At 45.5% G+C, this 132,067-nt stretch overlaps 7 protein-coding genes across 18 annotated transcripts; 5 read left to right on the top strand and 2 right to left on the bottom strand.

The window, feature by feature from the left end:
- Nucleotides 1-2,663: 2,663 nt before the first annotated feature.
- dus1l (dihydrouridine synthase 1-like (S. cerevisiae)) lies at nucleotides 2,664-20,734 on the top strand. The gene is made up of 14 exons (XM_049015421.1): nucleotides 2,664-2,768; nucleotides 3,726-3,970; nucleotides 4,053-4,161; nucleotides 4,272-4,322; nucleotides 4,408-4,520; nucleotides 4,605-4,687; nucleotides 5,287-5,390; nucleotides 6,852-6,996; nucleotides 7,343-7,439; nucleotides 7,537-7,625; nucleotides 8,295-8,461; nucleotides 8,742-8,779; nucleotides 17,448-17,523; nucleotides 19,042-20,734. The coding sequence occupies exons 2-14, from the start codon at nucleotides 3,734-3,736 to the stop codon at nucleotides 19,299-19,301; spliced, it is 1,569 nt and encodes a 522-aa protein (XP_048871378.1). The 5' UTR covers nucleotides 2,664-2,768; nucleotides 3,726-3,733; the 3' UTR covers nucleotides 19,302-20,734.
- A 2,751-nt stretch (nucleotides 20,735-23,485) lies between these two features.
- LOC125742938 (gastrin/cholecystokinin type B receptor) lies at nucleotides 23,486-25,591 on the top strand. The gene has a single exon (XM_049015426.1). The coding sequence runs from the start codon at nucleotides 24,013-24,015 to the stop codon at nucleotides 25,312-25,314; it is 1,302 nt and encodes a 433-aa protein (XP_048871383.1). The 5' UTR covers nucleotides 23,486-24,012; the 3' UTR covers nucleotides 25,315-25,591.
- A 3,443-nt stretch (nucleotides 25,592-29,034) lies between these two features.
- LOC125742937 (COP9 signalosome complex subunit 1) lies at nucleotides 29,035-40,076 on the bottom strand. Of its 2 annotated transcripts, none has more exons than XM_049015424.1 (14): nucleotides 39,936-40,076; nucleotides 38,109-38,201; nucleotides 37,336-37,517; nucleotides 36,972-37,136; nucleotides 36,416-36,551; nucleotides 35,766-35,843; nucleotides 35,612-35,672; nucleotides 34,853-34,938; nucleotides 33,799-33,893; nucleotides 33,589-33,694; nucleotides 31,791-31,871; nucleotides 30,772-30,909; nucleotides 30,256-30,390; nucleotides 29,035-29,839 (listed from the first exon to the last, which is right to left on the bottom strand). In XM_049015424.1, exons 1-14 carry the CDS (start codon nucleotides 39,966-39,968, stop codon nucleotides 29,765-29,767), a joined length of 1,464 nt encoding a protein of 487 aa, XP_048871381.1. In that variant the 5' UTR covers nucleotides 39,969-40,076; the 3' UTR covers nucleotides 29,035-29,764. The 2 variants fall into 2 exon arrangements, with proteins under 2 accessions (XP_048871381.1, XP_048871382.1); XM_049015425.1 differs by having other exon boundaries at nucleotides 29,779-29,839; nucleotides 30,239-30,390.
- A 1,864-nt stretch (nucleotides 40,077-41,940) lies between these two features.
- On the top strand, nucleotides 41,941-53,671 carry rfng (RFNG O-fucosylpeptide 3-beta-N-acetylglucosaminyltransferase). Its single transcript, XM_049015430.1, is given in 11 exon segments — nucleotides 41,941-42,392; nucleotides 44,087-44,297; nucleotides 44,299-44,434; nucleotides 44,436-44,672; nucleotides 48,726-48,774; nucleotides 48,977-49,079; nucleotides 49,406-49,559; nucleotides 49,635-49,720; nucleotides 49,858-50,023; nucleotides 52,492-52,577; nucleotides 52,721-53,671. Coding segments are annotated over 10 exon segments (1,215 nt in total). The 5' UTR covers nucleotides 41,941-42,392; nucleotides 44,087-44,166; the 3' UTR covers nucleotides 52,788-53,671.
- Nucleotides 53,672-62,963: 9,292 nt separating this feature from the next.
- On the top strand, nucleotides 62,964-67,567 carry LOC125742933 (kelch-like protein 10). 2 transcript variants are annotated; one of them, XM_049015419.1, is made up of 5 exons: nucleotides 62,964-63,177; nucleotides 63,772-64,165; nucleotides 64,655-65,272; nucleotides 66,916-67,065; nucleotides 67,224-67,567. In XM_049015419.1, the coding sequence occupies exons 1-5, from the start codon at nucleotides 63,041-63,043 to the stop codon at nucleotides 67,542-67,544; spliced, it is 1,620 nt and encodes a 539-aa protein (XP_048871376.1). In that variant the 5' UTR covers nucleotides 62,964-63,040; the 3' UTR covers nucleotides 67,545-67,567. The 2 variants fall into 2 exon arrangements, with proteins under 2 accessions (XP_048871376.1, XP_048871375.1); XM_049015418.1 differs by having other exon boundaries at nucleotides 63,772-64,261.
- A 4,361-nt stretch (nucleotides 67,568-71,928) lies between these two features.
- Nucleotides 71,929-120,761, top strand: LOC125742944 (endonuclease V-like). Of its 10 annotated transcripts, none has more exons than XR_007398235.1 (10): nucleotides 71,929-72,050; nucleotides 76,030-76,201; nucleotides 77,058-77,192; nucleotides 77,606-77,645; nucleotides 78,094-78,206; nucleotides 82,608-82,676; nucleotides 82,808-82,932; nucleotides 88,792-88,863; nucleotides 114,262-114,814; nucleotides 120,296-120,761. XR_007398235.1 is itself a non-coding variant. In XM_049015437.1 (9 exons), exons 1-8 carry the CDS (start codon nucleotides 72,007-72,009, stop codon nucleotides 88,846-88,848), a joined length of 759 nt encoding a protein of 252 aa, XP_048871394.1. In that variant the 5' UTR covers nucleotides 71,929-72,006; the 3' UTR covers nucleotides 88,849-88,863; nucleotides 114,262-114,400. The 10 variants fall into 10 exon arrangements, 8 of the variants coding, with proteins under 8 accessions (XP_048871394.1, XP_048871390.1, XP_048871391.1 ...); XR_007398234.1 differs by having other exon boundaries at nucleotides 120,217-120,761; XM_049015437.1 differs by lacking the exon at nucleotides 120,296-120,761 and having other exon boundaries at nucleotides 82,808-82,936; nucleotides 114,262-114,400.
- On the bottom strand, nucleotides 120,708-124,964 carry nptx1l (neuronal pentraxin 1 like). The gene is made up of 5 exons (XM_049015427.1): nucleotides 124,417-124,964; nucleotides 123,793-124,000; nucleotides 122,659-122,903; nucleotides 122,374-122,553; nucleotides 120,708-121,855 (listed from the first exon to the last, which is right to left on the bottom strand). Exons 1-5 carry the CDS (start codon nucleotides 124,843-124,845, stop codon nucleotides 121,634-121,636), a joined length of 1,284 nt encoding a protein of 427 aa, XP_048871384.1. The 5' UTR covers nucleotides 124,846-124,964; the 3' UTR covers nucleotides 120,708-121,633.
- Nucleotides 124,965-132,067: the final 7,103 nt, after the last annotated feature.

Below are 132,067 nucleotides of genomic sequence, written 5' to 3'. Positions count from 1 at the left end.
TGGACCCTTGAGTGAAGCCATTAACCCCAGTTGCCCCAGGGACTGACTGACCCTACTTTCACCTCTGCCAGTTTCATGAGGAGGCCAGGGTTGCTATTCCATCCGTCATGAAGGGGATCCAACATATGCATGGAGAACTCATTGGCTGCTGCTTCACACTGGTCAAACTCCTCCAGAGCAATTTCTTCAATGTTTAGGTAATGTAACCAGGACATGTGATGCAACACTTATCACTCTGTCCTTTGTAGGCAGATTTGCATGTCCATGCTTTGACTGATACTGTAAATAAAGTAGCCAGCCTTAAATACACTATATTGCCAAAAGTACTGGGACACCTATTTTACACACACATGAACTTTAATGACATCCCCTTCTTAATACATAGGCTTTAATATGGAGTTGGCCCACCCTTTGCAGCTATGATAGCTTCAACTCTTCTGGGAAGGCTGTCCACAAGGTTTAGGCCTGGCTCAGTCTTTGCTCTAATTCATCCCAAAGGTGTTCTGTCGGGTTCAGGGTCAGGGCTCTGTGCGGGCCAGTCAAGATCCACCATACCAGACTCACTCATCCATGTCTCTATGTACCTTGTTTTGTTCAGTGGTGCTCAGTCATGTTGGAACAGGAAGGGGCCATCCCCAAACTGTCCCCACAACGTTGGTAGCATTAAATTGTCAAATGCCATGGATTCAAAGGCTGCAGCATTAAGAGTTCCTTTCACTGGAACTATGGGGCCAAGCACAAGCCCTGAAAAACAACCCCACACCATAATCCCCCCTCCACCAAACTTTACACCTGGCACAATGCAGTCTGGCAGGTACTGTACTGCTTTGCATTGTACTTGGTGATGTAAGGCTTGGATGCAGCTGCTCGGGCATGGAAACCCATTCCATGAAGTTCTCTACACACTGTTCTTGAGCTAATCTGAAGGCCACACGAAGTTTGGAGGTCTGTAACTACAGACTATTGCAGAGAGTTGCCGACTTCCGCACACTGTGCACCTCAGCATTTTTGGCAACATAGTGTATGTAAAGTCTGGATAAAAAAGATGGGCACTGTGACTAAAACCTATTATAAGTCCCATCGCACTTTTTAATTTGTTCATTAGTGTGAGGCATCATAGGAGACATCAGTACAGAATATGATCTGCTCTGGAACAATCGTGGAGGGACAGATACAAAGAGAGAGTTTTGGCGAAGTGTGGAACTGTGAGACAACAGTGGAGATTAAGGCGGGGGTGTGGAAAGATGGACAAAAGGACACACTTTGCCGGTTTAAACAGCTGAATACAAGAGGCAGCCATTAATAATTAGGAGCAGAACTGGGATGATAGGGTGATCAATTCAGAGGAAGCCTTCTGGGTGGCTTTCAGGTGACAGTTTACAGGGTATTTGCATGGCAGACGGTGGAGATCAATGACAGGAAGGAGGAATACCTGAAAGTAAAGTAAGAAGTGTGGGGGTGAGAACACACAGGAAAAGAGAAAGAGGTAGATGAGGGTAAGAAGGAAAGAGATGAAGAGATGGACGCAGATTAAGGAGGAGAATAAGAAAGTAAACAAAATACAGGAAGTATGCAGGCGCGTGCAGGACAGCAACTGATCAGGCCCCAGTGGTTTGAAATCAAGTGGAGAGTCACTGGTTCACCAAGAAACACACTAGATGTTTAGTGGGATAGAATTTTCTGAAGTTTTCAGGTGGAGGAAGAATAGAGCTCAAGCAATCCCAGGCAATCAGGCCAAAGGGGCAGGAGAACCCATAAGGGATGGCCAGAGGAGCAGGAGATCCCAGGAGGTCAGACCACAGGAGCAGGAGAACCCATAAGGGATGGCCAAAGGAGCAGGAGATCCCAGGAAGTCAAACCAGAGGAGCAGGAGAACCCATAAGGGATGGCCAAAGGAGCAGGAGAATCCAGGAGGTCAAACCAGAAGAGCAGGAGAATTGATAAGGGCTGATTAGAAGAGTAGGAGGCATTCTGCTTCACTGAGGCTCCATTGGATATGGTGCGGGCTGTTTTGATGGCCCGGGTTCTACTCTTGTGGTTTGGTTGGTCATTATGGGTTCTCCTGCTTCTGTGGCCAGTCATTCTGGGTTCTCCTTCTCAGATGAGTCCAGGATGTCAGACCACCGGAGCAGGAGAACCCAGGAGGTCAAACCAGCCCAGTACCGTATCCATGCAGTGGAGTCTCATTGTACAGAGTGTTTGCACAGCATTCACAGTTATCGTTTCACTGGGAAAAAAATAATAAATTAGACATTTATCAACCTGTAAAACTATTTAAAAAGTAAAGATCAACTGCAGAACTTTTCTACTACTTCACCATGACCAGGATGAGGGAACATAACCCACAATAATTTAATATATCACTTAGCAAAATCTCCATTGACAAAATATGTACGGTATACAATTTTATGTCTGAGAAAAAAATATCACTATTCACTTTGAACAATATATGATCAAAATAAAGAGAAACATGTGTATTCATAAATTAACTAATTAATTATATTAATTAATTAGATTTACCCACTAGGAGGCACTAACTTCCAATCATTTGCCAGTTTCAATATTGGAATACGAAAAAAGAAAGGATTTCTGTACATACATCTTTTTAGATGAGGTTTCCGATCGATCATATTTGAAAGTGACACAAATGTCGCGAGCGAAACCCGGAGTGTAATACATGTAACCCCAATCGAGTTGTGACTGACGCCGAAGCGGTTCGCGCACCCGGCGGACGCTTGGTTAGGAGCCCAAGCCAGCCGTGAGATCTGGTCAGTATTCTCATATGACACTTCATCTGTCTTCACTATGTGAAATTTTGTATTCCGATAATCGGATATTGATTCTAAAAATCGTTTGAGCAAATGTTAAAACGGCTCCACATGTACGAGTGGAAGCTGGATTACATTTAACATGTGCGCGCAAATTCCCGATCTCCTGTAAATTTATATCTGTAGTTTTAACGTGATCGTTTGCGGAAGTAGCTTCAGTGACATTAGTATGGGTCGCTGGTTAAGACAGGAAACGTCCTGACATTAACGCTGTAATATTTAGTGTGTCGATCTTGTTGGTAAGCTAGCAGTTTTTCAGCATGGTACATTGTCTAGTCATGGGCAGAAGCACTATCCCTAGCCCATCACTGTCCTCCAATTACATGTTGAAGTCAAATTAGGAGATTTGTACCAGACGATCTCTTCTAGCGTATTGTAATCCGTCCATATGTTATCCACTTGTTTTGTACCCAAAGCCACTTAATATTTTCCACTTTGTACAGTGTGGCGAAGATCGTGTGACAGCACAAAACCAGGGGGTAAAATTAAACCAAATAACTACCTGTAGAACCATGCTACAAGTTGCTGTAATATTGCGTGTTTTATAGTTCTATTCCAGTATTCGACTTAAGCATTTTAAACGGTTTAGCCGCTACGGCCAATTCCAGTTTTATTATGTAGTAATATTCTGTACGTATATTGATGTAAACAATTAAAATGATCACATTGTTACTTATATTCGTAAAGGTCTTCAACGTGTCGCAATTGAATTTAACACAAACAGTTTAAAGGAAAATTCATGTTCTGCTGTCATACAGTCAGCATTTCACCATTAATAACGCTTAATATATATCTGCTTATGTTATACTGAAGGTTACTTTTAAGCCTCCTGAATACTGAAGCTGTTTGCAGTTTCCCTAAACTGACCCTGGTTTCTAACTCTTTCTCCTCCGTAAGCTTTCATCATGAATAAGCTGCAAGGGTTTGAGTTTTGGAAGATCACCCTGAAGGGGGCACGTTATGTGGTGGCCCCCATGGTGGACCAGAGTGAGCTGGCTTGGAGGCTCCTGAGCCGCAGACATGGCGCCCAGATCTGCTACACCCCCATGCTGCACGCGCAGGTCTTCGTGCGGGACGGCAACTACCGGCGCGAGAACCTGTATGGTGAGGTTTGTGCGGAGGACCGGCCCTTGATTGCGCAGGTGGGCTCGCCGTGGCAGTGCCTCCGGCTCTTCGCGTGCTCGGCGCGTCCCACGTCCCCTTATGTCACTTCCCTCTGTGCAGTTTTGTGCGAATGACCCAGAGACGTTCATTAAGGCCGCCCTCCTGGCTCAGGACTACTGCGACGCCATTGACCTCAACCTGGGCTGCCCTCAGATGATCGCAAAGCGAGGTAGAGGACTCACTGGATGGAAGATACAAGCTGTTAGACTACAGAGGATTTCTGTTTTTACCGTCAAGCCGGACATGTTTTGGTTTAAGACTATCTCTGAATTTTCCTAGGTCATTACGGTGCCTTCTTGCAGGAAGAGTGGAGTCTTCTGGAGAAGATGGGTGAGCTTATGGTCATCTTGTTGCCTCAGTATCGGGGTAATGGTTCCTCTCCCTCATATCTTGATGTCCGCCCCTGTGTGTCTAGTGTCACTGGCCAATGACAAGATTTCAGTACCCATCACGTGCAAGATCAGAGTGTTCCCGGAAGTCGAGAAGACCGTGCAGTACGCCAAGATGCTGGAGAAGGCCGGGTGCCAGGTATGGCGCACGCCAGCAGGTCGGGGCGCGGTCGCGTGTAGCGTGAGAACTGCGAGCTCATAGCCTGCGACCATCTCCCGCCAGCTGCTGACCATCCATGGCCGGACCAAGGAGCAGAAAGGGGCCATGACAGGCGTCGCGAGCTGGGAGCACATTACTGCTGTCCGGTACGTTCCAGAGCCAAGATCTCGGGGCTGCTTTTCGATGGCTCAGTCCCTCCAGGTGGGAATCAGTCGTGTAACTTTCAGGGTGGTGCAGTGGTTCAGTGGCTCACACTGCTGCCTCATATTTCTTGGGGTGGATGTTGGAATCTCTCCTCTGCTCTGTCTATAGGTGGAGTTTATAGCTCCTTTCTGTATTGTTCTTTTGTTTGCTCCTATAGTTAACATGTAAGTGGATTTTCTGCATTACTGTGTGTGTGTGTGTCAGAGGTATATAGTTCAGGTCCAGAAAGTAAAAATCCAGACCAGGATTTTGTTCCAACCTACCACTTGAGTACTCTGTCTTTGACTCAACTGGTTGGTTGCAACAGAATCTTGGTCTGGATTTTTACTTTCTGGACCTGGACGACCCCCCCTCTGGTTTGTGTTTGTCTGAGAGCCCTGTGACGAAGTAGCGTCACATCCAAGGTGCCCTCAGGCTTCTCCCGACTCCTGGCTCTCACCCTGTTCGTGGGACAGAAGGTGGGAGCAGATGCATATGGGTTTGTAGGCGGCCCAGTGTGATGGAAACCCCAGCTCATGTTGTGTAAATGTGGCCGCTGCAGGAAGGCCGTCAGCATCCCCGTCTTTGCCAACGGCAACATCCAGCACCTGAGCGACGTGCAGCGCTGCATGGAGGAAACGGGTGTGCAGGGCGTCATGAGCGCAGGTATGGGCTGAACACCTGGGAGAGGCCAGGCTCTGGGGCTCTGAGGTCCGAACCAAGTGCCACGGGGGAGGGGGGTGGCTGCACCACCTGGGAGAGGCCAGGCTCTGGGGCTCTGAGGTCCGAACCAAGTGCCACGGGGGAGGGGGGTGGCTGCACCACCTGGGAGAGGCCAGGCTCTGGGGCTCTGAGGTCCGAACCAAGTGCCACGGGGGAGGGGGGTGGCTGCACCACCTGGGAGAGGCCAGGCTCTGGGGCTCTGAGGTCCGAACCAAGTGCCACGGGGGAGGGGGGTGGCTGCACCACCTGTGTTCTTGGAGTGCTGTACATCAGTGGGTGTCCGGCACCCAGGACGACCCCTTTGTGTTGAATTTCTACACCGACATGAGTTGAACCCTATTCAGCTGAAGCCACCTCCTGCTCCTGACGAACAAGCTTTCATCCTGCAGTTTACAGGACTTCAGAAGTGCTGGTCTGCAGGCTTTGTTAAACCGATAGAACCCATGTACAAAATTTAAAGGGTGAAATCCTAATATTTTATGCTCCAATGTCCTTAAACTACCTTTTTTGTGGGGTGCTGGAATGACGTGAACATTATTATGGGATGTTCAACCACCATCAAGAAATGTGGGTGTGATTGTGTTTACTCTCCTGCAGTGTTGACTCTCTGAGAAGCGTATAGACGGCTGCAGAAAAAAATAATCTAATTTTATAGGTGTGCATCTGTGCATAATTTTCTTTCCCAGACTGCAGCCTAGTTTCTCATTAATGAAGGGCTTCTTCCTTCTTCCTTGCTTTGTGGGACTTCAGTCCTGCATCTAGGAGTCTGATACAAACTGTCCTAGCAGTGCACTTCACACCTGCACTTAATGTTTCCCATTCCTCTTGAAGGTCACTTGATGTCCTCCTACAATCGCTTCTGCCCTCTACCTGGCTGGTTTCTGATCATTCCCAGTGTCTCCTGCTTCACCAGTTTCTTGTGTACTGCTGTCTTAGAAATTGTGAACCTGGAAGCAACCTGCTGTTCAGTGTAGCCTTCTGCCAGCAGAACCATTTAAATATGGAGTGGTCTCTTAATTTTTTCCGCAACTGTGTATATTTATTTTTAGTTGATATTCCCTCTCTTGACAGTGGGGGGCTGCCTTGTGCTGTATTCATTGGCTCTTGAATTTATTTTCAACCTGGAGATACAAATAGCTTTTCCTTTGGATGATAATTATCAGATTAGTGCTTTTATCCATGAACTTTAAGCGTCTCTGTTTTTACGTAACTGACCTCACCGCCAGCAGTGCTTCATTGACAAATTGGCTGTGCCGGTTCAAGGTAGTTAAAGCCTCATAGCACTGTTTCTCTTAGCAAGAAAAACAGTCTCTTGGTAAGTGCCAATTAACTGCTGCATAAGTCTGAGGTGTTCAGCTCTCGGCATCTGGTCCCTGGCTGACCGTTTGCGTTTGTCCCTTGCAGAAGGTAACCTTCACAACCCAGCCCTGTTTGAGGGCCAGAGTCCGCCCGTGTGGGAGATGGCAGAGGAGTACCTGGAGGTGGTCCGGCAGTACCCCTGCTCCCTGTCCTTCGTCCGTGCCCACCTCTTCAAGCTGTGGCACCATACGTGAGTGGCCCACCTGGATCATGTGATCGGGGTTAATGCTTTGTTTACCCCAGAGATTGGGGCAGCTGTAATCCATGGAACTCTTTCGGAGCCAGACTTTCACCATAAATATTGGGGCTTGTTTTTTTTAAATAAATCTATTTTATTAATAATCTATTTTCAAGGGGGAAAAGTACAGCAATAGAATTTATTGAAATTTTTAGCTGAAAAATGTATCAGCCTATCCAGTAGTTACCCAGGACCCATAAGTCAGACTCATTGAGGGGCAAGAGATTTGAAGAATTAAATGTGAACAAGGCCAGCGAAGAGGATTTGGGGCAGCAGCGAGGAGACCGTGTGCCTGCAGTTTGCAGATCCACACGGACCTGCGGGAGGAGCTGGCCAAAGTGCGGACGCTGGACGGGATGGCGGAGCTGAACGCGCAGCTGAAGCGGCGCTGCCAGGTACGCACCGTCCTCCTCCTCCTCCTCCTCCTCCTCCTCCTCCACGCACACACCTTCCTCACCGGCCTGCTGAGAGCCTGTCCCTTTTCACCATCAGGAGGAAATGGCTCGACAGGAAGCTGGGGAGAAGGACCACGGCAGCCTGCCCTTCCCGCACTGGATATGCCAGCCCTACGTCCGGCCAGCGTGAGAGAGCCTCTCCTTCCCTCCTTCTGACTGACTGCCGGGACGTTAATTACCCGGCGAGGGCTGAGAGGGTTAGGGGTCACTGACGTGTCTAACATGCTCTCCTGGCGCGTCTCCCTGCCAAACGCCCAGTTCTGTTGCTGTCTGCCTGCTCTACTCACATCACATTGGTGCTTTGAATTCTTCACTATGCCATCTGTTGGCAGGTCCTCCAGTGTCTCTCGCTGTTACTGATCTCCATCTGAGTCTCCTCTAGCAGGAGTAACTGCCTGCCATGACCTGACGTACAGTTCCTCACTCTCAGAGCATAATGAATCTGGTTGATAATCACTTCTTCGAGTTTTTTTTTTAATCCATGACCAGGGAACGTATTGGATGCCATAGTTTTTATTTTGTCGTTGATTATGTGAACTTTTTCCAGTCTGAATTCTCCAGAGCTTCAGAGATAGAGGGCTGGTTTCTGACAGCCTGCTGGTGGATTAACTGATTTACTTCTCAGATTTACCGCTTCACTATGCTGAGCTCTTATTCATCTGGATGGTGATCTCATTCAGGCCAGCTTAGAAACGCCGGCCATGCCAAGATATACACATTTTTTGCCAAGTCTGTCAGATCATTGACAGGGTCCCCTCTCCCCCTTTCGCCATGCGCCCCCCCCCGGCATTGCAGCCCGAAGGGTCCTGGCAGTGAGAACGGGCAGCCCGGCTCTCAGCCGAAGGCAGTGTGTGTGAAGAGGGCCCTGGAGGATGCTGATGCTCCCCCAGAGTACCTCTCCAAGAACAAGCAGAAGAAGAAGGCGCGCAACCCCAAAAAGAACTTCAGCATGGAGCAGAAACGTAAGTAGCCCTGAGTCCCGCTGCCCATGGCCCTGCCTGCTGCACTGGGCCTGCTTACCGCTTTCCGTAGCCCTTACATACCCACATAACATTCCATGGGCTTTTCCCAAGGCCTCGTTGGTCCCAAAGTCCAGGCGAGTTCCACACGTGTTTATACTGAACGTGGCACTTGAATTTGCCCCATTCCTGCCTGTGCCCCCTCCTCGGTGCCCGTTAAATGCCGCTGGGACCATCAGTTAGGAATCCAGCCTGACCTTTTGCCTTATTGTCTCCCCTGCAGCCAAATACATCAAATGTGAGCAGTGTGGAAACCCCAAGGTGAGTCTTTTTAGCAGCGCTGTGAATGTGGACCCAGGCTGAGGGTCGCCGAGGCCCCAACCCCGGTCCTGGATCTGCACTGTGTCTGTCACCAGTGTGCGGGCGGCGGGACAAATGTGGTGCCACTCTGCCAAGGGGGGGGTGGAGGGGAGTTAGGGGTTATGGGCCGGTGATGGCGGCTGCGTTTTGTCTTGTTGAGGGCTGGTGGGCTTCAGCTGTTTGGCTGCTGCTATCCAGCTGGCATGAGCTTGCTGTGTGGGGTGAGGGGGTGGCCATTTTGGCATCAGTTTGACGGTAGCTCGCCTGCTAGGCTAAATTAGGAAGCCGTTAAACTGGGGGTGTGCAGTAATATCTGAGCTGTCATTGCGACACCCTCCTGCTTAGACCACAATGCAAAACATTAACTCCCGTTATTTAATGGGGCTTGAGTGTCACAGCAGCATTCAGTCATACTGCGTAGCGAAATGACACATCTGCATATAGAAACACTATTCAGTTATAGCTGGACAGAGGTGCGACGGGCAGCACCGCCAGGGTTGGGGGTTCGATCCCGGCTCCTGCCTCTGCGTGTTCCGTCTACTCATTTGGGTTTCATCCAAAGAAATGCGGTTAGATGTACGTATCGCAGGCTGGACATCACCTCCAGCATGTGTGTGTGTGAGTGTGTGCGCGTGCCTTGCGACCGTCTGGCTCCCCTGCCTGTCCCCTGCCCTGTGTCTCCTGGGATAAGCGCCAGGCTCTCCGTGACCCTGTACTAAGTAAGTGGCTTTGGAGGAAAATAACACTGCTGGCTACATGTGCCTCTGTAATATTTCCCTCCAATTTTCAAAGCATTTTTCAAGCCACAGTGTTTTATGAACTCACCCTGTCCCACCTGTACCTTCTTGTCCTGCCGGGCATTATGGGATGTCTCGGCTCAGGGGCCGACCTCCTAAATCCAACAAGACACCATTTTATCAGAAGCACTTTTAATTATAACTCTATTCTTTCAGGCTGCCCGTGCGTTACAGTTGTGAGAAACTGAGTGTGAGTTACCGTGTGTTGCTGAGAGTCTGCTGTACGCATCATTCTAGAAGTTTCCACAGAATACCTTGTCATGGAGGCCTTCAGAATACAACCCTAAGCGTTTTTCCTGTACCCAGGCGCTGCTTGAAGGGTCTTGCGGATGGAAAGCTTGTCAGCTTAAGAACACTTTGCTGGTGCCAAAACCAAAACCTCGCTGTGTCAGGTCATTATGGTTTTCTCTAGAACAGGGAAAACCTTACATTTCTTTATTCCAGACTCTGAGACCGTTCATTTGCTAGGGAAAGACGTGTAGCATTTGCAGCTTGGCCTTCAGCCGGAAAATGTATCATTTCTTTCTGGTTGACTTTTTGTATTTAGGTCTGTTTCAGACCTGAGAGCAGCATTACTGTAATGAATTAATGTTACTTAAACACAGTTAAATTAATAATGCAGGCCTGAACATTATCTAGATAAGTGGCTTTTTAAATAGATGCATGTGTAAATAATGCATCAATTACTGGTATATTCAACAGTACAGAGGTGATATTATTATTATTGTTATTATTATTATTATTATTATTATTATTGTCATTTACAAGGCCATCAGTGTAATCAAGTAATTGCAAGTGATTGCACTGTAATTAAGTAATTGAATAGGTAATGCAGTGGACAGGCCCAGCTGTCTTTGTCTGAAACCTTTCTAAGTAATCAGCAGTGCACCTTCATAATGGGAAGTAAGTGCTTGTCGCTACAGCAACGTGTATTGCTTACATAGAGTTGAGTACCGATGATTTGAATTCCGGGAAGGTGCTGAGAGGATTCCGGCCTGCTCTGTGGGGCACCTTCTGAAGCCGGAAGCTGATTTGAACCATGAAACCTCACTTGTCCTGTTGTTTGGGTGCTTTGATGAACAGGGCAGGAGTTCAACGGGGCAAGACAGTGTGCAGTTACTTTTTTGTTTTGGCTACTGCAATCATGCCTTCGTTCCAGCCATTTAACTGCAATTTTAAGTGTAATCTAAGTCCTGCTGTAACTTCTCAATCAGTTCGTACCTGATTAAAAAGTTGCTCTCAGTAATTTGTGAGGATGTTGTTTTAGATTTAATTGCTTTTGTTAAAAATGGCTGCTGTGCACCTTGATGACCTCAGACATGAGGCGCAAGTAAAGGACCAGCCGCATGAGAATGGAGATTTTTTTTAAGGTATCTATGGTAAAAATTGCACTGGGATACGACGGCTGAGAATACCTTGTTAATGAGAGGTCAGAGGAAGATGGCCGTGCTCCTTAAAGCTGACGGGAAGTGAGAAACGAGTGAGAAACGTCACTTCTGGAGACAAATATGGGTCCGAGCCAGTTCTTGCTACGTGTATCAAATAAGAAGAAAATTGGCATCATAGAAAAGAATAAAAATGTTATGTAAATGTGATCTAAAAGTGTTTTATTTCCAAGCTTCAGGCCTAATATATTCGTAACTAGGGCCTAAAACTGCAAAATTTGCAAAGATCTCAGGTTGAAAGAGAAGTCCAGAAACAGCGGGTCCAGTAACCACTGCCATGTTCTTTTTGGCCTGCTGTGAAGATGAGGTCACCGCAGGGACAGGACCGAGGTGGCAGAACAGCTTCAGAGTGGACCGCTTTCTTAATGCCCCGCGGGTCACCTTGTCCCAAGATCGATGTCTTATGTACACTTAACGTTTAGCGGCTGAATGCTGCGGGACATGTTAAGCGGATTGGCTGTTGGTAGCTGCCTGTGTCAAACTCCCAGACATGGTCAAAGGACTTGAATGAGACATACTTACCTTTAAACAGAAGCGTCATTGTAATTATTGATTCATAGCACAATATGGCTTAATGTTTTGTATTTTTTTATAATGCATGATTTAGTTTCAGGAAGATTATTTAGTCACTGCTTCTGTTTACCTGTATGAATCATGGTATTTTCAGAGTGAATAATTACCATATTCTAATGCATTACATAATTTAGTATTTTACAAAATAGGCTTATTGTTGAATTTGGACTTGAAAGTTCCTTGTTGTGCCAGTTACTTTGAGTTGCAGTTTGTAGTTATACTAGGGTCATAAAAAAACATTTATATTGCGTGATGATGTGTTTGACCCTGGGTTTGGTTCTTTGTAGTTCTGGGTACCGGAGTGTAATCTGACACTTGCAATCTGATATTTTTGTTTAGTCTAAGGTCTCAAAATGTGAAGAGTTTCCCTTATTTGAACATAACCGGCTCCCTGGACTTTGCATGAGTTCAGGTCCCCATTCATTTCCTGGTTTCATGGTCTGAAGCCTTCACATCTCCATGGCCAAAAATCCTGGAGGAAAGCTGCCTCTAAAAATTCACCCCAGCGCTCAACAGCTAATTAATGGATGCGACGTCTCAGCGTAAGACCGAGTCGACACTGTGACGGCGGGCAGTTGATGAATCTTTATTACGGCCGATGGGATAAATGAGCGGATTTAGCTTGCTGTCACTGATTGGACTGGGCCTTTTGCCTGATTCGATTTTGAGCCTTGATGCATATCGAGCCCATGTGCAGTTGAAGGAGGTATGAATAAAGCATAATCTGGTTAATGTTAGCGCCAGATATCGGTTTGCCGGAACTTGGCTGGCGGACTCTGTGGTGGGTAGCAGAGTCAGGGTCCTGCTACGGGCCAGTCGCACCGAATGCAGACGACTGTCCAAGTTTCACTCAGGCAGCCTGTAGAGATAGACTTCCGCTACGTTTTTACTAGTTGGAATAAATATATGGAGACCCTTCAAACGTGCCACTCCACTCAGGAGCGTAATCAGCGCTCATGGAGAGCAGCAGGTGGTGTCAATAAAGGCCAGGGAAGATCCCAGAGGTGTTCTTCAAACAATGGAAAAACACTTCATAATGATCGAGGAGTTATGCCTGGATGGGGCTCAGATACGTCACCTTGTTGTACACAAAGCTATCTGTGTCCAGATGGATCTCTTATCAGTCGCTAACAAATCCATTCACTTCAAAACTTTGCATGATTACTTCACTGCCAAACTAGTTAGGAAAGATGGAAGTAATTTGTAGTACATGAAACTTTTGTGTGTGAACTGTATGTGTGCGTATAAAATCCATAACATATTTATTTACGAAGTCTCACATCAGTCGACACCGTCGGGGGCCTTGAGCAAGGCCTTTAAGTCAGGGTTGTGTGTCCCTGCTCAGAAATGTCCATTGTTTTGGATATAAGTGCCTGATAAATAAAATGTAGTGAGTGCCCCCCCCCCCCCCCCCAGGCTGTATTAGCGGGCTACCACACACAGAGCGTATCCCTTCTGCCTTGTCTGTTTCCCCCAAAAGCTCTGATGCTGTTGACATCATTACTTCTGGTGTTTTATGCTATAAGAAGCTGACGTCCTTCTTAAGTAATAGAACCAGCTTTTCTCGCTCATTTCCTGGGACGTAATGTAACGTGAAGTGGATTTTGCTTTCGCATAATCCCCAATTATAATGGCAGCATTGTATATCTGCCCCTTCAGAAGAACGCAGAGCTGACTGAAGTTAATATTATGTAGTTTAAACAATGAACGCGGCTGAAAAGTGTGATTCGCAAAGTGCATAGATGCCGCTTTCAACAAACTTTTCATGGAACTTTCTCTCGTGTCGACATGATGGGAAAAAGTTGCTGGATGGCTGTTCAATGGGCAAGTAATAGTTTTCTGAATATGTTCTATTAATGGCAAACAAATGCATTTCGTGGATATTTCCATTGCTTGATTTTTTTTCTTCCCCTGCAGTTGTTTATCAAATGCCTTTTACAACAATGTGACATTACAATATTAACATGGCAACAGAATGTCCTGTGAGCTCGGATTTGACGGATTTAGCTACAGCATGTAAACACACGTCGTCTTCAGCGTGCCGTGATTGGTTCGATTTCTGCGACCGAGCGCTTTTCATTCTGAACTCAAGTGCTGCCCACGTTGGCCAACACGGACCTGAAGGTTTGTTTACCCTCATGTGGCCGTCTGTGCCAGCCCCGAAAATGGAATGGTCTCCATTGAGCTATTGAACGAAGCGGGAGTCATTTCTCCACTTTCCACAACCCTCCTCGCTGCTAGCTCGCTTCAGAATTACATTCCAGAATTTCACCAGCAGCCCTAAAGTAGCTCTGGAGTGCTCTCTAACTGGTACTCCACAGTCACTCTTTCGCTCTTCAGTTCTCTGAAAATAATTCCCTTTTCAGCATTAAAAATTGCGACTGCAGCCGGCCTGTTGACTTACATCTACATGAAGGTAGACTAAAGATGTGAGGGCGATTTTATAAATACATTCAGTTTTGGCTTTGAAACTGGTATTTGCCAGCAATGTGGTAATTAAGGTGCTGTTGCGTTTATGCACACAGCCCCATCATTTGAAGTTTAAGGTGAGGTGTTCTTTGTGAGGTTGATCGTGTAGCCATGATTAACACCAAGTAGATCAGCGGTTTATATGTTTGGAGAGTCTGCTACTTTTATGACAGAATTTAAAAAAAACTAGTCATTTTTTTCCCAGCAATTAAATTAACTGGGGAATATAAGACAATTAGCCAGCTCCTGCCCCTGTGTGGGATGACAAAGTAAGGATGCTTTAAATTTAATCCATTTTAAAGGCTTTTTGACAAAATAAGGATTATTTGTTGATGTTAATTTGCTTGCACTCCAGGAGTCTTAGGCTAGGTTTGAACCCGCAACCTTGAACACTGTAGCATAGCCACCTTACTTACAGACCCATCACTTATTTGTATTTTTAAACTTGTGTTTCTAGAGCTTCATTGACATTTTCCCCCAATTTAAAATTGTCCATAACTATGTGCATTAAATGCGTTTAGTAGCTTGGCCAGAGTAATCAGATTGGTCGAGCCTCCTTTGGCTAGTTGGGAGGGTGTTAATTGATACAATTTGCAGTGCAAATTGCAAATTGATGCAGTGGTGTTCAGGGGGTGCTTTGGCTAATAGCTAAACAGGTGGCCATTTCTGCAGCAGGATGGGTAATGAAAGGGCCCTGACCAAGTAGAACAAAGACAGCGCCCCCTTGTGTTCAGGAGGAAGTAAATGTGACCAATTTTGTTTACTCTGAAGCATTAATTATAACATTATCTTAATGCCCCTGATTTGTTGTTCGGTGTTTAGCACTGAATCTGACAAGAAGAGTTTATTTGTCACGTTATTAGATTCTTCATATGATGTGTCATGAAACGCAGTGTCACCGTGAATCGGGGGTCACCTCTTAATGCCCTTTCTCTGGCTGTCATTTTTGATGTGAGGACTCTGGAAAGTGTCCATGAGAGGAACAGACCCAGACGCGGTTTTCAGGTATTAAAGCCTGAGAGCCAGCTGCCAGCTGAAGGGCTGAACGAGAGAAAAACGCTTAAACTAAAAGGAGAGCTTGAAAAGTATGCACTCCATGGTAAACTTTCAGTATACCCTTAGTATTATACTCACAGTATACCCTTAGTATTATACTCACAGTATACCCTTAGTATTATACTCACAGTATACCCTTAGTATTATACTCACAGTATACTCATTTGTGCTCCAAGTTTAAGAAAATGTGAATGACTTTCCAGACGTTGAAGTGTTTGAAGTCACTGAGAATAAAATTAATTCCTTTCTATTTTTGCATGTTTTTTTTTTTTTAAACATGAACAAAACCAGACAGAGTAAGGGGGGGTGTTTGGGTTTTTTTAACTGTAGGATTAGATAGGAGAACAGGTAAGATACCTTGGCTTTTGAATGTCTGGAGAATCAAACAGTCCTTTCAGATTTTTAAACATTGGTCTCTTGGGGTTTTACTCCTTCACCTGCGAGACATCAATTTATTATTGATGTTATCATTCCGTGCAAATGTCTGAATTTTTGTGCAGACATCTGGTCAACTAAAATCCATCGGCTTTGCTGAATCTTGTCGGTAAGCAAGTGATTATGCAAGTGCTGGAAGAGCTTCATTCATGAACCTGCAGAAGTACTATGAACCACCTGGAATACACAGATAAGTCCTCTATCTCCTCGGGATATTCCTGATTTTATTGAACAGTGCTGTTCTTCTGGCATGTTGGGTTCTTCATAAAATGTCAAATTTCTTATTGCGTTCACATTTTTAAAGAATTTCAGAAAGCAGAACGTCCAAATACGTACCCATTGTGCGTAAGACATTTTACTGACATTTCCTTCCCACGAATGTGAGCCTGTCGCTGTCAATTATATCAATAACTGAGTAATTTATCGATTAATCTGACAGTTCATTGAGTAACCGGTTATATATAATACAAGCACAGGTACCCAGATATGAAAAGTACACACGCACAAAGTGTCGATGTGCAGTGCTAGCGCTACCCAGTGACAGTGCTATCCAGTGCGCCACTGTGCCTGACTGCCTTGGGTTTGCATGCACTGTTTTGCCTGAGCTCTGCATACACTTTCCGAGACAATCGCAATCATTCTCGTCCTTGCGGATCGATTCGCTCATTGACCGTGCGGCGTGAGAAACTAAATAAAATGAATGCGGAGGAGAGGGTTGAACAAGAACTATAATTCACGAAAACACTTTTGTCTTTCGCTGTATGGAAATACCAGTATTTTGAGTTTCACACAGACGACATTGCGCAAAAGCAAGAAATTTGTCGGCACCGCTTTGTGTGTATTGGCGACATCACCAGCTTATTAGACAGACTATACTGGTATATAAGTTCTATTTGGCTATATACTTACATTTTCAATTCCTAAATATCGCAAAAACTTCAAATATGTGACCTTTTCTCAATATTGTTCAGCCATAGAGAACACAATACGTTCACAAAAAAACTATATTATACGGTTATTATATAATGTAGAATGTAATGGTGTGGCTAATTTCGGGGAAAATCAAGCAAGCAATTATTTTCACATATGGGAATAGTAGAAAGTAAATGAAGCGAAATGATTTCAGTCAAAATAATGACAAAGTCAGGTTAGGCTACTACGCCTGTCAAACCTGAATATCTTCTTTTAAGATGTATTCGTGTTGCAGTTGTGCTGTGCTGATGTTTAAGTTCTGCTTTGCAATGCTTGCATACAACTGCACCTTCATTCACTTTTAACGTGACGTTTCCCACACCGCTGATGCTTTCGCTCTTTATTTGAACCCCCGTCCGCTGTGAAGCCGTCTTCCTTCCGCCATATTGTCAAGTAAACGCGAAGGAATTCTTAATTGCCCTTTAATCTAATAACCGTGACAGCTCAATCAATGTGTGGCACCCTTAGGTTAGAAGCGTGCCTGAATCTAATGAACTTCCATTACACGCTAATGTGGCGATTTCCATTCATATGAACTATCCGTGGCTTTGGTTTAGAGACGTATATTTGTATATATGTTATTTGTTATATATGTGCATATATTGTACACACAAACCCATTAGAAGACCTTGTGTCTATGATAAAGCTAGTCACATGACTTGTGATGAGTGGCTCAGCCTGTTTTGAATCGCTGTTGCTTTCCTGAAGGCCACGGGTTCAAATTTGGCATCCGGATGAGTGATCATACTGCCACCTGTCCTTAACGTGATGCCTGACCCTGTGCTCTGACTGTCTGATTATCTCTCAAAGCTGGTGAGCTCTCGTGTACTTGTACAACTGGCACATGAAACATCTTCCGTTTTCCGTTCTGTGTTTCTGCAGGGCAGTAAGTGTGTCTTCAGCCTGTGTCGGGGGTGCTGTAAGAAGGCGGCGTTCAAGGCTACGGCTGATTGTCCAGGTGAGGCCTTTCACCAGTGTGCTGTACCACACCCTCTGCCTCCAGACGACCTTCACCCACTGCCACTGGAGTAATAAAATGAGCGCATTCAGGCTCTGCCCCTTTAGCTCCCAGAGAGGGCTTCTTAAGTAGAAATGGCCAGCTGCATGCTGTATGAACGCCCCTGTGGTGCCCCACCTGGGCATGGTGAATAACGTCAATGGCAAAAGTGTCCTTTAGACCAGCGTTTCTCAAATCTGTACGGTCCTGGTCCGTGAGAGGGTTCCTGCCGGTCCGTGAGAGGGTTCCTGCCGGTCCGTGAGAGGGTTCCTGCCGGTCCGTGAGAGGGTTCCTGCCGGTATGCGAAGCTTCGCTTCTGCACCAATCAGAATTCAGTCAGATCAGGTCAGGTATAATAATAACAACAACAACAATAATAATAATAGTAATACTATCTGTCTATAGTAATGATATCTATTTATCTATGCGGATACGCTTCCGCGGAGGGGGGGTTGGGCAGCGTCGTTTATGCAGGGCCCTGCAGCCCCAAAGCCTGACATGACTGGTCCCCATGGGCAAACAAGTTTGAGAAACGCTGCTTTAGACTTTCGTGGCACATAGATGGATTTACACGCTGAGGATGACTGTGAGGCCCCGTGTGGCTTAGTGGGTCAGCAGGCTGTGCTTGTTGTTGGAAGGTCATTGGTTTGAATCTCTCTTAAGTTGGGGTTGTCTATCCCTGCTAAATAAATGAAATGCAATGAGTGCCCCCCCCTCCTCCCCCCCAGGCTGTTGAGGCAGGCTACCACACACAGAGCCTAACCCTTCTGCCTTGTTCGTTTCCCCCAAAAGCTCTGGTGCTGTTGACAGACTGCATGTTACTCTGTGTTGCAGGCTGTGCATCTGTCTTCCACAATCGCCCTGGTTCCCCAGTGTCTTTTTTCCCCACTAGGAAGCACATTCCGAATAACAATGGTCACCTTATATCTGTATGCAATAAAAAAAGTTTCTCTAAATTCGCTCAGATCATTTAAACTAACTTTCTGAGGCATCCATTTTTTTTTTTACCAAGAGAAATAAAACATTGGTCTATTATTAGTGCCTAGAACATTAAAGGGATGTGACTGATACATTAATCTGACAGAATAATGTATACAAAATGAATAAAAGATACTGAAGTTTACAAAAGTCCAAAGTATCTTTATCTTGTTGATGGAGGATTAGAGCAGAATACTATCAATAATCTGTCTTTTAGGCTAAACTGTAATAATTCATTATGCTGAATAAGAAAGTCAATCCGAAGGTAGAAATTCATTGTTTATTCCCATTGTAATAATGGTTGTCAGAAGCCAGCTGAAAACAACCAGATTTTGCTGGCTATTTTTAATTGTCATTGTGCTATTTCAGGTTGTATATCAAGCTGCCACGTGGCCGGGTTAACAAACCTACATGTCACTCTCCGAATCAGTAACTCCCCACCTGCCCTTTTTATTTATTTATTATTTTTTTTTTAAATCCTTTTTCCTCTCTTCTCCGCAGGCCATGGATTGTTGTTTAAGACCAAATTTGATAAAGCTCAGCGACAGAAGGCCAGCGAGCCCGACAGACAGGCCAGCGAGCCCGACAGACAGGCCAGCGAGCCCGACAGACAGGCCAGCGAGCCCGACAGACAGGCCAGCGAGCCCGACAGACAGGCCAGCGAGCCCGACAGACAGGCCAACGGGGAGTCGCTCACGCAGACGTGCCCCGCATTGCCCTCGGCCTCACCTGAGCAGCCCGGCAGAGACCCTGTGGCCTGAGGGCGGCCCCTCTAAGGACACGTGAGGCACCACACACCCCTGAGGGTTGCTGCACTGGGAGAGCTGCCCCCAGACCGAGGGAAATGAGCGTGACACTCAGATTCTGCTGAGGATGGTGCTGCAACGACGTACATTTGACAGGACATCAGTATGGCTGCTTCCGTCAGGATTACCCTTTAACTTGTGGTTGTTTCAGTTTTGTTACAGGGTTTTTTTTGGCCATTCAGCTGAATCATTTCAGTTGGCTTAACTCCTTGCTATTACGAATGGTACTTCATGGTCAAAAAATTGGCTACTTCTTCTAAACAAAATGTACTTCATCTCAGTTTTATCTCTAAAAAAACCGAATTGAATATAACAAATTGGAGGCTATTCTAGTATCCGGCTGTTTTCCAGGGGTTTGCTAAATGACGTCGGAGAGGATCACGCATACGGCACATTAGCCGGAAGTAAACCACTGACAAATTATAAGCTTCACTCCAAAAAGGCATAAGTATGTATTACAGGAGACTTCATTTTGAGTGAAATCTTGTAGGATTTGAAAAGATCTGTGCTTCACCCTGACAGGGAACACTCCCTTCAAACTACACTGTGAACACGAAGGAAAACTGGACTGTGAGCTTCATAGAATGTTCCGGTGTTGGGAAAGTCACATAGAAAAGCAATTCACAGCTAAAGCCAAATGGACAGCCAGTTGCCCATTTTAAAAACCATTAAATTTGTTTTTTCAGTTAAGCTAGCAATAAAAAAAAATTAGGAAATAGACTTTCATACGATGGATGTGGTTAGCCATGCTACTGTGGATTGCTATAGTAACACAAATCAGTTGCTAGGAAACTTAGTAGTTTAGTTGTTCTGACAGCATTTCTATCACATTGTCAGATCCAGCCCGTTTTGTATTGCAGGAAGTTCAACATTTGCAGCCTCCTATTGGAAGATTGCAACTGTTTTAATGCATTTATTGCCGAGTTGGCACGTCTCGAATGTTTCACACGAACGTCACGTCATGGATGGTGCCAGCAAAGCTTTGGAACAAAATCTACCTGCGGGGCTCCTTCTGTGTCTGGGGTTCACCGCGTTTTGCAGGAATGTGTCCAACCGAGGCCTGTGGTTGAGGGGTCTTTACTGTAGGTAACAGTGTCTGGTTAATGCTGGGTCTCACTGACATGCAGCGCACTGTAATGGGTGGATCGCACTGTGCAGTAGCTAAGCCACTCTGTACAGCATCAGCCTGCACCGCGGCTTAAACGACGCGGTTCCTGTGCTGCGCCTTTAGCCTGTAATTTATGCAAGAAGATGATCCGCCAAGCGCAGGTTAAATAATGCCTGCCTCTGTTTTTAATCCTGCTGGATACTTCTTACAGTGGTATTTATGGTCCTCAGGTTATGGAAATATTTGTCCCTGTCGATCGGAATAAAAGTTTTGAAAGAAAGCGCTCTTTCCTTTCTCTTTCTGCTGTCAGTGTTCTGCGCCATAGGTTGTTCCCATAACCCAAAGGCTTCAATTTATACCCTGCAATGAAATCAGTGGAAGTGTTTTTTTTTTTTATCTGACTCGAAGGCCTTCAAAAGACACTGGCCCCAAGACCTCTCTCTGATTGATTGCTCTAAATGACAGAACAGAAATGTGCCAGCCAATAGTATATCATCTGACCTATTTACTTATTCCCTTACTTCATCGTGGTAAAAGTGCGGCATACATGTGCCTGCGACAGATACCGACAATACAGGTAAATACAATTAACAAAGGCTATTTTTTTAATATGTTTAATTATGATGAAGCCTTGTGAACATAGAGAAGGACACACTGTGCCCCCTTCCTGCATATGGATTCCAATCACATGTCCTCAGCTTGGATGAATGATTTCCATGTGAGATATGTGGGACAGCCTTGAGCATGAAAGGTCGACATCTTCATTGGACCTGCTACACTCTATTAGACAGGTAGTGGATAGACAGCGATAACCAATCATCCCCAGTATAAACGAAAAAAACGGAGAATGGTGATAGTGTTACACCCTTCCCCTATGCGTGTGTCTTACTCTGTAATATAGGGGTCCTTCCCCTGAATTACACTCGTTTGCAGAAGTCTTTATTGCATGGACTAAATTACCTGAATATCATGAATATATCATTAAACCAAAAAAAAAAAAATAATATTCAACAGTGGTAATAATTATAAAACGCAGAATGTAGATCGTATTTTCTTTCTATTGCTTGTAACTAAATTTTTCTGACGCGATATTTAGAGAAACCCGATATTGTTAGATTATTGGAGCCGCTGATCAGCGTCAGGCATCGCGATATGAAGGAAAGATGTTTGGCCCTTTTCCTGTGAAATGAAGGACGTGTTTATAAAAGGGGAGGTGCACATTTTATTTTACAGGTTTGTGGTCCAGTAGAAGCATCTTTGAGAGAATGTCCCTCTGCCTTAGCCTTGTCTAGAGGCCAGATCATTTTGGGGGCCACTGGTTTTATATTGGCTGGAGAATTATATTATTATTCGATTGGTCAGTGGGCAGCACAGTGGCTCGCACTGTTGCTTTGCACCCCCAGAAGCAGCGGTTTGAATCCTGCCTTGTCGGTTTGTTCTCACCATGTTGTGTGGGTTTCCCTGGACATACCAAAGCCTTCCAGAAGCTGCTGAATGGGCCACAGTACAATGGCATGCAAACGTTTGGGCACCTTGACTTAAGATGTCTGTTACTGTGAGTAGTTAAGTCAGCAGAAGATGAACTGATCACAAAAGGCATAAAGTTAAGGCTTTGTGAGCATCAATCATTTTATATTTCAAAGTGCTAGGCAGCTGCGTAGAGGAGCTCATGGGGCAAACAATTGTTGGGGCAAAGTTTGAGGAGTCAGAGAATTTATACAGCTTTGCAATTTGTATCAACTGGGGTTCCCCAATAATGACTGAACAAGCCATAGTCCTAATGAGCTAATGAAGGGCTGGGACCTTGAAAATCATTATCTGAGACCTCAAAAATTGTGGGGTGCCCAAACTTTTGCATGCCACTATATATCACTGTGACCTGCAATGGACTGAGGTTCCAGCCTTGGTCTCTGGGATTATATACCTTACAGGTGAGGGTTAGGGTTTGGAATGATAAGGGACAACAGACCGATTACAGGGAAAGATCAGAACCATTGATTTTTTTAAAGCTTTTATATGGTTTTATTGCTTCAGTTTCTGACGTCAGTGGATAAAAATGTTGAAGGTTTTAAGGGGTTTAATTGTACCAGTTGTACGCCTTTAAAAATGCTGGTATTTTGCTTGATGGGTTTGTTTTGAACAAAAAAAAAAAGAAAAGTTTTTCATGAACTGAAATACTGTCAGTTTGGTCAAAAACAATTTAAACTAGTCAGTGCTCAGGTAAGAGGACACATTTTGCAGGTAAGGTTTGGAAATGCAGAATGAAAATAAAAAGTCCATGTCCCTCCTGTAATTCTGTGTGATGATGAAATGTCTCACACCTTGTGATTTGAAACTCTTGAAATAAATTGGCCCTTTCAGTGCCTCACCTGGGTAGGATGGATCCTTCCAGTAGGTATTCCTTTCTCTGCCCTTTTCTCGCTGGCCCGTCATTGTGCTGTGATGGGCTCGCATCCCAGCCAGATTACTGCCCTGCCCAATACCCTTTGCTGTGTGGCGTGGACTCCAGGTCCCCTATGACCCTAACCTGGATGGATGGATGGATAAATAGATAGATGGGATGATATAAAGATATATAGATAAACGGATGAACGGGTAGATAGCTGAGTAGTTGGAAACAGACTTTATCTTTTAACTTTTGCCCACAGTTTTATAATAAATAATCAATGTTGCAGTAAAGCTCTATCTGAGGTCAATATACTTCACACAATACATTGACTACAGGATGATTGATAGATCTATTGTAAACAACCTTGAAGGATTTGGCAAAATTGTAAGCGAATGCAGGAGAGAATAGATGTAAAATTGCTACTATGGTATTACTAGGTAGTGTATGTTCTGCAGTGTAATATCGAATATAACTTTGGCTGGTGTTTGGGCAGCTGCAATTATTCACCAGTAGACAGATAATTCAACCATCAGAAAAGTAGAGATGGGTTTATTAACGGAACCCCAAGAAATACATTAGCTATGCTATTTATAAATGAGGTACCCAAGTTCAACTGATGGAAAAACCCATTTGAAACCAAATGATAAATACTTTTGTTTGAAACGCCAATTTGCTCTCGACTTAAGTTTAGTAGTAGTAGTAATACTTTATCCCTAAGGTAATTCCACTTTTTTTTACTATCGGAATATACAAAATATTATAAATATTTTCTCGTGGCATTCCGATGATGTGCTAAATGTACGTGTATTTTAATGACTCGGCGTTTTTACTTAAACAGTAAACGTAGCGGAGTTTAGCCCAGTATTGCCTGCGCCAATAACCAATAATTCGTTTACTCCCACATTTAACGAAGGGCGAGTTAACAGCAGCAAAGACTCTTCTATGCGCAGCTCTCGATCGCTGTCTGCGGTCGCAGAATGAGCTCGTCCCTCCGGCGCAGAGCAGCCCCTTGTTTCCCACCAGACATCGTGACGACCCTCCGGATAAGTGCATCTGAGCTCGTCTTTAGAAAGGCTGAAATACGTTTGTACGTTTCACAATAGTCACGCGCGCAACTCTCCAGACGAAAATAAAGCATGCGAAGGAGAATCACCTAAAAAGAAGTGAAGATGAATCTAACCAAGTTATATTTAAAATTTGGACATCTTTTCTACAGGAACTTCTCGTTTTGGGGAAATGATGGCAAACTGAACCATAGCCTTCAGGACGCACTTCTGTTCACGGATGATGTGCTTTTTTCGGGAAACGAGCCAGGCACTATCGTCTTGGTAGTGATGTACACTTTGTCCTTCTTCATTGGCTTAGGGGGCAATGTCATGGCATTGATGGTTTTAACCAGGAGGAGAAATCGTCTTGTCGGCGGTGCAGCAACCAGAAGACTGCTGATAAATTTGTCTGTGTGTGATATGATGGTGGTGTGTGTGTGCATGCCAGTCAATCTCGGCCACCAGCTGCACAACGCCTGGGTGTTCGGGGACTTTCTGTGCCGGGTCGTCCCTTTCGTCCAAGCCGTGTCTGTCGCCGCTAGTGTGCTGAGTCTGGCTGTCATCAGTCTCAACCGATTCTATAGCGTCCACAACCCCCTTCACGCCAGGTATTTCTTTACTGGGAGAAAAATACTCTGCATGATCTGTGCAGTGTGGGCACTCTCGTCGGGACTTTGCACGCCGATCATCTTCATGAATAAGACTAAGACACTCGTGCTGTTGGGAAGCAACCATGCGATATCGGTGTGCGTGGAGAGCTGGCCGGAAGTCAGGCTGCGACAAGGCTATAACTTTTTGCTGTTCTGTACTCTATATGGATTTCCCGTTTTATTTAACCTCGCTATTTGCTTCATGACTGGGCGGAAATTGTGGCGCGTAAACGATAAATTCAAAGAATGTAACAAGTGTTACTTCGCGCAGTCCGCGTCCAGACTCAAGGTGCGCAAAAAAGTCGCCAAGATGGTCGTCGCACTTGTCGTGCTGTTCACTTTTTCTTGGCTGCCCCTGTATGTAGTGGATATCTGGATTGATTTTAACATGCCGGATGCTTTAGAAGAAAGAGAATATGACATGGATCATGTCAATCACCAATGGATCCTGCAAGGCAGACCCTTTGCGCTTTGGATGGGTCTGACCAATTCGGCTCTCAACCCGCTTTGTTACTGCTTTGTGGGTAATCTTTATAGATCGGCTCAAAGAATTAGAAAGAGCTACAAAAAGAAGCTGTCATCAGTCTTTAGCATGCCTTTATCAGGTGCGCCGGGTACCAGGTCTGCGCCCATGCACCTAAGCTGCAGACGCCATTCCTCTGAGAGATGTCCCGCCGAGGCGTGTGGCTGGAGGAGACAAGCCAGCTTCAGGGAAAGCTTCTCCAAAACCCGCACTCTCCTCTCCATAACAGTTTGCGAAACTGTGTTTGACTGACAAAGGGAGTCGTGCTTAATCTTCTAACGCTGCATCTGCTACATTCCGTTTGGGAACCTTTTGCATTTGTTAAAACATGGACTCTATACTATATATAATTTTATAACATAGTTTTAATTTATAACACGTATAGACGGCTGCATATGTTTACAGTAAAATTACATTCATTCAAGATGTGTACTAATGTCATGTAAATTTGCTGTAGAAAACATCCCCATGGTTATGTGGCTTATATATTTCAAAATACATTTGTCAATGAGGAACTATGTGATATATATATATAAAACGAATCGTCTGTGCCAGTGTTTATTTATTACTATACAAATGTATATTGATTAAATGACTGAGAGACCATGCACAAGATTTAGTGCGGGTATTGGAGAATAAAGGGCAAATATTTTGAATGTCATGTTATTTTTTTGTATACGTGACCCTGCAATTCGCATGACAAAATACCGAAGAGAAATTTAATTATTTGGTCGACAGTCCTTCATTTAGGTAAATTGCGCAAATCTACCTACCTGTATAGGTCGGCTATAGGAGTACAGCTGGTAACTCAAACTAAATATTTTAACTATGCCACCGTCGCTTAGTGTTTAGAGAACAAGAATGGCATACGGAACCCTTAGCGGTTTAAAAATTATATTACGTAGGTACATTTTCGATTTACTGCATAAGATAACTGGCTTACGCCTTGTTGGAAATTCCGTTATAAATTCAGTGCAATTATAAATATTTCACCTAATATCGTGTGTAATATATCGGCGAAGGTTTTTGAAAATGCATATTGAACGTTAACATTTTATCTCTGGACAACATACTACTTCATTTTCTTGTTAAAAAAAAGTTTTTAGATTATTCAAATTGAAGAACACTGAAAATCTGTAAGAATCAAAGTTCTAAATAAATTAATAATGAACAACCAAACTAACGGGAACAGTGGCTGAGGCTGAGATCAAGACAAACTGCAGATCTTCGTGCTGCGACGTTCGATAATACTTACCATTCTCACATGGGCACCGAATTTATACGTTTTGTGAAAATAGTTCTCCCGGAGATCATTCAATATCTAATGCTTAACAATTGCTATTATCATTCTTGTCATTATTATTTTTAGAAAACACAATCACTGACTCATCCTGCGCTGTCCATTGTTCACGAGGGAAAAAAATTGTGAAGGGTCCCATTTTAGTTCCTCGGATAGATCGATATTTGGAACATATTTTCAAGGGGGTGTTCGGTGAATGATTATTATGATGTGCAGGAATCAGACCCAAGCATCAAAGCAAAACAGCAGGTGAAGTTGGGGGAAAGCAGGAAAAGCTTTAAAAACCTTAAATAGACTGACGGCCAAACAGTCCCTATAATACATATAGGATACTGCGCATGCCCGAATCATTTTACCTCGAAAATGATATAGAGTTGCCCATATCGGCATAATGAAATCAATAAATAATCATACTGAATAAATGATCATTAGCGTAAAGCAAAAGTACATTGCACATAACAGATAGAAGATGGCATTTTGAACGTTAAAATGTAGGCCTATATTAGCAACTATTTTCCAATTTTAAAGATAATTAATATTTTTATTACTAGCGATTGCCATTGTTCTGGTTGATCTCTATAGAAATTGCACATCACACGATAATTTCAAAAGATGCATGATTTTCATAAAAAAAAAAATCCCTCAACAGTAGCGGGAATAAACAGAAAGAATAGTGTTAAAAAAACGACTAAACTGCCGATTCAAGTCTCAAGTATTGCAAAAGTGGAATCCAGAGAGAAGCCATCTTTCAGCCTGAGACGGCAGCCGAAGTTATTGTAGCAAGGTAATCTCAGATTTTTTGAATAAAGAAAATATTTCACTTTTTCATGTCTTACTCTTGTGCTTCACTCTGCAATTTTAGTCCATCCGGCCGTCTGGATTGTATCGTGTTTTTAACAGGTTTGATCAACATGTAGGGACAGCCACGGGTTTTCTGAAACTCTAGGCCAGATTCTGCTGAGTGCCCCCCCCCAGCATAAAACAAATTTTGCCAAATGACGCCCTAGAAGATTGCCTATGTCGCCTATAGGGAGGGTCAGTCCTGTCAACACATCTGCATTCCATTCATTGATCCAAATCATAAAATCTATACTTCATAGCTATATTCTGAAGATGAATAACCAGAAAAAAAAGAGAACTTATATTCTTTCTTCCCATCTGTTTTTGACAAAGGAAGACGATTACCAGATCATTTCAAACACTAGAAACAGAGCTTCAGGATCATGGACGTAACACTAATAACCACATTCACTGAGCTTTTTTTTTTTTCACTGAGTTCATTTTTGCATGCAGGCGATATAATAATGTGTTGATTTGGCTGCATTCAGTAATGACTCAATAATTTAAAGTATAATGAAAGGTATCCAATATACAATTCATATCGCAACTGGATGAAACCGAAGGAAACGGTTGATTTCCAAGGATCAGGTATTAACAGACAATTAAGTCAGCAAAGTGCAGGTTGAGTCTTTGTGCTCTGACACTTTCACTCTAGGCAGCATATCCAGTATCCTGGCTGGCTGCTGCACAAGCACCTTCTAGAGACAACGCTGAGCTCCTCTCATGTTCTCCTCTTCCAGGGGCTCTCCTGTGTCGTGCCACGCGACCAGATGGGTATCAAATCGACACGTGGGCCGTGCCTGCTGCCCCTGCTTGATACTCTCTAGCGATGACCACCTCTGAAGCTGAAGCGAAATTTATGGATGACTTCTGCAGCACTGATGTAGGGCCAAAGCAGCTTCACAAACACTTAGTCACAGCTGATCTATTTGCTTAGACAAGCTTTGTGAGTTATCCATACCTCATGCTGCTACAATATAACACAGTAAGGTATGAAATTTTAGCGCAGGTTTAGTCATCCCTCCAGTACCCTCTACACAGCCATCTGGTGCTATTTGAAAACAAAGCAATGATGGGTACCATTCTGATTAACTGTCAGACTCTCACTCAAACAATGAATGTTGCTACCTCCCATTTTTGCTTAATGGCCAGAATTTTAACTGAGCAATTAAATACATTATCCAGTTGTCATTTACTGGTACAAAAAGTCCCCCCCACAACCCCCCCACATTATGCAAGTTCCACAGACCATTCTACACGCGAGTGTTTCCCAAACTGGTCCCGGGGGAACCCATGACATTCCATGTTTTTGCTCCCTTCCACCAGGACTGTCTGGGAGTCCCCGAGGACCGAGTGGGGGGGGGGGGGGGGGGGGGGGGGGGGAACTTATGCACAAATTAATAAATTGGGACTGAAGGTTTTGTTTACTAATTAATGGTTACACACCGGACTGCTGCGCTTCCCCCTCACACACATTTCAGTGAGCACCAAAGTAACAAATATAAGCTGCCTGCAATTTGCAACTCAGGCAGAACCTGCTGTATTTCAGTCAAATCAGATTTCCGACAGGCCCGCTCAACTCCTTAAACCCCTCTCTTGAAGGGATTACATATTGATGACAAATTAGTTGTAACATGGGAGTAAATCTTTTTACATTTCCAGTATTGACGAGAGAGACTATGTAATAATTCACAATAACTGATTATTAAAGCTTATGCGTGTTCAAGTTAAATGAGCATCAAATAATAAATACCGCCCCCCTCCAAAGAGTGTATGATAATCATAACTTTAAAAAAGACAATTAATATGAGATACTCACATGAACATTAGCCTAAGAGACAAACATTTTATTTTGAAGGCTTATGAAATATATCCTTATACAAACAGCTTGAATAAGGCGTTATAGTTGGTACTAGCAATCTTAAACTGATGGAAATGGTTAGGGGAACGAACCAGGAAAAAAAAAAACAAAACATCAATTGTCGCAGGTGAAGTCATTTTAAAAATTAGCTTGCTCTGCGTATTTCAAGCATGGAGGTGACTGCAGGTTTAAGGTTTGTCATATGACACGAAGGGTAGGGCAATCGTTTACAAAGGGCAACCAAACAGTTCAGCTGTTACGTCACCTCTCACTTTAACGGATGCTGTCAAAAATGTATCTGGTACATTTTTGATACATCCTAAAAAAATGCATGTATATGGAGTTCAGATATACCGAAGAATACACGACCGTCTTTAAAACAAAAAAAAAGGATTATTGCAGGTGTAGGGAGAATGCTTTCCCCATAAACTTTCTACAGCTTCCAGAAAAATAAAACAAAGCACGTGATGGGGCCAGTTAGTTCTGAAGGTAGCAGTGCACGTCAGACCCAAGTGGAAGCTGCAAGCGCTGACACACCGTATGCAACAATCAAATGAAAGGTTCTGACTGGAGCTCACGTTTGATCTAGGTAACACACAAATTCCCACTTAAATAAAGTCTTTAGTTGGTAATTTGGGAAGCAGTTGGGACAGGGGCCATGGGAGGAGACACCTGCCAGACGTCGTGCACGTCAGCCATCTTCACATGTTGGTGCTCATTCGTGTTTGGCTGTTGGCAGGTGTGAGCTCGCCTTGGCTGCCTTCTCTTGGTGGCGACTGGAAAGAAAAGAAGCAACCGAGGACATTAGTCTTCGTGCAGCTGCTTCTCAGCGAAAGACTGAATTTACTACATTGCTGTTGTATACTACTTGACCACCACTGTAGTCCACTACTTGACTTGACTATATCAAATTTTAGACGGCAAAATTAAGTAGATCTGATTCTTAATAGTAACAGTGCGTATAAATTACTCCGCTCAGAAAACAGAGCTTTGAAGCGCGATATTGTTTAGTTTTATAGCAGCAGGTGACACGACAGCCACTAGACATGTATAAAAATGTGTTTCTGGACAGCTACTCTGGTACTAAAATAGCTGAAGTGCATCGGACAGCATTGCCGGAAGCAAACCGAATAGAGGAGCGGGAACAAGGTTAGGAACCAATCAAGAGACATCACGCTGGAGACCTGGATACCTTGACGTGTATCTGGTTACGCAGCACAGCGGCTCGCAGGATCATAGCTTTGGCTCTTCTCTGAAACTCTTTGCCCATCTGAAGAGACTTCTCAAAGGTTGTGCTTCTCTGATCCACATCCCTGGCATACAGGATCTACAAGAGAGCTCATTTAGGGCTGCTGCCAGCAGCAGCAGTGTTTGTGTGGACAAGGCGGCAAACTACTGCTTACAGGCCAAATAATGATGCTTGTGTACACATCAGTCTGGGGGGGCACACATACAAAATCTAGCGACAGGTGGCAATGAGAAACACACAAGAAGTATAAATGTTTTGCTGGAAATGTTTTGCAAACCTTGCTTGTGCTGCTCGACAAAAAAAAAAAATCATCACGCGTTCTGGGGAAAAGTGGCAGCTGGTTGGGAGCCAGACAACCGTCCTAATGAGTTTCCAGTTTTTGGATGATGCTACACAATCTCAAAAAAAATAAGGACAGGGCTGTGGAGAGAGGGTTTGTGGCCGGGTGACGGGTCATGCCTTGCTGTGGGAGTCGATCCTGGCATTGATCAGTCCCTCTAGAATCAGCTGCGTCAGCTCGTCCTCCAGCGCCGCCACTGAGGTGTTGAAGGCCATGGCCATCTTGTTCATGTCAGCAGACACATAGGGGCTAAAGTACTGATGCCAGGAGAGGAGAGGAGGGGGGTAAAATGCTTAACTGAGGTATGACAGAGGCTGATGCTTCCCCTTTATGATCTTAAATTCCGAACCGAAGAAAGGTGATGTGAATAACGAACGGTTAGCTTCAGTTTACCTTAATGTACAACAGTGTTTCCCAATGCGGTACTCAGGGCTCCACAGACAGTCCACGTATCTGCTCCCACCGGTAGTTGGGAGGGAGCAAAAAGGTGGACTTTCTGGCAGGGAGAACGGAGGGAGCAAAAACATGGATGGACTGTGGGTCCCTGAGGACCGGACTGGGAAACACTGATGTACAGTTAACTCATAATGGCAATCAATGAATGGTAATCAGTCCCACAGCATCATTCAGTGAACCAGATTCAACCATTAATAGAAGTAATAAAATATGATTAAATCAAGTTAAATCTAAACTAATTTTGAATTCATATCAAGCATTTATTTGGATTCTAATTTCTGTGTCTCAAGTATCTGCACATTTCAGCTATTCTGAAGAGGCAAAAAGAGGCAGGTCCAAATTCAGGAAACTCAGGACTTATGTAAATCAGACTTGTCTAAATCTGGGACTTACACAAAAAAGATATATCAAAAACACATAGCTTACATAAGTGCTAATGCAAAAATGCGACACACTGAAAATATATTGAAATGTTATTTCATTTGTGTTCTTCAATACACATTACTATTACATTTTTGCCTTATATGTTCTTTGCTATAGAGAGTCTTGAAGGGTATGAGGAGGTAAATTCCGTTTAAGTAAAATTTATCTTTAAAATGCTTATAAAATTCCATCGCATTAAAAAGTCCAGGAGAGTGTGAATGCAGTTCGATGTCCCGCAGTATCAATCTACCCGTCTCACCTGTATCAGGGCTCTGTTCCTAATCTGCATGTACAGCGTCCTCACGTGGGGAGCCAGGTACATGTCCAGCAAAAGGTTATCCTGAAAGAGGATAAAGCACGGAACATCACCGCCTCTCCGCAGGACGATAAATAAGCAAAAGGGATTCGCCGCCACTCTTACCTCTCACAACACAGACACATTCAATACATCTCCCGGCATATCATTAGATGCACGGAAATGTATTGCATAAGTACACCAGCTGACACTGCACAGACAGCTACCAGGCGCGCGGTCAGAAGCTGTTATATTAAAACAAGGGTATTATCCCATCCTGGGAACACTGGAGCAGTAAACAAAATAAGTTAAAGCATGAAATGCAGCTTACAAGGATTATAAATAGAACAAACCTGCACAGTAACAGGACTGATTAGGAAGATCAGGGTAGCGGAACACTTTGATGTGTTCCACCTAAAAATACAAACGCGTCGGCAAAACGCAGCCGAGTGCGACTCTCCCCACGCCTTCACAGTTAGTGGCGAAGGTCCAGTTGCAGCTCAGGGTGCTGCACAAAGCACTTCGTAACCTTTCGTAACCTTGTTTACTCATGTACAGAGTACGGAGAATAGGAGCGTAACCGCACACGTATTTGTACCTAAAATTTTTCGTACGCGTCTTTCGGTTCGTTACACGTACGTACCGAACTAATGAGGCAAACGGGGGACCTTTGTGCGCTTCCCCCAAGCAACAATCAGAAAGGGGTGGATGCAGCCGCGCCGTTACACATGCGTGCGCAAGTCCTAATGTGAAACTGGAAGCTGTTAATGTAAATACCAGTACAGCGCAGGTATTTTTTATTTTTTTTTAAATGCTGTACCACAATGGATATTTATTATGTCTGAAAGCTGCTGACGTGAATGCAGTACAGATCAGGTACAGCTGATTTTCTAAATGAGCACCTGGATGGATATTTATTTTACTTGAGAATATTTATTTTGATTCTTAAGTGAATTTTAGTTTATTTGTAAGCTGCAGCAGTATTGACAGACTTAAAAACAGTCATACTGTTTAAAAAATAAAAAATCTGCAGAAGTCAAAAGAATGTTCGTCTGAAGCCAGGTGTTTCTCTTTTTGGGCAGTTTGGAGCTACTGTTACAGCAGAATGACTGAGAAACTGTCCTTTCTAAAAATCGAGGGATGAAACCTGACCTGATCCAAATAAAGCGTAGCTGATTACACTACAACCAAGGATTAAACAAGCCTCGCGGCATGTCAGTGAAAAGACGGGAGATTTACGAAATGTGACTGAACGCCAGAACCAAACAGGTTGGACGACTTTTATCTGTTCCCGTTTCCTAAATACTTAAATGCGAATCCACAGATCCGAGATCTGCTCGGTTAGCCCACGTTGTCTAAAAGTGCCAACGGTGTACAGCCCACGTTCACAGTTCTCTCCCCACTTCAGAGGATGGCTCAGGTTCAGTATCTCAGACTGATGCCTCTGTGCCCATAATGAGCTTCAGATGGGTGAGCGATAAGGAGACCTGCATCAGTACGGATCATATCCGATAAACAAGGCTCATGTAAGAACTGAGCCCCACATTTCCAAAAATGATTCATCCCTTTATCATGGATGCCTCCAAGAGCACGTCACTAATCCAATAATGTACAAAACTGCAGTTTGCTATTGGGTTGGTTTTCATAATGTGGAGAAGAAAAAGTAACACTGTTACAGGAGTGGGAGCTGCAACATATTAATGATGAACAAACGACTTGGCCAGGCTGAAAACATCGACACACAGCCCCCTCCCACCCTCACCTTCATCTCATCCAGCATTTTCAGGCAGGATGCGTACTTCGACTCATAAAACTTGAAGATGATGTCGCGGACCTGAGGCTCCAGCTCCAGGAACAGCTTGAAGGAGCTGAAAGGGGACAGGAACAGGGGGTCAATGCGGGGCACGCTTCGCCGAGAGCCGGGCCATCATGTCACATGCCCAGACGTGAGCTCCGTGGGCCGTGAGCTGACCTGCTGGAGATAACGTTCCGCTGCAGCTCCTGTCTGTCGAAAGTGGCCAGGGCGCACAGCCCCCCATACACCGCTACGTTACTGGGAGAGAGAAGCTGCAGCGAGAAGAAATCAGCAAAGGGACCCATGCTGCAAACAAGCCACATCTCTACCATTGTACACACTCTTCTCTGCTGATTTGGTCATCCTATAACATGCAAAACTCTACATAATAAAACAAAAATGGGTAATTTCAGTCCACTCGTATGCATTCCAAGAACTACCGCGGATAGCCAAAACGGCTGATAACTGTGAACCATCCGCGGACGCTGATATATAAAACGTGATTTTTATGTACATATGGTAAAGTTTAACTGGTTACACACAGTAAGATATTACCAACATTAAATACAGCAAAAGTACATTATATAATACTGTATAATACTGTACTCTCGAATAAAAGGGATTCTGAAATTTTTGCATGATATAGCAATAACAAATATACATCAAGGGATGACGGAACAATGAACATCATACATTTATACCTGTCAAAGGGCGAAGAAACAATGTAACATCGGATACTGTTATAATTTACAATATAAAATACTGTATCATGTACCAGTACATAACCCGTAATGAGAAAAATTGACAGCCTGTATTCACTTGGCACACAGTTTGAAACTTTTGAACCGTTTCTGGAATTTTTAAACCAGGACTCTTTAAATCTGGACCTTGAATCCTAATCTAGGATTGGTTTTCAGTTCTCCTAGGCTGTCATTTTAATAGTTACTGATTCTGATTGGCCACAGAGGCTTAACACTTGGCTCATAGGTAAAGGAAGGCTGGCAAATCAGCAGCGCTGGGACCTTGAGAACCAAGATTGGAATAGCCCAGCTTTTGTTACAGACCACGGTAAATGCAGGTAACTGAAACCCTGGATAGTGGGGTCTCACTGTATCTACACAGAGCCCTCACAATTTCTTTGGCACACCATTCCAGGGAAGCATAAGAGGGGTGAAGAGAGAGTTCCTTGGATGGGCTTTATAGTGGCAGTTGGGGCGGTAGGGGGGCTGACCTCAGGGAAGTCACAGTGGTCGAAGGAGGCCTGGAGGAAGCACTTTGCTGCCTGTTTGTACTTTCGAGAGGCGAGCTCTGCTAAGCCTGGTACGGAAGAGGAAAAAAAAACAGTTAGGGAGATGCCCCCTGCTGCATGGCGGCAGCAACAAATATTAGATCAACTTGAAAACGTTGCAAATAAAAAAAGGCATTTGAGTAAATCCATAACAGTCACTTGGACTCTTCCACAAACGGATAACAGAACCTCCCACTTTCAGTCTATTATTAACACACAGTGGAAACAGCAACACTTAGTGGTTGGTCAATTAAAATCTGAGGAAGAAACAGTAGAAGAAAAGCAAAGAAACATCAAGCCCCCCATCAACGAACAAAACAGTCAGAGGTCTGGCAGTTCCACACGCAAGTGGGGGTGGTTGTGTGCGAGTGTGAGATATGCAAAAATAACCTGGCACTTCATAACAGAATCGAGCACATAAGAGCATCTGAAACGGAAACATCTCCCTGACATGACTTCGCTAGTTTGAAACAAAGAATGGAGACGGTTATATTTAGCACAATCACAGTACCAAAAGGTCAATGTTTGGTCTTGAATAGCAGCAACATTTTCATATTTACCTTTTTGAGAGTTATTATTAACATAAACTAGGCCTCGCTGAAAATTAATATAAGTCACATATCAAAACATTCAATATTTATGAAGCGTGCGAAAGCCTTGAGGAACGGGGATCGCATCCTGAACAGTGAATACTGCCATTACCTGCAGCACATTTCAGCTTGGTAAGGACTGCTTGGTTCTGACTGTCCCTTTCTCCTCGTTGCTAAAACGAGAAAACAACTTACAGCAACATGCACGTCTGTTCGCCATCATTCTAGCCACATACTTCGTATTAAGATATACGATGCGAACATACTTCTGCTATCTCTGGAGTGGATTCGGCCTTGCTGACATAACTAAGTACGTGGGACCAGTTCTGAAGGTAGACGCTGACCTGTGAGGGGGAGACAAAAACACCCAAGTTTACAACCTCAGCTGTGACCCATTTGGAAAAGCAACTCCTCTCTCGTAAAACCACTTAAACAAGACAAGCAGAAAGCTACATTTTACCAGTGTGATCAAAATGCCAAAGCACTTTAATACAATCGCGTGAACAACATCGCTTTCTGCTATCGTAACACACAGTGAAGCCTTACTTCACTGTAAAAACACTAAAGCTACCTTAAGTTAATGCCAGCGTTAAGGACAGGTTTTTGGATTGCAGTGTGCATTACTACAAATCAATCATAACAGCAGTGGGGGGAAAACTTGTTTTGTTATCTGATAAGTGACGCTTTGTAAGTACCAACAGGAAGCCTATCCGGCGAGACTCAGCAGAGCCTTCCAGTCAGCTGCTCATTAACTTAAAACACTGACAGACTGCACAGAGCGATGCCACCCACCCACCATGACAAATCTGCACTGGTCTCATCACTAATGGGCAGTCCATTTCCAAGAGCATACCCTCTGCTTGCGCCTAAGGAGTCGCGTCAACCCTGCTCTCGCTGCCTGTGAATGTGACAGTACCTTGATTACATTAAGACACATGTTGATGACGTGCTTGGCGCTGGTACAGTAATCTCTGGCACGGGAGTAACACTTCAAAGCATTGCTAAGGTCCCCGCAGTCTAAGTAGTGATCGCCAAGGTCATCGTGACCCCTCCTACGTGGGGGGAAAAAAAAACACAGTAACAAGGCTTTAGCATTAATGAGCTCCTGTAGTTCACAGGATAGTTGACCCATTAAAGCAAAACAAAGTCACAAGTAAAACTGTGGTTAAAAAAGCCAGTGACTGCACCTAATATTCCCCTGAATTATCAAGACTGGTATGCATCACCACAGCCAGCAAGGGGCGCTAGAGGCTATCTAACCAACTTAGTTTTCACTCAATGCCAAACAATTTCACATTTCATAAACAAATTAAAATTTAATTCTTCAAAATTAAAGGAGAATTGTTTCTTTTTTACCTTTTTAATTATTGATGATATTTTAATTATTCTTGATTTATCAACACCTTTTGCTAAAGCCAGGATACCAAAAGTATGAGGAATTAGGGGGGAAAAAAGGTACGAAAGATACAAACCTGATGCTCTCTTTGATGGAATTTCCCTTGTAGTTTTTCAGGTCAGTGTCCAGTTTCTCGAGCTTGAGGAGAGCCTTTTTCCTGGTGGACTCTGCCCACGCCGTGTCGAGAGGAGGAAGCACTGCCTCACCCTCTACAACTGCATCTGGCCCCCCCTGGACCTCTCTGTGCCAATAACACAGCAAATTCACACATCTGTTCACACATGCACCACATTTACGACTGTTCACCTATTGATGACGTAATGCAAACATCTCCAGCACTTGCTATATCTGAGGTTAACGAAATATTTTCTTGACATGTACTGAACTGTGTTTTCACACACGTCTAACGGCTTATGTGACGGCATGTGGGCAGACAGCACCTCGTAGCCTCGGCCAGCTTCCGGTGGATCTCCTCATAGACGTCGACATTGAAGGTTCTTTGGACAAACGACAGGGCCATCTTCAGTGCTTCCGCGCGCAGTTGGGGACAGTGCTCAGCGATGAACTGCAGCCGCTCGATCCTCATCAGCCCACTGTAGCAGGAGGCATACTGCTCCAAGTCCTAAAACACGACGTGGCGGGCAGCCGAACACAGCGTTTCAGTGACAGGCCTGGCCATCCGACAGCAGCCTCCTCACCAACACTTATGACATTCGATAATAAACAGGAACAGGGATAAACGAGTACTGACAAAGTGAGATTCACTCTTCCTACTGTATCACACCATCATGTGCACTACCACCTGCATTCTTATAATGCCCAGCAATCCCGCGGGATTTCTATGCCGTCACATACAAGTGATATGAGTCATGCACTATAATTCATGAGCAAGTGTATTACAGTAGGCAAAGATGAATGATACATCAAGCATGATAAAAATACTTCTCACAAATTACTCATCCCCTGCATACAGCAGCATCTCTCTCAATTCAAAATTTTTACTGACAAGCATCAACAAAACCCCAAGCACCAATAAACACCAAAGCATCTATCTGCGTTTGCTATACTTTTGCGCATTTGATAAAATAATAATAATGAAATCTTTCATTTGAAGGTGTTATTTTGCCTTGGGGGAGGGGGGGAATCATCTCTCTAATTTCAACCAGCAAGTTAATTAATAAGCCAAATGAATGTAATTTAAGCCGCTTCATACCAGAGTCGGATTTTCCACAACATAGTTGGTGTCTGGTGCATTCTGCTGATCCTCCTGGGGGTCTGCATCAATTTGCATAGGCTCCACAGCCCCCTTAAAGAAAAGAAAGTAACACATCCTTCCTTACGAAAATAACATCAAGGAGCAATCAGTGTTCAGTCAAAACCATTATGCCATTTTAAGCCAGAAAGCAAAGAAATCTGACACATTAAATAGTTTCAGAACAAACGATGCAACGATGAGTACAATCCATTTATCTTGAGTAGCACTTCTGTACTTAACCAACTTGTGTCCTGATTTCCCCAACAGATTTTAATAATCTCGTACTTCATTCCGAGGATAACAGAAAAATAAACAAATTAGTCAAATCTAACAGCTCCCGTCTACCCAATCCCCCATTGCTGTGGTCAGCGTAGCTCAGGTCTGTGCCTGGAGTGGGGACTGAGCTAGGCTGCAGTTATCCCTGATTCCGTCCTCAACATGACAAAGGGCTCTCCCGCAACAGGGATATCGAGGACATGTGACAGCACTATGTACCACCAAAAAGGTGTAGGCACTCTGACTTGGGAATATATATTTGCCTTTTTAACATGTCATAGGAATACGAGAATGACAATAACATATGTAAATTTTCAACAAAACGATTCTGTTATGCAAAAAAGTGACTGCAAAACTTTATATAAATATGGTTCAATTCTGATATGAAAACAGGTTAAGGGAACCACTGCGGCATTAAAAAAAGAACCCTCAACCGTCTGAATTCCAAAATAATAAAATTAATAATATACGATGACACTTGTAAGGTGTACTCTTAGACCAATATCAGAACTGCAAATTCCTCTGAAAATTAAGATAAGACAAGCCAAGACCATCAACAGATGTCACACCATATCCTGCACATAGTCACACGGACAGGCAGTTAACCAAAATAAAGCTACCTCTTACGTTTATCCAGTCTGAACAGTAAACAATATATTTGCCACTCAGCTTTTATTAAACCTTTTAATATTCATAATGCTAGATTTTAAAAACTATGTAGCAGTCTGTTGGTTTATGTCAACAAGTTACCCAAAACTCATATTAAAAGACACTTATGTACAGTACCGACGCGGATAACTAACAATGACACACATGAATAGGTAGCTAGGTAGATACAATGGCATAAGAAAAAAATTCCATACATTTCAGGCGGTCAAGTTAGCCGCTGGCTAACGTAACCGGCAGGTGCAGACTGACTTAATTTTACCAAACAGTCGCATTTCTACATTAAACAGCACATGAAACTAGACGGAGGAGCTAGCTATAATGGACGTTTAATGGGCCGGAGACGCGATGGCTTTAGCATCCGCCTTTATTGGCAGCCGGGCCGGCGGAAGGTTTCAGCGGGCTGCCCGGTTGCTGTTGGGGGTCCCGGTCGCAGCGTTTAGCCGCAGCCTGCCTCTTTCCTCCATAATTACCGAGAAGGGCTTGTGAAATAACGCTAGCCGGCTAGCCGGCTAACAGGATGCACTGCCCATCATAACAGTGCCCCTTAAACATGTCTGTCGAAGTGGGGCAAATGCCGACCGTCTCCTCGCAACGGCTACAAGCACCGACCCGCAGTGGCGAACCTGCTTTAACCGGGCTGCCGAGAAGTTGCCCGAACGCGTCCCCCCGCATGATCTATCAGGAGTCCGAGGCCGTTATGCTTACTGATATTATTTCAACTTTTAACAGCCACAACATGAACTAAGTCGTGGCAGGACTGAAAAATGTTCACCGCTCAGCCCGACGCCCGTTAAGGCGAGTGCCCCTCTGTGGGAAGAGACATAGGAAGCACCGGTTTACCTGAAAGTTAAAGACCTGCACGGGCAGAGGCATCCCCTCCTTTCTGTCTCTGCAGGGACGGACCTCGCGAACACGATCACATCCGGGGCACGGCAGCACACGTAGGCGGCGCGTACGCGGCGCGTCCCCGGCGCGTCGCCGTCTCACTGCTGAGTCGGCGCGTGCTCAGGTATAGCCCAGGTATTCCGCTGGGAGGAAAATGAATGTTTAAGTAAAATTATATGTGACAGTAAGCTTGCGAAACATACGTAAGGCAAACATAACAGCTTGAATTGATAAAATAAAGTAAAGCAGATTATCGTCTTGTTATAGCATTCATTTCACGCTTGTAGTTATTTAACAATTTTCAGATAGGCCTAATTTGCCCTGACATTATATATATATATATATATATATATATATATATATATATATATATATATATATATATATATATATATATCAATAGATTATTTCCAGTATTGTTATAATACTGTATTGGTCTCCAAATGTGATTTTTTTTTTATTACAGCTAATTAAATAAAGAAACCTTTCCACATAAACAATTACCAAACAGGTAATACGAAATCTGATCGAATAAATTGTTAATATTTACATTTTTAATAGTTACCCGTAAGCCTTCATATTTTGCATGTAGAGGAACCTTTTGAAGTATTTATTGATCTTGTGGCTTTTATATACTGTACCTTCGCCAAAATGCTAAATGTTTAATACTTGAGCTGGCATTTTACCACTTTTACATACTTGAAACAAAAACTTCCCATAAAAGCAGGTGAGCTTGTGGTCTAGCCAAGGGTGTGATTCGTCTCAACCTACCAATCGAATCATAGGCAGGGAAAAAGAAAGACTAGACAATGGCGAGTGAAAAATTCACACGTAATCTATTTATACTAACTGGGTAAGAGGTCATTTGCATCTAGATTTATGTGATTTCAGAAAATAGGAATATTATATGATTTACTGTAGTCTAAAATATAGCAATTTAAAATGTTTGGTTCTCATAGAGCTGTAGAAGTAAACTATTAAAAAGCGCCTATGTATTTGAAAATGAATGTATCACCTATATAGTAACCTCCACGAAAAACGATTAACAGAAAACTGAACCTGGTTTAAACATTAAATGAGAGCTCTAGCTTCTAAGCACTCGTGCACAGATAGGAACATAAGGAATTACAGGTGAGCCCTCGCGAAACTGTAGTCTTGATCAGTACAGAAAATAAGGAAAATAAAGGAAAAGGATGACTGGGTAGTAGTCCGCCTTTACACAGAAAACATGCTTGTATTGTTAATTATACATATACGATCAACGACGTAGCATGTAGCAAATATAATGACACGGATTATTATAAAAGTACATAAAATGGAGTTTTAATTTGGGAGCTTGTTGTATATTGTCAGGTAGAAAAATAAGAGAATATATCTGTATTCTACATATCAGTCATTTTTTTTATTCTCCTCCTCTGTTGACGTGGTATTTTGCAATTCTGAATTCTAAGACGATATGTAAGATGTAATTGTTTTGCTATAAAACCTGTGCAATCGCTACCAATTGAATAATCCCAATGAAATAAAAACAAAAGTAAATATTCATAAATTAAATTATTCTATTACCATCAATCGAAGTCAAATGATGCCATTGCCGCTTGAATTGTGGTGGAACATTGCCTCCCAGTGACCACGAACAACTTTCATTCTGATAAAAATACTAATACTTTTATAATAAAATCTCATTAACTTCATTACATGTAAACCAATACTTTTGATACAGTCAGTGTTTAGATTTTATGATGCATTCATTTCACTCCATATTGCATTATTCGTTCACGGATTTCTCTTGCTAATTCAATTATTTAAAATTTGATTAAAAAAATAGCAGTATGTTCATATGGATTGCGTTTTAATCAGACATCTAAAATATTTTTTTTTGATCATCCATGAAGTTCAGCCGGTTTGACGTGAATCTTGGAAAGCTGTTACACTGCGGGAACGATAGGGGGCACTCATTTTCAAAGCACGCGCTTCTCGCCAGCCACCACTAGCACGGGGATAATTGTCTAAATCTCAGAGTTTGTGGAGTTGCAGAAATGAGAATCGCGATCATTCGCACATAACACCCAAGAAACCGTCGCGGTACCCACTTTAAGCTCTGCGTTGCAGAAAGAAATACCGCAGTGAGCAGAATGATCACGGGGAATGAAAGCAGTCGATCGCGGTGATTCGTGTGTGCGACGTGTAGATCTACAACCAAAAGTCAAGACTGAACAAAAGGAAAGAATAAGGATGGAGTTGGTGGCTTGCTGAGTGAACTTTAATCGTTGACGTCGTTTGCTATTTCATTCTCTTCGCTCACACAGGCTGCGATGAGTCTGACGACTGCTATTTATAGGTTTTCTGCATAGCGACATTAGTCTCACTGGAGAAGATTTTAATGTAAAGTGACCATGCACCAGTCTCTTGGTAAGTGATAAGGTAGATCTGTTGTCTGCTGATTGATTTTATTCAACTGTAAAACGGGGTCTCCTGCTTCTTCTCTCTAAGGTGGGGGAGGTGTCACTGTTATGATCTCGGTGATAAAAAATCTGCCGTGCGACAAACTCACTGGCTTATCTACAGATGGGGAGACTTGTGGAAATGAGAAGGATCCGATAGTGAAACACTGCCATATTGATTTGAAGTATCTTGCGTTGGTAACATGGCTTCGTTTAGGGATCATGTAGATAATGTATGAAACGCTCTTTGAGATTTTGCGTTTACCCCTCCTCCAGCTTTGGGTAGATAGATCGTTTTTATTGCGATACTGATGTTTTTCCTTAATTTGTTAAGTGCGTATTTGCAGCGATTTCCCAGCTGTGTAAGCTGGCAGTTGCCGGTCAAGGGAAAATCCCACTCGGGATTTTCCAATATTTTGTCAAAACGTGTGTCCAGGATTTTTTTCGTATGTGTTTTGATATTGTTTTATAGTAACGGGCTGTTTTTGTTAGCCTAAACACTGGTTTGTCTTTTTGATTAGGGAGTAGTCGGCTGGCAGTAGTGATGTCCCACGTTGATTTACGCGCAGTCTAATCTTGATGGGCTGTTCGCCTGGAGGCTTCAGCAATGCCTGTCTAAAGAGTGGCATGAACCCAAAAGTTTTCTGCTCAAAGCAGTGTCCACTGTACACGGCAGGATGAAATTTATCTGAATAGTTGGTGGCTATTGACATATCTAAACTGAAATCATAATTTAAGTTTCAAGCGTCCAGAAATATCATCTATTGCTGGTTTGTATATCAAAGTTAAACTGGAACTAGAAAACAGGAAATCGCTTACATATTACAGATTCCCCATTATGAAATTATGGTGAAATGCAGTAAATACAGAGTGAAAACAGATTCTCCCCGGATATGAGAGCTAGTATCTAGTTTATTGTAATATTATCATCGAGACCCAATGCAAAGATAACTGTAGCATCTTGTTTTACTGAATAGAAAATACCTTTTTGGGGCGGGTTGGTCAGTGGGCTCAGCCTCTGGGCCTGTGATCAGGAGGTTGCCAGTTTGAGCCCCACAATAGTCACACGTCCCAGGGACCTTGAGCAAGGCCTTTAACTCCCAGCCCCAGGAGTGCTGCCATTCTCACCTGGATATGTGTCAGTGTGTTTCATGTAGAGCAGGGTGGGAGAATTTCCCCATGAGGATAAATAAAGTATTATTTTATTCTATTCTATTATATTCTACCAGATATAGTGTGTATTTTGCTGATGTTTCTGATTAATAGATTTCTGTAATGGGAAAAAAAACATGAAATTATGAAACTTTATTGATCCCCCTGGGGAGATTCTTCACCACCTGCATCATGCTCTCCATGACACAAAGGCACATGTGTAGGTGAGAGGGAGCTTGGCAGCGACGGGCAGCCACCTGCAGCGGCGCCCATGGAGCCAGGGGCTAAGGACCCTGCTCAGGGGCTCACAGACGTCCGTGTGAGCCTGCCAAGGCCGGCCTCACACTGACAACCTTCTGATCACGGGCACAAAGGCTTGGCCCACTGGGCCGCACCCCCCCCCCCCCACATGCTGCTAAAGATGGAGTCATTCTTTAGGATTGACAAAAAACATTTGACTTAGTGATGTAATGAGTAAGTAAATTCGGGCTGTGCTGCACGTCTTCGCAGGGTCCCGCACGGTCTCATGAGGATGGACAGCACTGAGGAGTGCCAGGCTGGCCCTGGTGGTTGAGGCGTTTCCCGGAAGGATGCTGTTCTCCCGCGTTGGTGTCAGTAAGCTCTGTTTCCTGCTCTCCTTGGCCTTCTGCGCCTTCCTCCTGCTCCTGATCCCTGGCCTGCAGCTGCCCCTCCGCCACGTCGAGATCCCCAAGCCTCGGCCTCCACTCCCGGTCTCCCGACGGCGATGCGGGGCGACCCGGCCAGCTGCTGGGCCTCACCACAGCACTTCCCCTGAACATCAGGGCCCCGGCGATGGGGGACGCCGGCGCTACGCAGCCAAGCGGAACCCTGCGCTCCGGGGGGGGCTGATTCCAGCAGCTCAGCTGTGGGCTCTGGTGGTACCATTGCCGGAAATGAACAGAACGGTCCTCAGGCTCTGGATGGAGATGCTCACCGATCGGGTCCGGTTGGGTCCCATCCCAGGGATCAGCTGCAGCTGGGTGACATTTTTATTGCTGTGAAAACTACCAAGAAATACCACAAATCTCGGCTGGACCTGCTCTTCCAGACCTGGGTCTCCAAAGCAAAGGAGCAGGTGGGTAATCAGGAATGGATCTCATTGTCATTAACGGCGCCAGTTGCAATGTCATTGTGTTCCCCTAAGCCTGTATTGAGAGCCGTTCCACCTCAGCAATGCCAGCACAAAAAAAACACATTTTGCATATAAACACAAAACGACTTTTATTACCCTGTACAGCAAACAGTCAGAGTGGCGCATTGCTGCACGTGACTCATCTGCCGTTCAGTCATTTTGAAATCCAAAGTGTCTGCAGTAACTGCACTGTAAATTCTCATTTGTGAAATTCTCTTAACATCTGCTAAGTCGATACTGTAACGGATACTTGCACCAACCAAGACTGAAATGTGGTCTTTGTGCCCTTCCCCCTATGGTCGGCAATAGCCGGTTCAGGGAAGATGGCTCACTTGCTCGGTCACTTCAGCCAAATGCACAGTTTGCCGCAGCTTATAAGTGCGTCGCAGCGGAGAAGTTGGAGGCTGTTCTGGCAGCTTTCTTACCCATGGGGTTCACTAAATCGGTGCAAAGTTCCTGTGTGAGGATGGAGGGAAGCTTGGAAAAGTGTTTGGCTTCATTATGTAACTCAGCTCTTCGAAAATGCTTTGCACTATTACACAAGAATCCACATTAGGAAATCTTTACATTTAATTTAATTTTTATTATCCACATGTGAATTTAATTATGTAGTGTACAGTGTATTTTAATGTTTGCTTAAATATTTGGATTTTATTGACAGTTTAATGTTTGTCAGTTAATATCTTTTATACTGATTGTACTCAGGTAGGCCCTTCAGCACACTGAAACTGCAGGATAGACTCAAAATAACTGAAAAGCATGCAGTTTGAGCCAGTGGCATGCTTGTGTGCCGTCGACACGACTGTCACTCAGCTTGGCTCATGTCTGCAACGTGGACGCCCCCCCCCCCCTTGGGTGGCATGTGCACGTGTGTTTATAAAAGGCAGCGGGGAGCCTGATGCATAGCGGCTGCAGACTCTGAGGGTCAGGGACCCGGGCAGATCCTGGGGAGGAAGCCTTTGGAAACTCAATGTTCTCCAGAGCTGAGGACCAGACGTCGTCTTGCCCGGGAATTCGGGTCCCTTTTGTAGGGCCTGAGGCTGAACTCTGCTCAGTCTTGATGTAGGAAGGAATTTCATGAGCTCTTTTCAGGTCAAGAATTTGGGTTCGAACTGGAACTTACTGCTGGTTCTGTTTTCAGACAAAGGGACCTCATTGACACGCTGAGCCATTTTAGCCATAGCTAGTGTTTTGGCTGTTGGCTTTTTTCTACTTTCTCAACATACAGTAGGATATACAGTAGCAATGAGTATATTTTGTATCACTTAGTGTGGTGGCAGGAGGAAAATCTACAATTGATATTTTGGATTCGAATTTTGTTTAAAAAAAAAAAGGCAGGGGTACTTTAGTGGCACTGTAAGCAGTGGCAGTGTTTATGCTAGTAAATAAAACTTGATCAAAGCATTAAAGCCAGCAGAAAAGGTGAAATACCATTTTTCCTTTTGGAAAGACTGAATCTCGAGCAGGGCTGTTCAAATCACAGTCACAGCACTGCTGGTTTTCCAGCCTTCCTCTACCTGCGAGCCAGGTGTGAGGTCTCCAGCCAATCAGCATCACTAACTACCAGGGAGAACTGAAAACAAAGCCTGGATTCGGAATTGAGGGCCAGATTTGAAGAACCCCGATTATGCCAGTCAGAAGGTGGGGTTTGAGCAGTTTTTAATGTAAGGTGTAGCACTGCCCCATCTTTTTGTTTGGGGAAAGTTCTTCTTGAAAAATCTGTTTTCTATGGGAAACAATCGGGCCTTTAGCCAAAAATGATTGCCAGTCAGCAGAGTGCGCGGTCTCTGTGTGTCAGTCAGCAGAGTGTGCGGTCTCTGTGTGTCAGTCAGCAGAGTGTGCGGTCTCTGTGTGTCAGTCAGCAGAGTGTGCGGTCTCTGTGTGTCAGTCAGCAGAGTGCGCGGTCTCTGTGTGTCAGTCAGCAGAGTGCGCGGTCTCTGTGTGTCAGTCAGCAGAGTGCGCGGTCTCTGTGCGTCAGTCAGCAGAGTGCGCGGTCTCTGTGCGTCAGTCAGCAGAGTGCGCGGTCTCTGTGCGTCAGTCAGCAGGGTGCGCGGTCTCTGTGCGTCAGTCAGCAGGGTGCGCGGTCTCTGTGCGTCAGTCAGCAGGGTGCGCGGTCTCTGTGCGTCAGTCAGCAGGGTGCGCGGTCTCTGTGCGTCAGTCAGCAGAGTGCGCGGTCTCTGTGCGTCAGTCAGCAGAGTGCGCGGTCTCTGTGCGTCAGTCAGCAGAGTGCGCGGTCTCTGTGCGTCAGTCAGCAGGGTGCGCGGTCTCTGTGCGTCAGTCAGCAGGGTGCGCGGTCTCTGTGCGTCAGTCAGCAGGGTGCGCGGTCTCTGTGCGTCAGTCAGCAGGGTGCGCGGTCTCTGTGCGTCAGTCAGCAGGGTGCGCGGTCTCTGTGCGTCAGTCAGCAGGGTGCGCGGTCTCTGTGCGTCAGTCAGCAGGGTGCGCGGTCTCTGTGCGTCAGTCAGCAGGGTGCGCGGTCTCTGTGTGTCAGTCAGTGATCTCAAGCACAAGGGAAACTGGGGCCCCCTGTTGTCCGGTGGGGGCCGGTGGGGGCCGGTGCTCACCTCCTGTCTGTCCTGGGCGTCTGAGACCCATTTGATCCTTTAATATTCCCAGTGTTGTGCCTCCTGTCCACTGTCACCATTCAGGTTTGATTAGGCAGCACTTCTCGAAGTTGTTGGACCGCGGTATGAACATGTCATCAGCAGTAGCCATACATAAAATATTGAGCTTCTGTGCACGTATTAAATTTTCCCCTCCTACTCTTGCTGAATAACCAACTGCTCCAATAACGGAAACAAACATTGTTCCAGATTATGTCACCAAACTGGTTCTAATGAGGAATCTCAAAATACTATGTAGGCATTTAAAAAAAAAAAAAAAAGCCTTTTTAATGGAAGGTTAATTTTGTATACAAAATCAGCTCTGAAATTTCTGAAGGTGAGGTGACTGGCTTAATGCCTTCAGTTTTCCGTTCACTGAATTCCAAGTGGAGTTTCCTGCCTCAGATCCTTGATCGGGTGACATGGGTGTGGCCTCGCGTCTTTCTTAAACCTCACACCCAAAGCTGGGCGATGGACCTGGAAAGTCAGTCTTTTAAAGAACTCATTCAGACAGTTCAAATTTGCATCTGTAAAAAAGAAAAAATGTAACGGGTGTTACACTGTGTAATGGCGGGTGCTCCCTGCACTTAAAAGATACCAGACCGGTTTAAAAAAATATGAAAGACCTCACAGCTTGAGGGAATGAAAGCATCATTGTTTGCATTGAGCTGAATAATTTCCTCGTGCCGAATACACAGAGTAATAAATACCAGCTGTGTGTCAAGATGTGTTGAAGAATTATAGGAATTTGGCAGGGCGGCAGTGGAAGGTGAACGCAAGACACGGAGGGTTTTTTAGGTAAAGTGGAGCTCAGTGCATGAGAGCACAGCCCAGCTCTTGGACGTTGAACGTTTTCTTAAACCTTCGTAAAGTTTGCAGTGAAATGCCTCCGAACTCCGGTAACCTCCCAAGACGCGCGTTGGTCCTGCACCCCCCCCCCCCAACGTGGGGCCTGAGCTTCATCCGGGAGCTCAGCTCTGCCAGAATGCCTGTGGCTGCCCGCGGCTGCCTGCCTTCCGTCTTGAATGGTTGCCATTTTTTCACCGCGTGTTGGGAGGACGACGGGAAATTGTTTCCCCAGTGATACGAGCAGCGCATGACTAAAAACATCTTTTATTTAGAATTATAGATTTAGCCAAATTTTGCCATTATTTTTAAGAAATTAAATTTATGGAACCACCCTCTTTGGAGCGGTAGGGTGTCCCAGGTCTGCTGTGGTTCTGAAATGACAATCTCGACTGGTAACAAATCGGACCCACTATACACACATGCTGCCATTCAGGGACAAAGAGCACATTGTTGCACATGGGTCCACAAGCATTATTTGAGTGGACTGCTCCCGCTGTTGGTAGGAAAGCTAACACACAGGCCTGCCTTCCGTTCTTCTCTCTTTCAGACGTTTATATTCACGGATGGAGAAGATGGGGAGCTTAGGAGGAAAGCAGGTAATCCATCCTGAAGATGCATCTGTGGCAGTTCAGACATGGAAATTAGATGATTTTTTTTTTTGTTCAAAAAAATCTTAGACATGTATCTTCTTGCCATTTCCTATAATGCCCCCCCCCCCCCCCCCCCCCCCCCCAATTGAATTCTTAAAATCTTAAAACCAGACACGCCCTTAAAGCCCCCGTCTTCCCACTGTCGCAGGGGACAACGTTATAAATACCAACTGCTCCGCCGCACACACACGACAGGCGCTGTGCTGCAAGATGTCCGTGGAGTACGACAAGTTCATCGAATCGCAGAAAAAGTTGAGTGGTAGTTTGCTTTTGCGGGGGACGGGGAGGGGGGGTGGAGAACTGGGGACTGGAGAAGTCTGCTTGCTCAGTACACCATTGTTGAAGCCCTGAGTGTCCATTTTTCCATTCATGCGTACACAAGGGGTGTCTGTTATTGAGTGGCTAGCAGACGCCTTGACTTCATGCGCTGTTTTATTTGTTTATAGATGTGTCGTTGACCGGACGTTTTACATCTTACGCGCAGTTCTGAGCATAACCGGGCCCTTTTGAATTTGAAAAGCTTTTGGGTCTTCGCTCCGTGGTGAAACCTTCCCCTCATTACGTGACCCTGCCGCAGGTGGTTCTGTCACATGGACGACGACAACTACGTGATCCTTCCCAGCCTTCTGCGGTTGCTCTCGGCCTATTCTCACACGCAGGACGTCTACCTGGGCCGGCCCAGCCTGGACCATCCCATCGAGGCGGCCGAACGGGTTAAGAGCGACGGATCGGTGAGTGGCACGCAACGCTGCCCTCTGTTCCTCTCTGCGCTGGTTTCTAAGGGGCTTCCTTGTTTGCACTTGCAGGTGTCCGTCAAATTCTGGTTTGCGACCGGTGGGGCTGGATTCTGCATCAGTAGGGGGCTGGCGCTGAAAATGAGTCCTTGGGCTAGGTGAGGGCGCCCCCTTCCTCTCATGGATTCACAGCAGCGCATGAAGCCGTTACTGAATCCTAAGTTCTTCAGTCTTGAGCACGAAGGAACCTTCTAAAATGCGAGACTATTGCAATGCCCCCTCCTTTCTGTCCCAGCCTGGGAAACTTCATCAGCACGGCAGAGAAGATTCGTCTCCCAGATGACTGCACCGTCGGCTACATCATCGAGGCTCTTCTGGAGGTCGCCATGACTCACACATGGCTTTTCCACTCCCACCTGGAGAACCTGCAGAGGCTGCCCGCCAACTCGGTGCTCAGACAGGTAAGAATCGCAGGGAAACTCCTAGGATGTATCCTGAATGACTAGGCCTCGTATCGACTCTTCATATAAAAGCCTGTTTATGATCAAAGTAAAATTAGCTACATATTTAAATGTGTCTTTTTTTTAACAAGTGGTTAGCCTCACACCTCTGGGACCCGGGATCAAGTCTCCGCCTGGGTCACATGTGTGCGGAGTTTGCATGTTCCCCCCATCTCGTCGTGGGGTTTCCTCCAGGTACTCTGGTTTCCCCCCACAGTCCAAAAAACATGCTGAGGCTGATTGGACTTGCTAAATTGCCCGTAGGTGTGCATGTGTGAGTGACTGGTGTGTGAGTGTGCCCTGCGATGGGCTGGCCCCCCCATCCTGGGTTGTTCCCTGCCTCGTGCCCATTGCTTCCGGGATAGGCTCCGAACCCCCCGCGACCCAGTAGGATAAGCGGTTTGGAAGATGGATGGATGGATGGATGGATGTACTAGATAATGTTGAAAAGGAGCCATTATTAAGTTTGCCAAGTTTTGTTTCATATGACTTAAGTAAAAATGTTTTAGGGCAACAAATTGATGGGTTGACTATCCTGTACCTTGCGATGTGACAATTGCATGTGCATGAAATGCGATGTGGATATTAACGTAGCACTTGGTGCAAACCTATAAAATGGGCGTGGCTCGGCGGTGCGGTGTGTAGTGCTGTCGCCGTACACTGCCGCTTTGTGTGTGGAGTTTGCATGCTCACCCTATGTGTGCGTGGCTTCTCAGCGAATCCTCCAGTTTCCTTCCACTGTCCAGAAAGTACCTAAATTAAGTGTATTATATTATAAACTATTACTCGAATTGTCAGGTTAATCGGTAGATTATTGATTAGTAATATAATCGATAATGGCAACCCTAATTGGATTTTGACACAAAAAGAAGCTAAACCACTGGAGTAGCTAAGTGTTGACAATGAGTGGTACGAAAATTCAGCAAAAGGTGCCTGAAACACAGCTGGAGGTGGCTTGGTGTCAGAGCTCCGATGGTGGGGCAGATTCTGCTGGCTGATGGTGCCGACCTGCTGTCACCAGCGTCACCCCCAGAGCTGAGTGTTCAAAGCTTTAGCTTGGGTATACAGCGAATCCTGAGTCGATTGAAATGTGGCACGTTGGCTTTGCTGCTGCACGCCTGCACACCGCAGAGCCTGAAAGGGAAACTTTACAGAACCGTGCATCCATCTTTCAAGCCGGCTTATCCGGTACAGTTTCGGGAAGCTTGGAGCCTATCCCAGAACCACAGGGTACAAGACTGGGGGACACTCTGGATGGGATGCTAGTCCGTTTCAGGGCCCGCACTCCCATACACAAACACAAACTTTGGGCAGTAGGGAGAATCCAGGTCTCTGGGATTGGTAGTTTGCTTTTGTGGGGGACGGGGAGGGGGGGTGGAGAACTGGGGACTGGAGAAGTCTGCTTGCTCAGTACACCATTGTTGAAGCCCTGAGTGTTTGGACTGAGGTTGAAAACCAGGAAGAGTGGGGAGAACATTCCATAGTTATACACATTGCTCCTTAAATGTACATGAAACGTGTCTATGTGTTTGAATAAAACAAAGTGACTCCTGTTTTCAGCTCTCGCTTCAAGCTGGACCCCCTTTGCTTGTTTTAGCTGAGGTGTGAAAGCTAGTAGCTATTCGAGATGTAGCTGAGGCTGAGTGAACCCATAGATCGGTAACCTCTCTCACTCGGTGAATAATGGCGCTTGTGTTAGCTGGGAGGAAAATACAGTTTTTGGGGAAGTTGTTGTATCAAGGGTAGGCCTGCTGACAAGACGTTATTTTTTTTATTTATATTTTGGCAAATATCATAGACTTGCACAATAAGGGAATAAGGCTCCACACTGTTAAATGTTTTCACTTAGCCTGGAAAACACCCAGAAAGTCAGCACTAGGGATCTTTGTCCTTCCTGTAGTATAGAAAGGACAAAAAGATTTTTGGGAGCATTAGCCATAAATGTCCAAAACAGATGCTTCATGTTCTCCATGCCAGAAAATTGACCATGAACAAAGATATTTCATAAATTCACTGACTTATCCTTGAGAAAACTAGTATTAAATGGAAACTTCATTCAACAGACTGTGTGAAGCAAATACATTTTAGCAAGTGCAACTGGAGATAAGCATGCTTACTGGGATGGACTGTGACTCGCAACCAAAAGATGAAGGAATTTGTGCTGGATATAACAAGGTCTGCTTTGGAATTTGTTGACGCAGAAATGAGTCCAGAACATTTTCTGCAAAAAAGTCATAATTCACGTCTGATGAAACTTGCAATAACGATCGGTAAGAGCTTACATACTGACCTAAAATATGTCAACAGTCAACCACAAGGCATGTGTTGTGTGGAAAGATTTGGAAATTTGTAGTTCATTATGTCTGAATGCTGTAGGAGAAAGGGGGGAGGGGCACTAGAATAATGGGGAAAATGGCTTTGGTCTGCAGGTGACCCTCAGCTATGGCGGGTACGAGAACCGGAGGAATGTGGTCAGCATCGGTGGGGGCTTCTCCCTGGCAGAGGACCCGTCACGGTAAGCTGCCGTTACGGGCCCATCAGCCAGCAAGTGTATCTGCAGATTTGGCCTTTTCCACGGCCCTGCTTTTACTGGCCAAACTGGCATTTGTTCCTGTGTCAGGAACTTGCCTTCAATGCATTCCTCTTTTCCCTCTCCAGGTTTAAAACGGTCCATTGTCTCCTCTACCCAGACACCGACTGGTGTCCCGGTAAAAAGCGGCCCTGACCTCTACGAAGTGTGCCAGTCTGGGTGCTTTGAATCCCATGAGCTGCACCCTTGTCCTCTGTAATTTGCTCTTGACTGTGAGCTCCCTCCTTCCAGCTCTTTCCAGGAGGATCTGCGTGCCCGTTGCCTGGGTCCGTTGTCTCGGTGTGAAAGGGTGTCGCACTTGCCTGTGCTTTTATTGCAAATTCAGCTGTTTGCAGCTGCAGCCAAAACACAGCAACAAGGAAAGTGGATGAGTGATGGAACTATTTATTTATGCTGAAATGGTCCCTGGTTCGATATTTCCAAACCATATAGAATAATACAAGGTTTTTAAGCTTAAAAGTTAAGGCAGAGAAAAATGCCTGATCTCGTCTTAAGAATAAAAATATCTTATCGACTAAGTTCAGAATACTCAGTCCATATAATATGCAGCCCTCTGCTGCTGTCTTGTGATTGTTACTGTTCTGCTTTTAATATTGTTCTATTAGACAGGCTGTTGTGTTAAATATACAAAGGATATACTGGACTGTCTTACCTGATCAGTATTTTATCTCTAGCTATCACATATTTAAGATAAATTAAGGAACAGAATGCTGAAATCAGAAATTTCTGTTTGTAATTTACAATTTGCACGCAATTCACTTCCATGAACTGCAAGCTTTTTTGTCATGTTTTAAACGTGCAATGTATTTTTTTTTTGTTGTTGTTGAGATTTTCACTCTGACCTTGAACATTCCTGCAGCACAAACCCAAAGGTACTATTTCACTGCAGGCCAGTGAAACTGAGGATTGCACCTCTGATTTTTTTTTTCCCTATTTTATCCCGTTTTATTACTTTTTCTGTTGTACATCTTTTGCATTTAATAAAGTGTAGCAGGCCGAATGCCAAATGCACTCCTTCATATGGATTCTCCATCAAATTGATATCGTGCACCGAGCTGCCACCTTATTACGGAGACCTAGCTAGTTCTGGGCGTGACCCAACCTTTCCCCCAGAACCACTTTGAGAGTAGATGAGCTGTGTGTTTAGAAAAGCCTTTGTACTGAGCTGTTTTCACTTCTGGTCTTCCTGTTAGTTCTAAATGCATTTGGATTTGAAGTTCTTCTGCATACACAATAGAAAAGGTAAATTTCACCAAAAAAAAATAAAAAATCAAACCTAAAACCATCCAAAAGTACTGAAAGAAATAGAAATATCAGTAAATAATTTGGTCTAAATTTAGAGTCACTTAGACTATTTGTAAATATAAAACACAATATAAATAAATTCTGATGTATTTTATTGATCCTTGGGGGAGATTCCCCCCCATGGTCTAAAGATCACACATACAGGGCTGAAACCCTCAGTGACTCTGTCGTCTGGGATGCACTCCTGGGTGGCCACTGCCTTCCATCCAGTAATTCTGGGATCCATGGTCAGCAGTTCTTTTCTGTAAATTTCTACCCAAATCCAAATTCTTGAGATCAACTCCTCTCTTTAAGCTTACTGGTTCTTGCCTTTGGTCCTTTCTCCCCCTCCACAACGGGGTCAAGAATAGTCATATATAGAAGTGTTTCCCAGTCTGTCTCCAGGGAACCCACAGTCGGTCCACGGTTTTGCTCCCTCCAAATTTTTGCTACTGGGACCTGGGAGGGAGCAAAAACGTGGACTGTCTGTGGGTCCCTGAGGACCAGATTTGGAAACACTGATATATAGGAGTCATGTAAGAAATCAGAATCAATCGGTTCATCTTCCAACCACTTTCCAGTAAAGTGTCACTGAACCTGGAGCTTATTCCAGGAGACGGCATGCAGCCAGACACCCTAGATGGGATGCTAGTCCGTAGAAGGGAGATGGGAAGCTGCAGTGGTACCCAGTGTGCCCTTGTGCTACCACTGAATGAGTTATGAAATTGGCATGAAGACACACAAGAAGGAGAAACCGAAGATGTACAGTGGTAGCATTACACATTATGCATTTTCTGCATGTTTGACACTGTTGATGCAATAATGACAATGAAAGCATCCCACTTGTATAAAAGTTCATTGTATATTTATATTCATGCATAAGCTATACAATTATTTTAGAATTTTATTTTTAGCCCTTTAATTCCACTATTTGTTAGCACCAATCAGGAAAATGCACCTTAATCTCTTTGTACTGCAGTACATGTTTGCACGTGTGATAATTCTTTTGGGCAGTGGTGTCTTAATGCTTAGGGAAGCATACTTGTAATTAAAAGATTGTTGGTTCAAATCCCCGACCACCAAGGCACTGCTCCCAAGCACTGTTCCACAGTTAAATGCAGAGGATGCATTTCGCTGTTGTGCACTGTGTGCTATGGTCTGTCAACAATGACCACTGATCACTAAGTCATGTTAGACTTTACCTTAAATATTGAGAATTTTTTCATTGAACAAAACTGAACCTTTGGTGCGCTGTTAAAAACAATGTCTAAATAATTTAACACAGCTAAAATAACCTGTGTATACAATAAATTCAATACGTGGACCTACATAGTGTCACGAAAACGCTCGCGATCGCTGGGTGAGCGTGCAAGCAGGAAGCAGGCAGGCAGAGTACGGGATCAAACAAGGGTTTAATGAATAGACGGGGACCGGGAAACAGCTCACGTGTACAAACATCAATGACGGACAAGGGAAACCGGGGAGACCAGGACTTAAATACACAGGACTAATCAAAGTAACTAGACAAAGCTGGAGACGATCAGGGAAATACACGTGGGTAATCAGGGGGCGTGGCACACACGAGGAGCGGACGAGCCGGGTATGACACATAGACTGCATTCAAAGGGCAAGTTGGAGCAATGTCAACATTTCCTTCAAAATTTAAAACATGCTCCTTTAAGGTTGTACCACCAGATGGTACTATAACCCGAGTGAAGTTCTTTGTTTTTTTTATTTCTATTTTCAACAGTTACAAATAACAGTACAAACAAGAGTACACAGTACAGATCAAGGAGGTAAGGTGAGGGTAAGAGAACAAAAAACAAAACAGAGAAAAATACACATATATAAAATAAATTTTTTAAAGTTGTCAGGAGTGTCATGACCTGCTCGTCGGCTCCTCGTGTGTGCCACGCCCCCCTGATTACCCACGTGTTCTTTCCCGATTGTATCCAGCTGTGTCTAGTTACTTTGATCAGTCCTGTGTATTTCAGTCCGTGTCTTACCTGAGTCCTTTGTCTGTCATTGATGTTAGTCAGTGTCTGATGTCTCCTGCCCCGGTTCCCGGTTTCCCCGAGTTCTGCCTGCCTTGCCTGCTTCATGCCCGCTCGCTTGCCCGCTCGCCTTACCCCCGGTCGGCAAGCGTGACAAGGAGTACGTATTACAATACAATACATCAGCAGAAGGCTACATAAATAGATTCAAGAGACTAAACGTAGAGTACGTCCGGATAGCCGGATATTCTGTTTTTACACTATAGTTTAAAGATAAATATATTTGCCTCTATTTCAAATACAGGGTGTTTCCCAGACCATTTGTTTTTGTGTATGAAATATTTTGGCAAAATTATAATTAAATAAATTATTTTCTTCCATAGTAAAACTAGTCATACTGTCAGATTCTGTAAAGATAACGTCAATGTAAAATTCATTTTTAATATATGCTTGTAGTTCAGACCAGAATATATTAACAATAGGGAAAAGCCGAAATAATTGTAGAGTTTCTGGGTTGCTATTGCAAAAGACATCATTTTCATTTATATTTACGGTAAATCCCTAAAGCTTTCCGTCTGAACGACCGCAAAACCTTGAGGTGCCTGCGCAAAGTCGACCAACTGATAATAATGGCATCTATTTTACTTAAAGCTGCGAGTACTTCAGTGTTTCAAACCCAGACCAAAATACAACTGGATCAATCTAAGATGTGACATTGTTGCAATGAAATCGAGCTCTAAAGTAGGCGAAATGAGAGTTTTTAAGGTTAATTCAGAAAAACAGAGCGTATTTTTTATATGAAAATTTTATCTCAGAAATTCCGAGATAATTATGTCATTAATTCAGAAATTCCGAGATAATTATGTCAGAACAGAACAGACTTCAGTGTACTGACTGTTTGAATGCGTAGTTTACGTCTATCTGGAGAATTAAAGGTGATGTCCACCAGGGGGCAGTGCGAGAACGATCTTGGTCGGTTCCTTCGTTGCCGGTCTAACTTGTTTTGTATGAGTTTGTGACATGAAATGAAGTACGCACCCCCGAAAGCAAAAGAAACACACTTCAAAATTATGAATATATCTATCCCTCGAAAGAGTTACTTAGACTACGCTTTAACATTGAGGATAACAACTGTTAATTTTGTGAAAACAACCATTTATCCTTCTCATGTGATGCAGTTCAAATGATCTGGTTGGATGTGCACAAATGGTTAAAAAATAAATTCCCATCACTTCGTTCTCAAAACATAACATAACATTTGGCTTAATATTAGAGAATAAAGATGAACCCTGTATTAATGTTGTTTTATGTTTAGCTAAATTTTTTTATACATAAAAACAGAATAAAAAAATGTCCCCCCCAACTTTGTTTGCTTTAGAAACGAGTTCAATATGTACTTACAATCCCTAAAGTTTATTAATGGATCTAAACCCAGAAAATATATAATTTTATGAGTAGCTTTCCCAACGATTAGAAAACGGAATTTACATCATATTCTCCTAATTGTATTCTATTTGTTTATTTATCTGTTTTTAAAGTCTTCCCTATGTTCTCTCTGACGCTGCTATTGTTATACAATGCTAATTGAAACTGCCATATGTTTGTCCTTTATTTTGCATGTATGTGTTCAATTATATAATAAAGCATAAAAAAGAGTACGCTCGCGCGTATTTCGTAATTAGTCTGCACTACACTGGAAAATATCCGTTTCCGCAGTAAGTATTGCAGTTCTTATAAATCAGTTTCCCACAAACACGTCTATCCATAAGTAAACAGCAAGGATGAAAATGATTAGGTCTAGGAATAGCTTGAAGAGTGCCTGCGGAGCTCGTTGAAAAATAGTAGCGGTAAACTTTAAACTGATGTTAAATATATACTGGATAATCCTGAAAAAGACCGGTCATTAAAATTGTATAGCTTGCTAAGTTTTGTTTCCAATAACGATATTAATATTATAATGCAACGTAAATCCCACGCTTCGGTGGGATTATATAACCAAGATTTATAAATACCGGAACTGTATTGAAAAATAACGTTTCTTATGAAAGTAGGCAAGTCAGAATTTCAAAGTTAGAGTGTCGTTGTACTTCGTACACGACCCTGCTTTCTTAGAAACTTAAACTGCCATTAACAGGCCATACACAGGAACACCACTGTGCTCGCATTATTGCAATAATTTCTCTTGTCTTTGAAAATACACAGTATTCTATTAATACACAGTTCTTCCGTCCTTTCATTCTTAAAAAAAATCTGATGTTACATTAATACTAACTACTATATACAAACACACAGTTCAGTGACAAAAGGTGACCGTACTGCCACCCCAATTAATTTTGGTGCCACTGCATCTCCATCGTACCGTCGGATTAGTTATAGTGAGCCTGAAGGAGTAGTCAGTTTCATTACCAACCAACTGGAGAGTCGGGGACGTCTCCATGGCTACCGGGTGATGTTTGAAAGATGTCGGCTTAAAAAAATAAGTCGTGATCTCGAGGAAACGACTTTGGTTATGTCGAGATCACGAGAAAAATAAGTCGTGATCTCGAGATAACGAAAAGGAAAAAAAACGTTTATGCGTGTCCTCTACACACTTCCATAACAAGAGATGATCAATATTTTTTTTATTAGCTTTCGCTGTCGCTTTCTCTCCTAACGGTCTTTCTGATTCGAAACACCGGTCTCGAGATCGCGAGCTTCCCGCTGCACTCAAACGCCCAGCGCGTGTCACCAATCCATCCATCCATCCATCCAACTTCTGTACCCGCGTGTCCCATTCAGGGTCGCTGGGGGTTCGGAACCTATCACAGAAGCTCAGGGCAAGGAATGTGTCCCCAGTGACCACACAAAATAAATGGCAGGGCCGGAACACTCTCTATGACGGGTTTGTTTTCTAACCCACGGCCAAAATGAGACACACAGCTTTAGATAATAATAATAATAATAATAAACAATTATCATTAATACTAATATTAGTTAATTAATAATAACCATCATCAACAACAATAATTATTATTGGTGTTGCTGCTGATAAATTCTTATTAATAATTAATTTTATTAATCACTAATAATAATTACATGCCTTGGTGACTGTGTGCAGTTCTAATTAGAAAGGGGCTGTCAAGCAAAACTGCTGCGGGCCCCGAGTGGGCTTACTAACAGGGGGCCTGTGTGGGTTTACTGTGGGCCCCGAGTGGGCTTACTCACAGGGGGCCTGTGTGGGTTTACTGTGGGCCCCGTGTGGGCTTACTCACAGGGGGCCTGTGTGGGTTTACTGCGGGCCCCGAGTGGGCTTACTCACAGGGGACCTGTGTGGGTTTACTGCGGGCCCCGAGTGAGCTTATTCACAGGGGCCCCGTGTGGGCTTACTCACAGGAGGCCTGTGTGGGTTTAGTAAGGATCCTCACCTGTTGCTTTGGTCTTCTGCGTAAGGCGTTTTGCTGTTTTCACTGCTAACTCTGCTTTGCCTGATAGTCAATTTCCCAAAAGTTGGAGTAGTAGTCTACTGGTATCAGATACTCTTTGTTATTGAACGTAAAAACGTCCATCCCAACTTTGGACCATGGCCTATTTGGTATTTCATGGGAGTGTAGTGTCTCTTTTTATTGATTTGTCGCTAACAATCTGCATGTATTACATTTTCCAGTGTAGTTCTTGATATGTTCTGTCATTTCTGGCCAATAAACACATTCCCTAGCTCGTCTGAGGCATCCATCCATGCCTAGATGACATGAGTGAATTCTGCTAATAATCTCGCATCTTATGTCATGTAGAATTACAACTCGTTCTCCCCGGAATACTATTCCATCCTGCTCACTGAGCTCATCCTGTAGTGAGTACTACTGCCTGATTTCATTTGGTGTGTCCCTCTTCATTTGTGGCCAGCCTATTTGCATAGTTTTTGTCAGTGTCTGTAAACAAGCATCTCCCTATGTAGCCTGCCGTATTTTCTCCATTGTCTCTCCTGAAATGGGTGAAAAATTGATCATGTTCACATGTTACACATCATTTTCCAGTGTTCCTTGTGTGCACTCTGGTAGGTATGCCCTACTTAATGTGTCTGCCAACAACATATCTCTGCCTGGAACATAGGTAACTGCTATACGATAACACTGGAGCCTTAGCAACATCCTTTGTAGGCATTTTGGAGCACTTATGGTGGCTCTGCACCATTAACAGTCGGCCATATGTATACTGACGGAATTTTTACATGCCAAAAACTATGGCGAGGCACTCCTTCTCTATTTGGGCATAGCCCCTCTCTGTCTGTGTTAGTGCGCTGCTGACATATGCAACGGGCCTGCTATCTCCTGTCAAAGCTCTGATGCGTCGCACTGAAGTGTCAGTTCCTTTTCTGAGTCATAATATTTGAGATCTGGTGCTCAGGCAATGTTCTCTCTAAGCCGCATGTATGCATCTTCGTGAACTGCTGTCCATTCAAATACTGTCTTTGTGTGGCAGCTGTCGTGAAACTTCACAGTCATCTGACAGATAATGGTAGAATTTTGATAAGTAATTTACCATGCCCACTAATGGTTGTAATCCTTTTACATCTGTTGGTCACGGCATTTCTGTGATTGCATGAACTCTTTCTGGGTCAGTTTTCAGTCCCTGTGCTCTGAACAGATGTCCCATTTAGGCAAATTCCTGTCTCCTAAATTTGAACTTGTCAGCATTCAGTTTGGTATTTTTTCCTCTGTATCTGTCTAACAACATTTTGAATTTTCTATCATGGTCTTTTACTGCTTGGTCTATTGTCTCCCCCTCACCTGTGATTAGCACATCATCTGCTATTAGATACATGCCTGGTAGACCCTCCAGGGCCTGCATCAGCCTTCTCTGAAAAACTTCTGGTGCTGGACTTATCCCCATCGGTATTCTCAGCCATCAGTATCTCCCAAAAGGAGTATAAAATGTGGTGAGGTAGCTTGAGTTTTCTTCCAGTTTTATGTGCCAAAACCCATGCTTGACATCACAAACAGTAAACACTTTGGCTTTTGATAAATCTGGGAGGATATCGTCAATTGTGGGAAGGTCTGGTCCCTCTCTCATCACAATACTATCCACAGCATAAATGTTACCATATTCCACCGACGACTTTCATGGATTCGCTTGCCTATCTGCCCAATAGTGGTGTTTTAACTGTCTCATCTACCATTTCAAACTCTAGTCTATATAGTTTCTGGTTCCTTGCATTTCTGATTTTGATTCTGCATTTTCCCACTGGCCTCAATTCAGTTTTGTTGTACATTAATAAAATCTTGTCTTAGTTTTCAATCGGAGTGTCTGGATTTAGTCTGTTTATAGAGATGATGCTGCAAGTTGTTCCACAGTCTATCTGAAATCTGACCAGGTTCTCGCCAAGTAGCATGCCTGCATAAAGCTGTTTGTCACCCTGCTTTTCTTCTTCAATCTGCTTTATGTTTTCTGTAGGTTTCCACATTGCTGTGATGTTCAGAATATCCTCACAGTAGTCATTTCTTTGTTCATCCACTACATGCACCTGTCTTTTGCCAGCGTTAACCCGTTTTGCACGCTTTTGCAAGGTGATTGGCTTTACCACACTTTTTTTTTTACAGATTTTCCCAAAGGCTGGGCAGTTCTTTTTGCTCCTCTCATGTGTTTTCCCACAAAATTTACAAGTGATTCGCTCACCTCTTGCATTTGATGCCTGTTTAACTGTGTGTATCACTTCTGCATTGCCCTCAATTGTTCTGCTATTCTCTTTCAACAGTTATGTGGCTCTGCATATCTGTGTGCACCTCTCTAAAGTCAGTGTCTTCTTTGAGTAATCTTTGTCGCAGACTTGCATCACTGTTTCCGCACATATTTTGGTCACGTATGAGGGAACTTTTAATCTCCCCGAAATTGCATGTGCCTGCTAACACCCTGAGTTCTGTATTTGACGTATTTGTCTATGTTTTCTCCATCCGCCTGATTTCTTGAAAAAATCTGTACCTCTCTACAGTCTCTTTTATTTTAGGGTTGCAGTGTTCAATGAATTTCTGTAGCATAAAGCTCACGCTTATCTCAGCGGGACTTGCATCACTTTTTAGCACCTGCCACAATTCTCTGCCACCGTCTCCAATAAGATAATGAAATAGTTTAACCTTGGTGGCTTCTTCTGCCTCCGGCATTGCAAGTTCAATGTAAAGTGTGAACTCCTCCTTCCATGTTTTCCATGACTTCGCCAGATCTTTAGCCTCGAAGCATATTGTCGGCGGTGGTTTCAGTCCTTCCATTTTACCTTCGTGTTAGCGTCTCCGCGTCCAGAACTATCGTAATAAACTGGCGTGACTTCGCAAAGTTTATTTCCTTTTGAACTGTCATGGACCTTCTCGACCGATCCTCCAACATGCCACACCTCCTCATCTACCTCGTGTGGAATCCTCATGTTTCCAGTTGCTGTCATTAGTCCTGGGTATTTAAGTCTGCGTTTAAGTATGTTTCCTGAATCCGGTCGTTAACGTAATTTTCAGTTTGCTGCCTGTTCAGTTGTCCTGCTTGTTTTTACCTTTTGATTAAACCCCGTGTTCCCCGATTCATTGCGTCCTGTCCCTGCTTCCCCCGGTCCGTGCCCCGGCAATACATAAGAGTAACGCTAATGGTTACATAAATATTTAAAAATAGCCAATTTACTATTTTGTAATTATGTACACGTTAACGTAAATTCAACGCGAAAAAAGGATAAATTTCTTGAAAGGTGTTAATGTTTACGTACATAGCAAATGCGTCCCGGGTTTCCCTCTTGAGACGCATTTTCTATAAACACCGTAAGGGTTGATTTTTAAAAGTAATGTATTAAGCTAACTTTTAAATGAAATTAAAGTGTTTCGGGAGCATATTTAGGGTTTAAACTATAGAAGTAAGCACATATTACCATTTATTTTAGCAATTCTGCCAAACATCCGAGAATCCTCCTTATTCGCGACGGGTTTTGGACCTTAACCTCGCGAATGTGCGAGGTCTTATCTGCGTAGTAACCAAGCGCTTACGTTCTAGAATTTACCATGACAACACTGACGTACACGTAAACTGTTGGCGGTTTCTGAAAATATAAGCAATTAAGTGTAACGGAGGAGCCATCTACTTCGGGATAAATTCATATACAACATGGAACGTAATGACGCATGGAATATTTTTAATGAGCTTCGTCTGGGCGGACCGCTTTGTGATGTGGTCATTGAAGTCAACGGTGTAAAATTCACAGCCCACAAAATTATTCTTTGCGGCTGCAGCGCCTATTTCCGGTGAGCTGCTATGACCCATACATGCTAACGATGCCAAAACAGAAACGATTTTATTTCTATGATAGTAGAAATTTTCTTAAAGGCATAGTTCTGTTTTATACGGAAGAGGATTAGGGCCACCATGAAAATATTATTTAAATTCTGACTTTTTTCTCGGAATTCTGACTTTTTTCTCAGAATTCTTTTTTTTTTCTAAAGTCAGAATTCTCAGAAAAAAAGTCAGAATTCTGAGATTAAAGTCAGAATGCAAATAATATTTTCATGGTGGCCCTAATCCTCTTTCGTAGTTTTACTATTTTAGTACATGGTTAATAAGAAATATTTGTAAGATGCAGTTACAGTTAAGTGTACCATCTTAACTTTTTGCTTACATTTATTCAACTGATAATATTAGTTTTGAGCCTCGTAATGAATTTATGATTTGGATAATCTCTGTCGCTGGCAAAAACCCAAATTAACTTTGGATCGTAAAGACCAAAATGACATAACCCAGGTGTTTTCAGCCTGAGAGTCCGTACTGCAATTTCAATTGGTCTAGAGAGACGTGCAGTAAATTAACAAAAAGCCAACAATATCTTGTGCATTCTTCATCAGGGCTCTCTTCGCAAATGGCTGGAGTGACACAGGAAGGCATGAGTACAGCATCCCAGATGTTTCCCCAGAGATAATGAAGCTAGTCATTGACTATGCCTACACACACTCTTTGCCCATCACAGTTGACAATGTGGAAAGCCTGTTGGTGGCTGCTGACCAGTTCACCATCGCGGGCATAATGCAAAGCTGTAGCGCGTTCCTGGAGAACCAGCTCTGTCTAGAGAACTGTACTGGCATTTTCAAGTTTGCCGACATCAACTGGTGTCCTGAGTTATACCAGTCTGCCTTCAGCTTTATACTGCATAACTTCAAGGAGGTTGCCACCATCTCTGAGGAGTTTCTGGAGCTCACGCTCCCTCAGCTCTGTGACATCATTGAGAAAGATGAGCTCAATGTGAGTCAGGAGGATGTTGTCTTTGACGCCATCCTTCACTGGATCAGGCATGCACCTGCCAGTCGAAATGCCCACATGTCTGTGCTTCTGTCCAAGGTGATCATAATCACGCATTGTTCCCATTAACATGTCACATGACAATGGAATACTAATTCGATATTCAACTCTCCAGCTGAAGTCTGCAGTGCTTACTACTTTTGCTGGAGACTAAACCTCCATTTCCATGTCACATGTGACTACAACCTAGGCTTCCAAGTATTACAACTGGCAATGCAGTCTAACAAACAAAAGAATGGGAAACTGTCCTAAATATGTACTAGCACACATATCTGACACTTTCAAAGTAAATGGTTTCAGTTAGAGCATTATGAAAGATTATGGAAATTAAACATTAAAATTTGGACTTGGCTGTTGTATCCCATTTGTTAGCAGTTACCCTTTCCCAGGTATTTACAAATGGGAATTCTCTCTGCCTTGTTTCCTGTGTAGGTGCGCATGGCTCGCATAAGCGCAGATTACTTCATGTACACTTTGAAGAACAGTGACCTGCTGAAGGACAGGGTGGAGTTTAACCCCTTTTTTATCAGCACCTTGAAGGCCATGTATAACCTCAACATGAATGGTCCCTCACCTTCTGACTTTGATAACCCGCTGACCCGCCCACGCCTGCCTTCTGCCATCTTGCTGGCCATCAGTGGCTGGAATCACGGCAGCCCGACCAATGCAATCGAGGCCTACGACACCCGGGCTGACCGTTGGGTGAATGTGACGCGGGGGGAGGAGAGACCCCGGCCCTATCATGGTGCTGCATACCTAAAGGGATTTGTGTACTGCATCGGCGGGTTTGATGGTGTGGTCTGCTTCAGTAGTGTGGACAAGTTCAACCCCGTCACTCGAATATGGCATGAGGTGGCCCCGATGCACAGCCGCCGCTGTTATGTGAGTGTAGCTGTGCTCGACAGCTTCGTTTACGCCATGGGTGGCTTTGATGGCCACTTACGCCTCAACACAGCTGAGCGGTACCACCCGGAAGCCAATCAATGGATGCAGATCTCACCCATGATCGAGCAGAGGAGTGATGCTAGTGCCACTGCACTGCATGGCAAAGTAGGTTAAAGGGGGGCATCCAGATGTGTTAACCTAATTTTTCCCATTGGAATGAATTATTGAAAAGTTACCTGATGGATTATTGAGAAGTTTGATTTCTCTTCTACACTGAACAAAAATATAAACGCAACACTTTTGTTTTTGCTCCCATTTTTCATGAGATGGACTTAAAGATCTACAATTCATTCCAGATACACAATATTACCATTTCTCTCAAACATTTCTCACAAATCAGTCTAAATGTGTGATAGTGAGCACTTCTGCTTTGCTGAGATAATCCATCCCACCTCACAGGTGTGCCACATCAAGATGCTGATCTGACATCATGGGTAGTGCACAGGTGTACCTTATACTGCCCACAATAAAAGGCCACCCTGGAATGTGCAGTTTTGTCTCACAGCAAAATGCCACAGATGCCACAAGCATTGAGGGAGCGTGCAATTGGCATGCGGACAGCAGGAATGTCAACCAGATCTGTTGCTCGTGCATTGAATGTTCATTTCTCAACCATAAGCCGTCTCCAAAGGCGTTTCAGAGAATATGGCAGTACATCCAACCGGCCTCACAACCGCAGACCACGTGTAACCACACCAGCCCAGGACCTCCACATCCAGCAGGTTCACCTCCAAGATCGTCTGAGACCAGCCACTCAGACAGATAATGCACGGCCCCATGTTGCAAGGATCTGTACACAGTTCTTGGAAGCTGAAAATGTCCCAGTTCTTGCATGGCCAGCATACTCACCGGACATGTCACCCGTTGAGCATGTTTGGGATGTGCTTGACCGGCGTATACGACAGCGTGTACCAGTTCCCACTAATATCCAACAACTTCGCACAGCCATTGAAGAGGAGTGGACCAACATTCCACAGGCCACAATTGACAATCTGATAAACTCTATGCGAAGAAGATGTGTTGCATTGCATGAGGCAAATGGTGGTCACACCAGATACTGACCGGTTCTGAGTCCCCAGACCCCCAATAAAGCAAAAAACTGCACATTCCAGGGTGGCCTTTTATTGTGGGCAGTATAAGGTACACCTGTGCACTACCCATGATGTCAGATCAGCATCTTGATGTGGCACACCTGTGAGGTGGGATGGATTATCTCAGCAAAGCAGAAGTGCTCACTATCACACATTTAGACTGATTTGTGAGAAATGTTTGAGAGAAATGGTAATATTGTGTATCTGGAATGAATTGTAGATCTTTAAGTCCATCTCATGAAAAATGGGAGCAGAAACAAGAGTGTTGCGTTTATATTTTTGTTCAGTATAGATTGTATGCTATAATTGCTAAGTTCGCTATACTCAAGCGTTGTGATGAAATGACCTTGTAATCATTATGGGACTGCATTATGGGGCTCTCTCCTAGCCCAAGATAGGTGAACTGGTCCACATAATGCATCATTTTATGTTTGCATTGTAATGAAATTAAACTGTTAATCATAGTCTGTCCCCTGCCTTACACCCTGTGCTTCTTGGGGCAGGCTCCAGGTTCTCCATGTCCCAGTACTGGATAATTGCTTTTGTAAGATGAATTAATTCAACATGTGTTAGCAAAACATGCCTTACCTCTTTCTAGATCTACATCACCTATCATATAAAGCATAAGAATCTTCATATGTACTCTGATTTTCATAGGTGTACATATGCGGAGGCTTCAATGGAGCCGAGAGCCTCTTTACTGCTGAGTGCTACAACCCACTCACCGACCAGTGGGACGCAATTGCTCCGATGACAAATAGCAGAAGTGGCCTTGGAATCGTGGCGTATGATGAACAAATCTATGCGGTGAGTGACTCCTTTGTTGTACCTTCAGAATAAGTGGTTTATAAACCTGGTTCCTTATGCCTAAAATTCATTAGGCAAATAGTGCACGATTTTGGGGAACTTGATGTTTCTCCATGACTTTGGCGTGTGAGTAATTCCTTACCTTTGGCTTCTCGCAGGTGGGCGGGTTTGACGGGTCCAATCGTCTGCGCAGTATGGAGGCCTATAACCCTTTAACGAACAAATGGCGTGACGTAGCTGCCATGTTCAACCCGCGCAGCAACTTCGGCATCGAGGTAGTTGACGACCTGATGTTTGTGGTGGGCGGCTTCAATGGATTGACCACCACTACCAGCGTGGAATACTACAATAGGAATGCCGACAGCTGGTACAACGCCCAGGAAATGGGCGCCGGCCGCAGTGGCCTCAGCTGTTGTGTTGTGTCCGCACTCCCCAGCATCGCACGGTACGCTGCCCCTCGTCAGTCCCTGGGGCAGTAAGTCCGTCCACCTTAAACAGCTTATCCTCATGTGACCTCAACCCCTCCATTTTTTAGCTATAAAAGTAGATTCAATAAAATTGCAGGGTTTTAAGTTTTGTATATAGTATACTGACTGTGTTCCTTGTCCCTTGTTTATTTTTATCAAAAAAAAATTTTTGTAAAAAAAAAAGCTGTGCGTATTTTGACAATATTCAATAAATTGCCATTTAAAGGAATATATATTTAATATCCTCCGATTACGTGTTTTCGGAGTGCGCCTGGACGATACATTGCGATACATGCCTATATATGTTAGCGTATCATTTATTTGTTATTCCATTAATACATGAGCACTTATCGACCAGCTTGTGGTAACCTCACTGTGCTAGATAAGAGGTCTCAAAGGTCATTCCTGGGTTTTGTTTTTTACAGTTTCACTCATACATTATCACTTGTCCGATACAGAGAAGGCATGTAGCGGGAACAATACACTGTTTATTGCAGTATATAGTACACTACTATGTAAACATTCATAAATATACAAAAAATGTCATAAATGGTGCATAGGTGACATTAAAACAAAAACCAATAGCAGTACAGCTACAATTCTGGTGTGGAGGTCCCAATACTTTTGGCAATATAGTGTGTGTGTGTGTGTGTGTGTGTGTGCCTGAATGAGAGGTCCCCAAAAAGATAGGATTCATGACTGCATGTGTGTGTGTGTGTGTGTGTGTGTTTGTGTGTGTGTGTGTGCATGAATGAGAGGTCCCCAAAAAGATAGGATTCATGACTGCATGTGTGTGTGTGTGTGTGTGTGTGTGTGTTTGTGTGTGTGTGTGTGCGTGAATGAGAGGTCCCCAAAAAGATAGGATTCATGACTGCATGTGTGTGTGTGTGTGTGTTTGTGTGTGTGTGTGTGTGCGTGAATGAGAGGTCCCCAAAAAGATAGGATTCACGACTGCATGTGTGTGTGTGTGTGTTTGTGTGTGTGTGTGTGCATGAATGAGAGGTCCCCAAAAAGATAGGATTCATGACTGCATGTGTGTGTGTGTGTGTGTGTGTGTGTGTGTGTGTTTGTGTGTGTGTGTGTGCGTGAATGAGAGGTCCCCAAAAAGATAGGATTCATGACTGCATGTGTGTGTGTGTGTGTGTGTTTGTGTGTGTGTGTGTGTGCGTGAATGAGAGGTCCCCAAAAAGATAGGATTCACGACTGCATGTGTGTGTGTGTGTGTGCGTATGTGTGTGTGTGTGTGTGCGTATACGTAAACTACAACCTGGTTCTTTTCTGTTTATCATTGATGAAGGGCTTCTTCCTTGCTTTATGGGACATGGATTCTGCTTCCAGGAATCCAGGAATCTGTCCTAGCAGTGCACTTCAACATCTGCACTTAATGCTTCCCATTCCTTTTGAAGGTCATATAAGGTCATCGTCCGTTTCATGACACACTGTCAGATAAGTTGTCTCTGGCATTAGAAAGTAGCTTCTGCCCAGGAGCACGATTGCCCTCTGGTGGTAACACAAGGCATCACACCAAGTGAGGGACCATTCAGGTCCTGGTAATGTCATTTCTGCCCTACGCAGCCAGCTCATTCTCACCTATAGAGAGCAAGCTGGGGGAGGCATGAAGGGAATTTCTCTGTAGGGATCAATAAAGTATCAATTATTATTATTATTATTATCCATCCATCCATCCATCCATCCACTTTCCAAACCGCTTATCCTACTGGGTCACGGGAGGTCCGGAGCCTATCCCGGAAGCAATGGGCACGAGGCTGGGAACAACCCAGGATGGGGGGCCAGCCCATCGCAGGGCACATTCACACACCATGCACTCTCACATGCATTCCTACGGGCAATTTAGCAACTCCAATTAGCCTCAGCATGTTTTTGGACTGTGAGGGGAAACCGGAGGAAACCCCACGACGACATGGGGAGAACATGCAAACTCCACACACATGCGACCCAGGCGGAGACCTGAATCCGGGTCCCAGAGGTGTGAGGCAACAGTGCTAACCACTGCACCACCATGCCGCCCCCCCGCCCCATTATTATTATTATTATTATTATTATTATTATTATTATTATTATTATTATTACAGAGTCAACAGATCAGATGAGAAACAGGTACACATAAAGAGGGAGAGTGTCATGCCCGGCTCGTCCGCTCCTCGTGTGTGCCACGCCCCCTGCCTTCCCACGTGTATTTCCCTGATTGTACCCCGCTGTATCTGATTACTTTGATTAGTCTTGTCTGGTTTTAAGTCCTGGTCTTACCTGTTAGCGTTGTCCGTCATTGATGTTTCCTGATGTTTGTAAGCGTGAGCTGTTTCCTGGTCCCTGTTTCCCCAGTAAACTCCCGTTTTGCCCCGTATTCGCCTGTCTGCCTGCTCATTGCTCCTTACCCGCACGATCGCCGCGCTCGCTGCACCCCGATCGTGACAGAGAGCATGGCAACAAGTAAATAATCCCTGAATACAGTCTGTTACATCCAGCAGCTAAATACAGACACAGTGAATGCAGTGGATACATTTCCCCACTCAGAACATAGTTACACGCCTCACTGCAATATGTCCAACCAGAAAAATGAACATTTTTGCATTTTATGCTGCACTAATTAAATGCTGCTAGTTGTACAATAACAAAAATAAGTCGTTTTAGGGGAGTCTTTACACTAACATCACCTGATACCTCCATATTGGGAGCCAGTGCGTAAAAAGCAGGTAAATGCTTTGTTCAACCAAAACAGAAGCATTTACTGCGCATGTACCAGCATTGGATGTCACCATCAGCTGGGGATAATTGATTTTCACTCGTCCATTTTCCATATGGTCTGGTCCTATGCAGGGTCATGGGGTCTGGAGCTTATCCTGGAGGTTACGGGCGCAAAGCAGAGAATAACCGAGGACAGGGCGCCAACCCATCGCAGAAAATGAATTTAAACAGAGGAAACAAAATAATAGATCAATAAAGAAAGATATTTACACGTTTCCCTTTCAAAACTAGAATGCTACCAATTTAGATAACTTGAAATTAGTATTTCATTACATGGGTTTTTTTTTCGAAGTTGAATTGGAAGTCAGAGTCACGAACTCGAGTTCCCATCTCTAATGTGGCCAAAACTACCAGTCCGGAAATATGTAAAATGTCTGCAGTGGTTTCCTGGCAGAAGCGGCTGTCTGATGTTTTTTTGATAGGGAGAACAGGGGCTGTTGAATATTCTCCTTCATTTCCTTTAAATAATGTGTTTTCATGCAGCATTTTTAAAAAATATTTGGCAATTTCACTATCATATGCATCATTTTTGGGTTTTAAGTACATGGTGTATGCTGAGGAGTAGTGGTTCCACCCTGTATTTTAAAGGTTTTGGAGAATGACTATCACTACCTTGTGAAGCAATTTGTAACTGTCATGACCTGTGAGTCCAGTCCTCGTGTGTGCCACGCCCCCGATCATCCACGTGTGCTTCCCCGATTGTGCCCAGCTGTTTTCTATCAGTCTGTGTATTTAGTCCGCGTCTGAGTCCGTATTCCTCAGATCCGTCATTGATGTTCTGTACCGTGTTTCCGCGGCTGCTGTTAATTAAACCTTCGTGTCCTGAATCCTCGCCTGCCTCGTCCTTCCCCCACTTGCTGCCTGCCCGTCAACCACCGGTCGTTACAGTAACTTTTTTATGGACTTCAATTTCTTAAGTACAACAGTCGTCACGTGAGACAATCTGTGCTAATAGCGGATAACTGGGTAATGAATTTACTGCTCTGATATTTGTATTGACATTTATGGAAATGTTCTTGTCACTTAAAGATTAGGGCTATTGTGTCTTTTCTGCCCTCTTGTAACATCATCCTGTCTGGTTTTCCATTTACAATTCATCACTTGGTCTTTGATGATACTGCATCTTTGTTTGCGTAAAGTTTGATTAAAAGTACAGATTATTTTTACTTCAAACTATTAAACTTATTCCGAATACGCAGGTTGAGTTCTTTATGCAGTAATCCATCAGTACACTTCAGTCCTTCAAAGTGGCTTCTAACAAATGTGCTTTCTTTTTTGATCCACCAGATGGGGATGTTTAGCCAAGCAGACTAACAGTTATCTGCCCCCTTTCCCATCCTTTCTAGAATATAAAGAACATCGAGCAACACCCACTCATCATTTCTCCAGATGATGTTTGATCCTTTTTTGGAATTTGAAAATTGCGTAAGGAGTACATAAAACTTTCAGTATGCGTGGTAATCTACCCCATTTTGCGATCTTAATTTCTTATGTACTCTAAGAAATGAGCGTAGCCGTGCGCTTGTTCCGTCATCACCCAATGAACTGAAGGAGTTACGGGGACCAATTTGAGAACGGCGTCTGATTGGTCAATGCGGATGTCACTCGCCTTGATGAATATCGAGTTGTCAGCTGCAGCGAGAAGGCGCCGCTCTCGAAGCTCAAGTACCGCGATCGCTCGGCATTGGGGCTAATTTCATCCAAGTAAATGTCGAGCCTTCAGCAAGACGAATTGATCAAGATGTGGGAAAGGTTAGAGACATTTAATAAGCAGACAGCTGGCTAATAGATATCTACATATGCAGTGTTAATGAGTGCCTGCGTTCACCTGGTATACCTATCTAAGCATATACAGCGACCCGGTCAGGGAATGACGTATGACGCTTTCAAGATGACTTGTCCGAAGTCCATAATTTCGAATGTTTATATTTTAAAATGATCAAAATGTATTTTAAGCGGAATCTGCACTGCTTGGTGTTTAAATAGTATTACCGCTAGCTGTGTAGTTTCACTTTTGACACTAAAGGCATGACACCGAGAGAGCTGTCCGTGTACTGCGGTCTTTACTCTTTGTACTATCCGGCTACTTCTCGCAAAAAGCCGAAAATACCCAAGGTGTCCAAAGCCCGCTTCCTGTCAGCCTTCTCTCAGCCACCCTTCCGGTACCGAGTAATGCGGTGGTGGTTTGACCAGGTTGGCGTAACCCGTTTTGAGGCGTTCGGGTTGGCCTCTGGTCGTATAAACCGGTAGCATATGTGTCGTGTAATTACTCTTTCTGAACTAAACTTTTTAGTGAACGAAACTGCTGCAGTCACTGCATGGATTCGGTCGGTCTGTTCATTGAGTCATTCTGCTCCTTCTGTGAAGGTTCAGCGAGTCATTATTCAGTTCCTTCAATAACTTTTCGGTTCATTCTGTGAGTCTTTGTTCAGTTTTTTCAATGATTCTCCAGACCGTACCAGTTCCCAAGCTACCGGTGTAATAGTAATCATCAGAGAGAAATGGGGACTCCCTCCTCCATCCTGAAAATTATTAAAGGGGGCATGTGAACAAATCATTAAACTGAACAGACTCAAAAGCATCGAATTATGTGCAGCCACGATTTACATCTCTATACTACTACAACTAATGCAAGGCCTGTATATTTACTCTGACACCCTACAGATCTAAGAGCAGCTTAGTGCGTGTTTATCGTCATATGAAGTAGTGAGATTAAAGTATATGCCTTATATCAGCTTTGGTGTGGCATGAAAAATGTATCATTCCTAATCTTAATATTCTTTGTGCATAAATACTGTACTTTTGATAATAAGGCTGCACCCAAAAAGCTTGGAAATTACATCATAATTTCAAATAAGTATTGGGAAAGCTGAATTGCTTTATGATATATTGGTTTGTGTTGGAAACAGTAACTATATTAATACTTCTGAGTAATGATGAATTTGGAGTTTATGGAGTGTAGATCTTCAGCTCAAACGTTTACCAAAAAAATCCATTTAATTTTTGCAGAGTTAATGATTCTGTGTAGCATTAAGTATGGAGAAGGAAATATTCAGACCATTTCCATGTTCCAACCTGTTCCAGACTAACCAACTTAATTCATGGATGGTTTACTGAATAACTTAGTAATGTGCTGTATAAAATAATTAGGTAGGAGGCTGTTTAAGTAGCATGGACTAAATCAGGGTTCCTCAGTTCTGGTGCTTTTGGGCCAGAGTCCAAAACAGTTTGCAGATTTGTCTGTTCAGACACATCTTGATCGGCTAATAACCAGGTTTTGTAGGAGTGCATGAGCAGGGAAATCTACAGACTGTGTTGGATTCTGCCCCTCCAGGACCGGAACTGGGGAACCTTGGACTGAATTTTAGACAGACTATCGGCAATAGAAATGATTGCACTTCAGTTATGTTCAAAATAAGTTTGAAATTCAAGATCAAGACTGGACTGAATAACTTTTCAGTCAAACAGTTCAATCAGCAACAAATCAGGTTACGAAGGGCAAGATAAGGCAAATGTCTGTTGAGACAAACATTTATGCTGTTAATTTTTAAAGTTTCTGATATGGCATGTTTCTTCAGGTAAATGGGATGTAAAACAGCAGTTATCGTGAAATGAATCCAATTATCATTAATGTGAGGTCTTTGTCCTTATCTGATGTCAGTAAGGTAAACAAATTTGAGGATGTTGCATGCTGTTGGAACATATATTATGTGCCAAGATTGCATGAAAAGCCCACAAGACCCCCCCATAAACCTGTCTCCAGCGTCTTGCCCTCCCACTGCGGTATCAAGCCGATTCACACTCCTTTCCTCTTAAAATATTCATCCAGTAGCTAATTTCCCCCCCCAGCAGATAAAAGACTTCCCAGTGTCGTAATCTCAGATTCCTCACTATTGAGGATCTCTTTTTGAACATGTTCAGTATTAAGCTGTCAGAAAGCACTGAGCATATACGAGTATATAGACTCATTTTCATACACTGGATTCATATTCCTGCTTGCTGGAACAAATGTGTTACCTCCCGATAAAATCATATAAGGTGTATTTTTTTCCTCTCTTGCTCCTTTACCCACGTTTGTAGTTAATTTGTTCATCCATACGTCAGGCCTGTGAAGACCAATCAGCTTCCAGCTGCTGACTGCGGGGGCGGGAATGTCATGTATGTGTTGTGACAACACATAGGCAGAGAGCATGCTGCCTAGTCTCTGAAGCCTAATGAAGGCCTATTAGCTTCCTCATTCAACCTATCAAGGTGGAAATTAAATCCTTGAAAAAGTTTTTTCTTTTTTTAACCTTTTACTGGAACAAGTCGGATTATATGCTCTTATTAAGAATAAAACAGTGGGCCACCACTTGATACCTGAGGCCTTCATGTTACAATCCAGCAAACTTCTAGGCTACCCACAGTAGCATTTTTGTACTTATGTTACTCATATATGCACCAGATTGTTCTACAGAAACAGTGCCCTGTGCAGACTGGAATAAGCTCCATACCTTCCTGTGACACCATAGTAGATAAACAGTTGGAAGATGGATGAATAGATGGAATTCAAATAGAGTAGAACAGCAACGGCTTGGGATGTAAATCTTCTACTTCTTTAATCACTACACTGCTGGATACCGAGGAACCACCCTGCCATTTGAAGACGTCTCTATTGCCAATGCTTTCTTCTGACATCCTTTACAGAGTCACTGCACGCCAGAAGAGTCCATTTAATTGTTTCAGCTTATTTATAATGCATCTAAGAGCCGGGGCATTTGGGAGAGGCTTCCGGAGTGATCTATCGCCTCCGGTGTCCGCTGAGCCGCGGTGCTGCGGTGGGGAAGCACTGTGGCATCCTGAGGTTTCTTGTTAATAGCCTGGAAAGCAGAGAGGATGCTGGGAGACCTTTCTCCCTGTGTCTGCGGGAGAGCAGCGGCCTGCTAAATGCTAACAGGGCAGCAGTTCATTAATCTGGGGAGAGCGGCCCGCTAAGGTTTATCTGATTTCCTGTCATGCTCCCTTTTCCCCGTGTTGTACTGGAGGTGGATGCCCACAGGAGGAGGTGCAGGGAGGGCCGGCAGAGTGTGGCTTGGTGCTGGTTCCGCCGCCTTATCTCTCTCTTTCCGTCATCCTTTTACCGTCCGCTCTGTGGCGATCATCCAATCTGTCTGTTCTAAACATAGTGCCGCTTATCAGGAAGTTTCCAGGAACGGGGGGGGGGAACCCCATCGGAACAGTGCTCCGAAGATTAAAATGGTCTCCTGGCAGCCTGCGCTGTTCTCTGGGCCCTTTGCAGCCCACAGGAGGCTGTTTGAGTTTCACACTTGGAAGTTGGTTGCCCTGATCTGGTTTTTCATTCCCCCAGAATATGCCAAAAATACCGGCGTTATTTAATACTAGCCATGTGCTGATTCGCTATTAAAAACTGTCAAATCATCATTATTAAACTTGGGTCAACTGACCGCTGCTGCATTACATTGATATACTGTGAAAGTTTTTATATTGTAGGCGAATTTATTTATATTATAGGGTCATGGGTTATTGTTGGTGACCATGGTAACGGAGAAGCATTTTAAAGCACTTTTATGGAGTTTTTTTATTTAATGCACGTAGTACTCTTAAAGGATTAAGGAAGTCTGTAAACTGTAAGTGCGGCGAATACCCTTCCCTGTCCATTAAAGCAGCCTTTGGTTATCTCAGAGGGGAGTGTGCTGTTCAAGTGGAGTAACACTTGCACTCTTTGCTATAGTGAGCAGGAGAATCTGAAGCAGCAGGTGCAGGAGTGCGACACAGAGGAGTGGCAGAGGGCGAGCGGCTTCACGGGGCTGCAGAGAGTCGGCGGTGTGGATCTCTCCTTCATCAAGGGAGACGACGTCAAGGCCTGCGCCCAACTGGTGGTGCTGAGCTACCCGCAGCTGGAGGTTGGTCGTACGGTCGCCATCATTCCTGAGAGCCTGATAGCGTAAATGAAAGTATGAAATGCAGGCCTTCTAGTGGGATTACCTTTTTCAAGGGAAGCGTGTTTCCCAATCCCATCCTTGGGGACCCACAGGCAGTCCATGTTTTGACAGAGAGGGAGCTAAAACGTGCACTGCCTGTGGTTCCCCGAGGACCGGATCGAGAAACACTGGATTATCGTGTTACTCATCTCTCCATTCTACAGTTTTCTACTCTTACTGTGTATCTTTGGGGCAAACCGGGTTGCCATAGATCAGAGTGCAGCAGCGAATCTCTGAGGGCAGAGTACAGCGATTTTTGAGATATTGACCATCAGACAGGACTTCACATTTTAATTTGAGTAAAAATTGGCTGTTACTATGTAGCATTATATAATGGATTAAGATTTAGTTGATGCTGTAAAGAGTTTTATATTGTTTTTCCACAGTTTTTTTTGGCAAGCAAGGTCATAAAATTAATATGTGAGAATAAGGGCGGCATGTTGCAAGTTTATCGCACTCCCAGTCGCTGTTACACTGAAGGAGACTGTGTGTAACTCCGCTTAACTGTCAGACTCTGTGTGATGTTTGTAGAAATATCTGCCTCTCTTTGCACTCACTCTTTCAAACAAACCGTACTCCTGGCACTTCATTGATGCTTCCCCCTAGACGGAATAAGGAAACTTTCTGGCACTATTGTTATGAAATCTCAGATTGAGAAAGAGCCTTACTTTTCCACCTGTGTTTCTTTCCCTGTGACATCTTGGTACGTACTTGACATAACGTTTGCCGTTGCACATCAGCTGCTTGCAGTGTTTTATTTTTGCCGCTTGTCTGCCAGCTGCTGTATGCTGACAGTCAGATGGTAACCCTCAGCGCGCCGTACATCGCCGGCTTCCTGGCCTTCCGCGAGACGCCACACCTGCTGGATGCCTTACGGCGCCTGGAGAGGGACAGGCCGAGTCTGATGCCCCAGGTGCCCCGGCCGTTCTCACTGGGTAGCCTGGGGGTGGACAGAGGCTGCGGTGCAAGTAACCGACTGCTGCTGGGGGCAGATATTTTTGGGGTGCTGTGCAGCTCGGATCCAGGGATACTGGATGCTGGCTGACCCTGTTCTCTGACCACAAGCTGTCCTTCCTTGTTTGTAACTTTGGAAAAATCCGTCTACTGAATATATAAATGTACAACCCTATTAGTTAAGCTTGCAGCACCGCCTTATAACAGCAAGAGGGCGTTGTTGCAGCATGCGTCTTCTATGCCTCATCTACCACCTATGAGAGTATTCATTATTAAATGATATGAAATGAGTTAATAAGCTGTGCTGATGCAGGGGGCTTCTCTGCTGAGTCGATCTGTTAAACACCATCAATGTTCTCTTTGTTTCCAAAGGTCGTCTTTGTGGACGGAAATGGATTGTTTCATTACAGAGGTGAGTCTATACAGCAGCCTGGAGGAACCGGGCGTCTCTAGTGTCTGCTGTGCAATGCCGGCTTTATCATTCTGTCTCACTTCATGTTCGCCTGGTCCTGACTGTTTATTTCACTCTCTTTTATTTGTTCTGCTGTCAGCGTCTCCCAGTGGGAGGAGGGTATTTTCTCAGGTCGTTGTCGTATAGGAGAACACGGCAGCGGTATTAATAAAGAGCGGGAAAGGCGGGCCGCCTGAGCAGTTTCTCATCGATCCCTGTTCTGGAAATGAGCCCTGAAGGACTCTAACTGTCACATGATCAGAAAGCGTCTGCGCACTTTGTACAGCTGCTGAAAAATGAAAATGCTACGTGAACTTAATTGTAGCGGTAGATTGTTAGTTGCATGTGGTGGGCGTTTCCTTTCACGGGTATGGTGGCCCTCCAAGTGATGATGCGGTCTCTCTTGCAGAATTCGGATTGGCCTGCCACCTCGGGGTGCTGGCCGACCTGCCCTGCGTGGGCGTGGCCAAGAACCTGCTGCATGTCCAGGGGGTGGTGAGGAGTGCAGAGCACCTGTCCCAGGTGAGAGCCGCCACGGCTGGCCAGTGTGCCGTTACAGGAATCGTTACAGGAAGGCGGGCTGAATTTCACAAAGAACATGAAATAAGCCTCCATTTACTCATTGATCCGGGTCGGACCAGGGAGGCCGTTCTGCTAATGAAACTATCGACTCAGATCAGGGGCGGAGAATCTCGAATCCCTCAAGAGCCTCAATCTATGGGTTTCAGAAAACATTTTAATTAGTGACCGATTTGCACCTGAATCACCAGCTGAGGTGAGTTATTATCCAAATTATTACTTCTACTGAGCAATAAAGAGTGGGGCAGAGAGAAGAGGAGCGCCCCCTGGAGCTTAGCTGTGTTCCAGCGGCCTGATTCAGCGCACGCTAATGATGGGTTTGAACGCAGGGCTGCGGATGCGCCACCTCTTAGCCGGGCTGTTGACCGACCGCAGTGTGTCATCCTCTGTCTCTCTTTATAGTATTAAATCTTACTTGTTTATTTGTAGCTGGGGCGAATGTTTGTTATGTACCCTGTGACACACACTGCTGGCAGCTTCCTGACAGCCCTGAACCCACGTAAATCACCCCTTTTCCACACAGTACGGCTTCTCTGCCTCTCCCCACTTAATTACCGGGAGGTGTGAACCCTTAACGAGGAGACGTGTGCGCTGTAAATCCGTCCTGGTACGGGCTTGCTGTGGATTATATACAGGCATTCAGGCCCATAAATCTTCTCCGCTTGCAGTAGCTGTTTTTATAACGTGGGAAATTAAGCAGCCTGTGCAGGTAGGGGTTGTGTGCACAGAGCAGTGAGATAGAACTGTATTTGCATGCAATGTAATTTAATCAATCACCTCATGCATTACGATTACATATTCAGGTGTTGTAATCGAAGCTATTCCGCTCAGTCACGATATTCTCACATTTTCCTGCCCTGTAGTAAACAGTGAGGTTTCTGGAAAAGCATCACGTCTCAGACGCCGTCATGTTGTTACTTTACCGCGGTGACATTTGATGAAATTCCCGCTTTTTCATTATGCAGCATCCATGCACATATTCGCTGGCTGATGCTTAGCTGAGCGATAAATGAGCATTGAACTTGCTTTTCCGCCGCCCGAATGGCTGTCACTTGTCCACTGAAGGGTGCCCACAGCCGTGTGTATGCTTTGTATCTGCGTGTTGATCTTGGCAAAGCAGGTGGTGACCGGTGTGGGAGAGACGCAGGGACACGCGCAGCGCGGGGGAGATGGCTTTGGCGGACTGGGGCCAATTTAGCAGTTTGCGTGCGGTGAGGATGTGAGCGTCCAGCCCGCTGTACCTGTCACCGCCTCTGCCTTACTGCTTCCGTCACCCCCCGGGACCCTAGTCCTAACTGAGTGGAGCTCGTCTTACTCCGAAATGGTTTGCACGGGCCGCTGGCAAACTATTAAAACACATAAATGTCACTAAACGTCACTAAACGGATTAACTGAGCTGAATGAGCCCCTGGTCGTCGTTTTATCTTTCGTCTTGTCGTTTCATCTGTGCAGAACAGAGGTAACGTGGTCTTGTATGATGAATTTAAATTTTACATTTCTATTGTAACGTTCACTGGCTCCTTCACATACACCAGCTTGGCCTTACTTCCTCGTTCCATATAGGGTGAAACATACTGTTTCCTTCACTCAGTCCCTGTCTGACTCAGCTCTGCCTGAGTGATGTCTCTGAAGCATACAGATTTACCTTCTTGCTGTGCCTAAATAAGAATACAGATTTATTATCTCTGGAAGCATCACTTTTACACACAAGTTGCAAAATGCCAAAATTCCAAAAGCTCTGTTAAATAAATGTGAACGATAAGTGAAATGCCTCCCTGCAGTTGAGCCCTGACCATGCAGAAAACTGCTTCACTGTCAAGTTATCGCACTGCGTCAAATGAACTCACTAATCATTTAGTTCCTGAATACGGTAATATAAATCTGACCTGGGCTGGATTAAAAAAAATCTGGAAGTGGCTTGTGATTAATGGAGCCTTTGAGGTGGATGTTGTGTAGGTGTTTTGTGATCCTTTAGCTGTGTACCTAAAATACTTTTGAAGGTCCATGGAGTCTAATCATTAAAAAAAAGCATGAGTATAGTCTATCTGAAGTGTCAGCTGGTCGCATTTCTGCCTGTTTTCTGTTTCAGCGTGTCATTTTGCAGAGGTCGTTCGTTGCCCAGGTATCACAGTAGGCACAGAGCCAGTGGAAACCTGGAAGATCCTTTGTCCTTAATGATTACTTAGAAAGAGCATAATTACGCAGCGATCAGCGCTCGCTGCGTCTGTGATGCATGTGTGCATGTGCCTGAGTCAGACTGAGCATCACTGCATCCCCCCCCCTCAGCTCTCACAGCTGGCAGCAGCCTCCTGACCATTTAAATGAAGGCTATGGCTAAACTCGTCTCAACGGAGGGGCGTCTTCCCGCATCGTCCATCACGAGAGGCATAAATAGATGGCGGGTTGGTTAATTGTAGCTAATCGTGGCTGCGAATAGTCCTGTGCGTTGGTGTCCATCGCAGGAACTGAGCTTTTCCCTCTTCGGGGCCGGAGACTCCGGCCTTTATTGAGTTACGAGGGTCTCGGGTTTCCCGACTGCAGAGGTGCCGCTATGGAGAAGGGCTCCAGGGTATCCCAGCGGCTCGTGAGGGGAGCCAAGTGTGGACATCGCTGCAAACGGGGTCACCTTGGCCCCCCACCCCCCAGGTATCTTCACCAGGGAGACCCGAAATTAAGTGTTTTAATGCCATAAAGCTGACAGAGACTCACCAGTGGTGTAGCCTGCTGTGCTCTGTGTGATTGCTGGGAAATTGGGCGGGATATCTCTTTAAGTGACTGTTGGCTAGATAAAAGCGAAAATCCAGTGCCAGTACCGACTGTGACCTCATAAACCTGCTCCGGTGCTATCAGCGGGCGAACAAGACTGCTGTGACCCGTGTGGCACTACTGGTACGCAGAACAGGTTAGGATCTCTTCCTCTTTCTGAGAACTTGTTAAAGGACAAAGAGTCACTGCGTAGGCTGGGAAGCGTATTGGTTTCAAGGTTCCGAAAGCTGTAAAAATTACTATATATAACGTGCTCTTGTATTTGCACTAATGTCTAGATAAACCTCTGCATTTGGATACACATCCTTGGGATATTGAAATTAATTTTGCGTTTTATTTTTTAGTATGCTAGTAGAGTAAATACTTTCGCGCCATTTCCCCCCAGGAGTATCCCAGTGTGGTATTTTCGGGGGGGGGGGGGGGGGGTCCCTCGCAGGCTTGAGGAAAGTCTGGGAGGAAGCCTAACCCTGAAGCAGAAGATGCTGTCGATTAGCAGGCTGTATGTGTGCTGTATGTAAACAGACCTGCTGTGAACGGCCTCATATGTTTCTGTGCGTGTGCACGGCGGTGGGTGGGAGGTGTCCGGCCAAAGCGCAGGTGCCTGATTCATGGTACGCGTGGCGTCAGGCCTCCTTGGCAGCAGGCTGCCGCTTGGTGATTTACGGCGGGGGGTGGGCGCCGGCGTCCGTCTGGGGCCGGAGGGCTTTTCGGCAGCTCGGCACACCTGCTTAGCAGCGTTTAACTGTGTAAATAAGTGGGCAGTCCCTGTCCATCCTCCCTTCAGTAATTACTGTCTGGAAACCAGACAGAAAGGCTTGTTATTGATGACTGCTTGCTTCACCCATGGCTCCGGGCTGCTCCACTCATCAGGTTTTCACCGGAAGCCCCCCTCCTCAACGCTGGGGGGCCGGGATCCTGCGGGGTCTCCGTCTGTCCCCATTCTGAAACCAGCACATCGTTGACCGAGTCGGATCTGTTAAAAGGATGTCGTCGCTCTTCCAATACCTTCCAAACATATCCATCACCTCTTGTTTTCCATAGTGATGCAATTTGCTAAGCGTACAACGCTAATGTTGGTTGTTTTTCAAAGCACCGTTAGCTTTGAGCGTGTCAGGAGTGCAGTGGATGAATTATTTTGCTGGTAGGCCGTACCAAACATGCGCAAAGAGCGATTTTTTTTTTTTGTATGAAAGTAATCTGCAGATTGTCGCGTCGTTGCTGTGGTGTTAATTACTGCGTTAAAGTCTCAAAGGCTGCACCTACTGATTGATGTTGAGTGGAGCCTATTACTTCAAATGACTTTCAGAAATTGCTTTGTGTGCTTTGCCAGCTCTCCAGGATTTCATTTTGTAAAGGCACAGTTTGTCTTAATACATTTGTTGTAATTGATTCGAGATGTACTCAGGGATTAACTATTGCCCACATAAAGACATGTTTCTGTCAGCCTGGGGGTGGGTTTTAGGGTTTGTAATGGGGTCACGTGACCAGAGGTAGGGGCCTTTAATGAATGGATGGGATCACCGGAATAGGAGTCACAGCGGATGAGGGAGTGACTCGCCTCTGCCTCTCCGTTTACAGATCAGTACTCTTCAGAAGGCCGGGGACACCTTCCCACTGATGGCCGCCTCCGGGAGAGTGCTGGGCAAGGTGAGGAGGCGTGGGGAGCCACATGCCATATGCCGCAGGGCACGGCAGCAGGCCTCCTACCCGGGGTCTGCGCATTTGTCCCAGTCATGTGCCTTGTGCAGGTCTGACTTTCTGACGCCGTCTTCCCACAGGCCCTGCGCAGCTCAGATAAGAGCACTAAACCCGTGTACGTCTCCGTGGGCCACCGAATCAGCCTCGACACGGCCGCGCGGCTCACCAGCGCCTGCAGCCGGTACCGAGTGCCGGAGCCCATCAGGCAGGTGAGGACGTCTGTGACTGCGAATCCTGGCCATTCTCGTAGTCTGAAGAATGAAACTTACTTTTTCTGAAGCTTCCAAATAGTAGCTTAATTTGTTCTGCTGTAGATTTCCAAAGAAGCAGGCTGAGAGAATGTAGGTCTGCCCCAGCTATGTCTGACTTGGGCAATTACTGTTTAACTTGGGGGGGGGGGCGGGGTCCCCTAGAGTACTCTGAAGATGTGGCGTGCGTCTTATCACATTCCTGCCACTAGGCTGTGCTGTTCCACTGCAGAAGAGAAGCACCATGAGACTCTTGTTCTCCTGCCTCATTCTGACTCTGCACCGAACTCATCCCAGGTCCAGAGGAACTGCAGCTGTGGCACAAGCTGTATTTCGTCTCAGCTGTCATTAACATTGTGCCTTTTCTCATGATTCCCCAGCGGTGTGTGTGTATATATAACTGACACAGAGGGCATATGTCTGCAGTGTCCAGAGGGCAAGCAATAAGATTTTATGTAGAGGCACCACGCTGTTGACTCTGAGGGTATCAGCGATGCTTTGCTTTCCAGACGCCCCTCAAGGTCGACCCCTTGACAGGAATTTCGGCTGCTTGAGAACACGGCCACAGATAGCAGCTTCCACAGCCGGCGCTGCTTTAGCTGTGGTCTGTCAAGGGGGCACAAGGAGGCATAACTTCCATGCTGTGCTGGACTTCTAGAAGCACTCTGCGTGCACCGATGGCCAGGAAGTGTCCACAGTGTTGCACTGGTGGGGGTGGGGTGTGGACGGGCGTGGGAGGATGCAAGGTCCAGGAACAGCAGGCCGTCCGCCAGTCGGCGTGTTTGGTTTCTTCTGGTCCTGAGTCGGTGCGGCCTCAGACAGGGCAGCTGGGGAGAGGTTCTCTCAGCGTACAGTTTGTTCTGCCTCATTTCACCACACACATTAAAAACAGAAAGGGGGAGAGTGTGTGTGTGTGAGAGAGAGAGAGAGAGAGAGAGAGAGAGGGAGGGAGGAACAGCACGTGTTTCTCACACGGGTAGAGAGATTACATCACCGAAAGAGTCCGCAGCCATCATTTGCTCGTGTAGTGAGAATGCAGCTTTCCTGTAAGACGTGCTGCTCGGACAGACGGTAATTCCTGCTCATTAAAAGCTGCTTCTGATCAAATCCCTGCAGCCTCGACTGAAGAGCTCCGTAGTGAGCAGACCTTGTCATTTTTGCAGTTGATCTCCTGTAAACTGATCAGACCTTGCAGTTTCCAGGCACTGGTCAGACTCTGGAGTTTCTGTTGCTGATCAAACGCATAATGTCCTGCAGCAGAGGTTTGGCTGGAGCTGTGGTTGCCACAGAAATAGCACAGATTTATAACGACGTGGTAGGTCAGGGTGAAGACGTGCCAGCAGCTGTCAAACTCCTGAGGTCTGTGCCTCCACCGAGCAGCACATGGACAATGGCGAGAGTCTGAGCGAGATCCTTAACCTGACGATGACATGACGCGAGGGGCGACATGACCTCTCATCACCCCTCTTAACACCAGACGTTTTGCACAGACCCGTCGGGCTGTCTGCCTCGAGGAGAGTGGATGTGCATTATAAGGCACTCGTTATCCATGCCTTTGTCTGAAAATCCTGGAAGGGCATCGTTTAATGCAAGAGGTAGCGAGTGGGAGATAGCTGGCCCTGAAAAATCAGGAAGCCTAACTGACAGCACCCCCTGTCTCTCTGCTTTGGCTTAGCCTCAGCTAAACTGTTGGATGGGAGCAGGATTGGATTCCCATGGAGAGGATAATGGTCCATGGCTGATCCCGTCTATCATCTCTTGTCTGACAACATGTTTCTCATATTCTCACACAGCTCTTGTGCTGCGTCGTGAGCACATATGTTGTGGTCACATGCGCTAGCTTTGCCATCTGGAGCATGCTTTAAACTTTGTTGACAAGATTTTTAAAAAACCTTCCCAGAAGTTACTTTGGTTGAATTATTACACTTTTGAGTCGAGAAGGTCAGGGGTGTTGATTGCTGGATGAAAACTCGCGCTTGAGTGCCAGCTTTGAGGGGCGCGGTCTGTAGCTGTCCGTCCAGTCAGGAAAAAGTAACCAGAGCATCACCGCTTGTCTCCTGACAAGCAGAATTTCCATCATTGGTCTATGACTGCATTGAACACATGGCCGTTAATTCAAATTTAATCGAATAAGTCATTTAAGAGTTTGGCTTACTACTACAGCAGGAATCCGTACCATACGCAAAAAAAAATGGACATCTGGAAATCATGGGTGTACATGGGAAATGCAAATGGCCTTCACTAGTGCTGCAGTGATGCCCCAGAGGAGCCTGAGGAGACTTGGAGTGGGAATTTAATCTTGGAAGGGTTCAGGAAATGGTACAGAAGAATCACGTTGGATAAACACTAGAAGGTCCCGGAAAGCCTGCTTGGAGATGGGGCTTGACAGCTACCCCTAGGTACAGGGCACCCTGCTCCCAGCCTAGTGCACCTGTCATCCCTTCACCTGCCCCAAGGTCCGCTGCCTTCCTTCAGGTTCTAGGGCTTCAGGAACAGTGCCTTTAATGTAGGGCGACCAGCCGTATACCAGCTGAGCTGAAACTGCAGTTAGCAGCTTCAGATTCTGGGAGCTGAAGATGCTTCGGTACCCTTGAGAGACAGTTAACCCAAATCCGCTATATCAGTACTACATCCAGCTGTATAAATAGGCCGAGTGAGAACTGTAAGCACGTTTTGGTATTCTGGATATACCGTAATTATTACAGGTTGAAGTCCGTAAGAGTGGTGGTGAAGTCTTTGGTCCTAACCCAGATCGGCTTACACTGAATTACCTCCTGGGCTTGGATATATCAGATCTGGCCCTGCCGCTATCATCGGCTAATATGCAGAACGGGCCTGGAAGCACTGGATGGAACAGAAGTCTGATATTTGGGAGACCCCCCCCCCATCACCAAGTGATGTGAGTGGTGGAAAATTCACAATTAAGCTGTAGTAGTTACTTGCACTGCATTCGAATTAGCGAAGCACATGATGGGTATCCGAGAAACTGCTACTAAGGCCAGCTAGTGTTACATTTTGTTGTTGTCCATGGTTAGTTTCTGATAGCAGACTATCGGTAAGGCAGCCGCCGATACACAATACAGGCTTTTATCCAGCAACAGGCATGAAAGCTTTTCAGTTTATTTTGTTAAGTCCCATCCGCTGAAATCCATTAACGTCGTTTGCATCCTTATCAATAAGTAACTAATTTCTTGAAGACTACACAGACATTTCTGGGAAGCTGTTCCTGGACGTGGACTTTTTTTTTCCCTGTGAATCGTACGTGCCGCCTGGCGCGTTTCGCCGCCCCCCCGTCTCGCCCCTGTTTCTGGCTCCCGCCCTTAGTGTCGTAATTGCAAACTCTGGAAGGAAGTTCGACGTGAGACGGTCCTCACGTGGACGGTAGGAAGTGACATGAGCGGATGCACGGACCCCGCGGACGCTTTGCTTGCCCTCGTGCTTTTCCCCATGAACACTCTTCTACGTCTCATGATCAGGGCTCGGACTGAGGCTCTGCTATGTCACGTAACTCCGTAAGGTAACATGACCTTCGTGTGCACTTTCTGTGTGCGTGTGGCCATGTGTCGGCCTCTCTCCATCCACCGGCTTATATAGATAACGACCCCGTACCGGTATGTTGTTCGCTCATAACGCATGAATCAACTGTGCGGGCTTTGCTGCAGTCGATTCTGGGCGATAGCGCGTGATAACGAGATGTGAGCCTGAGGTGCAACGATGTGCGTCCACGTCAATGAGCCCTTCTCTCAGATACTTGGGGTCTTTGCAAAGGTCTCTTCAGCCCCCGTGGTGGGGAGGGGGGAAAAGACAGGGGCTGAACAATTTGAAGGCTCTTGAATTCTCCCGACTCTGCCCGATGATGACCGCAGACAGTATAAATCATAACAATGATTAAAAAGTTAATTTTCAGTCGTCTGCTGAGAACAATGAGCGTTTCATAGGAAAGGCGGAAATCCTCATTACGCGGGCGGAATGTGAATTTCGCTTTGAGTTATTTCAAAGAGCCGTTGGAGAGACCTCGCCTCCCAATTAATCTGCATGGGAAATGGGATTCTCCTGCTCCTTTCCATTCAGAAGGTCTCTCACTTGAGCCCCCTCTCTATCCCCTTGCAGCATGACTTTGCAAAAAGCCAATCGCTGACAGATGCTCATTGTGGTCGTAATTGTTCTAGGTAAGACACAATACTCATCCAGTCATCAGCCTTGACATCTCAAAAGAGCTTAAGGGAATTCATGCCAGTGGCCTGTTGAGACCTAAAGACCACCTGGTCCACAGGATCCGCGTTCCTTCTTAGGGCTGGTAATCAGGTGTGACGGATTTCAGTTACTACCATAATGTAGGCAAGCATGAGGACAGCATTGCACATGGATTAGTCAAACATGCTGTAATTTGACCACCATTTGCTGGTTGCTTTCTGGTTAAAGGTTAGTCGCCACAACTATGTGTACAATGGTAATGTGCTGTGTTCTTTACAACCTTTGTTTTGCAGCAGAGGCCAAACGCTCTAAATTGAGTTGGCAGGTGGTGGGTCTTGTTTAATACCACAGTTCTGTCTGAGCTCGTCTTCTTCCAGGCACTTGTGACCAAAGTACATGTTTGGGCAAAGCCGCAGAATCAATCATCAGTTTAGCCGCAGTATCCGAGCGCTCGAATCGTTAAGACCCGCTGCTGCAGAAACAGTTTTATCACCTGTCTGCAGAGCAGCAGAAACAAGGCGAGAGGAAAAGGTAGAGAAAGGAGCCAATGGACGTGCGAAGGGTTTCTGTGGGAGAACAGAGCATCTTGTCGTAAGGCCGCGAAGGCACCAGTCCAGAACTCCCATAATCCTCCCTGGCAGCCTGATGGAAATTGCACTAGACTTTGAGACTGGGGACTGCACTGCTGGCTGTGTATGCTTGTGCCCCTTCCGAGGTAGGGTTAGGGTCACATGCATCTCTGTGGAGTGATATTGTGGGGCAGGAGTGCAACCTACACGGTCTCCCAGCACTCCTGTACTGCGTCTCTCTCTCCCTCTTTCTCTCCTTCCTCATTTTCTTCTGCTTTCCCCTCCTACTCAGATAGTGCGGCTCGCTTCGCTCCTGTAACGGGGGAGGAGGCTGAAGAGTAGGAGCGCAGTGGAAATAAGTGCTGAGTTTGATGGCAAACACAGAGCCAGTGGGTTTGAAAACGGCCCTCTGTCTTCCCGATGTTTTTTTTCTAACTTTCATGTTAACTTTTTCCATAAACAGCAGAAGACTTTCTGTTGTTGTTCTTAAACTTCTCAGCAGACTATAATTATGGTGCCGTGTGAAGGGAACTCATTTGTGTCTTGTGCTATAAAATAAATCATAGAAATTAATTTCCTATAAAATTAATCCCAGCATAAGCAAACCTGACCCACCCCAATGGAAAGTCTCAGAGCCGCCTCCTGGCATCAGAAGGGGCTTCCAGCCAGGCTGGGGCTACGCTCCCAGGCTCAGAGCAGCCGACCTTCTCTTGACTTTAAAAATGAGAACGTCTTGAAATAAGTCCGTGCATTTAAGCTATTGCTTTGTTCCCTGTGCTATCTAAGACAGGCTCCTGGCCCCCCATGACTTAGATATGTGCCTGGAAGATGAATGAGACCAGTTAATTTTTGGTCAGCTGGTTTCCATGTTTATGGATTGCCAGAATCGTGCGTTTCTTTTATGTGCTAACCTTTATATATCTGTTTTTTTTTCTTTTTCTGTCAATGTTGACATCTAATATTGCAACTGGAGCAAATCCTTGACAAGCCTGTTTGCTGAGCAGGCTGCGTGTGCGGTGGGACTAACGTGTTGGCATGTGCTCTCACTCGCAGGCCGACATGCTCTCCAGGGAGTACCTGCGCACACACTTCCCATCTCAGGGCACCTGAAGGCAGATGTAGCTGGTAAGTGGGAGTGTAGGAAGGAAGTGGGCGTGGTTTAAACCAGAAGTGGGCGGGGGTTGGTTTAGAGGTGGGTGGGGTTTCCAATTTGAAGTGGGCGGGATTTAGATTAGGAGTTTGTGGGATTAGGGTGGGGAGGTCAGCCCCAGAAAGTACACTAGTAGGGGATATGCATGTGGGTTGGCCTGAATATGAACAGCATAGCCGCAGGTGATGGAGAGGTATGGCGGGGGACAGACTGGTAATGTACGTAAGCTACTGTCACAACCAATCTGTGTCCTAGGTGACAATGACTGGCGTCACAGCTGCCTCCATCTGGCCACATTGTGCCTGTACTGTGGCTCTTGGGGGTGGTGCACATCTAACCTGAGATTGTGAGCTGAGAGGCGGGGCCTGCTGATGCAGCCTTGGGAGAGGTCATGCCTTGCCTTTGATCTGTCTCTCATCCTGAAAAGGATGTGTCTATAAGAAGGGCCACCCGTCCCACCTCCCATCCCGCCATCAAAGGCTGTTCGTCGTCATGAACAGAATCCCTTCCCCGATGGGCACTGGCTTGCAAAGAGATCCTTTGAAATGAATATTTTCCGCACCTTTGCCGGCCTCGTTCTCCTCCACAGAAACATCATTTCTCTTCATCCCTCTCATTCCTTCAAATTTTCTGTCATTCCTGCAACAAAAGAAAAAAACACAAACTTTTTGAAGAGGTGGCTGCGTTGTCCTCATCTGAGGATTTTCTTTGACAGAAATTAATTTAGCAAGCTGTTCGCTCTCAGCACACCTCGGCCGCCTCCCGCCGGGCGCGCCGCTTCCTCAGCCCTCCCACACGGCTGGCGTCACGTCGCGGACAGAAAGCCGCGATCTGCTCCCCGCATCGCCGGCTTTCCTACGCGACGAAGCTCACGGAGCGCGGGGGGCCAACCCGGGGGCGGGGATGGGGGCGGGGGCGCTGCTCTGTGTGGTATCAGAAGACAGGCCAGTGCGCAGCTGCCCTTCTGGGCCTTCATGATGCCATGGGTCACCGGGCTGGTACACGTTACCTTCTCTGATGGCTTTGACAGAGCAATCAACCAGAAGACGGCCACGTCTGTGCTCTACCTATTAGCGATATGAAAAAGGTTAAACTGGTAGACCTTCTTTACGCTGTCGTTCTTATGCTGAGATACAGCATCAGATCAGTCCCGGAAAACTGGCAGAGAAATAATTAATTTCTGGGGGGGGGGGGGAACAAAGGATCGGAGCCAGATTCAGCAAGTTGAAGGCATGTGGGAGCCTCTTTGGGTTTGGATAAGGAGGTGCAGGATAAGGAGGTGCAGGATAAGGAGGTGCAGGATAAGGAGGTGCAGAGCAGGATGGAGAGGGATGATGAAAGATAAGGCATGTGGGGGGGGGGGGGGGGGAATGGGGAGAGAGGCGGAGGATGCCGGAATGATGAAAGAACGTGACTGCCCCCCCCCGACAGTGTTAAGAATTCCGGAATCACCGTCGTCTTCCCTTAGCACCCCTGGGACACCAGCATACCATTAATAAACTCGCTGGCCACGCTCGCCTGACCCCGTGATGGACTCCTCCCGGAACTGGCAACGCAGCAGCAGGTAAAAGGCCTGCGTCTGGTTTCAGCCAGGCCTTCCTTCCCCTCACGGCCCCGGGGAGGCCTGGGGAGAGCGGGGGGTTACCGGGACCATTAGCTTCGTAATGAGAGTGAGGCGGGGTTGGCGGAGGTGTTTCTAATTAAGGCCATACCCACGTACATATTTTAGCGCCTGTTCCCAAACAAGCAAATGTCATGAAAATGTCAGGAGACGTGTTTAGCAGGGCCTCCCAGTGGCGACCGCTGATTGGTTCAGCAGGGAGTTTGCGGGTCATTATCTGCATGTCCTGGGTGCGGGAATCCTCAGCATTAATGCTGATGTTTGGCTCTCTCTCCCCCTGTCCCCTATGCGTCCTGGCGTCTCCCTGCTTTCCTAAGCTTTGGATCTGTGCGTCTCTCAGCACGCCGTCTCCATGTCTATGGGTGTTGGTCTGGCCTGGTCTTCAGTTTCCCTTCCTGCCTATTCTGCTTGCTGCTGCCTATGCGCACAGTGTGTGCTTTTCCTGCTGAAAAAAAGATTGTTTTTTAACCTTTAATGCAACTAAAACGGATCATTTTTACCGTATGTTTGGTTTACGGTTACTGGCTTTTACATCTTTTTCGTTTTGGTAAGTTTTGACAAAGTGCAAACATAGCTGGGAGCACAGTCCGTCTGGGAGGTCATCGTCAGCCGTTTGTGTTAAAAGTAGGAGTAAAAAAAAAAAATCTCATTTGAGGAGGGAAAGGCCTTTCTGCCTAGGCACCCTGTCTGCACATAGCCACCGGCAGAGCGAGCAGCTGTGTTAAGCTGCCCTCGTTAAGGAGACTTGCCTCGCAGAGTGCTCCAAAACTTCGTCCCCACGGTTACCACCATTTCAGAAGGCCAGGTTGTCCCCGTTGAGGATTTGTAGGGGGTAATGTGAGTCGGGGGGGGGCCTGCTCTCTGCCATGCTGAATAATTCAGTAGCAGCCCTTTGCTGTTCACTTTCCCCAGATTTCGGGCCCACAGGCTTATCTGGCTTTCCTCTCCACCTCCTCCCTTGTTCTCCTCGTCAAATTTTACCGTTTTCACGCAGTTTAGTTTCTCTTTTATCCGGTCACCACGCATCACGGTACACTAAATATTCTGCAGGACACTTTCCTTTGCTCCAACGAGGACGACTTTGCTGAGCTTAAAACGTGTCTCTTACCCTAAATTCAGAGGTTGATAACTCAGGTCCAGATTTCGTTCCAGCCAAGCAGTTGAGTCTCTGTGACCGTGACTCTTTATACTCAAGTTGTTTGTTGAAACAAAACCTTGGTCTGGACTTTTACTTTCTGCACTTAAACTATCCACCTCTGCCTAAATTCCTGTTCGTCTATCTCCACATAAAACCTTGATGTTTGAGAACAGTCTAGTGAAAAGGTGAAAAGCTCTCCGCCTGCTCCCATCCCCCCAGCCTGAAGCCTGTGTGGTGATATCTGGAAGCAGCTTGTCCCATTGCATGCATTGAAGCTGAAGTCGGGGAGCTCCCCCAACTGGACGGCAATGCAAGGTGTCGGCCCATTGGACCAGAGAGGCACTGCAGGCGTTAGTGAGCACACGCCCTCCTTATGCATTTTCTGGTGTACTAGGTGTTCTTTGGGTATATTTTTTGCATTTTCACACTTTCCTATGGCCTCCTTGTAGTTCTGTAAAGAAAGGCCTGTCTGTGGAGGCTTGAAAAATGAAGAGCTCTGGCTTCATTTTTCACTTGGCTCGAAGTCTGCAAGACAGCGGTGTGCTGAACAGCTCAGTGATAGCAGGAGCAATTGCCAAGACAGGAGGAAGGTGAATGGGGAACATCGGAGGGAGAGTGATGATTCAGAGTAAAAAAGTACGAGGGCGGGCATAGAGTGATCTGAAAGATCACAAGGTCAGGAAGAAGAGAGAGGACAAGGGCCGCCAATGAGAAGCAAGCAACGGATTTAATGATGGGAGGAATGGGGTGTCTTTTTTTTTTGGGGGGGGGGGGTGGGGTTGGTTACCAAGGATGCACTTACATTGGTCTTTACTGTTGTCATCTCAGAATGCAGTACTTAATGATAAGAGATTAAGCCGTAATGTCCAAGGAGCTAAATTTGTAACCGAAAGAAGATGTACAGCATTAGAGCAGAAGACATGTTGCAGGCCTGAGGGAGTCTGTGACCAAAATGTTCTCCGCTGTGGATGCTTGATATCCACCTTTATAAATGGGTCACATATTACATGTTTTATAAAATGATAGCCCACAATTGCTTTGTGTTGAAGTGTAATGATACCTAATGTATTGCCGTAGAGGTCTTTGAAGCTCGACGCATGCACGGATGACGCACACATCTTCGGGGCGTGAAGGTGAAGGCGGAATAAAAAGTCACGCGGGGGAGGGAGGCCTCCGGGAACATGGTGCGGTGTGCCGCGTTTTATTTATCCCTACCTGGTGGAGGAATGGACCCGGAGATCCCTGAAGAGGACACTGTACGTACGCTGTGCATTCAGCGAGTGAGGCTCGGTGTCGTCAGAGCCAGGCCACTGTTAGCGGTTGCTCCTTATCCCGGCAATGACCCCATTCGACATGCTAGCAGGGTCTCCCTCTGCCTGACAGCAGGAAACATCATATCGCCCCTCTGGTGCATCTCAGAGGCCTGACTGATGCGTTTTCATCCCGGGGGACAGACAGCACATTCCGGTACTCCGTTTAATATCACTTACTGTAGTGAGGCCGCTTTGGTGACATTTGGACATGTTTTACTGCCTTGGATTAGTTACTGCACTATATCATTGCTGCCGGCAAGACTGTTTTGCGCTGGTCTTGTTGCCTCTACTACAAACACTGGCATAGGAGTGGAACTGAAAAATCGACGGTGCCCTTTTTAATCACTTTCGTAGAAATCTATAGTCTCGTTCACTTCAATTAAAACGTTACAACTTTGGAAGGACAGTTGAGTGAAACTTCGTCTTGGGAGTTTGTGTTTGTTTTTCGCAAACGCCTCTCTGAATTGCTTGCTGGTTGATTAGCCCGCTTTGGGATCAGTGCTGTTTGAGGAGCAGTTTCTCCTCCCTGTTCCTGCTCCTGTCAGCCCCCAGTATCATCCGCTGGTAATCGGTGAACTTGTTGAGGCTTCTGTTGGAGCTGCCCCAGCAGCGGTTCTCTCTGCTTCCTTGATCTCTGTTTGCCGTTCGCACTTTGCAAATCCCCCTCCTGTCAGTCAGGGTCATCAGCCCCTCCAGCCTCCCCAAGTGTCATTGCATCAGTGCTCTGCGTTCAGGAAATGTCCAAGGCTGTCTCAAGATTTAAATTAACAGGGCTGAGGACTTGCTAGTCTTGGTTTTCTGACCTGCTTCTGCTTGCTGTTAGGTAACTTCCTCTTATTAGTGCTGTTTCGAACATTCAATAACAGAGATCTGCTCTTGGTCACTGGTATGTGTCTACACAAATACAGTGCTGTGAAAAGTATTTTTCCAAATAAAGACATAATTAGGGACAGTACTTTAAATAGTTTGAAAAACAGGCAGGCATGATTCGAGCCAGCCCTGCCCAAAATAAATCTAAGACCAAGTTTGGCTCTTAGCACCAGAGTGAAGTTGTCAGTTTGCAGGTCTTAGAATTGCATCATGCCACAATCAAAAGATATTCCTGAAGGAAACTGTTGATCGCTGTGTCTAGAAAGTCTCTGTGGACTCCAGGGCACCAGCAAACCGCAATGTTCAAATGAAAAAAATGAGTTTTTGTAGAAGTGGCCATCCTGCCAACATCCATACAAGTATGAAGTGTACCCTCTTTGGAAACTACAAAGGACCGAAGAACAATATGTATGGATCTACAGCACACCCCTCCCAGCCCTCATGAGCCGAGTGGATATATGGTAAGGTAGCCGACGTGTTCGGGAACCACATTCTGTGGACAGATGAATCGGAAGTGGATCTTTTGGGCTGCCGTAGGCCGCCTTACTTCTGCAAACCTAAAAATACATCCCAAGGTATCAAACAGTAGTCACCGTGCCTGCGCTGTTACAGTTCTGGCATTGGCATTGCTTTTTGACATGAGGTATTGGGTATGGCAAAATCTCTAAGCATCAAAGCGGTGCGTTAATTGGTGACTTGGGTTCCCTTATGTAACGTTCAGTCTTGCTTGGGTACAGTCTGCGCTAGTGGGCTTACTCTGTTAGTTTGGTTGCTCCTCGTGTTTATCCATGTGAAGCATGAACGTCTTCCAAGCAGGTGGACGCGATGAGCCTACGCCTTCTGCGCTGGCTCTGTGAGAGGAGGATGGCCAGCGGTACGGGACAGTAACGGCTGCTTGTTTCCCGTCAGCAGATTTCCGGGAGTCATCCGCCCCCAGGCTACACTGACACATCGGCGGAATGTACTCACTCCACCAGAGCTCTTTACCGTAGGCCTGTCTCTCCTTCGACTACCGTCCTCTTATGTCTGGCTTTAGGAGCAGGGGGAAGAAACGCATGCAGCGGAGTCACTGTGATGCATGGGGCCTCCTGTGAGGCTGTTGCTGCGTGTGCATGTGGGGGCGGTCATGTGACCGATCCCGCCACTCACGGGGTGCCATCTCCAGGCCTAGATACCACTGCGCACTGACTGCTGGTTTGTCGGCAAACCTTCGCCGTTTGCTGGGAGTTAAAATAGCAGCAGGCTTGCAGCATTCGAGTTGGATCGGTAGAAAGTGGAGCAGTAGAGTTTATACTCTCTGGGGAACCTGTGGTCAGGCCTGCCTGGGATTACGCCCATTAATATGATGGTACAGTTAGCATCCTCTGTCCTTTAATTAATATGCCTATGCAGTTATGTGTCTGAAAGGTTTGTCCTGCACTATAAATAAGAGCGGGATTTTTTTCCAGTCAGCACAACAAATGAGCTGTAAGGTCAGGGGCATATTTGCAGTATTAAAGCCCCACACCTCCCTGGCACTGCGGTTGACCCTGACGGAGAGTCTCCATTCCATCCATGTTCTTATGTTCTGCTCGCAGTTTCTGAGGCTGTCTGTCCTTCCCCCTGCTTCTCCTCTTCTCCAACCTCATGAGAGTCATCTGACCTGCTGCACTGGGCCCCATGCTGTGGCATGACTGCCTTCATGGAGATGTGTCCTCCTGGGCTAGTTGATTTGATTGGCTAATTAGCCAGGGTTTTGGAGGCTCCATTGCAGAGGAGAGGCACTTGTCTCTGATAGTCAGCGGCGTAGCATGCGGCATTCGCCGGTCTGTTTGCTCACTGTATCTGTCCCCTTCCAGGCCGTTTGATTTAATGCATGAGAACGGTTCTGACAGCCTTGCTGTCTCTGAGGGGATCTCCATGCAATGGCCTTGGTCCTGAAAATGCCTCTGATGAATATTCTGTTCATTAAGTTGCTGTTATTCATGATTTGGGCCTCGTGTGGCTCTCTCTCTCTCTCTCTCTCTCACACACACACACACACACACACTTTTGTCCAACCTTACATCACAGCCCTCGTTATTTTGGATCTTTGCAAAGGAAGGCAGTCTTTCTCTGGCTTCTGTCAGGAATCTCATCAATGTGTTAGACAGGGAGTCGAAGGAAATTCCGGTCATGTGACACGGCCAGCTGGCTTTGGTTTGTGTATCTGGCCGTGCGGAGGAAACGTACCTCACAGTTGTGTGGCTGTTAGCTGCAACTCCAGTGATTCACCTAAAGGTCTATTAGGACTTGGCGAGTTAGGCAGCACTCTGGGACGGGATTAATTTATGCATGAAGAGCAACTCATCTGTCATCATAAAAGGAGGGGCTCTCCTCATTAATGGAAGCAAATGTTGAGGAATGATATCAAAGAAAATATATTTAAAAAAAAAAACTGTTACATAATACATCCAAGGACATATGCTGTTATAAAACAAACAAAACCAGCTGAAAAAAACACGGAAATTGAAGTGAGCAGATTAAGCCTCCAGCGGTTTATTTATTTTCTTTTTGACGCCGGTAGGCTAGCAACTGGATTGGAGCATCATCATGCATATTTACACGCAGGATGTGACATAACATGGTTGGGATCTGTAATCTGACGGAGAGGCTCTGAGCCGGTCGCTTTTCCACTCCGCAATCCAAACGCTTTCATTCTCTCAGTTGATTACTCTACAGACAATCGGGATCTACATGCTGGGTATTCAGAAGAAAGAAAAAAAATAAAACTCACTTTTGGTGAAACTGTGGGGCGTGAAAACTGGACATTGGCGAAGCAGGACAAGAAGAACATTGATGTCTGTGAACTTTGGTGCTGGAGACTGGTGGGTTGCAAGGAACAATAATAAAGCCATAATTTTGACACAAAACAGAAATGACTAGATTTATATATTTTAGTTCAATACGGATTAGCATGGTGGCCGACACTCTTGCCTCATACTTCAAGAGCTGGGAGGTCACATCCCACCTCTCTTCTGGGTGTGCAGAGTTGCGTGTTCTCCTGTCACAGGTGTGACACGTGTTTCCCCATGCAGTAAGAAAACATGCTTCTTGCCATCTAAATCTTCCCTAACGTGCATGAATTAAGCCCTGGGATAGGCTTCAGGTTCCCATGTGACCTTTGCCAAGAGGGTTTAGAAGATGGGTGGATGGATGAAGAGATGGATGGATGGATGCGGAGGCCTAGTGCCTTGGGAAAAAAAGCCCCAGTGTTTAGAAAAGTTGAAGGTAGAAGAGGTAGAGGATGACTATTATTACGGAGGATTGGGAATCATGAAGACCCAGACAGAAGAATTTCTGGAGGAGTTCTGTCTCCATGCGGTCTCCAAGGATCAACATGACGCCACCTAATAATAATCCTTTAGAGTCATGTACCACGATTCCCTGAGTGGGAGAAGAGGCTCAGTACATGTCCATCCACCTGCCTGGATGTGGGCCTCGGAGGTGCCAGTCATTGTCACCAAAGCTCAACAGGGGGCGTTGTGCCTCTTCAAGCAGTCCCCCAGACTGTGATTGGTGCCCCCAATGAGAGATTATTAATGCTAAAGTGCAGCAGCTCTTTACCAGCACATACAAAGATATGTTTACTATGGTCTGCCTGCAGAGAAAATGTAAAAATATTGCAAATGTTTATGGGAATTTTTTTTTTTCCCCAGAGTGAAATATTTTACACAGCCTCTGTGATGGTAATACCCTGACCTGCATCGCAAAGCAGTTGCAGGCTCATTTGCAGGGTGGAATCTGCTGACTCCAGCACATAACGTTATTTGTGTGTGTGGTGGGGGGGTGGGGGTTGCATAAACTCAACACGATGCCACTCGTTGCCACTTATCGACGGCACAGAACAGAGACCTCAGTGGGCTGGATGACCTGCCTGCACCTCCCCTGAAGATCAATAGCTTAATCGGAACACCACAGCCGTTGTCATTGGAGGACATGTGTACGTGCATTTCCATGACATCAGGATGTTGCTATTTTTGATTGTGTGATGCGTATGGTGGCATACGTCCCCTCCCCTGGCTTTGTGGTGTGTGGGGATTGTTGGAAGAGGAGAGGCCATTCACCCAGATCGTCAGAAGTTTTAGGCGCACATATATTTATATCAACACACAGAGGTTTCTCAGGTTCCCATCCATTCTCAGAACCCCGTGCTGGGATTCTTAATTAAGTGCACTCCTCATTTACCATATAAATGGCTGGTGCCCCCCCCGAGACAAGCAATAATCAAAATCGGCCCACAGTTCCCACAGCACTCCTGCGACTCCACTGGGATATGCCCACCATAGTGCAATCATGCACTCCCTTAAGTGCTCAGTGGGGGTGTTGCATTTGAGGGGGAGGGTTTGGGGGAACAGAAATCCCACGTAGGAATGAAACATTACAGAGATTAAAAACCACATGCTTGAGAAGATTTGAGTGAGTGTTTAGCCCACTGTGGGCCAGTGGTAACATGTGAGCGACGGGCTCATCTATGTCGGGGGCCGTGTTCAGTGGTGGCCTAACCACGATTCCCAGAAATGCCTCCTGTGTTGAGTATGCGGGGACTCCGGTGGCACTAATGCTTTCAGCCAGAGACTGAGAGCAATAGGATGCCAGCACTGTGTATTCCAGATTCACCCTTTCAGAAAGTATTAAGCAGGGTCTTCATTCAGAATCCAATTACTCTTTATATTTAATATACTCTAAGCCAGACAGAGTGGAATGCTGAAGTAAAAGGATAACGGGCTGGTAAGCACGTCTATGAGGGAATTTATTTTTAGTGCGACAGGAGAATTCTTGTCCCACAGAGGTTGAGGTTGATAGGTGGATGATCAAATCACGCATCCTGACAAGGACAGCTGGACTTACGGCTCTCAGATCAGTTAACTTCATCCTTAAAATGAGCCGAAAATAATGAATTCTATGTAATGAATATAACTAAAACACATGCAAGTCATCTATTTATACCTGTTCCCATGTGTCCTGGACTTTCTCTGTCATTTCTAATTTGCAGCTTGTAAGTTGTACCCAGTACTTGTTGCCTGACGGTCACTGGGTTTTCTCTGTGATTACCTCAATTCCCCCATTATACAGAGAGAGAAAGGTCGGGCTCAGAAAGTCGAAATCCAGACCAATATTTTGTTTCAACCAAGCAGTTGAGTATAAAGAGTCACAGTCATGGAGAACCCAACTGGTTGGTTGAAATTAAATCCTGGTCTGGATTTGCACTTTCTGAACCGCTGCCATAATAAATCTTGCTTTGAAAATGTCCCAGATTGTAAGTTACTTTTCAGTAACACCGAGCAGTGACTCCTTGTCTGATCTGCTCCCATTCTTAGACTGGCGCTTTGGCGAGAACATCACACAACATGGCAGTTTCACTCTGGCAATGGTTCAAATTGCAGAGATGCCCGGAAATGGGCAGATGTAGCCGTGTGCTTCTATTAAGCGTAAGTGTAATGTACTTACGGAGTACCCATGTGGTTCTCTAAATGCACAGAGTGACTGCTGCAGTTCCCGGCGTTTGTTTGCAGCTTAATAATAATTCGATGACATTGTTAGCCCAACTAAATAAAGTCAGTCCCTTGATGTCCTGGCTTCTGAAATTGGTTTTTGCTGTGAAACCACATCACGTTCTTGGCCGATGTCTGCTGCTGTTTTTCACTGAGAATAAGACGCTAACAGAGAAGGTGCTAAACGCCACGTGCTTTACATGTGTCGAGGTAGCATGGCAAGGCAAGATTTCACTCTATATCGCAGACAGTCAGCACTGAGCGTAAAGCAGCAGGACACTACAGCATAAAAAAGCGCAACTGGTCCAAGGACGCAGCAGAAGGCCAGACGGCTTGGGAAATATACAGAGGAACCTTCTGACTTAAAATCCATAGTTTACAGCTATAGCTGAGTAACCGCTCCGCCTCCTGAAGTGGGTGAGGGAGTCAGCAAGTTTTCTCACGGTGACATCATGCTTCACCGGTGTCTGTTTTTGTACTCCTAGATATTAACTTGACTCTCGTCTATATATCCATGGAGATAAACACGATTGGTAAAGTGTGATACAATGTGTGATACCCCAGATTACAGGATGCAATGACATGACCGGACATGTCAGCGCAGCATCGTATGGAGAGAAGTCAAACTAAGGTGCCGTTTGCAGGGAGACGACTGCAGACAGAATGGGATGACGGGGGGAGGTGGGGGATGCGGTTCCAGGTTATTACAGGACAAAGGGAAGCACAACCAAAGATGGGGAGACCGGAACACAGTCATTACAGATAGAAGAGTATTGTTTCGGCGAGGAAGAAGGAAATCAAACAAAAATGGTTCTCAGCTGTTAGGACTGTCAGTCTTCAGAAGGGTCTGGACTTACCGGTGGTGTAAAAAGCACAGACTCTTATATAACCAGGGAAAACAGAGATTGGTTGGAGGAAAATTTAATGCAAAGGCATAAGAGAAGGTCTGGCCAGTGGCCCCTTGAGATGAGCTGTGGATTGTGTGCAGAGATCCAAGGGAGAGAGGGATGGCATGGTGTGTGTAACAGGGCTGCTCGCTCAGTCGGGTCGCCGCTACCTTTTAATAGCCCCTTGTAGCAGGGGTGTAAAAGAAGACATCTGCTGTGCTGGTCGAGGGCGTCAGCAAGATGGAGGAAAGGCACAGCCGCAGGGTATCACACGGACACGGGCGCCGTGGACTGCAGATGAGGGGGGTGGGTCATGACAAACGGGAACAGAAGGATCAGGATAAGTCTTGTCTCTTGCTAATGAGGGATTAGCACTGCCGGTCAAGGGTTATGCTTCCTACAAGTGTACTATTAAGTTTGACCTCCTTCTTTGTTTATCGGTTTCTGTAATACTTCCTCCGGCACTTATCAGCATACACCCACCTTCCTTCCCGCTTATGAAAGTTGGTGTTGAGGGCAGCCTCAGACCCCTGTGTGTGAAGCAGTAGGCGCTCGATGGACATTGGTCATTAGGAAAGGTCATGAAAGGTATGGCAGCTCGGAGTAGCACCTTGGAGGTCATCAGATAATATTCTCATGATTAAGAAACTCTCACCACTTTGTCATCAGAATCTGGGGCCTGTAGTCACTTCTGAGTCAAGCCAGCTAACACCTGATTTCCTGCTACTCCAGTAGTGCATCTGCACAAAGTTGTGGGAGCTCTGCCGGTCCATCATCCACAGTCACGCCACCAGCCGGTAGACTCGCCTCCGGAGCCGTCTTGCTGTCTTCATACGTCACGGTGGGACATGACCAGGTCGATGCTCTGCATGAAATTTCTCAATTTTGGAGAGCAAAATCAATGCCCCTGCTGTCCAGTTCTCGCACCTTGCGTAATGGGAAGTTGACACACGCGACGCATTAGTGCCAGGCAGTGTGGCATTGTGTTTTGAGAGGAAATACAAAGTGTGTTCCATCTCATGGTCAAGGGCACGATTAGTCTAACAGCTGCAGTTACACAATGTGCCACAGTTGTCTGTAAACCTTTGTTGTCTGTCCCCACAGTTATAGAGAACATCCGCCTGGCCTGAGAATTAAGCATAGCAAGTCAATCCGTGATTCTCTGTATGTTTCCATTTCAGAAACAGAAGATTATTATAATTGTACATAAAGAGCTTTAGAACGAAAGGAGAAGATTGAGAGCGACGGGGATCAGCTGGGATACTGTTATGAAGTCACTGGAATGACAGGCCAGTAGGAGCGTGGGGTGGGGGGGACACGGAGTTACCGCTTGTCCCACGGCTCTGTGAAGTGAGGCTCGTCCAATCAGCATCCGGCTGGAATGTGCTACGTCAATACAGCACTGCCTTATGTAAAACCGTGTACTAGTGCTAAATCGCCCTTAAACCCTAACCTGAAAAATAGCTTGGGAGTTCTGTTTGGTGCCTATAAATGATGGATGAGTCAAGGTCAATACATAAAAAAAAATGTTTCAATTTCAGCGTTTAGAGCTGTCCCCAGTAGAATTTCTCCCCTAATTATGTATTTTACCACTAGCATTGCAAACAGGGTGTCCTCCTGCCTTGTGTCCTATACTGCCTGGGATGAGCTCCAGGCTCTTCGTGATCCTGGGCTGGATAATCACTAGATAAGAGATGGGAAGGTGGATGAGTGGTCGTATTCTGCCAGCCCTGCATTTATATGCTGTTTCCTGGTTCAGTGCCGGAGGTAGACGTGCGCTCCCAGCTCCTTTCCCCAGCTTCTTTGAGTCACCAGTACGTTCCAGGAAGGTTTCTTTCCACTTCAGTTCGCAATGACTAACCACTGATTATTTCTCAGCCAGGAATTAATTATGCCGTGTGTGTACATCCCTCCCATGAAGATCGAACATGTCTTTGGCCACATTTGATCTTCACAAAATGTTAACTAGTCTACTGACTTAATCAATCACTCATCTTGGAGAATTGTTATGTGGTCGACGGTCATAAACCAGTGGTTGGTTTGCCGTCTACGAGCTACAACCTCATTAAAAGGTTTGTTTTGTTTTGTTCGGTGCGATTCAGCTTCCTCTTGTTTCAGCTTTGTTTTGTTTTGTTTCGTTTCCTCTGCCTGTATATATTAGGCTATAAATCTGTTATCAAATGATCTGTGGCAGCAGGTCCTTCGCTTGGACACAAACACTGCGCCTCTGTGGGTTGCAAGTTCCTGGTAATATTTTGTTTGCCTCGAGGAGTGAAGGATATGGACAGGATATGCTGCATAACAATGAAATGTAGTAGGCAGAGCAGCAGAAATGTGGTTTTATCTGGTTTTTTGTACTGGGCAGGAGATCATTAGACAAGAAGGGAGTGAGAGTAGATGAGGCAGGAACAGCTGCACTCCTGATGGGGCACAAAGGGAAAGAGGGGCAGCAAAAGCACATGGAGACCCGAGACCCCGACCTGTCTAGAACGCCCACGCGGTGCTGCTAGCGTTCTACGCATGTGAATGCTAACATGGAGAGTGGCTATAGCTAGCCTTCCAGCCACCCCCGCTCCAACAGCAAGGATGCTGCCCCCCCACCACCACCGCCGATGTCTGTGCACCTACCCACAGGCAGTCCGTGCCAACCCTTCGTGGGTGCATCAGGGCCGCAGCCGAGACCTCGGGAAAACAGGTAGCCATTTTTGTTTTTTGGTTCTCCTTGACCTCCCAGCTGTGGGAAATGAGAGACCCGCTGCCTGCCTCGCACTGACCCCAAGGCTAAGAGGGAACCTCAGCTCCTCCGCACTCCTGTTTTCATGCCCCTAGCTGTCCTTTCTACCGGGGGTTGCTCTGACTTCTGCTGGACCTTTTAAACTCCGCCCCCAAGGCAGGGATGAGGAAGGAGCCACTTAGAGTGTTACTCAATAGGAAGAATGAAGTAGCCTAAAGGAGGAAGCTGGAAATCTTCCTTAATCTCCTGGTTTGATGGCTTTGCAGCTCGAGGTGTCTCTGTTGCACTGCGTGAGACTTTCCATCAGGAGGCGAAAGGTTAAAAGCCGGGGCGCCGCGAGCGGCGTACGCGGAAACGGCCGACTGTATAAGCAGATTGTTTCTCGACGTAACGAGCCTCGGAAAGCCGCTTTGGAGGAGAAGCCTTCTGCTTGGAAGCGGGACACCGGCACGCTCCGCGAAGCCCGGGCTTCCGCGAGCAGCGAGTCAGGAGCCGACGTGGAGCGAATGACAAGCAGGCAAGAGGATGGGCGGCTGGTGAGAGAGCTTTTTGCCGAGGGCGTCATGCTGCAGTGAATGCCGCCCCCCCCTTCTGCGGGAGTGAGGGTCTGGAGGCGGGGCTCGGAAAGTGCTGGCAGGGGGTTTCCCACCGTTTTTTCCATCAGGGGCCCCCCCTCCTTCCCCCCCCCGCGTGCCACCTGTTCTGTCCCTCTCTGCTTTCTGCTGTTTTCTTCCCCCCTTTGCAGTCTGCCCTGGCACTGCCCAGCAGATCTGAGCCTCCAGCGAGGCACTAGCGCAGCCCTGGCAGATGATGGCGGCATCTCGCTTCCATTTGACGTGGCAGATACATTGATTCTCAGCCTGGAATGACCTCTGAGGTTAAACCCCGATAAGGGGAATGAGCCCCTACCCCCCACTCTCGGAGGAAACGGCGTGTGCACATGTGTCGTTATGGCACGTCGGGCATGGCCAAGCACAACTGTAAGCTCCTCGTCGCTTCAGTGAACATGGACCAGAACGATGGCCAGTCGCTGTCCGCCACTGGCATGTCTGTGGTGCCGCTGGTTGGCGTGAGAATGCCAGTAGGGCCATTCCACGTCCAGTCATGGGAGCTGTCACATTCCAAGCCTGTCCTAAAGGCCTGACTCCTTTACAGTGACAGACATCATTACACAGAGCCAGGCAGGATGAGGGATGACCTTCGGTCCCGAGAGCCACACTCTGGATCGATCGCTCCCCCGTTTGTGCCACACGGTGTGTGTGTGTGTGTGTGTGTGTGTGTGTGTGTGTGTGTGTGTGTGTGTGTGTGTGTGTGTGTGGGAAACGTGCACACCGTCCTGCCCGTGTGTCTGCCAGCCCGTCGGCCACCGTGCCACTGCCTGGCCTGAAGGAGAATCACGGGACGCTTTAATCCCATAATCCGCTTCTTAAAGTCACTCAAAGCCGCTGCTTATTTTTTTGAAGCCCTGACAGGTCCTAAGGGTCCCCCCACCCCCCACTCTGCTGGTCCTGCACTCTCATTATAGACTGTCCGCACCCCCCCCCCCCCCCCACACTCCTTCCAGGGGCCATGTTCCGCACCCAGAAAAATGAATTGACATTGGTTCGGCTTTTTGGGGAGATGACCTCTCAGTGTTGAGCAGTGGACTGTGGGCAGGTAGGAGCAGCTCTTCCTGCTGGCTGTCACCACACCTTAACATTAATGCTAACGTTAACTTTCAGTCCCGGGTGGTCCAGTTGAATGGTATAGTATAGTATAATTAAGCATTGGGGCTTCATATGAATTGGTGAACACATTCATTCCTGCACTGCTAACGATGGCCGTGTTGCCGGCTCCCCTGTGACGTAATTAAGCTGAAACAGTAAAACGGCCTTTTTCTCGATGCATAAAGCACTCATTCACCTCCATTATCTGAGCCGGGGTGTGTAACTGCGGTCTCATTGCCCAGATCCGCTTTCTTTCTGGTTACTGTCTCTTACCAGTCGAGGCGCAGTCCATCCTTCCTTTGTTAACTTTGAACAAATGACCCAGCTAAACAGATAAATGGATCTCGGGCGGAACGCAAAATGCGAGCCGGGTCTCGTGTGACTCTCGGTAAACGGCGAGTTACCAGCCCACAGCGTACTGCTTCCTGTTAATGATCGGACTCCCTTTTGTATACACAGGATTACACAGCTTTTATGTAATCTATTGTACACGGTGGAGAAAAGTTTACACTGTTTACACTGATTCATCTAGCAATACAACGTGTGATGATGGCATTGTGCCAGATGTGCTGTTTTTTTTTTGGGGGTGGGGTGTGCAGTGCTTGTCTAGGATGTTTTAGGAAGTGATGGACTTTAAGATGGGGAGCAGTTCAGATATGGCACCACAATGAGCATGTCTGTAAGTCTGACCTCCATCTCCCCCTTCTGCTTTTATAGGACCCCCCCCCCCCCCGGCTTCCTGGCACCTGCGGTGTACCTTGCAGCTTGGTGTGTCTGACTGACTGATCTCCCTCTCTCACAGTGGGGCCCGTGGAGTCCGGGGGCACGTGGAGCTGCAGCACATGGTATCTGGGAGAGCCCCAAGCCAGAGGACCGCCCCCCCCCCCCCGGTGCCTGCGTGTCTGTGCTCACGTGGGCGTGCACTGAGTGCTGAGATTCTTGGACTGAAAAGATTCTCCGTCGTATATTTTTAGTTTTGCAATATGCAGCGATCACGTTTTTTTTTTTCTCGCCGTGTTGTGGTTATAGCTCACTGGAACTGACCCGTCGTGACGATGTTGTGGCAATGCTGAGCGGCTCTGTGGGTTGTCAGAGAGTCTGTTTGCAGCCTGTCCTGATCTCGCCCTGCCGCTGTGCTATTTTGTAACCGTCACGAACTCGGAGCACACAGACCGGGATCCTTCCTGCTCAAGTAGGCGGGGTCACCATTGACCCTCCTAAGGTCAGCCAGTGCCCCATGTGACCTTCGCCAGGCCTCACGATTGGACGGCAAACAATGACACAGCTGAGCAGGACCTGTTTCTTAGCCATTTCTCCACGACCCCACTCTTCGCTTTCCCCAGTACTTTGCTTTTTACCTTTAATTAACTCATTATGTCAGCCGTGGCAGATTGCAGCCTTCTCTGGGTCCCCAAATGAGCCACATTTTAGGGAGGGGGGGCTGTGCCGGAGGTGAGCGGAGGAGCCTCTCCACCCCACCATGCTTATGTAAGTGGCGCATCCTTTCAAAAATAGTTGAGTGATCCCTCTTTCTTCCTCTGCTCTCTGCCTGCTTCCCTCCCCTCTCTTGGTAATGCAGCACAGGCTTACTGCTGTGTTAGAGAATGAGGACAGTGGGGCTCTCCTCTTCATATACCATCAGAAGGGGTGGCGGGGGGAGGGGGGGCTGCATGCGTAGAGTCGCACCCCCTCCCACCCCACAGGGAATTCTTTTCAGGTTTTCAGCTGATGAATCCGGCTCGGCTGTCGTTAACATTCAGGCAGCATTACATCTGCTTTGCACATTTCGGGATGCCTAATCAGCCCCTCGTGGAAGACATGCAGTATTTATAGATGTTTTGACTGTGGTGTCGCGGTTGGGATTCTCGCCGTGGTGCGGGTGCCGGTGTGCGCGTAAGTCTCCGCGAGCCGCGCGCTCACTGGCTGCTCATTGGAATTAATGATGTGTTTGATATGCGTGCGCTTTGATGCATGCGCTCCGTCAGATCTGGAAATATTTCTTTTTGCATTGTTCAGACTTCTAGCGGAAGTTCTGTCTTCATTTTGGAAAAGGCTTTGCTTTTTGAGTGTTTTTCTTTTTATTGTGCTACCTGGGTGAGACTTTGATGTCCTTACTGTCTGTTATCCTGAAGAATTTTGCCAGCAGAGAAAACCAACCAATTTTTGATTAAACTGAGCAGAAGCTCCTGCTACCCTAAAGCAAAAATTATCTGTAAAACGCCCTTTTACAGCCAAATGGTGGTGAAAACAAGACGTTATCTGGACCTGAGTTACAGGGTCAATGTGTCACCCAGCAAACACCCAGGATGGGGATGTGTAGCGAGGAGGCTTCCATACTTGCTGCTTGCCAGAGTATGATGGTCTTCAGAAACATCCATCCATCCATCCATTTTCCAAACCGCTTATCCTACTGGGTCGCAGGGGGTCCGGAGCCTATCCCGGAAGCAATGGGCACGAGGCAGGGAACAATCCAGGATGGGGGGCCAGCCTATCGCAGGGCACACTCACACACCATTCACTCACATATGCACACCTACGGGCAATTTAGCAAGTCCAATCAACCTCAGCATGTTTTTGGACTGTGGGGGGAAACCGGAGTACCCGGGGGAAACCCCACGACAATATGGGGAGAACATGCAAACTCTGCACACATGTGACCCAGGCGGAGACTCGAACCTGGGTCCCAGAGGTGTGAGGCAACAGTGCTAACCACTGCACCACCATGCCGCCCCCGTCTTCAGCAACATATGAAGTAAAAGTGAACCTGCAGTGGACACAAGGACAGCTGTTAATCCCAGTGGTTCTCAGATATTGTCAGAGGATGCATGTTTTTGCTCCATCCCAGACAGTCTACATTTTTGCTCCCTCCCAGCTTTCAAAATGTGAACTGTCTTGTTGGGGTCCCCGAGGACCAGGTTGAGAAACGCTAATCGAACCACTCATCCTGCTCCGGGAGGCGATCTAGGGAATACCCTCGATGGGATGCCAGTGCTGTTCTCTTCAACCATACAATATGTGTTAGTAGTTATATCCTTGTGCTGCCCATGGTGCCCATTGAGAACCAGACACGTCTGGTTTCTGGTGCCATATAGGCTGGTTGTATGCGCCACACGGTCCCTGTTCCAGTGAAGCTGAGCAGGCTGGGTGAGGGGGGGTCTGTAGGCAGTGGTGTGTAGTTTTAGTTCAGCTGAGCATTTATTAATAAGATGGATCTCTTACAGAAACCCGCAAGGGGGGGGGGGGGGCAGTGGTATGGCAAGAAAATCAGACCAGGAAAAATGCTGTTTTACTTCATCACAATACTGAATCATCTCACAGACCCTCTCTCTCAGTCTCGCGCTCTTCTTTCCATATTTATTGTCCGTATCTCCTTTTTTTCCTCTGTCTTTCCCTCCACCTCTCCTCCTGGGATTTAGGGATGTGTGGGTGTAACTGCTGGCATTTTGCTTGGGGGGGGTCTCTAAGCTTGCTGGAGAGAAGTGGCAAGAGAGCGTTACAAGTGGCTTTTCTTGGCTGGTATAAAATGACGCCATGCTCCAAACCAGCCCAAAGATTTGATCTCCTGTGCCTTCCGCTGCAGCTCAGTGACTAAAGAGGGGCCTGCCAAACCAGCGCTCATGTCCGCAGGGCGTCCCCCTCCTGTGCTCCCCCTAGCAGCCAGCCAGTCTGCAGCCAGCCAGTCTGCAGCCAGCCAGTCTGCAGCCAGCCAATCTGCAGCCAGCCAATCTGCAGCCAGCCAATCTGCAGCCAGCCAGTCTGCAGCCAGCCAATCTGCAGCCGCCCTGAGATATCATTCCCAGAGGGAGCTGTCCGCCGGAGAGCCGCATGTCGGTCCAGGGATGCAGCTCTAGTTTCCTTTGGGACATCAGTTGGGTTTGTGTCATGACTAATTCGCTTTCTGACGTGAGGAAGCTCAGTATTCACCAAGCCAGACTGCATGCAGCCAGTTTTGCCCCAGGCATAAATATATTTTAAATAGTAATTTTAATTATTGTTAGTTAATGTTAATTTTGTTTTCTAGGTGAGGTTATTGGTTACCGCAATCTGGCTTTTTCTGGAACATCATCAACATTTCTGACCACTAGGCTTCCTAGTGCTCTGTTATTTTTGATATAAGCTGAGTGGTGCGGGTGTTTCCTAGGCGCATTGCCTTTGGTAGGCCCACAGGGGGAGGCCTGCAATCACCCATGACCCAATCAGATTAAGCTACCCGAGCTTCCTGAACGTCTTCTCCAATCACAGGCACTAGCCGCGTATGTGTCCAGTCTCTCACTATTCGCTGTTGATGTGAATAGTAGTCAGTTTTATAAAACATGTCATCTTCTCTGTTTTTCTGCAGATGACTTGCTAATAACTTGCTTACTCATTATCTCCATGCTTTCTGTCTGCTCTCTGCGGGGAATCCGCACTGCTCTGCCATCCCGCCGGTTCATTTCCTCTGTGTCATCTTCAGGTTCCGTTTCTCCATCTTTGACTCTGGTTTTGCCTTCTGAGTCCCGGGTTTCGGCCTACTTGGTATGATCCTTCACGTTCCAGGCTTCTCATGCCTCTTGCATCAGGGAAGGCGTTCGCTCTGAAAGTGGCGTTCAGGCTGAAAGTGGCCCCTTCTCCGAGCCCTCGTGACCCCCCCCTGGCCCCCAGGAACATGGACCCACTCCGTTTTCCTGCTCAGCACGTGTAGTAGCCGCCTTCTGCGCTTTGATGGCGCCAGTTAATAACCGTCTTAATGGACGCCACCTCAAAAAAATTCTAAAGCGACATTAAGCGCGTCACCTGTTACTCTTAGGCTGCAGACTTTCAGCAAGGCCTTCAGTCAAGACGCCTGGCCGTAATTTGCAGGAGGTCCCGCTGTTTTGGTCCTCGAGGTATTTATATACGGCGTCACAAAAGCAGTAGGCAGACCCATATGCCTTCCATTAGGGTGTGAGAGTGGGAGCGCATGAACTTGGGGGTCTGGGGGGGGGGCGGGGGCTTGGAGGGGGACCTCGCCCCCTGGCGCCACTCGCTCATTTTTTTTTTTAAGTAATTGTGCAGCAGCTTCACCGGTGCGGCTTACGGGTGGGGGGTGGGGTGCTGAGTCTCTGTGGAGAGCAACATTTGGACCAGTACCTGTCCCTAATAATTTATGGAAGAGTGTTTGGCAGGATTGGAATCCCACTGAGCTTCTCGGTCACTCAGCTCATCCCATCACAGCCGTTGGTGTCTGGGCTTCCCTTAGGAAACGTTCTCACGCGCTTATACAGAAAGCGAGGGGCGGAGCCAGGATCTCACCTGCCGATGGCGCGAAATGCTCGACCCCTAGGAGGCGCCCAAGCGCTTCGCCACAATGACGTGACAGGTTGCAATGGGGGGCTTTGAGGTGGGACCTTTCTGCTCCTACCCACCCTCCCCCCACTTTATTGTGTTCCACTCTCCTCCCAGTCTCCCTCCCCTCTCTCAGTCCTTACTACTGTAGATTTGACAATTACGCCGTTCCTTACAAACGGGGCGGTGACATTTTAAAGGCCACTTCAGACATGGAGGGTGAGGTGGGGGGGGGGGGGGGCAGGCTGCTTATTCGTGCTCACACCTGGCTGAAGTCCAAAGAGAGTGCGGAGGAGGCAGATGTGATACAACGAAGCAGCCGGCTATATTTTTCATACACTCTAGCCATTGAAAATTTACAGCTTAAAGACAGAATTTTAATCAGGTAAAAATAGATCCGGTCAGGCAGGAAAAGCTTATATTTAATCTCATTAACAATGACTCTTTATAATTGATTAAAAAAATTAAATGTCAGTTCCAAAAATAAATATTAATCAGCGATTCTGAAGCTTCTGATTTAAAAACCTGCTTTTTTATTCAGCTCACAAGCCAATGAGTAAACTGCAAACCGGTAGTAGGACAGGAACATGAACAGGCCATTTTGTTCAAGGCTCGCTGAAGAAAAAAAAAAAGAAGATAATTTTTATCTTGACCAAATTATAGGAAGAGCCAGACAAACGAATACTGGATCTTTAAGGTTAATTGCTCAGTACTCTAGGAGATTACCAAATTGGCCATGTATTCTTAAGCCTGTCCTTATTAATTGCAGTGTTCAGGTGTTCAGGATGCCTATTAGTAGCAATACCTTGATTTGCTTAGTACTGGTAAAAGTGTCAAGTGCTCCGTCAGTGTACCACAATAAGTAAAAATACTAATTCAATACTTTTCAAAACTTGACAGTCTTCTATAAATGCGAGAGATTGTTTTCCTTTCCTGAACCTCACGTTAACGTGTGTAATGTCAGCGATGTCTGTGTACCTATCAGCACTGAGCAATTTCCAAGTGCACAGAAGCACATTTTGGTCCATAATTTGTTAGCTGAAGTGATTCTGGCTCCGATTAGCACTAAACAAATAAGCGTCGCCTGGCCAAGCTTGATAGGACAAGTACGACGGGCTAAGCATGACGCGGCGATAAGCCGCTTCACGTAACAGTCAGTGCTCATCCTTAATGAGACGATATCTGCCGGTTTGTGGCTGTGATCAGCAGACAGCAGGCAGGGCAAAACAAAGCCATGCCTCCCAGACCACCTTCACCTGTCATCTGTCCATCATCTGTCTGCCGTCGCCAGGGAACCAGCTGCAGCAAATACGCAGCATTTTACCAGCGGTGGGAAAGGCAGGGATTGGCGGGGGGGGTCAGTCTGGCATGGATGGAGATGACTAAAGTGAGGTAAAAATAATTCAAACATACAGAATCCTACAGCTGTGCTCACACAGTGGATCTTATTTATATGGTTTTATGAATAAATGCATTACTAGCCCGCGCCTGGTGTGTGCTGCATATTATACCCCACGCTGCCTCAATCACTGTTCTTTCACCAAGACTTCCTGTTAAAGAGATCGCTTTTAACACTCCACTCGTCCCCCCAAAGGCAGAAATGGACTGACCCAGAGCTCTCAGTACCTGATCACTACCACACGACAGTCCATCTGATGTTTCAGAGGAAGCGGGGGGTACGGCTCTCCCTCTGACATCTACAGCGCGCAGCACCCAGCCCAGCTCTTGCTCCAGCCTTTGTTGTCGTCCAGAAGCCTCCTCGAGATGCCCCCCCCCCCCCCCCCGAGTCGCCCTGCACTCCCACCACGCTTACTTCCTGCCCCGCTTTGACTTCCTGTTTGGTTTTCAGGTCATGCATTTTTCAAGGGGCTCATTAAACATTCAGAGCAGACGGCAGTCATAGGATGGGGTTTAGCCCGTCAGTCTGCCTCCTTATCAAACTCCCAGCTCCTGGCAGGAGTGGCTCGACGTGAGGGCTGGAGCCAGGCAGCCGGTCCACCTAGAGACTCAGCCTCCTCTGGGACGGCGGTACCACCGAGGTTCACGCCGGCCGGGCCCAGGGCCAGCTTCAGGCTTGGACAGGCAAAGAGGTCAGCGGCCCGTTTGGCATGCGGTTCAGGCCGATGCCGAAATCCGCGAGGGGCACGGGGGCGAGACGAGTCTCTGTGAAGCTTCGGAGACAACATCATATCAGAGCATGGGGCTGAGAGAAAGCGACTGATGTATGGCGTCCGTGCGGCTCTCGCCCGGCCAGAGGGGCTGCAGTACCGCGCCCTGCTGGCAATCTGAAGCTGATCCAGCTGTGTTTCTGTCAGCCTCTGCAGCGTTTATGGAGTCATTATCCTCTGCAGATCCAGATGGATGGAATAACGATTTAAGCCCCTTTTTTCTTAGTCATTCCGGAAGAAATGTGCAAGAAGCATTGCAAGTAAATTCACCGTGTTCTCTTCTTAACTTTTGCATTCGTATTCCTCAGTGTTGTAATAGCAGGTATTTTCATAAGGTTTTGTTTCACTACATCCTGCCGAAGTAGAGAGAGAGAGAGTTTAATTCAAATCAGTTTCCCTTAGATAATTACCTGTTGTAAAATTAAGATGAAAATCTTACTCTTCATTCTTTGAAATTCTAAAATTCATATCTGGTTACAAAAACATCACAGCGAAGTATGACAAGCTACCCCTAGCTGTCATTTAATGCCATTAAATCAACTGATATTTTATTTAAACTAGCTAATTTTATTCAAGTTAATTGCTTAAAGAAATCAAGCCGTGTGTTTTGCGTTATATTTTAAATTAACGATTGAAAATATCCTAGCTTGTGCATGGACTGGCATCCGGTCCAGGGCATCCCCCGGCCTTGTGTCCTGTGCTTCCTGGAATAGGCTCCAGGCCCCAGACCCCCCCCACCACCACCACCACCACCCTGATCAGGAAAAGTGACTGGATGGTGGATGGGCATCATGGCAAGTGAAAAATACAATGACCCCCAGCATTCACATTATCAGTGACTCTGCTCTGGACAATCCTGAATATTCTTTATTCTATAGTGTCCCCCAGCTGACTCGTCACTGCTTTCCGTGTTGGACTGCATAGACTGGGGGGGCGGTACGGGAAAGTGTTTTAAAATAAAGCCGTAGTTTGTGTATCTTTAATTTTACTCTTTCTCCGTGGTACTTGTGGTTCTTTTCAATTCTTCATTTCCCATGAGGAGACATCATTGCCATTATTATGTATGTTTTACATTTTAAAATAGCATCAGTGATTATAAATAAAATCGATGACATCGATGCCTTTGCTGTGGAAGAAACCTTCTATTTTTAGTGTACGCGTCCTTTGCCATTCGGAACCAGTGCGTAACCCAACCCGTTTTGTCCTACTGAGGATAAGTAATGGCTTCAGGACATGGCTAACGGGCCTGTGTTTGGGCAACGTATTGATGTTTATATAATTCTTGCTTCAGGGCTGCTGGTACTGTGAAATATTCAAAATCTTTGTCCTTAGAGAGTGTTGGTGTAAATGATCTGCTTGAAATACTGAGCTGGATACTGCCCCCCCCTCCATTTGATGTAGGGTGGATGAATTTTGCAAACAAGTAAGCCTGGAAACCTTGTACCATGTAACGTAACATACTGTTGATCACTGTTTGGCCATGCAGAGTAGCTGTACAGTGCGCAGTGGTAGGCAATGTTAATATAACATTGTGGGTAATGTGTCAGAATATGGCGTTTCACTTCTGCACTGTAGAGTGGATTGCTGATGTTTGGATAAGGGATAATGGATCGTGGAAAATGGACTGTCAGCTGTTTCTGGAGCTCACACTCGCACGCCCAAAAGCGCAGAGCAATGAAGGAGTCGGGCGCTAGGAAAGTCCTTTTAAAGATGTCTGAGGAATTTCTGGATGTGACCGAGAGCCCAAGGTTTGCAGGCAGGGTGTCCAGCCGCTAACCTGATAAATAAACCTTGCATCTGAGGGGGAAAAAATGGTGCTTGAATCACTGGGCAAGAAACAAAAAAAGAATGTTGGTGGCTGGTTTAATGAGTCAATTTGTATTACTCAGCAATAACAAGAAAGATAATTAAGGAGGCACATTTAATTAGATTGTAGGTGACACTACCATTAATACAAAGTCACACAGAACTAATGCAGTAGAGCTGCGCAGCATTATGCTAATAGAGAATTACCTTGTATATGGGATGGTGGCTCACAGTGTCTTACAAGGTAGTTATTGTCATGCACCTTGCAGTCCTAAAGCTCTACTGTCGGGGGGGGGGGGGGCTTGTCTTCCAGGGTAAGTCTGATGATCTGCGCTCAGCTAAAGTGCTGCTTTCGAAGGACCTATCCGCTGTGAGAAGCTACCGGCCAAGCACAACCGAGGATGTGAGGGTCTCGCTGCATCACCTGCTCCCAACGCTGCAGACCTCATGCGCCACTGAGAGACGCATGTACTCCATCGGTGGGGGGGGGGGGAAGCGGGGTGATCCATTTTTCATGAACACCAAAGGGGCAGACCTATTCTCGGGGGCCGGCGTGAGACAGACTGTTTTACGGGAGTTTCTCGACCTTGGTGGAGAAAAAAAAAGCACCTTGAGATGGTGTCTGTGTCCAGGGCTGCTAGTGATTTATTCAGAGCCAACAGGAGAAGCTTCCAGAGCTGGTGCTGGGACCTGCTTCCCTTCAAGGAGTTTCTGACTTCTGTGCTCTCGCATCCTAACAACAAGCATTGCTGCTGCTCCTTTGACTGACACATGTAGGGTTAAATCTATGACACCTTCAGAGTGTTTGGTGAAGACAGAACCCTGTGAAAGTGCAAACTGGTGACATTACACTTCGAGACGTACAGGTAAGCCATGGCCTGATTCATGCGGCGATACCAGAATTAATGTTAACATCGCTGCCACCATCCGTCACCACGGATTAGATTAATTAAAGGAACTGCTGCCCTTAACTATTCTTGAAATGACTGTTGAGAGGATATATGTCAGAAATGAATATACCAGCTGTGCTTATGGTCAAATGAATGAATGCAGTGTGTCCAAATCATACTCCGAATCACTCACGGCACTAATAGTACAGGACATCATCCCCTCACACCCCAAATCACTCACTGCACTAATAGTACAGGACATCATCCCCTCACACTCCGAATCACTCACAGCGCTAATAGTACAGGACATCATCCCCTCACACCCCAAATCACTCACGGCACTAATAGTACAGGACATCATCCCCTCACACCCCAAATCACTCACTGCACTAATAGTGCAGGACATCATCCCCTCACACCCCGAATCACTCACAGCGCTAATAGTACAGGACATCATCCCCTCACACCCAAAATCACTCACGGCACTAATAGTACAGGACATCATCCCCTCACACTCCGAATCACTCACGGCACTAATAGTACAGGACATCATCCCCTCACACTCCGAATCACTCACGGCACTAATAGTACAGGACATCATCCCCTCACACCCCGAATCACTCACGGCACTAATAGTACAGGACATCATCCCCTCACACCCCAAATCACTCACTGCACTAATAGTGCAGGACATCATCCCCTCACACTCCGAATCACTCACGGCACTAATAGTACAGGACATCATCCCCTCACACTCCGAATCACTCACGGCACTAATAGTACAGGACATCATCCCCTCACACTCCGAATCACTCACGGCACTAATAGTACAGGACATCATCCCCTCACACTCCGAATCACTCTCGGCACTAATAGTACAGGACATCATCCCCTCACACCCCGAATCACTCACGGCACTAATAGTACAGGACATCATCCCCTCACACTCCGAATCACTCACGGCACTAATAGTACAGGACATCATCCCCTCACACTCCGAATCACTCACGGCACTAATAGTACAGGACATCATCCCCTCACACTCCGAATCACTCACGGCACTAATAGTACAAGACATCATCCCCTCACACTCCGAATCACTCACGGCACTAATAGTACAGGACATCATCCCCTCACACTCCGAATCACTCACGGCACTAATAGTACAGGACATCATCCCCTCACACTCCGAATCACTCACGGCACTAATAGTACAAGACATCATCCCCTCACACTCCGAATCACTCACGGCACTAATAGTACAGGACATCATCCCCTCACACTCCGAATCACTCACGGCACTAATAGTACAGGACATCATCCCCTCACACTCCGAATCACTCACGGCACTAATAGTACAGGACATCATCCCCTCACACCCCGATTCACTCACGGCACTAATAGTACAGGACATCATCCCCTCACACCCCGAATCACTCACGGCACTAATAGTACAGGACATCATCCCCTCACACTTCTAATCACTCACGGCACTAATAGTGCAGGACATCATCCCCTCACACCCCGAATCACTCACGGCACTAATAGTACAGGACATCATCCCCTCACACTTCTAATCACTCACGGCACTAATAGTACAGGACATCATCCCCTCACACTCCGAATCACTCACGGCACTAATAGTACAGGACATCATCCCCTCACACTTCTAATCACTCACGGCACTAATAGTACAGGACATCATCCCCTCACACCCCGATTCACTCACGGCACTAATAGTACAGGACATCATCCCCTCACACCCCAAATCACTCACGGCACTAATAGTACAGGACATCGTCCCCTCACACTCCGAATCACTCACGGCACTAATAGTACAGGACATCATCCCCTCACACTCCGAATCACTCACGGCACTAATAGTACAAGACATCATCCCCTCACACTCCGAATCACTCACGGCGCTAATAGTACAGGACATCATCCCCTCACACTCCGAATCACTCACGGCACTAATAGTACAAGACATCATCCCCTCACACTCCGAATCACTCACGGCGCTAATAGTACAGGACATCATCCCCTCACACTCCGAATCACTCACGGCACTAATAGTACAAGACATCATCCCCTCACACTCCGAATCACTCACTGCACTAATAGTACAGGACATCATCCCCTCACACCCCAAATCACTCACTGCACTAATAGTGCAGGACATCATCCCCTCACACCCCGAATCACTCACAGCGCTAATAGTACAGGACATCATCCCCTCACACCCAAAATCACTCACGGCACTATTAGTACAGGACATCATCCCCTCACACTCCGAATCACTCTCGGCACTAATAGTACAGGACATCATCCCCTCACACTCCGAATCACTCACGGCACTAATAGTACAGGACATCATCCCCTCACACTCCGAATCACTCACGGCACTAATAGTACAGGACATCATCCCCTCACACCCCAAATCACTCACTGCACTAATAGTGCAGGACATCATCCCCTCACACCCCAAATCACTCACGGCACTAATAGTACAGGACATCATCCCCTCACACCCCGAATCACTCACGGCACTAATAGTACAGGACATCATCCCCTCACACTCCGAATCACTCATGGCACTAATAGTACAGGACATCATCCCCTCACACTCCGAATTACTCACGGCACTAATAGTACAGGACATCATCCCCTCACACTCCGAATCACTCACAGCGCTAATAGTACAGGACATCATCCCCTCACACCCCAAATCACTCACGGCACTAATAGTACAGGACATCATCCCCTCACACCCCAAATCACTCACTGCACTAATAGTGCAGGACATCATCCCCTCACACCCCGAATCACTCACAGCGCTAATAGTACAGGACATCATCCCCTCACACCCAAAATCACTCACGGCACTAATAGTACAGGACATCATCCCCTCACACTCCGAATCACTCACGGCACTAATAGTACAGGACATCATCCCCTCACACTCCGAATCACTCACGGCACTAATAGTACAGGACATCATCCCCTCACACCCCGAATCACTCACGGCACTAATAGTACAGGACATCATCCCCTCACACCCCAAATCACTCACTGCACTAATAGTGCAGGACATCATCCCCTCACACTCCGAATCACTCACGGCACTAATAGTACAGGACATCATCCCCTCACACTCCGAATCACTCACGGCACTAATAGTACAGGACATCATCCCCTCACACTCCGAATCACTCACGGCACTAATAGTACAGGACATCATCCCCTCACACTCCGAATCACTCTCGGCACTAATAGTACAGGACATCATCCCCTCACACCCCGAATCACTCACGGCACTAATAGTACAGGACATCATCCCCTCACACTCCGAATCACTCACGGCACTAATAGTACAGGACATCATCCCCTCACACTCCGAATCACTCACGGCACTAATAGTACAGGACATCATCCCCTCACACTCCGAATCACTCACGGCACTAATAGTACAAGACATCATCCCCTCACACTCCGAATCACTCACGGCACTAATAGTACAGGACATCATCCCCTCACACTCCGAATCACTCACGGCACTAATAGTACAGGACATCATCCCCTCACACTCCGAATCACTCACGGCACTAATAGTACAAGACATCATCCCCTCACACTCCGAATCACTCACGGCACTAATAGTACAGGACATCATCCCCTCACACTCCGAATCACTCACGGCACTAATAGTACAGGACATCATCCCCTCACACTCCGAATCACTCACGGCACTAATAGTACAGGACATCATCCCCTCACACCCCGATTCACTCACGGCACTAATAGTACAGGACATCATCCCCTCACACCCCGAATCACTCACGGCACTAATAGTACAGGACATCATCCCCTCACACTTCTAATCACTCACGGCACTAATAGTGCAGGACATCATCCCCTCACACCCCGAATCACTCACGGCACTAATAGTACAGGACATCATCCCCTCACACTTCTAATCACTCACGGCACTAATAGTACAGGACATCATCCCCTCACACTCCGAATCACTCACGGCACTAATAGTACAGGACATCATCCCCTCACACTTCTAATCACTCACGGCACTAATAGTACAGGACATCATCCCCTCACACCCCGATTCACTCACGGCACTAATAGTACAGGACATCATCCCCTCACACCCCAAATCACTCACGGCACTAATAGTACAGGACATCGTCCCCTCACACTCCGAATCACTCACGGCACTAATAGTACAGGACATCATCCCCTCACACTCCGAATCACTCACGGCACTAATAGTACAAGACATCATCCCCTCACACTCCGAATCACTCACGGCGCTAATAGTACAGGACATCATCCCCTCACACTCCGAATCACTCACGGCACTAATAGTACAAGACATCATCCCCTCACACTCCGAATCACTCACGGCGCTAATAGTACAGGACATCATCCCCTCACACTCCGAATCACTCACGGCACTAATAGTACAAGACATCATCCCCTCACACTCCGAATCACTCACTGCACTAATAGTACAGGACATCATCCCCTCACACCCCAAATCACTCACTGCACTAATAGTGCAGGACATCATCCCCTCACACCCCGAATCACTCACAGCGCTAATAGTACAGGACATCATCCCCTCACACCCAAAATCACTCACGGCACTATTAGTACAGGACATCATCCCCTCACACTCCGAATCACTCTCGGCACTAATAGTACAGGACATCATCCCCTCACACTCCGAATCACTCACGGCACTAATAGTACAGGACATCATCCCCTCACACTCCGAATCACTCACGGCACTAATAGTACAGGACATCATCCCCTCACACCCCAAATCACTCACTGCACTAATAGTGCAGGACATCATCCCCTCACACCCCAAATCACTCACGGCACTAATAGTACAGGACATCATCCCCTCACACCCCGAATCACTCACGGCACTAATAGTACAGGACATCATCCCCTCACACTCCGAATCACTCATGGCACTAATAGTACAGGACATCATCCCCTCACACTCCGAATTACTCACGGCACTAATAGTACAGGACATCATCCCCTCACACTCCTAATCACTTTCAGCCACAATAATTGGTCAGTCCATCATACTGTCACACCATAACTGCACATCATATTTACACACTAACACTCCAGGAGTTCTAAAAAGTGCACGTGATGTCTTTTAAGGTAGAGTTGAGCAGCTTTTTTCCAGAAATTATTAAAATGTTCTAGATTTCTAATTTCAGTGAAACTGACTTTAAACTGACTTTCCTGAAAGTAATGCTTTTCATTCTGTATAAGTTCTAAATCAAACCACGGCTGCAGATCCTTTGCACTACAATTCTTCTCAATATATGATATCTGAGCAGGTGTACGTGGACACAGAAAGAGAGGCAAGTGAATGACGGCATAAATTGCATAACAGACATACATTTAAATGATGTACAGTTTTCGTGTGGATGGTACCAGTCGGAGCCTGCATGTGGCACCCCTCATCCAAGACAACGTGAAGTTGGCTGGTTATGTCAGTGCCCCCTCAGAAGATGGCATCCTAGGCAGGTGCCTATGTCACCTAAAGCGTTGTGGGTGTTTGGTGGATTGCAGACCGGTTGAGTGCATTCCTGCCTCCTTCAATCCCTTCCTGTGTACGTCATTCATTGAACACCAAGGAGGAAATGGCCCTCTCCCGTCATCCCTTCCTAAAGACATGCCGTGCATCCATTTCTCCATCTCACTCATCCAGCACACCGGCTCATCCGAAAGCACCAGGAATGAAATCTGGGAATTATATATAGATATCACACTTTTATTACAAAAATTATATCTTTTTACTCTTTCAGTGCCATGCTTTGAGCATATAACAATACAGTAAAAAACCCCAACCCATAATGATAATAAAAGCAGATTTTGTCAATTTCGTTGCAGCATTTTGTCATCCATGCTGTCACTGTACAGATAACATTCCTAATACAGAATACAAACACCTGCCAAAACAAGTCATGTCTTTTAACAAATTGCTTTTAAGTACATTTATTCTTTTTTTTTTTTACTCTTCCGAAATAAATACAAATAATTTGCAAACTATAACGAATGTGCTGAATTTCCGCACCAGCCCAAGGCACCCAGGCTTGTAACATGTTGGCAAATAACGACATTCTTACATAAACACTTGAAGCAAACAATGACGGTAACAGTAGTTCCCAGTCTGTCTTTGATTTGTTTTTTACATATCGCTTGTTTTCTGGTTCACGTTTCAGTCACAGTGCAACACAGTGCGCATGTGCGTGTGTAGTGTGTGTATGTCTATATGTGAAGATTGATTTAATGTATAGTAATGTAATCTGGCTTCTTAATAAAGGATCACTGCATCCTCGTGGTTCGAGGTACACAGTGTCCGTCCGGACTGTGCTGTCTGAGTACCTGCATCGCAGGAGGAAAACACTGACCAGCTGCCACTCCAGCGGTGAAATAAACACGAAACGCTCTGGTGGCCCCGATAAAACACTGCGCTTGCGAACATAACTCCATTGGAAAACAAACAAAAAAAAATGCCAATACCAACACCGTCCCACTGAAGTTTCCAAGACGAATGAAATAAAACTGATTTCTCAAGACCAAAAAAACAAAAACATCGTTAGTGTTTGCACATATTTAAATATTTATATAAATCCCAGTTGTGCGCTTATTTTCAAAGAATATCTTTTCCTCCAAATTTTAAATGAAGACTAGAACGACATAATCTTGGAAATAACGCATTTCTTGGATTTTTTTTTCTTCTTTACGCATTTAGCTGAGCTGACGACAGGGCTCGAATGTCCACTTGGAGGCCCCTCCGTACAATTCAATGCTGGTCTCCGACCAGGCAAAGACGTTGCCCACCAGCGCTTTGCTGCTGCACGTCGCCAGGTTGTAAATCTCTCCGGCTGAAAGCTTCTTATCCCATATATTAAAATTCGCCAGCTCGCCTACGAACGCTTGCGTTGCATCAAAACCTCCTCCGAGTGTGTCCTGTGGGGAAATATTTAAAAATATGTGTTTTAGGTTATGGTGTTAATGTTTATCGCACAATTATTTCCAAGTTAATGATCCATATATATATATACAAACACCCTTTCTCAGCAAATATGGGTTTTATCTAATTAATTTAATACTACACACGTTGCTTCAAAGACCTATACATTATGCGTAGCTAAACCCATAATTGTCTTGTTTGTCCGTCCCAGTATATGCTGGGGGCACAGAAATACATATGGAGAATGCCCACGTGGTTGTCTGTTCACCGTCTTTTTAGCTTGATGCCTTTAACTTAATATTCAACTGAGCATATGCATAAAATCACTTGACTGTGTAAAATACGTAAAAGCTTCAAGATGCGATGCGCTCGACAAAATATGTTTATATATTCACCCGAATGTATATTAATTATTGGAGGGTATATCTTATATTACACACCACACACACACACGTATCATATCTCTATGTGTGTGAATTTATAAGCATATATGTGAATTTCCACGTAGGCCTACCTGTTCTTGCCCCAGTACCAGATCCCCTTGCGGTTTAATGGGGTGGTAAGGAGCCAGGTTTTCCCCGTTTCCTCTCATCACGCCGTCCTGGAAGGCCTCCCACACGCCGTCACGTGTTGTCCAGGTGACGCAGATATGATGCCATTTTCCATCGTTGATAAGAAACGGCAACTTGGCGACCTATGGCGGAAACACGTCAAAATTAGGTGGTATCATTTTAAATCCATATACTATTCTTGCACATGTTATATAACCATAGAGAGGAATACGATCGGAAAACCTTACCTTATCATTTATGAGTATCTCCATTGGGTTATTCCCCCATTCAATCAGCACCAGCTCGTTCGCTTGGCCGGGCACCGCGTAGGAGAATGGGGTGCCCACCCCCGGAGACGCGTTTGATTTGATCCACATGCATACGGTGAAAGCGTACATCTCCGGTAGACTTTTTTTAACTTTGGCATACATGTAATTAGTTCGCAGAGGAAATGTCAGCTGGAACTTATCGAGGGGTCTGTTGTCTTTCTGACCTGCAATAAGGACGAAAAGAACCTCATGTTGAAGTGTCTTCTTCAATAATGGCACGGGGAGATTCATAAGCCTATATTAACCCAACACGTAACGATTTTCTGAGAATCATAAAGTCAAACCACTCGATTTTATAATTGCAACATTAATAGTTCAGATAAAACAGAAATAAATAGACGCACAGTAACGTGACTGGTGACATCGCATTTGCGATGGTTGAACTAATATGATTCTCGTTATGACCAAACCCGTTGATCTATACTATTTATATTCCAAAAAAATATCGCGAATGCAACACCGCGAAAGACTATACAATACTGACAAAACACACATGGGTATTATATGTCACCCTTGCAAAGTTTGTGAACTTAAAATACGAAAGAGACCAAAACAAACAAGAAACGTTTAACTGCGAGTCACGCAGCTTTCGCTTCAGTTTCGCTCGTCTGGCCATTTTGACAGTGAATTGGCCCATTAGGCTATAAACGTGTTAATGTGGATGGGGATATGCAAAGCAATGCAGCTCCCCATTCTCCCGCCCTATCCGCAGCCTGGTCTCTGCGACACTGCTGGCTGAAGCTGACAAATGGCTTCGGATCGGGATGACTTATTCAGGTTTTAGATGGAAAAGAGAAGCCTGGCTCGCCGAAAATATTATATATGTAATGGCTCGTCTAAGAAATAAATTCTGCTCGTACATTGAACGATTTAGAGCGAAATCAATGTAAATATTTTCAGTTAGCAAAAACCGCAATAATGATATTGTTGATAATAATAATAATAATAATAATAATAATAATAATAATAATAATAATAATAGGAAGAAAAGGCTGCACATAGCCGCAACATAACTGACTAGATGGGCTTTCCTGCTTTCTGTAGATAACTTACCTTTTTCCAGGTCGGTGATTCTATGGTGGAGCGAAGTGAGAGTCGATTCAACTCTGCCGCGCTGCTCCGTCTCGTTCTTCTGACCGAGTTTGCTCTCCTCCATAGTATTAACCCTAGACAGAACCTGTTTCTCCATATCATCGATTTTATTTTGTAGTAAGTCTTTGAGACTGTTAGTCTGGGCAGAATTGTTGTTTCTGCTGAACTGCTGCGTAGGGCAGAAGAAGGATGAGAAACGTTAGAAGGCTGGTTTAGAAAAGCTGGTCCAAAACAAACACGTCTACACGTGTCGGGATGTTTCCAGGTTTTAGTCAGCTTAAATAATTAAAAACGTTTATCCTCGCGGCCTTATAGTTACTATTTACACCAAGAGATCATCCTCATTTATACTCTATTTCCTACATTAGGATGAGAGCAATTATAGACCTGTTGGGGGAAAACTCTGCTTAAAATAACTACATTTAAAGTAGTGGATTACTGACGAAGCTCCGGAAAATGGAAAGAAACCCAGGGCTACAGAGGATGTAAGGCGTACATAACATAAGCAAGTCAAACGCATCTGGAAAATGCAAGCGTAATTCTAAACTGCATAATTCAGCAGCGCCGCGGCAAAGAGATACATACCTCGAGGTTTTCAAGCCTCTGTTTAAGGGTCTGTAATGTCTGCCCTAGTTGGGCGAGCGTATCCGTCGGACCCCTTGACACATCGCCCATGGTGTTTTTGGAGCCAGTTTCCTTTCTCCTGCCTCCGGCTTTTGAGTCTCCCAAGTCAGGACCGACCTGGCTCTCACACCGAATTAACTTTGATGTTAGTTCTCTGATCGTCTCTTTCTGGTTCATGATGGTTTCTTTTTGCTGAAGCACAGTTTCCCTTAGCTGCATTACCGTGGTCTTCAAATCCTCGGCCGGTCCGTTGTTTTGCATGGTTGCCGTACACAAGTCCATATCCTTGGGCACAGACGTGCAGATGAATTGCGTTTGTCCAAAATCTTGAGTAGAACCCTCCAAAAACAAGAAGGAAATAAAGAAAAGTTTCAAAGAAATCCTCTCCATGTTGGTCTGTCTCGTACTTGCACGTTGCCTGCCCTTGGTTCGCGGGGAGAAACCGCCGCAGTATTGAAGTAGTTTCAGCACCTCGGCGCTGTCCAGTGAAGTTGTGAGCAGTTGGTGGATCGTTCCTGCTTTATATAGCGCTCGGTCGCTGTAGTGCAGATCCGTCGCATCACAGCGGGACAGAATCCTGGTTTTGCAACCTAATCACCCCACCCTGTCCCCCCTCGCATACACCCCATCAATCCTATTAAGGTGGTGAAAGCAGGCAATTCAATCAGACCACATCGGAAGTTTGTGATAAGGAAAAAAAACATTTATTTGTAGTTAAATCTCCTTTCTTGACCCCAACAATGAAATGCATAAAGCAATTCAGGTTTTAAGTCGTCAGTTTCCGTATATTCAGATTTATTTCCAAGGCAAATCACAAAGTATATGTCTGTCTTTAAAGTTTTATACTCTGTATTATCTGTGTGCGTGCTTCATATATATATATATATATATATATATATATATATATATATATATATATATATATATATATATATGAAGAAACATCCAAATAATTTACGCCTTAAATAAAATATTATAAGCTAATGAAAAAACGAAAGATAGCTATGCAATATTGTATTATAAAAATGACTGTATTTCAGTTCTGGCTTGATATTCCTAACTCCCACGCGGTTTCTTCCCGGTATGTTTATCCATATCATGTCCGTTAGGCTACCGTATAACGAATAGAAAATATTATCTATTGTTTTTACGCAAAGTTGAAGACGGGAATGTAGAAAACATAAATAATGGTTCAAATATTTTGAGGTATGCTTTATTGCAGACATTGCATGTATGCACATTTTTGTAAAAGAAAAAAAATCCCTGTTAGAATCATCCAGACTGATCATTTTCCGCATCGCATTGGTTTCATTAACGCATAGGCCTATATTAGAAATAATACATAACGTTGATCACAATTAAAATGTGGTCGAATAACAAAAATGTCAATAAATTTGTATATTTTGCATTTTTCCCCGTATGCTTTCATATACAGTACGTAGCTACAGAAAAGTATGTACTTGTTTCACTTAGCTTAAGGCGATCTGTTTGCATCCTAACCATTAAAGTATGTTTTGTGTTTGCAGTAGCTCATTAATAAGAATGAGAAGTCTAAGTCTATCCAACCATCCCTCTTCCCTCTGCTTACTCTGGTCACGGAGTCATGATAGCATTTTATGAGACTTACGAGACGTTACGTTGGTGTTTAAACTCTTAACATTACTACCGACAATATAATTTCAGTTTCTCATTCCTCATATGTCAAGAAGTTAGCAATGCGACGCTGAGATGTAATTATGCGATTGATGTAACTTTATGAAATTAGTGGATTTTTTTCTGGGGTACAGCGTATGACTTTCCCCGGTCCACCTTAACGCAGGTTCCGCCCCCCGGCCGAGGTGGGCGGGGTCCGGGCGCCGTGCCTTCCACACTGAGCACCAACCCGGGATCTCGGCTCTCATTGCTTGCTACGTTTATCCGCCATGCGGGCAACGCACCGCAACCGCGTGTTCCGCTCACTTCATTTTCTCGGGAATTGATTCGGCAACCGACGCAGTTTCGGTCAACGAGGACACGTTTCTGTGTTGAGGGAAATGCTCAAGCACTCACATATGATGCCTTACACATTCACATCGCGTCTTCTGCGTCTTTACCTGTGCGGTTCAAATGCGTGTTACATTCATTATGACTACTGCATCATACTCCTTATGAACAATCGTTATCTTTTGATGTTAAACCTTTCGCAATTCTCTGTATTATATTATCTTAATATTTGACTTGTAGAATTTCCATTTTTATGATTAACACTGATTCCAGCCGCTTGCGACAAATAATTACAGGTGGTATGACGGAAGCATGTTACTTGTAAGCTGGATATGTATAACGTGATGTAGACCAGCAAAAACAGACTGTGACTCATAACTTTAGCTTGTGTAATAAACAGTTAAGCCTTAGAGGGCTTCAATTACATGTCGTTGCACAATATGCGGTGCACCAAATAACGGGGAGTTTCTGTGGGGGTGTGTATGGGAGTGAAGTCTATCCCTCAATCATGACTCTTCGGGGGAGCGTATCTTTTTGGACGTTTTTATGGCGATGTACAGCCGCGTTGCGGCTTACAGGAAAGTAAGAGGGTAGAGATTCCTAATATTTAGTGGCCGTTCTCCGACAACTTACTCCCTATATAAAATTCTTCCTCTCTGTCTTTTTCTGGCATCAATTTAGAATGACTTGGGATTAGGTGAGCTGAGAAACGGGATATTGTTTCTAGCAGAAAACTTTACAAAGGTGTCGCCATATGGATATGAAATCGCTGTTCTCAAGTATAGTATATTTGCAACGTATTAATATTTATAACATATAAATGGACAATAGTGCCTTCATTTCCTAGATGTAATACAGCAATGCTTTGTCAATGTGTATTACATATGTATCATATATTATGTGGTGCGAAATATTTCCTTTGGCACTCCAGAAAGTCTGATCAGACTCTCGTGTGTAAGAGTCCCATCATCTTTCAGACCACGTGCGGCGCTAATTTATCAGCTCGATCTCTGCTTGAACTGTAGGTGCTATACTTTAATTTTCGGATTGCTAAAATAGTGAACACGTCCATTTTTATCACGATAGTTCAACATTGACTGGATAAATCAGGACTACAAACAATCATAACAATTGCAGAACGCAAGCAAAAATATTCTGCGTACGGACGTTTGCAAAATAACCACAACAACAACAACGTCGTTTACGCTATAAATTTCATTTTTTAATTGAGGCATTCTAATCAGAAAGATGCAATATTCTATAGGCACTCTGCAAGAGAAAAATACATGGTTTTAGTTCAATATACTGAGTACATCCACAATGTGGGGAAACCAAATGTGGGTCTCAATTTGTGCATTCGTTTGTCAGCGTAATTCTACGTCCTCATTCGCATTATCCTGGCACTGACAGCAGACGCTTCCTTCAGACGTTTGAAACTGTTATATCCCACTCATCCACTATATCCAACTCCTTAAATGTAAGACGAGGAAGTATATGTTAGTTTAGCTTGTTATTTTATTATTAGACATTAGGTCAGTACTATTGTGCTCCCACAGAATCCAAGCATTTGGCTGCACAGAAATTCATGCCAACAATGCGAATCTTACGTTTTTAATTAGTGATCTTTATCCAGCAGACCGCTTTCTGTCATATAGCCTATGACATGTTTCACAGCAAGACGTATAGGCTAACCCACATGGCTCGTGCGCGCGAATTAGTGCAGAGCTTTTCGAGAGCTTGTAGACCGGGCGCAGCTGATTTAGTGCTTTTACTTTGTTTGCAGGCTGCTGGTACTATCACAAGGTCAGCGGCAGCTCCCCACCCCGCAGTATAAAGTAGAAAGGCTGGAGCAGAGCTGCATGGGCTTCTAGAAAATGGTCTCCGTAATAATCATTCTCCCCGCATCTTCTGAATAATGCATCCCCTTATAAGAGAACGCACTCTCTAATGACAGAGATAGATCAGTATCATTTCACATGTAGGCACCTACTTGGCGCATTCCCGTAACAGCGCTGGTTAATTTCGTAAAATGATTTTTTTAAGGCAAAGATTTTATTTATTATTGCTACTCAGCAGTATTAGGGAAAAGTCCATTGGCGGAGGGAAGACTGTTGGTGCTCATATAGGTATTTGAGGCTCTCTCCTGTTAATCACTCATCCTAATTTACAAGTCCTATTTCTGACTGGCCTCTATAGCTGCTGTGTTTCACACCTGCTTTCTGACACACAGGTGTGACACAATTAACACAGTTGTTATAAATATAATTGATAATTTGGTAGCAAGTACAAATTGTGGTAGCATGCTGAACCGTCGAACAATTAAATCAGTGAAGGCATTTACACAGGCGAGCGATTGAAAAGCCCTGTTTAGAGCACCACCTTAATTAAGGGTCCCGCTGTGGACGCGGCACAGGTAAACAATACGACTCTAGTTCTATTTAACACTTCCGTCGCATCCATCACTTTGCATCAACGATAGACAGAGAAGAACGCCCTTACGTATCCGTTGTATTTGTACAACTTCCACTGCCTGCTCCGGGTGCTGGGCCATCGCAGCCTGTGGGAAACGCGATTATTACCCAGGAGAGATATGGTAATCGTGTAAATAGTTGCGTGGCAATATATTTTCCTCATCAATATGTGATTACTATTTATGTTCAGGGATATGGATTTACACTAAAGATAATAATCATATTTACCGATAACCTGAAATGCATTTTCAATAGACTTAACGGTAATGATGATGTCACACCTACCAGGTACTTGGCTCAATTTCTTCCCAGCAGTTTGTTTTCCTGTGTCAGTTTCTAGTGTGAAGTTTGCATATGTTCGTCTGATTTTTACCTCACTTTTCTCTCTCAGTCCACGAAGATACAGTTAGGTGAATTGGTGTCTCTGAAATGCCTGTGAGACTTACGGTGTGACTGTGCACGACCCCTTTGAAGCAGGACTGTGCACAGGGTCTCCCTATAGTAAATTTTATTTGATTGCCGGTGATCGGTATATTAATCTAACTGGGGGTACCCCTCAGTAAAGGAGGAGTACTCAGAACCTCAAAAATAGCGTACTTTCAATCGTTCGACCAAAAGTGGCAGGTGCAACCCCCTGCCTGCTGCAAAGGACGGGTATCCTGTCCGTGATGTTTCCCTGCCTGGTGCTCTTTGCTCGCGGGGACAGATTCTAGCACCCCTGCAACTCTATACTGGATAAGTGGTTGGAAGATGCGCAGATGGATGGAATTCCTCTTGTAATTTTCGTATCTGGGATTCTACATGGCTGCAGATATAAAATCTCAGATGGAATTTTGTAAAACTACAGAATGCTTATACAACTCCCAGCATGACAGTATAGGGTGACGTAATAGTGGTGACGTAATAATCCACTTTGTTACGCCTACTGAAACCGCATCTACAATATTTTTCGAAGCACTTCGACTGTTAGGAAGATTTAATTTTGGAAAAGGCACAATGTCACTTATTTAAAGGGTAAACCATTTACTTGAGTTTGTCATTGACTTGGAAAGCTGCGATGTTCGGAGATCTTGACATTATAATAATGACAATGAGGGAGTACGCGAATGAAAACGGGATGCAAACGTAACACTCCGACCCCGATTTTCACAATAGCGCGTTGTTCTCTCTGCGCATCTGTCTTCCCAGAAATTAGTGTAATTCATCAAGCAAAATGCACAACAAAAAGATGACTAAATAAATAAATAATACTAAATAACGACCGCCGACTAAAACTGTACGCTTCTCACAGCTGCAAAGAATGACATGTGAGTCACAACCGCTGACCGTAGAAATGCTGGGTGGGATGAGCTGAATCTCATTCAAAAATCCAATTAAAGCATCCCGGCTCTGTCCTGTGTCTCGTGGTTTGGCTCCCCCGGACTGGCCCTCACCAGATGGAGGACCACTTTAGCCGTTTTTCGGGGTTATTATAGGACATGTCCGCGCCACCTTTTACAGCAAGAGGGGTGCATAGCCGCGTGACGTGTACTACACGTGAAGTTAATTACACCTCTAAGTCGCGGCGTAAGGTTTACTTTCAGCACTGTTCTTATGGTGAGCATGCAGAATAAACCATAGACGCTATTTCCATGTTTTACTTAAAAGCGTAAGGTATCTGCAGTCATGTAGTTCAGTGGTCCTTGAATGATACAATACATCATTTGATACACAGCACTTTGAGTTGAAATCGTGTTATGATTCACCGATTTATTGTATGAGGCGGCGAAGGAAGAAATAATGCAAATGACAATGCAAGGCATGATGGAGAAAAAAGGAAATACGTATATTGATAAGTATAACAGTTGATAACTACGGGTTTTAAAGTTCAGTCGCCCTGTAATGTTGACAACATTATGTTGTACAAGCAATTGCAGCAGGCGGCCTCTGAATGAAAGGAGAACATCCCACACAGTCAGCGCTGGAAAAAAAAAATACTATTCTATAATATTTTATTATTGATATGAATAAGCCGGTCTAATTTCCTTGTAACAAAACCTTTTCATTTCCTGCACTTAGCTTAGTGGCTCCATTGCTTCTGAAATGTAAATGCAGGCAAAATTTCATTTAGCAAATTCCCTTGCCCTGCTTTTCCTGTAGACACAACTGGCACATTTTCTGTGTGCACATGTTCACCTACTCAAGCTGGGGTATTAGCATGAAGCCTTTATTTGCTCGCCTGAGAGTTACATTTGAATATCAAAAGATACCACTTGTATCTAAAATACAGCTCATAATTATGACAAATGACCTTTGATGTGATGCCACCCGTGATTCCAACCTTCTTTGGGGAGTTTCTCAGAGTTTCAGCGCTGGACAGACCCCCAAAATATCTCCTGCAACAACAGGCTGGACAAGTGGCTGCTGAGGATCAAAGGGGAACGAAATCTGTACCTCATGGATCGGTCAGTAACGTGAAGGATTCTATGTCAGAGCTAATGGCTTCCTAGATATGATCCTCAGGAAATTACCTGATGTACTCTTGGATGCACTCTTTGTCCCTCTTTCAGCAAAGGCTGGCCCATGTTGTATGAATTTCATCCGGGGAGGCTTGTTTCTTACAGGAAGACAATATTTTATTTTCCACTTCAGCGCTGCACGGAATCTCCCCTTTGCTACGTCAACAAGTGTCGAGGCAGTGAGCACTGATGAGCGATTTCTCGGGGCAATTATAGGGCTTAAATTCCAAGTGACATCGGACAGCCGTCCAAATTTTTCATCTAAGTGTCGCAGAATGTTCTATCTCGAGCTTCTCCAACTGTGCTTAGCTTTGCGGCTAATTAGCTCTTCTGTCTTTATGCCAAGGTCCGAACGGTTAGTAAAACAAAGACGCAATTCATTTTTGTGCACGGATAAGATTACATTTTTGGAGCTGAATACATTCCCTGGTGTTTGTACAAGTAAAAATAACTCTAATGAGAACAATTAATGGCTCAGATACCCTTAGCTTACAGCAATAGAATTATATCATATATATATATATACAGTCTCTGCATCTAGCCGTGTCAACTAATAATCTGTTTTCTGGTTTTTCTTCCACACCCATATATAAGACTCTGTTAGGTTTCTTGAGTGTACCAAACATATGGGTGTCCTTCTGGATGCATGTAACGGGAGCA

Source organism: Brienomyrus brachyistius, chromosome 5, assembly GCF_023856365.1.
Source record: "Brienomyrus brachyistius isolate T26 chromosome 5, BBRACH_0.4, whole genome shotgun sequence".
Lineage (NCBI taxonomy): Eukaryota > Metazoa > Chordata > Actinopteri > Osteoglossiformes > Mormyridae > Brienomyrus > Brienomyrus brachyistius.
This window is presented reverse-complemented; position numbering and strand designations above follow the sequence as displayed.

Bases quoted from the DNA above. Each gene is read 5' to 3' on its own strand.
- dus1l (XM_049015421.1), top strand. From the start codon at position 3,734: ATGAATAAGCTGCAAGGGTTTGAGTTTTGGAAGATCACCCTGAAGGGG. The intron at 4,688-5,286 runs GTACGTTCCAGA...TGGCCGCTGCAG, and splicing joins GAGCACATTACTGCTGTCCG to GAAGGCCGTCAGCATCCCCG. The intron at 8,780-17,447 runs GTGAGTCTTTTT...GTGTTTCTGCAG, and splicing joins AGCAGTGTGGAAACCCCAAG to GGCAGTAAGTGTGTCTTCAG.
- LOC125742938 (XM_049015426.1), top strand. From the start codon at position 24,013: ATGAATCTAACCAAGTTATATTTAAAATTTGGACATCTTTTCTACAGG.
- LOC125742937 (XM_049015425.1), bottom strand. From the start codon at position 39,968: ATGCCTCTGCCCGTGCAGGTCTTTAACTTTCAG. The intron at 36,552-36,971 runs GTTTGTATCTTT...CCCCCCACGTAG, and splicing joins TCCATCAAAGAGAGCATCAG to GAGGGGTCACGATGACCTTG. The intron at 33,894-34,852 runs GTCAGCCCCCCT...TTCTCGCTGCAG, and splicing joins ACCACTGTGACTTCCCTGAG to CTTCTCTCTCCCAGTAACGT.
- LOC125742933 (XM_049015418.1), top strand. From the start codon at position 63,041: ATGGAACGTAATGACGCATGGAATATTTTTAATGAGCTTCGTCTGGGC. The intron at 64,262-64,654 runs GTGATCATAATC...TTTCCTGTGTAG, and splicing joins TGTCTGTGCTTCTGTCCAAG to GTGCGCATGGCTCGCATAAG. The intron at 67,066-67,223 runs GTGAGTGACTCC...GGCTTCTCGCAG, and splicing joins ATGATGAACAAATCTATGCG to GTGGGCGGGTTTGACGGGTC.
- LOC125742944 (XM_049015433.1), top strand. From the start codon at position 72,007: ATGTCGAGCCTTCAGCAAGACGAATTGATCAAGATGTGGGAAAG. The intron at 76,202-77,057 runs GTTGGTCGTACG...CTTGTCTGCCAG, and splicing joins TGAGCTACCCGCAGCTGGAG to CTGCTGTATGCTGACAGTCA. The intron at 77,193-77,605 runs GTGCCCCGGCCG...TTGTTTCCAAAG, and splicing joins GGCCGAGTCTGATGCCCCAG to GTCGTCTTTGTGGACGGAAA.
- nptx1l (XM_049015427.1), bottom strand. From the start codon at position 124,845: ATGGAGAGGATTTCTTTGAAACTTTTCTTTATTTCCTTCTTGTTTTTG. The intron at 122,904-123,792 runs GTAAGTTATCTA...TCCTTATTGCAG, and splicing joins AATCACCGACCTGGAAAAAG to GTCAGAAAGACAACAGACCC. The intron at 122,554-122,658 runs GTAAGGTTTTCC...TTTCCGCCATAG, and splicing joins AGATACTCATAAATGATAAG to GTCGCCAAGTTGCCGTTTCT.